Source organism: Aquarana catesbeiana, linkage group LG03 (assembly GCF_042186555.1).
Source record: "Aquarana catesbeiana isolate 2022-GZ linkage group LG03, ASM4218655v1, whole genome shotgun sequence".
In the NCBI taxonomy this organism is placed as follows: Eukaryota; Metazoa; Chordata; class Amphibia; order Anura; family Ranidae; genus Aquarana; species Aquarana catesbeiana.
In genome coordinates, this window is record NC_133326.1 from 235,397,558 (window position 1) to 235,541,736 (window position 144,179).

Here is a 144,179-nt window from a genome sequence, read left to right on the forward strand (position 1 = left end):
AAAAAGGTTGAAAGGTAGAGGTATGGTCCACAAGGTTGTCCCGCTCGTCAGTTTATTATTCTTTTTAGTTCTCTTTGAAGCCTTAGAATGGGTGTCTCTGTAAGTCATTTAATCTGTTACCATGGCAACAGGACAGAGTCATTGAAGTTTGACAGGAACTGTTGTTTTATCCAAGGATGCCAAAGTTTTTCAAATTTTGGAATTTGATTTTGATCGATGGCTACCATCTTAGCATGGGACATTGTATTATTCATTCTGTGAATTGTTTCTGCTAGTACCAATGTAGGAGATTTCCATGCCTTGGCCACTGTTTGTTTTGCAGCCGTTATTAGTTGGTTCATAAGTTTGAATTGAGAGAGTGTTAACCATTCCGGTTTTAGATTAAGTAAAGTTAAATATGGATCTGGTTGTATTATTTTTTTAAATATTTTAGATGCAAACACGAAGACTTCCTTCCAGAAGGTTTGGATTACTGGGCACGTCCACCATATGTGTAAATATGTGCCTATTTCTGGGCATCCTCGAAAACAAAGAGCTGAGGTATTAGGTGAATATTTTGCCACTCTAGCGGGTACAAGGTACCAGCGAGTTAGGACTTTATAATTTGTCTCCAGTGCTAAGATGTTGGGTGAAGATGACTTAGATGTGAGCCATATGTTAGACCAGTCCGTGTCTTCTAAAGTTCGTCCCAGGTCCTCCTCCCACCTCTGAACGTAAGAGGGTCTATTAAGATTTGCTACTCCATATAATTGATTATAAAGTGATGAAATTGTACCTTTAGCAAATGGATCTTTTGTACAGATTGATTCAAAAATGGATAATTGGGATAATGGTGTATCCCCCTTTAGGAATGGTGTATAGAAATTTTTGATTTGGAGATATCTAAATATCTCAGAGTTTGGTAGATCATATTTTTCTCTAAGCGATGGGAATGAAAGGAATGATTTAGATGCTATGAAGTCATTTAGTGTCTGAATGCCTGATGTTGTCCAAGCTTTAAAAGAATTTGGGTAGATCCATGCCGGATAAAAGGCTGGATTTCTGATAAAAGAAAGGAGAGGATTGTGTGGAGATTGTAACTGATATTTGGTTTTTAGTTTATCCCAGAGAGATAAGAAGTGTTTAGTTATGGGATTATGAATTTTAAAGCGGTCTTTAGGATCAAGCCATAATAAATTTGATATTAATAGAGGGTCATTTTCTGAAGCCTCTATAAATACCCATAATGGGATTTCCTGTTTTGCATGGTATTTGGACAGACTGGCCAAATGTGCTGCTCTGTAGTAGTTAGTAAAATTAGGGTATCCCAGGCCTCCTTTATTTTTGGGAAGATGTAGTGTGTGTATAGGTATACGTAGTTTAGAAGAGCCCCATATAAACGAAGTTGCTCTTTTTTGTACTATTCTCAAAAAATAGGAAGGAATTGGAATAGGGAGGACTCTGAATAGATAAAGCAATTTGGGTAGAATAGTCATTTTGATTGCATTAATCTTCCCTATCCAGGATAAAGGAAGTTGCGACCATTGTTTTATTAGATTTGTGATCTGTCTTAATACAGGAGGATAATTGGTTGAGAATAAGTCAGAATGAGATGCTGTTAAATGAATTCCAAGATATGGGATTGATTTTTCTGCCCATGTGAATGGGAGTGCAGCCCTAGCCGGGATCAATTCCATGTTTGTGAGTGAAATATTAAGCACTAGGCATTTCTTAGGATTAATCATAAGGCCGGATAGGGCTGCAAATCCATCAAGAGCTGGTATTAAGTTAGGACCAGAGACCTGTGGTGATGATAGAAAAAGTAATATATCGTCTGCAAATATACATAATTTGTGTGTAATACCTCCTACTTCAATGCCAGTTATAGTTTGGTTTGTTCTGATATATTGGGCCATGGGTTTGAGTATAAGGGCAAATAATAAGGGAGATAATGGGCAACCCTGTCGGGTACCTCTTTCGATATTAAAGGCTTCAGATTTGTATCCAGCATATTTTATATAGGCTTTGGGTTTATTATATAATGCTTTGATCCATGTTAAAAAGTGGGGTCCAAAACCCCATTTTTGTAATGAATATTGCATATATTGCCAGGATACTGTGTCAAATGCCCTCTTAATATCGAGAGATAGAAAACATAAAGGGATTTTCCGTTTTTTAGCAATATGTGCCAATAACACTGCCCTGCGTATATTATCGCCTGCCTGTCTATTTGGCATGAAGCCTACTTGATCTCTATGTATTAATTTTCCTATAATGCTATTGAGGCGTTTTCCTATTATTTTTGCTAATAATTTAATATCGAGGTTTAACAGAGAGATAGGCCGATAATTCACACAGGAAGTATCATCAGAAAGGGGTTTTGGGATCATACAAACAATTGCCATTAGTGTTTCTTGCCGAAAAGAATGTCCATCTAGAAGTTTGTTAAAAGTTTCAGTGAGAATGGGAGAGAGTATTTCTGAGAATGTTTTATAGTATAAAGCCGAGTAGCCGTCTGGGCCTGGTCTTTTGTTAAGTTTTAGGTCTTTTATGGCGTTAGCAACTTCATCTATAGTTATAGGCTCATCCAAACTGCTTTTTTGATTCTGAGATAACTCAGGTAAGGTTATTTTTGAGAAGAAGGATTCAGCCTCTGTAGGATTAAATTCATTGTTTGTCTTGTATAAAGTTGCGAGATGTGAGTGAAATTTATGGACTATTTTAACTGGATTACAAGTGTAAACATTTTTTGATAATTTCAAACGTATTGGTTTGAAAGATTTGTTAGTTGAATTTAATGCCCGAGCCAAATATGTACCTGGTTTGTTTGTATTCATGTAGAAATTGTGTTTGGAGCGTTTGAGGGATTTATCAACTGACTCAGTGAGAAATAGATCGTATTCCAATCTAGATTTTTCCAGATGAGATTTTGTACTCTGAGATGGATTATCTTGAAATGATATGTAGGCTGCATTAAAATTGAGTTCTAGTTTTTTTGCTAGATTTTTGCGTTCCCGTTTAAATAGTGCCATTTGTCTTTGTATTGTACCACGCAAGACAGGCTTATGATCTTCCCACAGTGTTATTGGGGAGATGTCTGTTGTATTATTAATTGATATGTATTCCTTTAAAGCTTGTTCAATGGCCATCTGATGTAGTGGGTGTTTGAGCATTATGTCCGGTAAGTACCACGTTGGGTCATGTGCTTTTGGTATGGCTGAGGCTATAGTAGTGTATACTGCATTATGGTCAGACCACGGAATCGGAATTATATCTGATGCAATAATTTCTGGTATCATTCCTATTGTTAAAAAAATATGATCTATTCTGGTGAAGGTTTAATGAGGGTGCGAGGAATAAGTGAATTTCTTTTTCATTGGGTTACTTTCTCTCCACGAATCTACCAGATTGTATTTGGAAAGAAGTTGAGAAAAAGGTAATCTAGAGGTTATTTTGGATGGTGTAAAAGGTGATTTATCTAGAAATGGGAGGAGGACCTGGTTCGAATCCCCACACATTATCACTGTTCCTATTTTGTGTGTATTAATCACTTGTAATATATGTGAGAGGAATGGTGTAGGTTGTTTGTTAGGAGCGTAGTAGGAAATCACAGTGATTGCTGTATCCATTATATAACCCATGAGTATCAGGTATCTACCTTCTGGGTCTTTAATTTCTGATGATAAGGTGAATGGTGTGGATCGGTGAAATGCAATTAGAGTTCCCCTTTGCTTGGTACAGGCAGAAGCCGTGTAAATTTGTTGATAAAAAGGAGAAATATATTTTGGAGTAGAATCTTTGGTGAAGTGTGTTTCTTGGAGGCATACTATGTGAGCCTTTTTGTTATGGAAAGTATGGAAGGCTTTGGTCCTTTTTTGAGGGACATTTATTCCCTGAACATTCAGGGAAAGTATATTCAGTGGTGCCATGGCAATAGATCAAATAGTTTTGACTTACTTTTTGTTATGCAGAGCTGACTGCGCAGATCAACCTGTGTGGACTGAAGAGATGAATAGATAGAAAAGAAACCAGTGAATTCTGGAGTAAAGAGTAAACAAAAAACATATGACATTAGATGATACATTGTATAAATAATTTTTTGCAAGTAATCACAATTTACCCGTGAAAGAGAATAAATATCTCTCTCAGGGGAATAAGTGCCTTCGTCACACTCCCACATAATATGGTTGGGAGAATGAGGAGGGCTAATGGGGGTACACGGATCTTCCGCTTACAGGAGAGAAGTGCTATGTCAAAAGACATCAAAATGATGTTTCATTAATTGGAGTGCAGAATATAGTTTTTGTTGAAATTATTTATTCCAGGGTGGTTGTATATGGTTAGTCTTGCCCTAGGCTAAATAATTCAGTTAGAAAGGTACTGATAATAACTTTGGTATTGATGAAGATAGTTTGAATTATTTTGGGATTTTAACCCTTTTAGAGTAAACAATTACATATTTTATTCATATGTAACTGTTTAGATATGTTAACTCATAAAATTGAGGTTGTATTGCTTCAGATTAGAATAAACAAAAACATAATTCTAGGAACTAGTTAGGTAATAATATATTTGTTTTAAGAAAAGAAAGAAAAAGCTTCCATTACTTCTGGATTATTGAACATATTTGTCCTAAAAAGTAATAAATCTATTGTTATTACCTGATAATATATAACTGAACAAGAATTTCCTTATTTCACTTATATATTCTAAGGCTATATGAATCAGAAGTAATAGGAAATATAACTGGAATGTAACATGATCCCACACAGTGTGTGACTATCAGAATGCAGTTACATTCAGTTATAAATACAGGTTTTTTTATAGAGAACCATCTCTTAGTATAATAAATGAAGAGATATCAGGAATTAGGATGTCAGTCCATTGAATCTTCTTGGTCCATGGATGATGTGGCATAACGGCCTCTTTTGTGAGAATGATGATTCCCATTTTGTTCTGAAATTTTCTGGGTGCTGCCTGAAGGTGAAGATGATGCCATTCTTCTGCGTGTGGGAGTGTTGATGCTTGTGGGTTCTGTCAGATTTAATTTTACAAGGGTTTGTTGTAGTTCATCTGCTGATCTGCTTCTGTAAATTGTACCTTGGTAGTTAAATCTGACTGAAAAGGGGAAGCCCCATTGATACATAATGTTGTGGCGTTGCAGTTCCATTAGTTGGGGTTTCATGGATCGTCTTTTAGTAATAGTAAGTTGGGATAGGTCAGCAAACATTTGATAATTGTGTCCTTGAAAATTAAGTTCCTTTTTTTCTCTTGCAGCAATTAGTATTTGTTCTTTCGTTCTGTAATAATGAAATTTTGTGATTATATCACGTGGGGGTCCATCTTTCTTTTTGGCTGTGAGGGCTCTGTGTACTCTGTCCAGTTCTAAACGTTCAATAGGGATATCTGGCTTTAGTTCTTGTAATAGAGCAGTAATAGTAGATTGCAGGTCTGTCACAGTTTCAGGTATTCCCCTTATGCGCAAGTTTGAACGTCTGGCTCTATTTTCGTAATCTTCGAGCTTAGTTTGAAGTATTAAATTCTCTTTTTTTAATTGTTCCAATTCTGTTATATTTTCTTGGGTTGTAATTTCAATTTCATCCATTTTTATTTCTAAGGCTGCGGTGCGGTTTCCCAGCTCTCTTATTTCTTTGGTTAGGCTTTTTGTTATTTGGTCTGAGGTTTGTTTTAAAGCCTTATGAAGCATCTTTTCAAATTGTAATAATATTACTGGGGATGCTGAGGAGGCTTGTGGAGAAGTTTGTGAGAGGATTTGTTCTGTATCTGACTCAAATGGAGAGTCTTGCTGTGACATTTTCTGTCTGTGAGAGCGCCCTGATGCTGTATCTTGTGAGGTGACTGGAGCTGCTTCAGCTGCAGTGAGTGCCTGTGAGCTCTTTGTGAGGTGATTTTTATTTCTGCCACGGTTTCCTCCCAGTACCATATTTCCAGCCCAAACTTTCACAGTTTGTTCCCTGGGGCAAAAAGGTTCAAATGGATACCTTTTGAGCCTGCAGGCTCCGCTTTGTCCTTCTCTTCTCTCCTCAGCGGTGTGGAGCTCTAACAATGCATGTCTGCTCTGCTAGGCTCCGCCTCCTGCTCCCGTCGATTCAAACATTTTTAATACTGGTTTAATACCCTTAATTACAGTCTTACTTTTCACCAGGGCTTTTTTTCAGCCGGAACTCACCGGAACTGCGTTCCGGAACCTCTGGCAGCCCTCTCCTCTCCTGGGAGTGACATGACTGCTGTCTGCACGATCATCAGATGGATGTCTCCCGTCCCTGCAGCTGCCTGTCTCACACACACACAGCAGAACGAAGCTGTCTCCTCCCCCTCCTCCTTCTCATTCAGCTCTGTATACACACAAGAGGAAGGGGAGCAGGAACACGCGCTGACTTCAGGTCTGTACAAACTTTTCTATGCTTTATAGATATACAGGGAGAAGGGGGGAGAGTGGCTGGGATTGGGAAGCAGGAAACAAAAACGATGTACACTTGGTGGAGTGATTGGGGGGTTAGGAGGATATGTGCTTTGGTATGAGAAAGGACATATGCCAGAAATCAGTGTGGGATTCATTTGAAACCTGACAGCCCCTTCCAGCACTAGCTCCCCCCCTCCTTTCAGCACTAGCTCCCCTCTCCCCCCAGCACATTTCCAACCCCCCCTCCTTCCAGCACTAGCCCCCCTCTCCCCCCAGCACATTTCAGACCCCCCCTCCTTTCAGCACTAGCCCCCCTTTTCCCCAGCACATTTCCAACACCCCCCTTCCAGCACTAGCTCCCCTCTCCCCCCAGCACATTTCCAACCCCACGTTCCAGCACTAGTCCCCCTCTCCCCCAGCACATTTCCAACCCCCCCTTCCAGCACTAGCCCTCTCCCCCCTTTCCAGCACTATCCCTCTCCCCCCCTTCCAGCACTAGCCCTCTCCCCCCTTCCAGCACTAGCCCTCTCCCCCCCTTCCAGCACTAGCCCTCTCCCCCCTTCCAGCACTAGCCCTCTCCCCCCTCCCCCTTCCAGCACTAGCCCTCTCCCCCCTCCCCCTTCCAGCACTAGCCCTCCCCCTTCCAGCACTAGCCCTCTCCCCCCTCCCCCTGCCAGCACTAGCCCCCCTACCAGCACTAGCCCTCTCCCCCCTCCCCCTTTCAGCACTAGCCCCCCTTCCAGCACTAGCTCTCTCCCCCTCCCCCTTCCAGCACTAGGCCCCCCCTTCTAGCACTAGCCCTCTCCCCCCCTTCCAGCTCTAGCCCTTTCTCCCCCCTTCCAGCACTAGCCCTCTCCCCCCTTCCAGCACTAGCCCTCTCCCCCCTTCCAGCACTAGCCCTCTCTACCCTTCCCCCTTCCCCTTCCAGCACTAGCCCTCTCCCCCCTCCCCCTTCCAGCACTAGCCCTCTCCCCACTCCCCCTCCCCCTTCCCCCTTCCAGCACTAGCCCTCTCCCCCCTTCCAGCACTAGCCCTCCCCCCTCCCCTCCCCCTTCCCCCTTCCAGCACTAGCCCTCTCCCCCCCTTCCAGCACTAGCCCTCCCCCCTTCCAGCACTAGCCCTCTCCCCCCTCCCCCTTCCAGCACTAGCCCTCTCCCCCTCCCCCTTCCCCCTTCCCCTTCCAGCACTAGCCCTCTCCCCCCTCCCCCTTCCAGCACTAGCCCTCTCCCCCCTCCCCCTTGCAGCACTAGCCCTCTCCTCCCCCCCCTCCAGCACTAGCCCTCTCCCCCCTCCCCCTTCCCCCTCCCCCTTCCCCCTTCCCCCTTCCAGCACTAGCCCTCTCCCCCTCCCCCTGCCAGCACTAGCCCCCCCTTCCAGCACTAGCCCCCCCTTCCAGCAGTAGCCCCCCCTTCCAGCACTACCCCTCTCCCCCTCCCCCTTCCAGCACTAGCCCTCCCCCCTTCCAGCACTAGCCCTCCCCCCCTTCCAGCACTAGCCCTCTCCCCCCTTCCAGCACTAGCCCTCTCCCCCCCTTCCAGCACTATCCCTCTCCCCCCTCCCCCCTTCCCCTTCCAGCACTAGCCCTCAACCCCCTTCCAGCACTAGCCCTCTCCCCCCTTCCAGCACTAGCCCTCTCACCCCTTCCAGCACTATGCCTCTCCCCCCTCCCCCTCCCCCTTCCAGCACTAGCCCTCTCCCCCCTTCCCCCTTCCAGCACTAGCCCTCCCCCCTTCCAGCACTAACCCTCTCCCCCCTCCTCCTTCCAGCACTAGCCCTCTTCCCCCTCCCCCTCCCCTCTTCCCCCTTCCAGCACTAGCCCTCTCCCCCCCTTCCAGCACTAGCCCTCCCCCCCTTCCAGCACTAGCCCTCTCCTCCTCCCCCTTCCAGCACTAGCCCTCTCCCCCCTCCCCCTTCCCCCTCCCCCCTTCCCCCTTCCAGCACTAGCCCTCTCCCCCCTCCCCCTTCCAGCACTAGCCCTCTCCCCCTCCCCCTTCCAGCACTAGCCCTCTCCCCCTTCCAGCACTAGCCCTCTCCCCCTCCCCCTTCCAGCACTAGCCCTCTCCCCCCTTCCCCTTCCAGCACTAGCTCTCTCCCCCCTCCCCCTGCCAGCACTAGACCCCCCTTCCAACACTAACCCCCCCTTCCAGCACTAGCCCCCCCTTCCAGCACTAGCCCCCCCTTCCAGCACTACCACTCTCCCCCTCCCCCTTCCAGCACTAGCCCCCCCCCCCCCCTTCCAGCACTAGCCCTCTCCCTCCCAGATATTCCCCTTCTCACAGAGGGCATGATCATGGCATCTGAGACCCTGAGAGATGGAGGACATTTACCTTGGAGGCTCACACAAGCTCCTGCTTGACAAGTTAGTGGAGCCTAGTGCCAGAACTTGTTCCAGCACTGGGCTCCAGGACTCAGCCCGGATTCATGGGACACTGGGATTTTGTTTAAATCTCAGAAAAGGCCCATTAAAACTGGGACAGTGTGGAGGTTTGAATTTGGATTATAAAGGGGGAAAAGATTTGTGTTTGTGGGGGAAACGTTTGTACTGGCAGGGGGGATTTAGGTGGGAAGATATGTGATGGAACTGGGGAGAGGACTTGTGTAGGAGGGGCTTGGAGGAATGAAGACAAGGGGAGAGGAATTGTTCCAGGATGGGGAACATGTTGTGCTGGAAGGGGAGATTTGGGGGAGAGAATTTGTACTGGGAGGAGGATTTATGCATGGGGGATGTTGGGGTGGGGTATTTTTGCTGGGATGAGGAGCTGCGCTGGGATATGGATTTGTGGGGTGGAAGGAGATTTGTGCTGGGAAGGGGGATTTTTTTTTAGGGAGAGCTTTGCACAGACTGAGATCTTTCAGAGAGGAGTGCACTGTGAAAGTGTGGGGAGAGGTAAAGTTTGTGTGCGTTTAGCAGAGGGGAGAGCATTGTACACAGAGGAGAGCTGGGGGGAACTTGTGATGAAAAGGGAGCTGAGAAAGTATGTGTGTGGAGGGGGAGGTCAGCAGAGAGGAGAGCTAGGAGGAGATTTGTGATGAGAGGAGAGCTGGGGGCAATTTGTGATGAGAGGAGAGCTAGCAGGGGATTTGTGATGAGAGGAGAGCTAGGAGGGGATTTGTGATGAGAGGAGAGCTAGGATGGGATTTGTGATGAGAGGAGAACTAGGAGGGGATTTGTGATGAGGGGTTTGGGTGTGGCTGGGGGCGGGGTTTGGGCATGGTTGGGGCGGAGAGTTGGACAGAGAGGGTGAGTTCCTGCACCTTTTCTCTGAGAAAAAAAGCCCTGCTTTTCACAATAATAATAATAATAATAATAATATAGCAGCACCTCGTATCACAAAATAACTTTGCCTTTTTATCTGTTGGTGGAGCTGTGTTTTATTAGATTTCAGCATTATAATTTGATATCTTTGTGCAATGGCCTCTTTCTGTCCTGTATTAAAAATGCTTGATAAAGTTATTGATTTCCAGTCATTATGATTCTATTAAAATCAGGAGTGCCTTTAGTGCCAGGCACCCAGGGAATGTGACCTGGCTCTTGGGTCCTGAGACTATGAATGCTCACAGCTGCCATCTTCTGTCCCAACCTGCCGACTCACCCACCATCATTCAGACCTGCAGCACAAAGTTTTGGGAAGTGCTCCGAAACTTTTAAGTTGTGAAGGGAATATCTGAAGCTGGACTTGAAGCACCACACTGAAATATTAGCATTAGGGTGGCAACATTTTGATGTTGGTTTATTGTTTAGCCTCTCCTTCTACTTTAATGATAAATCAATAAATTTAGCTACATTAATTAGTGTCTTTTATATTTCCCTAGAACTCAGCTTTAACTATTTCACAATAAACATTTACAGTATGCTGCTGCTCCCATGCTATTTGCATGGGATTCCAGCATAAGTTTCACGCATCAGCAGTTTTTCCTTTTAATAGCAGATCACATACACATATATTCTTTACCCTTTTCGCTATTTTAAATATTCTACAGAATATATATATATATATATATATATATATATATATATATATATATATATATATATACATATATATATATATATATATATATACATATATCTCTATCTATATATCTATTTATCTATCCATTTATCTATCTATCTATCTATTTCCAACTATCACTTAAGGTCTTTGTAATATAGTTTTGCGGTAAAATGCTGTTCTACTTACACCTGACATTGTGAACACATTTTTACATAAGCATAAAGGATATAATATTCCTACAATACACACACTGATATTAATTATTCTGACAAATGTAGTGCCACACTTTGTTGTCTACCAGTCCCATGACACAAATGTTAAAAAACTGTAGGATAATGAGGAAAAACACGAGCATAGATCTAATTAAATTGCCACAACAGTGTACATCTAGAGGTCTACTGTAGGGATTTCCATATATGTATATATAAAGCAAAATATGTGAGCAAAGGTTCACAACCTAATCTATTTATACTACAAAATGGTGTTAGAGGAACAAGGCACTGTCATACATTACATTTAGTAGCAAGTAGCATTATAAATATAAAATATAGGCATCAATTACTCAAAAGGTCCCTTATACTGTATATGCTTAAATAATGCATTGATTCAACAAATTGTCCACTTAGTCCCTTGGAATTTGAAAATCTTTTTTAGGAAGAATATAGCCTTTAAGTCTATAGTGATAACTTTATATTTAATGTAGACTTTTTTGGTAGTAATATTATAGGACAGTTGCGCTCTTTACATCCCAAAAGCAAACTGAGGCAGCCATCTTCAAACCACTGGAGTTGCTGGTGAGCAAATCTTGAGGCTGCCATAGTTATAGTTAAAAAGAAGGAATACTGGGGGTTATTTACTAAAGGCAAATCCACTTTGCACTACAAGTGCAAACTACAAGTGCAAAGTGCACTTGAAATTGCACTTAAAGTGCATTTGGAAGTGCAGTCGCTGTAGATCTGAGGGGAACATGCAAGGTACATAAAAAACAGCATTTTAGCTTGTACATGATTAGATAATAAAATCAGAAGAGCTTCCCCTCATTTCAGATCTACCCCTCAGATTTACAGCAACTGCACTTCCAAGTGCAATTTCAAGTGCACTTTGCACTTGTATTTTGCACTTGTAGTGCAAAGTGGATTTGCCTTTCGTAAATAACCCCCAGAGTGCCAAACAACCAGATTAAAAGTCCATATATTTTGACGATATAATGACAACCACTAGAAATGCAGTAACCAACTGGTTTCGGGGGCTAAAGAATCCCCCATCATTAGGGCTTGGGCCAAGGTAGCTGAAGTAACTGTATAGTCTGTGGTGAAATCTCCTAAAGGGTATCTGATTGTTTAATCAAAAAATGGGCAGATATGAAAAGTTCAATGGCTGTGTAATAGTGTCGCCAGTGTATAGTTATAGGTAAAAGACTGCTGACTTTGGCTTATGATTCTGTTTGCTCCTGTCCTTCTGCTATGTACTTATACACATATCTGTCTGCAGTTGTCCAGTTCTGTGGGCTATGTACTGGTAGTTGACCACGAAAGTACATCTTTGCAATCAGTGGTTTTGACAAAGTTTAAACAATCCAGATCCCTACGCCTTGGGCATTTTTTTTATTCATACACTAGAGAGAATATTGTGTTGACTCACAGGTAAAGCCAGCCATAGACGGTTTGAATCTCGGCCAGTTCAGACCCGCTGAGATTCAAAAAATGTATGGGGAGGCTGATTGTACCCAAGTTGCTCAATCGATCAATCAACTTGGGTACAACCAGCCTGTCATATTTTTCATGCAATTATTGCCAGCTATAGTTATAGTGTTCTCCGAGTCAGGATGGCTCCTGGCACTCTTAAACCCCCTCCTGGCTGGGAGAACACAATAGCTCCAAGTGAGGGATTCCCTCATCAACACTGAATGTGTTGATGGGGGAATCAAGTGATTTTCTTTCCTACAGCCCATGGTTGCAGGAAATAAAATCATTACTATTGCTGGCTTAACTTTGTTTTCAATTTAGATTTAGAGTACCAATAAGCAGACATTTCTAAGCACTAACTGAGCGAAGAGATGAGCTTCAAGTAAGTAAAGGAACCTTCCTATGTTTGCAAATGTATGCAACTCTATAATACAAATATATTGAAAGTTCTTCTTTAAAAACACACGACAAAAAAGGAGGTTAACACACTCAATAAAGTCTGGAATCACCAAGTAACTCACAGTTATTCAACCAAAATGAAGCAAAGCTCTCCGTGTGTAACTACAAGACAAAGAACTCAAAATTGTGTATATAAGCCATAAATATATCTAAAAAAATGAAAGGCTGCAGTATAAAGCATAACAAAATAAATAATAAGTCAAACAATGAAATAAATACTGTATTTATTGGCGTATAACACTCACTTTTTCACCATGAAAATCGGGTGCAAATAGCGTGTGCGTGTTATACGCCAATACTTCAATTTTAGCTGCCTCTGAGGGGACAGGGAGGGGGGCGGGATGAGCGCCGTCAGATTAAATACAGTGAGAATACTTTACTTGGCGGCCTCTGTAATAGAAAGTCCCGTTTCCTGGGCCTCCATTGGACCACTGTTCTGTCTATCATAGGAGATTCTCACTGTATGTAATCTGTCGGTGCTTGTCCCGCCCCCCTCCCTGTCCCCTCTAGGCTGCAGATGGGCATTGATCAGGCTGCATTGATGGCAGTGGTGAGGCTGCTGCATTGATGGCAATGGCAAGGCTGCTACATTGATGGCAATGGTGAGGCTGCATTGATGTAGACTAATGAGGCTGCATTGATGGCACTTGTGAGGCTGCAGATGGGCATTGATCAGGCTGCATTGATGGCAATGGTGAGGCTGCAGATGGGCACTGACCCTTATTTTGCTTCAAAGTTCCTTATTAAAAATGTAAGTTTTTTTCCTGAAACTTCCCTCTCAAAATGAATGTGCGTGTTATACGCCTGTGCATGTTATACGCCGATAAATATGGTATTTAATATATTTTTTTTTAAAAAATACTCCCCAGTTATATAATGAGTAATATACTGTGAATAAATCTACAACTCCTATAAATGCATAATCTCATAAAAAGACTCACTTACAAATCTATAAACATTAGAGAAGGGGTGCGCACATTGGGGGTTACTTACGAAAGGCAAATCCACTTTGCACTACAAGTGCACTGAAAGTACAGTTGCTGTAGATCTGAGAGGGACATGCAAGGAAAATAAAAAAAACAGCATTTTTGCTTGTACATGATTGGATGATAAAATCAGCAGAGCTTCCCCTAATTTCAGATCTTTCCCTCAGATCTACAGCGATCTACAGCGACTGCACTTACAAGTGCACTTGTAGTGCAGAGTGGATTTCCCTTTAGTTAATCAACCCCATTGACAACTCCAACAAATATTGAAGGAAATTCTTCAAATTCAACACGGGGGGGGGTTATTTACTAAAGGCAAATCCACTTTGCATTACAAGTGCACTACAAGTGCACTGCAAGTGCACTTGAGAGTGCAGTTGCTGTAGATCTAAAAGGGGCATGCAAGGGGAAAAAAAAAGGGTTTTTGCTTCTACATGACTGGATGATAAAATCAGCAGAAAAACAAAAAATCACCGCACTATCATAAAAAAGCCCCCTAAAAAGCAGCAGTTCAACTGTGAGATGTTCACAACAATACAGAAAAACAAGAAAACAAGGAAAAAATGACGCTATACCATAAATAAGAAAAGGTGCATAAAAATCAATTGATGCAAAATAAATTGAAAATATATATAAAAAAACATCAAAATACATCAAATCATGAGTGTAAAAAATAATAGCAAAGTCCATGAACTCAGAAATCCAATCTTCTATAGAGATGGGAAGAATCCCCCGATAGCTCTCCATGAAAGCCATGTAAAAAGGTAGGAAATAGAAACACCCCTCACAGTGATCCTCCACCACCTAAAATATGTGCTTACCAGATTGCAAGCACAACAGGCACGTATGTAGACCCAAATCTGGGTATGCAGCTAGCAATGAAGCATCCCTCTAAACAGCATAGCAGATGGTAAACAAACCAGGCACGTTGTAGACTTGAATCCGGGTGTCTAGCTAGCAGTAGGGCATCCCTCTGTGCAGCGTGGCTTAGTGCGTCACTTGGAGGGAGGATCAGCCTAGAGGAGGAGCATCTCATGATTTGATGTATTTTGATGTTTTTTTATATATTTTCAATTTATTTTGCATCAATTGATTTATATGCACCTTTTCTTATTTATGGTATAGCGCAGTTTTTTCCTTGTTTTTTTACAAAATCAGCAGAGCTTCCCTGATTTCAGATCTTCCCCTCAGATTTACAGCGACTGCACTTACAAGTGCACTTTCAAGTGAACTTGTAGTGCAGAGTGGATTTGCTTTTAGTAAATCAACCCCTTAGTTTCTTATACAGTGCCTTGAAAACGTATTCATACCCCTTTCCACATTTTGTCATGTTACAACCAAAAATGTAAATGTATTTTATTGGGATTTTATGTGATAGACCAACACAAAGTGGCACATAATTGTGAAGTGGAAGGAAAATGATAAATGGTTTTTAAAATCATATTTGAAAAGTGTGGCATTTATTTGTATTCAGCCCCTTTACTCTGATACCCCTAAAATCTAGTGGAACCAATTGCCTTCAGAAGTCACCTAATTAGTAAAAAGAGTACACCTATGTGTAATTTAATCTCAGTATAAATACAGCTGTTCAGAGGTTTGTTAGAGAACCTTAGTGAACAAATAGCATCATGAAGGCCAAGGAACACACCAGACAGGTCAGGGATAAAGTTGTGGACAAGTTTAAAGCAGGGTTAGGTTATAAAAAATATCCTAAGCTTTGAACATCTCACACATCACTGTTCAATCCATCATCCAAAAATAGAAAGAGTATGGCACAACTGCAAACCTACCAAGACATGGCCGTCCACCTAAACTGACAGGCCAGGCAAGGAGAGCATTTAACCACTTCCCACCCGGCCACTGCACATAAACGGCCGGGTGGGCTATCTCTCCTTCTGAGTGGACGTTCAGGAACGTCCCTCAGAAGGAGCGGGATCGTGCCCGCGCAGTGGCGTGATCCTGATGCGCTCGTGTCACCCGGACATGGCGCATCTCCGATCGGCAGGAGGGCTCTGCGATTGGCCCTCCTGATCACATGACGGCCGTGTCGAATCACAGCCGTCATGTGATGTAAACACAGAGCCGGTTGCTAGGCAATCGGCTCTCCTCTCCTCACACGGAAGTTGTCAGTGAGGAGAGGAGAGGGAGTCGCTGCAGCCGGCTGGTGATCAGTGAGTATGAGCTGCTTTTTACAGCTTTTTACTCACTGATCACCAGTCTAGTGTCACCACACACATATAAAAACACAAAACAAACAAAGTAAACACACAATGTCCCCAAAACACATGTCCCCACATAGTAAAAACACATGTCCCCACATAGTAAAAACACATGTCCCCCACATATGTCCCAGTAAAATCACATGTCCCAATGATTATCTGCACACATATGTCACCTGCGCACATCTGTACATGATCATTTGCGCACGTGTCCGTGATCACACGAACCAATTATTATACACTTAACGGGATTTTTTTTACCAAAAACATTTAGCAGAATACGTTTTGGCTTAAATTTATGACAAAATGTGATTTTATTGGATTTGTTTTAAAATAGAAAGAAGAAAATATTGTTTTTTTTTCCAATTTTCCGCTCTTTTTTCGCTTATATCGCAAAAAATAAAAAACGGAGTCGTGAATAAATACCACCAAAAGAAAGCTCTATTTGTGTGAACAAAATGAAAAAAATGTAATTTGGGTACAGTGTAGCATGACCGCGCAATTGTCATTGAAAGTGTGAGAGCGCTGAAAGCTGATAATTGGTCTGGGAAGGAGGGGGGCGAAAGTGCCCAGTATTGAGGTGGTTAACAGAGAAGCAGCCAAGAGGCCCATGGTAACTCTGGAGGAGCTGCAGAGATTTACAGCTCAGGTGGGAGAATCTGTTCACAGGACAACTATTAATGTGCAATCCACAAATCTGGCCTTTATGAAAGAGTGGCAGAGTAGAAGAAAGCTATTGTTGAAAGGAAGCCATAAGAAGTCCCGTTTGCTAGAAGCCATGTGGGGGACACAGCAAACACATGGAAGAAGGTTCTCTGGTCAGATGAGACCAAAATTTAACTTTCTGGCCTAAAAGCAAAACGCTATGTGTGGCAGAAAACTAACACTGCACATAACCCTGAACACACCATCCCCATGAAACATGGTGGTGGCAACATCATGTTGTGGGGATGCTTTTCTTCAGCAGGGACAGGGAAGCTGGTCAGAGTTGATGGTAAGATGGATGGAGCTAATAACAGGGCAATCTTAGAAGAAAACCTGTTATGCCCTGTACACACGATAGGATTTTCGGATGGAAAATGTGTGATAGGACCTTGTTGTCGGAAATTCCGACCGTGTGTAGGCTCCATCACACATTTTCCATAGGAATTTCAGACACACAAAGTTTGAGAGCTTGCTATAAAATTTTCCGACAACAAAATCCGTTGTCGGAATTTCCGATCGTGTGTACACAAATCCAACACACAAAGTGCCACGAATTCTCAGAATAAATTAAGAAATGAAAGCTATTGGCTACTGCCCCGTTTATAGTCCCAATGTACGTGTTTTACGTCACCGCGTTCAGAACGATCGGATTTTCCGACAACTTTGTGTGACCGTGTGTATGCAAGACAAGTTTGAGCCAACATCCGTCAGAAAAAAATCCATGGATTTTGTTGTCGGAATGTCCGATCAATGTCCGACCGTGTGTACGGGGCATTAGAGTGTGCAAAAGACTTGAGACTGAGGTGGGGGTTCACCTTCCAGCAGGACCCTAAACAAACAGCCAGAGCTACAATGGAATGGTTTCGATCAAAGCATATTCATGTGTTAGAATGGCCCAGTCAAAGTCCAGACCTAAATCCAATTGAGAATCTGAGGCTAGACCTGAAAATTGCTGTTCATAGAGGCTCTCCATCCAATCTGACAGAGCTTGAGCTATTTTGCAAAGCAGAATGGGCATACATTTCACTCTCTAGATATGCAAAGCTGGTAGAGACATCCCCAAAAAGACCTGCAGCTATAATTTCAGCGAAAGGTGGTTCTACAAAGTATTGACTCAGGGGGGCTGAATACAAATGCATGCCACACTTTTCAGATATTTATTTGTAAAGAATTTGGAAAACCATTTATCATTTTCCTTCCACTTCACAATTATGTGTCACTTTGTGTTGATCTATCAGATAACATCCCCAAAAAATAAATTTACGTTTTTGGTTGTAACATGACAAAATGTGGAAAATGTCAAGGGATATGAATACCTTTTCAAGGCACTGTATATCCATATTAAGATCATGATTATAAACTATATCAGGGATATGCAATTAGCGGACCTCTACACATTTAGCTGTTGCAAAACTACAGGTCCCATCATGCCTCTGCCTCTGGCTGTCATGCTTGTGGCTGTCAGAGTCTTGCTATGCCTCATGGGACTTGTAGTTCTGCAACAGCTGGAGGTCCGCTAATTGCATATTCCTGAACTATATGATGTGGTGGCCAACAATAGGATCGCTATGTACAGTATACTGTATCCATGCTTATCTGCTATTACCAGGGATTCCACAGCTGAATCAAATATGAATTCACATTCAGTGTTTTGTATCCAGAGTGGGTTTATCTACACAGATGAACACAGTCTGCCAATAATATGGTTTATAGTGTATATTGGATACAGTAAGGGAGGGTTATAACCCCTGTCAGTTTTTTTTCTGTGTCCCATTGGGGAGATTTCCCATCACTTACTGCTAAAACAGGAAGTGAGAGGAAATCCTTCCAAAGTGAGGGAATCCTAGTGGGTCACCCGGGCTACCAGAACTAGTGCCCCCATTGGAAGAATTCCCATCCATTAGTGTTCTGATGTAAACCCAAAATTTGAGATTTTCTTTTACTTTCACTTTTGATGATAATTGTAAACAAGACATATAAAGAGGTTGAATCTACCTATCAGGGGGCAGAAAGCAATATAAATTAGCAAGTGTTCTAATCCCTATCTACTCCACTCCACATAAAGCTAAAAAAATGTTTTGACACTTTAATTGATTCACTGTGATCAGTTATTAAATATACTGTATAAAACCCAAATGTGCATAATCCACAACAGCATATGCAAATGCCTCTGTTCAAAATGTGAAGATTTTTCACTATTTTTAACTGAAACCTTGAATGAGACCCTCAATATTAACAGCATATCATGTGCAAAGCACAATCATAGAGATCAGCTTCAAACAAACAGCAGAACATGTAGTACAAATGCACAGCTGCCAACTGTCCCGGATTTCCCGGGACATTCCCGGGACTTGGACTTCATTCCCGGATTTGTGGTGTCCCGGGAAATGTCCCGAAAAATCCGGTTCCCGTTTTTGAATCCGCCGCCGCCGCCGCTAGAGGTCGGCGGCCGGCGGAGACATTGTCTCCGCCGGCCGCCATTTTGTGGAAGGTCAGGAAGACGGCTGGGGGGGGCTAGACGAAGCTTCTGCGTCGCCGCCCACCCCCTGCCCCGCTCCGCCTCGGCCCGCCTCGCCCCGCCTCGGCCCGCCCCGCTCCGCTCCGCCTCGCCCCGCTCCGCCTCGCCCCACTCCGCCTCGGCCCGCCTACCCCTCCGCCCCGCTGCCAGTCTGATATGGAAAGGGGCGGGGGTTCTAGGTGGGGGGGAGCGCGCGCACCGCTGTGGGACACCTGAGGTGAGTGGGGGGGGGGCACTGGGGACACCTGAGGTGAGTGGGGGGGGCACTGGGGACACCTGATGTGAGTGGGGGGGGCACTGGGGACACTTGATGTGAGGGGGGGGCACTGGGGACTCCTGATGTGAGGGGGGGCACTGGGGACACCTGATGTGAGGGGGGGCACTGGGGACACCTGATGTGAGGGGGGGCACTGGGGACACCTGAGGTGAGTGGGGGGGGGCACTGGGGACACCTGAGGTGAGTGGGGGGGGCACTGGGGACACCTGATGTGAGTGGGGGGGCACTGGGGACACCTGATGTGAGGGGGGGCACTGGGGACTCCTGATGTGAGGGGGGGGCACTGGGGACACCTGATGTGAGGGGGGGCACTGGGGACACCTGATGTGAGGGGGGGGCACTGGGGACACCTGATGTGAGGGGGGGCACTGAGGACACCTGAGGTGAGTGGGGGGGGCACTGGGGACACCTGAGGTGAGTGGGGGGGGCACTGGGGACACCTGATGTGAGGGGGGGCACTGGGGACACCTGATGTGAGGGGGGGGCACTGGGGACTCCTAATGTGAGGGGGAGCTCCGCCGGGGACACCTGATGTGAGGTGGAGCTCCGCCGGGGACTCCTGATTGTGAGGGGGGGCTCCGCCGGGGACTCCTGATGTGAGGGGGGGCTCCGCCGGGGACTCCTGATGTGAGGGGGGGCTCCGCCGGGGACTCCTGATGTGAGGGGGGGCTCCGCCGGGGACTCCTGATGTGAGGGGGGGCTCCGCCGGGGACTCCTGATGTGAGGGGGGGCTCCGCCGGGGACTCCTGATGTGAGGGGGGGCTCCGCCGGGGACTCCTGATGTGAGGGGGGGCTCCGCCGGGGACTCCTGATGTGAGGGGGGCTCTGCCGGGGACACCTGATGTGAGGGGGAGCTCCGCCGGGGACTCCTGATTGTGAGGGGGGCTCCGCCGGGGACTCCTGATGTGAGGGGGGGCTCCGCCGGGGACTCTTGATGTGAGGGGGGGCTCCGCCGGGGACACCTGATGTGAGGGGGAGCTCTGCCGGGGACTCCTGATGTGAGGGGGGGCTCCGCCGGGGACACCTGATGTGAGGGGGAGCTCCGCCGGGGACTCCTGATGTGAGGGGGGCTCCGCCGGGGACTCCTGATGTGAGGGGGGGCTCCGCCGGGGACTCCTGGTGTGAGGGGGGCTCCGCCGGGGACTCCTGGTGTGAGGGGGGCTCCGCCGGGGACTCCTGATGTGAGGGGGGCTCCGCCGGGGACTCCTGATGTGAGGGGGGCTCCGCCGGGGACTCCTGATGTGAGGGGGGCTCCGCCGGGGACTCCTGATGTGAGGGGGGGCTCCGCCGGGGACACCTGATGTGAGGGGGAGCTCCGCCGGGGACACCTGATGTGAGGGGGGGCTCCGCCGGGGACTCCTGGTATGAGGGGGAGCTCCGCCGGGGACTCCTGATGTGAGGGGGGGCTCCGCCGGGGACACCTGATGTGAGGGGGAGCTCTGCCGGGGACACCTGATGTGAGGGGGGGCTCCGCCGGGGACTCCTGATGTGCGGGGGGGCTCTGCCGGGGACACCTGATGTGAGGGGGAGCTTCGCCGGGGACACCTGATGTGAGGGGGAGCTCCGCCGGGGACACCTGATGTGAGGGGGAGCTCCGCCGGGGACTCCTGGTGTGAGGGGGGGCTCCGCCGGGGACTCCTGGTGTGAGGGGGGGCTCCGCCGGGGACTCCTGGTGTGAGGGGGGGCTCCGCTGGGGACATCTGATGCAAGGACGGACTCTGCTCGGACATCTGAAGCAAGGACGGACGGCTGGTGGCAGGCGACGTGGCTGGTGACACGCTCAGGGATCCCACTGATTCTGCATTATGGTGAGTTGAATGATTTCATTTTATATTACAATATAATAATAGAAATAATGCGCTTCAATCATCCTGACACCATAACAACCATGGTGCCGGGATGATTGAAGTGCTAACACCAGGTGTTTGGAGTATCTTTATCTGCTGATTGTTAAACTTTCTAGAATACACATATTTCTATTGTGTAGGATCTGGGGCTGCTGTCCCGTCATTTCCCTCTCTCTCCCCCTCTCTCCCCCTCTCCATCCCTCATTCATTTCAGACTCTAACCACACCCTCTAGAGCCACGCCCATTTAAGCCACGCCCACAATTTCGCGTAAACCACGCCCATTTTTCGCCGCGGCGCGCTTCGCGCGCCACACTTGTCTGTTTTTGCTAGGCCACGCCTGCTGACGAATGCCCCGCCCCCTAATTATTGGACAGCTCCGCCTACAGCCACAAAAGTGTCCCACATTTTTTTTTTACAATGTTGCCAACTATGCAAATGTATACCTCATGTTGAAACTCAGCACTCCCATATGAATCCAGCGTGCAACAGTGTCCACATATCCAGAAGACAAACCACTTTTTAAAGATAAAATTCCATAGTTTTTCACCAAATTTTAAAAAAAGGTTAGGTGGGCACTCTCTGTAATATTGAAGGGGTTATTCCTTAATACATTATTAACATGAAGTTGATTGGATATTCAAAATTTTACAACACACATTTAAATAATTCTAGCTTATAGTGTGTTTAGTAATCACCCTGAGCACAGGTAGGTCTCATAGTCTTCCTATGACATCTCCTGTCTGTGAGTCTCCTTACAAAAGAAAACAAATGTTTGTCAAGTTAAAAGAATTGTCATAATTCTGTATTTGTTGATCCAGAGAAAAGTACTTGTGGTATTATTAATTATTATGTTTTTCAAATTAATTTACTTGTGTGGCCCAGGTCAACTCATTTGGAAAATCGATGGCATAAATATGAGCAGAATTGTTGTCTCCTGTGCAATGGTTCATGTTAGCAGACATGTGTTTAGCGTGTGCTGTAGCTGTGAGTCACTAATTATCTTAATGGGTAGCAATATACATATGATTCCCATGTGAAATGTCTTTTAACTGAGATTTATTTTATTGAGTTTCATGGAACACAGGCAGAAAGCCACATAGTTATGATATTAACTAAAATGCATTGCACAATGTGAGTGGAAAAGCTTCCTTTCTAGATGGGTAGATGGGTAATATAGAATAGATAGATATACAGTTGAAGAAAGCCTTTTAGAAAAAAAAAAAAGATTGTCTTTTGAGCACATGATTAACCAATTTATTAGCATACTGTAGTTATGCTAAATCTTGAATCTTCAAACTTTAATCTGACATATAAATGCAACCTAAGGAACTAATGCAGAATAAATTATATGGGTTAACAACTAGGATAATGATTGATCCACTTATGTCTATCTATCTATCTATCTACTTCTGATATTGGGGTGCAATAAAAAAATCATAGCCATGCGCACAGGGTATGCCAGGTGTGCCTGGGCACACCCTAATTACCCAGTGTGCATTAACTGTGTAGCAGCGGGGAGATGGGAAAGATCTCCCTCTTACTGGTTCTGCCAAAAGATAAGTGTTTATGCACTTCTCTTTCACTGTGCTGGCAGGGATATCAATGCGCCAGGGGCAAATATTGTATATAGATACACACACGCATGTGTGTTTGACCTTTGGGGTGCACACCCTAATGCAATGGGCTGCGCACACCATTGAAAAACATGTAATTGTAGACTGTCATGTCACTAGCGTACAGTATGCAAATGCTGCATATGCACTGGGGCATCAGTCATACAAAGACAAGCAAATTGTATCAGCTCAAATCTTCGTACCTGTCACAGTCCAATTCGAGTCTAGCCGCGTCAGTGGCACCACGATACGTATCAAATTAATTTTCTCACACTCTTTACCATAGCCACAACCAGTTAGGGTCATAGTTCATTCCCACTCATTTAAAACTTCTGCTATCCAATTCTTTCTTCACCTGCCTGTAAGGCCACCTTGCTTGCAATCATTACAAGCATGCCTCCAGCAGCACAGACACCTGCAATCGCTGCAAACACGTCTGATGCAGCTCAATCATCTTGCAATCGTGCAAGCACATACACAGCTAATGCAATCTTCTTACAGTCACCATAAAAACACATCTCCAGGGACACAAGCCCCTTGCAATCGTTGCAAGCATGCTGCTAAACATAACTTCTTGTAATCACTGCAAGCACGCATCCAAACACAGCCTCTTGCAATCAATGCAAGCACACCTACAAACTCAACTTTTTGCAATCATGGCAAACACGCACCCTAAACACAGCCCCTTGCAATCATTGCAAGCATGCATCCAGGCACAACCTCTTGCAATTGCTGCAAGCACGCACCCAGGCACAGCCTCTTGTTATTGCCGCAAGCACACATCCCAACATAACTTCCTGCTATCATTGCAAACTAGTATCCAAACACAGCCTCTTGCAATCGCTGCAAGCACATGTCCAAGCATGGCCTCTTGCAAATCACTGCAAGCACGCATCCAAATGTAATTTCTTCCAATCATTGCAAACTAGCATCCAAACACAGCCTCTTGCAGTCACTGCAAACACACATCCAAGCACAGCCTCTTGCAATCGCTGCAAATATGCATCCAAGCGGAATTTATTGCAATCATTGCAAACTCGCGTCCAATCACAGCTTCTTGTAATTGCTGCAATCACGCATCAAAGCATAACTTCTTGCGATCATCGCAAGCACGCATCCAAACACAACTTCTGCATTCATTGCAAACACGCATACAAGCATAAACTTCTTGCAATCATTTCAAGCACGCAGCTCAGCATAGGCTTCTTGCAATCGCTGCAAGCACAGTTCCAGTTGCACACGATCAGCCACACATCATTTTAATGGCACTTAATCGCCCACTCGTCTCCAGTGGCATTTTCATACGAGCCGCTCATCGTTTTCTCTGCCATTTCTCCCTTAGGTCAGTCAAGTTCAGGTTCCATCCTGTACCAGGTTGGATGTTGTTTCTTAAAAAAAAAAAAAAATACATATAGGGATTGCATCTTCGCCAAGGTCAGTCGCATGACAGGGGTGTGACAGCTCATTTTAGGTATCAATAAATATATACATGTCACATTTATGTCACCCTCACCTCAGGTTTTCCGGTCAACCGAGTTTGATCCTTACCAGGATCTCGCTAATAGGGTGTCAATCAGATGTGTAGTTCACGGGGCCCCTCTGTCACATGATCTTGCAGCACCCTTTTACTATACGTTTACTTCACATACACAATTCGGCATGTTCATCGGCCGTTAGTTACTGTCACATGTGTCTCTGCATTACACTCTATTTTCGAAGGGCGCTCCTTCACCTACACAGACAAGGTCACTAATACGTTGAGCTTGCTGACAGTGCAAGTGTTAGCAGGCCGAGCATACGTCACAGACTACAGACCGCAACATTCCTACGTAGGCAGTACCAGACTTTAGCTGCTTGCCCCAGTACGTCCTGGGGCTCTGGTCTATAGGTTTGTGCTCAGCACAGACAGGCACCCGAGCACCGATTTACCTGGCCAGTCACCTCCTGGCTCACCTCGGTTGCCACGCACTCTTTCGAGTTTTCTAAATTTTCACTCTACAGTGTTCTACACAATAGAACACAGTCGGCTCCTCCCTGCGCCTGTCATTTCTTTCCCTGTACTTCTCCTTTTCCTTCTTATGTGAGTTTTCTGTATCCCACTTCGCTCCCTATCCTACTGCTATGCCTCCTCTTAACACATGTACCCCCTCAGTTAGTGGGGTGAGGTGGCGACCCTAACATTCTACCACAGCCCGATTCGAATCCAGTCGCATTGGCGGCTCAATGATTCTTACCGGTTCCCGGTTCATTTTGTACATTTATTTTATTTCATTTCACACACTCTACAGTCCAGTGCAAGTCCAGTCGCATCAACGGCACAACGATTCGTGTCAGTTTAATTTCATTTATTTCATGCCACTCACTCTACAGTCAAATTCGAATCCAATCAGAGCAGCAGCACAACGATTCGTGTAGGTTTTGTTTCGTTTATTTAATTTCATTCCCCACACTCCACAGTCCAATTCGAATCCAGTCGCAGCAGCGGCACAACAATTCGTATCGGATCCATTTCACTAATTTCAGATTTGAATCTAGTCGCGGCACAACGGTTCGTATCGCGTCCACTTAACTTCTCAGATTCCTTCTGAGGAATTCTCCCTCATATACGCATCAGTTGACTTAGCCATCCAAGCCATCATTAAAATAGGTACCGGCGCCTGGCGGTCTAGAGCAGACATCTCAGATGCATTCAAACTCCTGCCTATTGAGCCATTCCTCTCGAGGTGGCACGGCACGGAATAGAGGGATTCTTGTTACTTTGCCACCAAGATGACCTTTGGGTCCAAAAGCATCCTGTAGCTGTTTGATGTGTTTGCCCAGTCGCTTACATGGATCCTGTCGCACCAGGCCCAGGGTCAGATGGTCATCCATTACCTCAATGATTTTCTATTCATCCAACAGCCAGGCATACCCCCAGCAGACCTAGACAGGTTAAGAGTGGTATTTAACAAACTCAAGGTGCCATAACCGAACATAAAGTGGAGGGCCTGGCACACTCCATCACCTTCCAAGGCATCGCTCTTGACACACGTGTCATGCAGGCCAGCCTGCCTCCTGTATCAGGACAGTCATCCATGACTTTACCCTGTTACAAGGGTGTACTAAGAGGCAGCCGCAGTCCTTATCAGGGATGCTCAATTTGCCATGAGGATTATTCCTCAGGGACAGTCATTCATCTCACGGCTCTGGGTCTTTCTTGCTCAAGTACAGGACCCTGACCAAGTTCTCAGGTTAGACCCAGCACCGATAGCAGACTTAGCAATGTGGGATGAGTTCCTCACCAACTGGAGCGGCATGTCAATGTTTGTTCCATCAGTGTCAGCTCAGTCACCATAGGTAGTCACAGATGCCGCAGCCTTCACAGGCTTTGCTGCAATTTTTGCCCATCACTGGTTTGCCGCACCCTGGCCTCCAAAAATCTGCCTAAATTCCTAATTTTCACTCAATCTTCATCATTGTTCAAGCTATATCTCATCGTGGCAGCTGCCCAAATCTGGGGCCACACATGGACAGGTCAAACAGTGCTCTTCACCACAGACAACCAGGCTACGGCCGACATCATCAATAAGGCGGGAACCCAGAGCCGACCAAGCGACTACTCCTATCTCACCTTGGTCACAACTAACAATGGATTGAAGCCACACCTTGGCAACGCTACCCAGCTCATCAACCACTCATTGTCCTGCAACACACTAAAGGCTTATCGCACGGCCTGGAACACCTACTGCAAGTTTCTAGCCGCTTGTCCCGGAACCACGGCAGAAGACGTTAGACACATTCTACCCTTTATATTTTATTGCCATATGCAGCTGGCTCTTGCTCATAACACTACCTAGCCGGCATTCAGCATTTGCTGTCCTTATGGGATCCCGGTAAGCCACCTGTGTTCACGGCCCATACAGTAAGGTCCCTCCTACGTGGTATCCAGAAGCAGCAACCCACAACCAATGGCAAACGCTTACCCATCACGATCGCTATCTTTAGGGGCATGTTTGATATTCCCCTTTGGGGTTCTGCCCAGCCTAGTCATCCAGGTGGCCATCTACCTGACCTTCTATGGCTTCCTATGGCCTAGCGGCTTCACCTCTGGTACCAGTAGCCAGATACTGTACAGACACCTCCTGACTCGCTTCCCAAACCATTATGTCCTTCATCTTACGGTCTCCAAAATGCAACAAACCGGACCCGGAGTGGATATCAACTTCTTTCGGACCAGCAACACCTGGTGCTCAGTAATGATCCTTGACCGGCTTCTGTCTCATCTACCCAACAAAAAAAATGTTACCTATCATAGGGCTCCAAAACTCAAAAACAAAATTGCCCCTAGTAAATTAAAAACCACTTCAACTTTTCCGCCTATCGTTACACTCATCCCTCTAGTAGGGATGTTTCAATGTCGGAAAAAATTATGCAAGATTTGTCACTTTGTCCAACATGGCCAAAAATCTTTTTCCACTAAAGGCCAGACATATCTCTTGAAAGATTTTTACAACTGCTCATCCGATTATGTGGTATATGGCCTAACATGTCCCTGTGGCCTCATCTATGTCGGCCGCACAATCTGACCCCTCAGACAGCGTTTTGGGGAGCACAGGAGGTACATTAAGGGTGGCACGGACCGCCACAGTGTGCCCAGACATTTCACCATGGCCCACAAGGGCTCCACCCTTGGGCTATCAGTTTGGGTCATAGAACAGATCCCTAGGTCCCTCCTGCCCGCCGAAAGGTTAAAAAAATGATGTGCGAGGGAGACCTATTGGATCTACTGGTTAAATGTCCTCTCGCCGGGAGGCATCATTGAATGTACTGAAACATCGGCCATCTTGTGATGTAACCAAAATGTATTTTTATGTGGCTCTTCTTTGCCAATATTTTACTCAATCTATTTTGACTTTCATCTCCATTCTCTATATATATTTGTTACATACCTATGGTACCATATATGCATTGTTGTTTATTATATACACTTTTTTATGCATGTATATGCATGCCTTCTTTGCCCTACTCTATATATGTTTTTGTCTTTATCCTGGTCCCCTATTTGTGTGTATACATTGTAATGTTTGGGGGACCAGCTAGATCGCAGGACACAGGCTTTTCACTCAAAAGGAGATTTATTGAACTTAAATAGGTTTACAGCAGCAAAACAAAAGAAAAAGGTTTTAGTCTCACCGACTTGCAAAGTCCAGAACTGCTATCGCAGTTAAACAGTCCTTAATTTCTGTTGCAGCTAGCTTCCCCTGGCAGGAGACTTCCAGGCAGGACACTGCTATTCACTTTTGTTGCTGCACAACAAACACCATCCACCATCCACATTCTCCTTTACACTCCTCCACACCCTCTCCAACTTCCTGTCTTGTTTTAAACCCACTTCCTCTGACAGGTGAGTTAACCCTTTTTGTTCCCTTAAAGGGACCACAGTCCAAACAGAGGGGAAACATAGCGTCCTTCCAGGACCCAGCCACGGCGTCCTGTACATATCCCCCCCCTGTGCCCCAACGCCATGGAGGTGGAGGCAACAGTGGAGCTCAAACAATGGACTCGGGAGAGGGCATCTGCATTTTGATGCAGTTTCCCGGGCCTATGCTCCACTACAAATTTAAATTCCTGGAGTGCCAGGAACCACCGAGTAACCCTGGCATTATTCCCTTTACCCTGTCTCAACCATGTTAAAGGGGCATGGTCAGAAATCAGCCTAAACTTCCTCCCCAAAAGGTAATATCTGAGGGATTCCAGAGCCCACTTAATGGCCAGACACTCTCGTTCAATTATAGCGTAGTTTTTTTCCGCTGGTGTTAACTTCCTACTGAGGAAGACTACCGGGTGCTCCTCTCCATTAATAACCTGTGACAACACCGCTCCCAATCCTACATCAGAAGCATCAGTTTGGACAACAAACTCTTTTGAAAAATTGGGTGCCACCAGGACAGGGTGTTGGCACAGTGCCGACTTGAGCTCCAAAAAGGCCTTCTCAGCGTCTGCATTCCACTCCACCATGACCGATTTCCGACCCTTAGTCAGATCGGTCAATGCAGCCGCCAACGTGGCAAAGTTGGGTACAAACCTCCTGTAGTATCCCACCATGCCCAAGAATGCACGTACCTGCTTTTTTGTGAGGGGACGGGGCCAACTCTGTATAGCCTCTACCTTGCTGACCTGAGGTTTCACCACCCCTCTACCCACGATATAGCCCAGGTATTTCACCTCCTCCATTCCCAAAGCACATTTTTCAGGGTTTATTGTAAACCCCTCCTTCCAAAGAGAGTCCAGCACTGCCTGGACTTTGGGCAAGTGTGATTCCCAGTCTCTGCTAAAAATGACTATGTCGTCCAAGTACACTGAGGCATATTTCTGGTGAGGTCGTAAAATCCTATCCATTGCTCGCTGGAATGTGGCTGGAGCAGTTTGCAATCCAAAAGGCATCCTTTTGTACTGAAAACTCCCCTCTGGGGTAGAAAAAGCAGTTTTCTCTCTAGCAGCCTTAGTCAACGGGATTTGCCAATATCCCTTGGTAAGGTCTAATGTAGTGATATACCTGGCTGGACCTAGTCTCTCAATAAGCTCATCTACCCGGGGCATGGGGTAGGCATCAAACCGTGAAACTTCATTAAGTTTCCGAAAATCATTGCAGAATCGCAGAGTCCCGTTGGGCTTCGGTACCAACACAATCGGGCTCGACCACTCACTCTGCGATTCCTCAATAATCTCCAGGTCTAACATCTTCTTCACTTCCTCTGAAACAGCCTTCCTTTGGGCCTCTGGGATGCGGTAGGGCCGGACAAAAACTTTGACTCCTGGTTCCGTGATGATATCATGCTCTATGGTACTCGTGAGCCCTGGCAAGTCTGAAAATTTTTCTTTATTTCTCTGCAAGAACTCCTTTGCCTGCTGGCTTTGGGTTTTAGACAGGGTATTTGCTACTTGGACACTCTCCACCCCAACCCGAGGCTCCAATCTTGCACTAGCCAGGGAGGTCACTGGTTCCCTCTCTGTCCAGGGCTTTAACAAGTTTACATGATATATTTGATAGGGTTTCCTCTTACCCGGTTGGTGGATTTTATAATTCACCTCTCCCACTTTTTCTACAACTTCAAAGGGGCCTTGCCACCTGGCTAAGAATTTACTTTCCACAGTGGGAATCAACACCGCTACTCGATCCCCCACTTGGAAATTCCTTATTTTAGCAGCCCTATTATAGACTCGTCGTTGAGCCTCCTGAGCTTTTTGTAAATGTTCCTTGACTAGTGGCAACACAGTTCGGATCCTCTCCTGCATTTGGGAAACATATTCAAGAACACTCTTATGCTGACTAGGTTCACTTTCCCATTCCTCCTTAACAAAATCCAGTAGTCCGCGAGGTCTCCGCCCATATACCAACTCGAAGGGCGAAAACCCAGTGGAGGCCTGGGGCACTTCCCGGATAGCAAACAGGAGAGCTGGTAACAGACAGTCCCAGTCTTTCCCATCCCTTTGTACAACTCTCTTAAGCATAGATTTAAGGGTCTTATTAAAGCGTTCCACTAACCCATCCGTTTGGGGATGGTAGACCGATGTGCGCAGCTGTTTAATCCGGAAGAGCTTACACACGTCGGCCATAACTCTCGACATAAACGGGGTGCCCTGGTCCGTTAGTATTTCCTTGGGAAAACCAGTCCGTGTAAACAACTGGAATAATTCCCGGGCAATAGCCTTAGAGGAGGTATTTCGCAGGGGTAGCGCCTCAGGATATCGGGTGGCATAGTCGAGAATCACCAGTATGTAGGAGTGACCTCGAGCCGACTTCACCAAGGGACCTACTATATCCATGGCTATCCTTTCAAATGGGACCTCAATTATGGGCAGAGGGACCAAAGGATTCCGGAAGTGGGTCACCGGAGCGGTCAACTGACAGGTGGGACAAGAGGTACAGTATCTCCTTACCTCTGCTTTCAGACCTGGCCAGTAAAACCGGTCGGTGATCCGTGCCTCCGTCTTTTCAACTCCCAGGTGTCCCCCTAAAACATCATCATGGGCCAGGTCCAGGACCTTGCGTCTATACTGTTGGGGTACCAATAATTGCTCTACCACATTTTCTCTCACTTTGGTAACCCGATAAAGCAATTCATTACATATTGCAAAGTGTGGCCACCGCTCATTCGCACCTGGCTCTTGGGGAACCCCATTTAATACTACCACCTGTTCCCGTGCATGGGCCAAAGTGGGGTCCTGCATCTGGGCAGTACCAAATGCCCCCTGCGGAACACCCAAATCCGGCAGGGCAGGGGTAACGGCCACTTCCTCATCCTCTTCCCCCAGCATTACCTGAAGTGGGAAAGGTTCCCCCCCCTCTTCAGTGTTCAGGTAGGTCTGTGAACCACACATCTTGACACCCTTAATAACATCAGCACTACTTTCATCACCATTAACCAAATCATTAGCATTTTCAAGAACATTCGGCATTTCAGGGTTATTTCTCTCAACCGCAGGAACAGAGGGACTAGCTTCTCCCCAGTCTCTGGACCGTTCAGGTAGTTCTCCTTGTCCCCACAGTTTTGCAAATAACGGACAGTCTCGTCCTATGATCACATCATGTACCAAGTTTTTTTACCACCCCCACCTCTTGAGTACCAGTGCCACATGCTGCGGAGATGGTCACCGAGATGAGAGGGTACTCTCTAGTGTCCCCGTGAATGCACACCACCCGTAAAGTTTTTCTTACCGGACCGATCTTCCCAATCACTCTAGGATGGATCAGGGTTACCATGCTTCCGGAGTCCAGCAAAGCCCGGGCAGGGAGGTGGTTCACTTGGACTTCACACTCGAATTTCTCTTCTCCAAGATCGATATGTGTTGTACATGCTTTATGGGCATAAAAAGACCCCCTCCGAAGAACCCCGCATTCCATGGGCTCCTCTTGCAGTGGGCAGTGGGCCCGGGTATGGCCCCAGGAATGACATCGCCAACATTGTACATCCCCTCCTCTCCGAACAGGAACAGGTCGCTGAGAAGGTATCGGGAGTGACTCTTGACCTTCTGGGGTGTTGGTTCCAGGGCTCCGGGGAACGTCCTTTCGAAGGGCAGCAGTCGAACGAATAGGCCGTGGCAGACTGGGTCCTTGGCGCTTGGTAGGGCCAAGCAGATCCTCCACCACTGTGTATCGTTCTACCATCTCGACAAGGAGGTTCACTGTTTTGGGGTCTCCATGGCTGACCCACCGTTGAAGGTCATCTGGCAGTGACCTTAGGTATCGGTCCAGCACGACCCGCTCCACGATTTGGAGGCCAGACAACATTTCGGGCTGCAGCCATTTTTTTACCAGTTGCACCAGGTCATGCATTTGAGACCGTGGTGGACGATCTGGACGATACTTCCATTGGTGCACTCGTTGGGCCCGAACAGCTGTAGTTACCCCCAAACGAGCCAATATTTCTGCCTTTAATTTTTGATAGTCTTTAGCGTGATCTGGTGGCAGGTCGAAGTAGGCTTTTTGCGGATCTCCGGTTAGGAAAGGAGCAATTAGGCCGGGCCACTGGTCCTGGGGCCACCCTTCTCTCTCTGCCGTCCTCTCAAATGTAGCAAGAAATGCCTCTACATCATCACTCAGGGACAATTTCTGCAAAAAATGGCTTGCCCTCACGGTCACCTGGTTGCCAGGGGCAACAGCCGCTTGCTCACGGCCCTGAAAAAGCTGCTGCACTACTTCTTTTAAGGCAGTCACTTGAGCCTGCATAACCTCTTGCTGGGTCGCTTGCTGGGCTGCCAACTGGGCCACCAACAGGCGAGTGTTTTCTTGCTGTACCTCATGGCGAGTCTGCGCTTGTATATTAGCCAAGGACAGCTGTTTAATTAGCTCCTCCATTGCTTCAGCTTTCAGGGTTTGTGCGGCTTTAACCCAGGACATAAATCCACTGTACTGTCCCTTTAAATGTCAGTTTTAAGTCCAATACACAAAAAAAAAAAAAAACAGCAAGAAAAATGCCTGTTACTCTGTCCTGCCCGCATTCGAGCACCACTTGTAATGTTTGGGGGACCAGCTAGATCGCAGGACACAGGCTTTTCACTCAAAAGGAGATTTATTGAACTTAAATAGGTTTACAGCAGCAAAACAAAAGAAAAAGGTTTTAGTCTCACCGACTTGCAAAGTCCAGAACTGCTATCGCAGTTAAACAGTCCTTAATTTCTGTTGCAGCTAGCTTCCCCTGGCAGGAGACTTCCAGGCAGGACACTGCTATTCACTTTTGTTGCTGCACAACAAACACCATCCACCATCCACATTCTCCTTTACACTCCTCCACACCCTCTCCAACTTCCTGTCTTGTTTTAAACCCACTTCCTCTGACAGGTGAGTTAACCCTTTTTGTTCCCTTAAAGGGACCACAGTCCAAACAGAGGGGAAACATAGCGTCCTTCCAGGACCCAGCCACGGCGTCCTGTACAACATGTACATATACAGGTGTCATGATATACACTTATGAGAGTGTATTTTTATGCATACTACTAGGCTCATTGTTTAGTCATTTCATTTTCACCTTCCCCACCCCCCTTATTTGCCCCCCCCTCCTTCCTTCTTTCCTTTTATTCTAACCATTTTATGTGCGCACTGTTGTGCGTATGCACATATCAACTTATACCTATGTATGGAATACTATACACCATACACAGCCACTGCTCTTTAGTTAACTTTTTTACCATCTGTATACCCCCAAATATACCATTCATTAATATGCCATTATATATTGCACGAAATATTGCCATAATATGCAGTAGACTATATCCCCTTTTCCCCTCCCTCCCCTTTCTCTGACCCACACACACATGTATCTACCGCCTCTTTTTTTGTAAATAGTTGTATATTATGGTCACACGCCTTAAGTCCTACATTTCCCCGGATTCCTTGTTTTTAACTCAATCACCAATTTTACTGTACTCCTTTTAATATATCTAAATGCCTCATTTCTTCCCCTTGCTGCCCGTTTTTCCTCTTTCTTTCCCTTGTTTCCTCCCCTTCCCTCCCGCTCCCATTGCCGCTCTCTTTGCTATCCACTATCTTCTATGATCCCCGTCATTGCTGACACTTCTATACACAGTCCTCCAGGCCACTCCCCATCCCCTCCTCCTTTTCACCACTCCCCTCCCCACACCTTCCTACATAAATCTCCACTGTAGCTCCCAGCCAATCAGCTTGACAAAGGAGCACAGCCGTCACGTGACTCACGGCGAGCCAGCTCAGGAAACGCATTGCACATCGTGTGACGTCATCAGTTTATTAAGCATGTTAAGGTCCTACTGGTCAACTTAGGCCTTGACCCCAGTCGGTATTCAGGACATTCCTTCTGGATCGGTGTAGCCTCAGCTGCATTGCAGAATGGCGTACCAGACCATGTGATCAAGAAACTAGGCAGATGGAAGTCCGCCTGCTTCGCCAGATACATTCCAAACCCTCAAGTGGAGATGGCCCAAGCCTTCTCCAAGCTTGCTCAATAAGGTTAGAGCCAATAAAGATATACTTCCCTACCTGGTTATTTTTGCCCCCTTTTCTTGGCATATCGACCAGACAACCAAAGCCACAACTCAGGTCTATTTATGTTGTAAGTCTTGTCGCTTGTTTATGTGATCCACATTTGTCTCGGTCATAGGAGGGCCACGACCATAAATAAAAAAAAAAACAAACAAAAACCAAAACATATATATATATATATATATATATATATATATATATATATATATATATATAATATAGTTAAAATTGTTATACAATTTAAATAAAATGTTAGATATATATTGTACTAAAACAGTATACCAAAAAAAAAGTTTTCAAAGAAAAAATTACTTAAGTAGGGAAATTGATCTTGGCATTAACTGTTGGATACTGACACATACTTGGTATCTAGGTTCTGATGACCTCTGGTTGTAAAGATGTTTAAAGTACCTGTAGGGCCCGCATTTTTTCCTCAATAATTTAATGCTATGTTATTCTGTGTACAGTGTTATAGCTTAGTATATAGCACCATCTAGCGGTCAAAATATGGAATGGACTGCAGTTTACTTCTTTATTCAGGAATTGTACAGGAAGTGTTTGATTGTTTACTTTGGAGAAGAATTGACCTACCCAGGATGCCGAGTGTTCTTACCCAGCAACACTCATGCACTGCACTGCATGCTGGGTATGCTGGGTAGGCTATAAAAGGCCCCTGCATGGCCATCTTAGGTCTCTTGTTCCTGGGACGCATGGCTTGCCAGCAATGCTCTGTCCCACAGAGTTGCAGCCTACCCTGTGCGTAGCGGAACAGCCAGCAATCCTGCTTTACATCACAGCGTGCTGGTGCAGCAGTGTGATCGTTCCAGAGACCCTTGAAGGAGGTAACCGAGGACTCCCAGTCGTCTGTGAGCAGCCTTTGATCCTGACCTACATCACAGCGTGCTAGAGCAGCAGTGTGATCAATCCAGAGACCCTGGAAGGAGGTAACCGAGACTCCCGATCGTCTGTGAAACGGAACAGCGTGATGGCGTGGCCGCAATGAACGAACTGAGATATTGTGGAGCGGAAGCATCCATCTACCTGGACCCAGTGTGGTGAGAGGGCTACTGCCTAAAGTTTCATTGATGCACTTTCGCACACTTACATCTTCAACACAGTGCAGCTGGGACCTGTAGTCCCATAGAGGAGATTTAAAGGGATAAAGACTGAGTTTAATATAGGCCTCAGGCCTGCACTTCACTACAGTTTGACACTGTGTTATACCAAGTTACTTACACCGGAGACAGTTGCAGTGCTGCCGCACCACAACAATAATTCAACATTCAATTTGCTTTGACCTGGGTGTTATTAACCACTGGATTACAAATTAACCTACACATAGCTAGCAGAAGACATAAGAGAAGAAGGACTGCCTCTGTTAACGCAAGGCCTTGCATTCTACTGTTCTTCAGAGTTACTGTACTATCAAACATTGAGAGCTCCCAAGGTATGGTACTATGCTTTATTAAAATAGCAATTGTCTCTTTCATATAAACAGAACAGGCTGAGAGTGGGACAGTGCCCATAGTGAAGACAGTATCACTCTGCCATTGGTCCCATCTAAAAGACGCAACTCTAAGAGGTTAATACAAACAACTGTTATTTGTGTAGTACTGTTGTGAACTAAATCTGTTGGCTGTCACACTACATTGGTCTGCCAGTACAACTGCTGTAAACACTATCTTGAAGCAGATACAGTAAAATCTTATTCCTGTTTAAGTACTATTGTGTGGAGTGTTGTTTCCTCTTATTTACTGACCAGGTGGAGAGCTGGAGGTAAAAGGTAAAGAAAAAAGGTATATCATATTACATATTGTGAAATTGTCTTTAAGTTCCTGCTGCACAATTAACATTACACCACAGCTGTGTCAAGGGGATTGAGCCAAGTTATAGGGGGTTGAAAGCAGAGTACAGGCCCAATCAAAAATTCAGCAGCTCCTTCGGGGGTCAGTGCTACATACCTGTAAACAAGCCAGTAAAAGTAGTGCTTGGGGTATAACAGTGTGCATGCATAGATATGTCCAATGTGTCTACAACCAGCATACATTGTACACAATAATGCCTCTAAACAGGTTTCCCCAGATACATATCAGTGCATACTCTGCCGTATCTACTTCTTTGTAAATGCATATTTCATTGCTTAGTAAGTCAGTATTTTTTACTCCATAAGACGCACCTGACCATAAGACGCACATAGGTTTGAGGAAGAAAACAAGAAAAAGATATAACAGAATAATATTTCAACCATATAAAGTGAACAGCAGTCGACAATGGCATTAAGAACAATCATCATTGTCATTAACAAATGAGGAGAGACTTTAAGGTTCGAGAACTCTTCTAGTTTTCTGGGAACCCCAAAAACTCATCATCGCTAGTGTCAGAATTTATGAAGCTCAGTTGCTCACAATCACTGACATCACTTTCTTAGTTAGCCAGTTGTCAGTACGTTAGCCAGTGGTCAGTACTGTAGCCAGTGGTTAGTACTTTAGCCAGTGGTCAGTACATTACACCTCCAAAGCACCTGGCCACACCTCGAAAGTACCCCCCCTCCCTCAAACCAGGTCAACCATAAAGAGAATAATAAAAAATAATAAACCTTAATGTACAGATTACAGTGATGAGTTTACTATGCAGGGGTTCGGATTCCTTGTGTGATGCAGTGAAGTCAGTCCAGCCCAGGTTACGTACACAGCACAGCAGCATGGTTGCCAGCACTCGCTCCGCCCACAGTGTGATGTGTGCCGTGCAGCCAGACCATGCTCGTTCACTGAAAGGCTGGCCTGGCGCTGCTGCACCGCTGACTCAGACTTCTCCTTCCTTCTGCCACAGAGGAGCCGAGCAGCCGGCCCGGTATTCTAAAATGGCAGCGACGGGGGGGGACTCTGGCCTGGTCAATATTTGCTCCATAAGATGCACAGACATTTCCCCCCATTTTTTGAGAGAAAAAAGTGAATCTTATGGAGCATAAAACACAGTAAGTAAAATGTTGATGTACCTTAGAGCAATTTGTTAGAACAGAAGACACAAAAGCAGCATTATTTCAAAGTTCAATGTGCTCGCTAAACTAGGACAGTACAATATATATTGAACATCGGTGTGCAATTTCACTCAAAGAAGCCCACAGTGCAAGAGTATCATAGCAATTTATCTGCTCTTTATTTTATTTGAACACATTCATACCACAATGTGTGTTATAACAAGCATCATGGAAAAAGGACCTAGTGCACAAGGCACTGTGTAACCCCTCAGGATTTTAAATGACAGACCAAATGTGAAGTAGAAAAGTAGATATTTATTATACACGATAGCTACAATAACATACAAGTATCAAAAAATGATCAAAAGAGTTAAAAGCACATGATAGACATAAAACGTAGCTGCCCTAACTGTGCATGATGGTCTAGCATAGATAAATGCCATATATGACGCCTGACATGTTTCAGACAGGGATGTCCTTCTTCAAAGGCTCACGATCCTACCTCAGGTATTGCCCTTCTGACTATGCTTTTTATTTTTTACTACTTGTTTTTTGACTAGATTGGTTCCAGATTTGAATACCGAGTGCCTTATACATTCAATACTAATTTGTGCTTTTTTATGGCACTCATACTTTTTGTGGTATTTCTTGTGCTCCTTTTACAGTTGCACATTAACACCAATGCATGACATCTTCATGTCGCTGCCAGTGGGGCTCTCCCTATTCCATAATTTTTAGGTATGATATTTACAGATATTATTTTTCATTACCGTTTTGGATAGGTCGATCCTAATACAGTACATTGATCGATCTGTGCTATTTTTAGCATGTTTATAAGCATTTGTTACTCTTATTGTAATCAGTTTTTATTTTACGTTTATATCCACAGATTTACATCATGTGCAACTGTGGATTTTAAGTTGGTACTGGCCCAATAGCCACTGCTGAATATTTCTCAGCACTGACTAGGTGCTCTTGCACATTAGTACATAGGTGTAGTGTGAGTGAACTAGGGTGATCACTTCCAATAAAGTTGGGATATTTGAGGTTTTCCATTTTTTGGTTAAAAGTTGTCTGGTTGCAAGGAGTAAATGAGTGAGGATTGTATGGAATGTAAGTGGGACTGTTTCTGGGATCATATTGAGAATAGCTAGCTAGCTAGGGAGTAAGAGTTATGTTGAAGTGTCCTACGTCTTGGATCAGAAGTTCTACTTCTTTCCACAGATTTGCTATCCTTGGACAAGTCCATAAAATGTGGAGCAGAGTTCCAGTGTGGTCAAAATTTCTCCAGCAAAGAGATGTGTTATCAGCTTGGAACGTAGCCAGTCAGTGGTGTCAGTTCAAAGAATTCCTCAAGGTGTTTGCATATATAGGCCGAGTCTTCAGGAGATTGTATGATGGATGCGTTTGCTCACCAAATCATATGTCGTGGGGAAAGTGGCCAGTCAACCACTTCTATTGACACTGGGGCGTCGTCTGACCACGTGATTGTTCCCACAGCAGAGACTTTTATTTTGGTCAGTGTCCATTTGTCAACTAGAAAATAGTCAATCCGGGTGTACGAATTATGCCTGTGAGAGAAGAAAGAGTAGTCTCGTTCTGTGGTATGATGGCATCTCCATACATCATATAAGTCATTGTTCCTTATGAAGGAACCCATAGGTGAGGCAAGTCTGGAAGTGTGGGATGATGTATCCAAATCGTTATCAGGTACTACACTGAAGTCACCACAAACAATAAATCCTCCTTGGTGGAATTTGGTGAGTTTTTTCATTAGTTTGGATAGAAATCTGATCTGACCAGTGTTGGGGGTGTATATATTTATAATGGTTTATCTGGTTTTGTCCAGGGTACAGTCCACTTCCAGATATCGCCAATCATCATCTATCATGCTGTTATGTAGCGTGAAGGTGAGGGAGGTTTTGAATGCTATCATGAACCCATTTCTTTTATTGGGGCCCGAAGCTTGAAAAATGTGGGTGAACTGCCGATTGGAACAGTGAAGTTCAGCTCATTTTTTAAAGTGTGTCTCTTGAAGACATAGGACGTCACAGTTGGATTCTTTGGCAGTTTTCCACATGGAGGATGTCTTGGCAGGGTGGTTAAGCCCCTTGACATTGAGCGAGAGGAATTTAGGCATCTTGTGTGGTATGTAGTAGTGCTAAACAAGAAGGGTAGTACTCACAACTGGAGGAGCTTGCTATGTAGTCTCGCAAGGTTCAGTGGTGTGGGACTCTAGGATTGCTTCTGTTTGGAGCTCTCGAGGGTGAGGTCAACACAGTGAGGGAAGGATGAAAGGAAGAACAAAAGTCAACACGGTGTGTATTAAATCAAACAGAACAGTATATAAAAAGGATACGGAATTATAGCTTCAAACAGCCAGTTGTCACCAGGCTTTGCTCAATTTATGGGGTGAAAGTTTGTGGTTTAAGTTGCAACAAGCAAGGCATCCGACCGGATGAAATGGAATTTAGGTTTGAATTGGAACCGCCATTCAGAGCAGATTCAGTGTGGAATGGATGTTTGTTTACCATAGGAGGTTTGAGTGGACCCTGTGTGGGTAAGGTTTGCTGCCTCAGGCGAATCTGGGATGATGCTCCATAGGTTGAGGAATTTGATTCCTTCTTGTACCATGGTGATGTTATGTTTAACTCTATTTTTGATGACAATGATTTTGGTAGGGAATCCCCATTGGTATGGGATTTTGTGATTGTTCAATGGCTTGGTTATGGTATTCAGTCTCTTCGCAGCTGGCAAGTGTGTTGCGACAGGTCTGCATATAATTGTAAGGTGTCGAATGGTGCCGGGAGTTTACCCAGGTGCCTTGTTTTGAACAGGAGTCTTTTGCATGGAAGAAATGGACCCTCATTAACACATCCCTGGGTATGTCCGCTTAGAGGTGTGGCTGTTTGGGAATGTGGTGAATGCGGTCTATTATGGTCTCCATTGGTGACAGATCAGGCAGAACAGTGGAGATCAGCTTTCTGGAATATGCGTTAAGATCATGTGGTAGAATGCTTTCAGGTATACCTCTGATTTTAAAGTTATTATGACGGGACCTGTCTTCGAGGTCTGTTATTCTGGCTTTCATCCATTGTTGTTCTTCATGGGTAGGATCTTGTGCTTCCACTAGATCATTCACAGTTTCAGCCATATCGCCTATTCGGTTTTCAATATGGTGAATTTTGTTTCCCATAAGATGCACATGAGATGAAAATTTATTAAACATGGATGCTATTTAATTGTGGAGAGAGTTCTGTAAGGAGATGAGCATCTCCTTCATGGTAGTATCCAAGACAGGTTGGTCAGATGTGAGGAACGCTGCTATGGCAGATGGCTGAGATGAGGTGAGGAGAGATGCAGGGCTTACCTCAGTGCTGATTCCAGCAGAATCCAGTCGCATCCGCGCTTTTGCTGGGCTGTTGCTGGCTGATTTTGATGGATATGGTGTAGAGGTCTCTGAGGATTGTTGTTGTGACAGAATTTCAGTTTCTTCAGCATCAGGGAGATCTGTATAGGCAGATGCTGTTTGTTGTGCAGGGCCGCAGGCACCATCTTGGATTTCTGTGTCTGGCGACTGTGTGAAGAAATTTGTCAGTTTCTTCGGAGGCCTGTATTCTTTCCTCTTGCAGTTTTGGTGTGACATGGTTGGGTCCAGAGGTAGTTTCCCTGTAGCTTTATCTGCTGTCTGAGCGGCGATATCCAAGCTAAACGATCAGTGCAGGAGCTGAGGGTTCAGACGTCCATCTTGCTCGGTGGTTAGCCACGCCCCCCTTTTGACCATTTCTTGATATTTGTATGTTATTGTATCTATCACTATATATTGTGTAAAATAAACATCTACTTTTCTACTTCACATTTGGCCTGTCATTTAAAATCCTGAGGGGTTACACCATGCCTTGTGCACTAGGTCCTCTTTTCTTTGTATATTCAATGAATTGGACCAGCAAATGCCATTGCACTGATTGCCAATCCTTACTACAGTATATCTATTAACAAGCATCATAAAACATGTTATAGTGCATGTTACTTGCAAACCATAGTAGCTCACTGCAGATGTACACTTCCCTTCAATGGCAATTGCACCCCAACCTACATCCGCTGTGCGCTGCAACACATTTGCGTTAAAAGTGCACTGCAGCACACCGATGCATATGCTCAGTGCCTTACATTGCACTAATAAAAATGGTGCAGAACTATTTTTTTTTTTTGCATTAAGGTGTATTGAAAATAAATAAGCTGCCTAATGTGTGTGTTGTAGCATAGTGTGTTTTGGTGTGAGTAAGCCCTTAGAAAATCAGACACAGTAAACAGGCAGAAGCACCAAAGCATTATTGCTTCACCACACCCTGCAAAATTTTGTTGGACACACAAATATTAGCTGTATGATTTATATGCCGGGAATAGATTTGGATGCCAGTCTGGCCCCCTTTTTTTTTTTTTTTTTTTTTTAGGAAACAATAAATAGCTTTTGATTTTCATATATAACTTATAATTTAATCAGTACTAACATATTTAACAAAATATTTTTTTGTGTAGTCAAATGCATTTTATATGAATAAAGAAATTATAGGACACTGAGTATGGGGAAAATAGTGTACAGTATTTGTGATAAACGTCTCAAATCAAAAAAGTGTAAATGAAACAGATAGTAAAACATTTGCCCTATCATTTTTTTAAACTGTGGACATCTATAGTCCCCTTACCAGAAAATATTTTTTTTCAGTTACAATACAAAACCAAGACATGGTCAAATATTAGAATATAACAAGGTAGCAAGGATAAATTATAAAATGCTTTGGTTCCTTCACAGGCTAATCAGAGATATACAGAGAGAAGGACCTTTTAAGTTTAATGATACCTGCTCATTAAATGATGCTAAACACTAAAATATCACGAACAGCGGGGAATTTTCAGTTTACATTAGAGAAAAAAATAAAAGGGCAAAAATGACTGAAGTTGGTCAGTTCAAGCTGATAGGGCACTTCAAATGAATAACAGAAGAATAAAAGAGACACTCTAGGTTAAATTAGGTTTTCCTATGCCTTTTCTTGAAAGTGCTCAACTTCACAAATTTTATTTGAATTAACTAACCTACCAAAATCAAAGGCTTAAATAGGGGTAACATTAAACATGTAACCATACTTCACAGTAGTTTACCCATTAGGCACAAGATAAAATTGTAATGTGTATTGCTCATCTTGAATGGTATTTAAAGGGTGTATTTTTTCCATCTTTAGCCAAGTAAATTTACATGTTTGATACAGCAGGGGATCCACATTTGCATTACAGAATACAATTACATAGACCTTCAACATATTTCATGTGATAATCCTAGTGTGGCAGAGAGATTCCTAGTGAGTGATTTTACTGGTTATTTACAATTTATTTCTGAGGATTAATCCTTCCCGTATCAGTGTAAAATTTCCAAACCTCAAAGAACCAAGAAAAAAACTCTATGTTAATACATGATGTGTATATTAAAATAATAAAACTAATTTCATCTCACAATCTGTTAATTACATCTTGAATTGAATTTTAATAAAATAAGCAAGGTTGTTTATCAGAACCCTAAAATAGTTTATTTGCTAGTTTAATGCCAATATTAAAAAAACATGTATAGCTGACAAAAGTTCAGGTGTACAGTTGGGTTAGCTTTTGTAATGTATAGGGATTAACAAAGTCAAGGCTGTAAAAATCTTGTAAGAAATTTGTTATTGCTTTAGGTTTTTTAAGTGGTACATGATTGTGAACAATGTGCTTAGTCTCAGGGAGCCTCAAGCGGAGCAAGATAATGCATGGAAAATGCATTGTGGCAATGTCAGGCAAAGCATTTCCACAACGCATGGCAACCAATCTGCTCAATGCGTGTAAGGTGTAACATGCTCTGAAAGTGAGCCTTTAAAGTGCAAGGTTATATGACTGGGTATTTTTGCATTTGCTTCCTGAACTGGAAATTACAGTAATTTCACACTGGATGTTTATTATATGGGGATTTGATCAAATATTATGGGGGGGGGGTGTTAGAAAAAAATGTTTTTATGATGCTAAAGGACAATCAGGCAGAGAAATTACTCCAGGGCAAAAAGTCTAATTTTACCAGGAGACATTAGAGAACGTGATGTTGCATTATAGACCATCTGTATAAAATAGAGGTCTTATCCTGACGCCCTTACAATAAAATGTTTGGCTTCATTGCTTGACACTACCATATTGCTGACAAGTACAGAGGAGGGTAGATGTCTCAAGGAGAGATGAAGATGGGGCATTGGATATGGATCCCTTATATTTAATGAGAAAAGTCTGTTGCTCTGCTACTGATACAAGCAGCTTTTAAAAGATTATTCTCCTGGTTTGGATTGATTTTTTTTCTAGGAGCTTTGTTCCAGGTGCAGCAGACACCTAGTTTTTTTTTTTTTTTAGAGCCCTAACTTCCGATTTCTGAGCCCCTAAAATGCATTGGTTGTCTTGTGTTTTTTGTCTGCTGTCATTTGCAGAATCAATAAAATACCACTCTGAACCCTAAGAACTTTTGCTGGGTGCCCTCTTTGGATGATATGCATAGGTACACAGGAGTGGCAAATGGTAACTGGAATCAATCAGCGGCTTACAGTAACTTCTTCAGGAAAGCAAAGGTGGAATTTTTTGATCAACATGGGTCACGCAGATCTTTTTCTGAAAACCACTGACCTTTGTTTGGACCCATCACCAGATACCAAATCTTGCCTTGAGAGTTGATTTCTTTACAGGACTAGGTAAAAATAAAAGGGTTTATCTGAATACTACTTTAGAAACAAAGGCTATAAAAGAGGAACATGAAAAAAGGAAGATATTCAAAGAGGAATATATTTATGTTGATATAACACTTTTTTTTTATAACACAGTTTGCTGAAATACCAATATCACTTATAGTTTCATATTTGGCTGCCATTTTGTGATAGTCTGCATCTGGCTAAATGGATGCTGCCCATTTGCTCCATTTCACCATACAAGTCAGGCTCCCCAAAATGATCAGGCTTGAGATTGTCACATAAAATGGAACTAAATTTAAAAAAGTTTGAGGAAACATTTTCATAGAGAGCCTTGTCTTCTCTTTCTATCCCATGTCTTGCATTGATAAGAAGACCTCTGAAATTTGTGTTATGTTTATGAAAACTTCAAGAAGAATAGAAACAGACTCTTCAGTAGCTGGCACATCCACAATAGTATACAATGGAAGAAAAGAAATCAGGAAATCCATTTAGTACAAAGAACGCTGTGGAATCCTCTGACTTGATGTAATAAAGTTTAAACCTCTATACTCTAGTTTAAAATTAAAACACAAATAATGGGCAGGCATCGGTCGAAATTAGTGAAGATTCAATAATTGTAGCTGGCTTTGCAGTTATACCTTACCTGTTAAACTATTAATAACCTAGTTTGCATTTGTGATCCTGATCTTTCATTCTGGCAACCACTCAGTTTGTCTATTGATTTCAAATATATTTTTCTGCTACTCTGGTAGAGTATATAATATAATATATAATATAAATATTAGTTTTTTTATTTCTTCTTTACACTTGTTTGATGCAGCCCTGACCTTTTCCTGTACAGTGAAAATACCTACCTGACACCAGCCTGATACTTGGCCTGTATCCCAGCTACATGTATCAGTTAGAAGTTTGTTCCAGTGAGGTTAGCTTAAGTACTGCGATCTGGAAGTATCATGTAGCACAACCTATATCTTTTATGTTTTGGTTCTTATTGACAAAAAAAGAACCTGCACCTACTGCTAGTAAAAATGGTGAAAAATGTTGTTAAAGTGGTTCTAAAGGCTGCAGCTCCCCCTAGCCCCCCTAAATACTTACCTGAGCCTGATCTCGATCTCTTCCCTCTCTTTGCTCTCTCCCTCCTCATAGACCATTGGTAATCACAGCCAGTGGAGAGGGAGCATTGGGCAGGGCCAAGACATGCGCTATGTGTCAATAGACACACACGTGGCGTGGCTCGGACGCAAGCTTGCACAAGTGCCACAATAGGAAGCAGCTTGCTATGCTGGGCACTCGGCAGAGGGGAGGAGCACTACCGGGGGACCCGAGAAGAGGAGGATCAGAACTGTTGTGTGCAAAACCATTGCCACCATTGTGGCCTCAAACAACCAGTCAGGTTCACTTTCATATTTGTACGGACAAAAAATTAAAGAAGAATTTCGAGTGGCTAATAAAGACTCCAATTTTATTGTTTTCTTTTTCTGTTCTCTTGTTTTTATTCATACCTCCAGCCTCAATATGTTTTATTTAGAAAGCAAAAATAAAAATTAAGTACAGCGCTGCGTTTAAACCAAAAAAAGATAAAATAGCAGCCAACACACCTATAGACTCAAGGCAAAGGAATACATAAAAAAATAAAAGTGTAGCGCTATATTACACATACACAAACGTGTGTATCACAAAACATAAGTGCTTATAAAAATAGTGAATACTACCAAGACATGTATGACCATAATATGGATAATGCCAAATAATTAAACAGTGTTGATCACATGAAAAATAAAATAAACAATAATAAAACTTAGTTGTCAGATGTGCCAGTGATTAGTAGAAACCCGTGCTGGTTCCATAAACCAAACATCAAACAAATAAAAAATCATAAAGCATAACAGTCCATATTGAATATATAACAATGTGTAGAAAAATAGTGAAGAGAACGTCAGCAGAGTTCTATGGGGGTGATGAATGGCCAGATGGTAGAAAGAAACTCCCAAATTCACAGATGGATGATTACACCAGATCTGGCGAGTGGGTAGAAAGAAAACCACAAGTGTGCATAGGTTGTACATCAGTGCCGGGGCCAACACCAGAAGTAGAGGAGGCTTACCAGATCAAATTGACCTGAAATGGCGTACGCCAGACAAGTCAGAAAGGCTTAGTAACCACTGGTTCTGAGAAGTGCGTCTTGTCAGATGTCATCAACAAATGATGGAGAAAGGGGTACCAGCACGGCTTCCTCACCCATGGACAATCCTTGAGGGATTTGATAGCCCCTAGTGTGGTGGATCCTCCAGAAATTAAGAGAAAGATCTGTTCTTGGGCAGCCACGGATGACTTTGCTTTGTCTTTCAGAACCTCATTCTCATGATATTTAGAATCTTGTCAGTCTTGTTGTATCTTGGAATGGATTTTCAGATTACATCACTTCCTGTAGCTTGTATCAGCATACAATTCCTGTTAGGTCATCTCCCAGAAGCCATCACATGTCATGTGATGGCTTCTGGGAGATGACCTAACAGGAATTGAGAATGAGGTTCTGAAAGACAAAGCAAAGTCATCCGTGGCTGCCCAAGAACAGATCTTTCTCTTAATTTCTGGAGGATCCAGCACACTAGGGGTTATCAAATCCCTCAAGGATTGTCCATGGGTGAGGAAGCCGTGCTGGTACCCCATTCTCCACCATTTGTTGATGACATCTGACAAGACGCACTTCTCAGAACCAGTGGTTACTAAGCCTTTCTGACTTGTCTGGCGTACGCCATTTCAGGTCAATTTGTTTCGGTAAGCCTCCTCTACTTCTGGTGTTGGCCCCGGCACTGATGTACAACCTATGCACACTTGTGGTTTTCTTTCTACCCACTCGCCAGATCTGGTGTAATCATCCATCTGTGAATTTGGGAGTTTCTTTCTACCATCTGGCCACTCATCGCCCACATAGAACTCTGCTTACGTTCTCTTCACTATTTTTCTACACATTTTTATATATTCAATATGGACTGTTATGCTTTATGATTTTTTATTTGTTTGATGTTTGGTTTATGGAACCAGCACGGGTTTCTACTAATCACTGGCACATCTGACAACTAAGTTTTATTATTGTTTATTTTATTTTTCATGTGATCAACACTGTTTAATTATTTGGCATTATCCATATTATGGTCATACATGTCTTGGTAGTATTCACTATTTTTATATGCACTTATGTATTGTGATACACACGTTTGTGTATGTGTAATATAGCGCTACACTTTTATTTTTTCAATATGTTTTATTTCCTGACCAGGTGACAATCTGTGACACAGAGAGAAAGATGACTTTTTAGATGTGCCTCATTTCAGATGTTTGAGGGAGCGCAAATGTTAGGTGTTTCTTCACAATTAGCAACTGTATTTTCTGGATTCCTTTCCAAAACAGTAATGAGTGAAAGTGTTATAACAAATTAGAACATTACCACTTAAGGACCGAGCCTCTTTCTGAGATTTGGTATTTACAAGTTAAAAACTGTTTTTTTGCCAGAAAATTACTTAGAACCCCCAAATATTATATATATATATATATATATATATATATATATATATATATATATATATATATATATATTTATTAACACCCTAGAGAATAAAATGGTGGTTGTTGCAATACTTTCTGTCACACCGTATTTGTGCAGCGGCCTTACAAGCGCACTTTTTTGGGAAAAAATACACTTTTTTGCATTAAAAAATAAGACAACAGTAAAGTTAGCCCATTTTTTTTATATTGTGAAAGATAATGTTATGCCGAGTAAATTGATACCCAACATGTCACGCTTCAAATTTGCACCCGCTTGTGGAATGGCGACAAACTTTTACCCTTAAAAATCCTCATAGGTGACGTTTAAAAAATTCTACAGGTTGCATGTTTTGAGTTACAGAGGAGGTCTAGGGCTAGTATTATTGCTCTCACTCTAACAATCGCGGCGATACCTCACATGTGTGGTTTGAACACCGTTTTCATATGTGGGCGATACTCACATATGCGGTCGCTTCTGCACACGAGCTTGGTGGGACGGGGCATGTTAAAAAAATGTTTTTATTATTTTATTTTACTTTTTTTTTTATTTTTACACTTTTTTTTTTTTTTGATGTGTCACCTTTCTTCTTATTACAAGGAATGTAAACATCCCTTGTAATAGAAAAAAAAAAAAAGCAAGACAGGAGCTCTTAAATATTAGATCTGGGGTCAAAAAGACCTCAGATCTTATATTTACACTAAAATGCAATAATAAATAAATAAAAAAAGTCCTTTTAAGAGCTATGGACGGAAGTGACATTTTGATGTTGCATTCGCCCTGCAATGGTATGGAGACGGGCCATCTTCCCCTCACTCATCTTCATACCTAACAGGGAGAAGGATCCGATCACCTTTGCTGCTGCCAGCAGCTCCAGTTAGCGGCGGAGAGCACCGGTGAGTGGTGGGGGTGGTCTCCCCCCGCTGCTGATTAAAAGTGATCTTGTCTGAACACATTGCATACATACTAAACTGGAGAGAGAAGCTTCTGCAGCATTGGAAAGAGCCTCTGGGAGTATTCCCTCTACACTGGTGCCCCCGTTACTGCGGATCAGTTGTGTAAGGAGGAGACCGGCAGGATAATCCAAGTGATCTTGCGGTGAATCTCCCGCTGAGAACACTTTTATCTGAAACCAGACTGCTCACTGAAGAAGAGGATACTGGGATTATGGTAGCTAGATGCTGCCATAACGATATGCCTCTTCAAAGTGCCAATGTATATCGTCGCGAGCTGGTCCGGAAGTGGTTAAATGGTTATTTATAGGTACCTATACCTATAGTAAAAATAGGTTTACAGTTGCCATTGTGACATAGTACAGGCATACCCCACTTTTAAGTACACAATGGGGTTTATTTACTAAAGCTGAAAAGTGCAAAATCAGCCTCACTTCTGCATAGAAACCAATGAGCTTCTAACCCCAGCTTGTTCAATTAAGCTTTGGTAATAAAAACTGGAAGCTCATTGGTTTCTATGCAGAAGTGAGCCTGATTTTGCACTTTCCAGCTTTAGTAAATAAACCCCATTGTGTACTTAAAAGTGGGGTATGCCTGTAGATCAGCATTACAGGCAGGCAACTGGCATTTTCAGGAGAATAGTTTAGCAGGCTGCATGATTCATATTATGGATTTTCTGAAGAGAAAGCACTGCAAAACAGCTAATTTCAGGATGCCTTTATTCATTCATAGAGAGAAAAGACAGAATACAGAATTTAATAACGCATTCAATGCTATAGTATTTGCAGGGAAGTCTTTATTAGGGAAAAAAATAGGTAACACCAGAGTTTTTTTTTACTAGGTTCCTCTCTTGATATACAGCTAGATGAATGAAATATGGTTGGCTTTGGGGTAAATCATGAGCCCCAGATGGATGACCTAGGAAGCACCAATTAGGCATATTTCAGGCTCACAACACTGACGAGATAGGTAACCTACTCTGATTAAAAATGTAAGACTTGGCACTAAGAAAAGGGGTCCATGCACTCATAGACCTCAATAGACCTCAGAGCAATTATTTGCAATCAATACATTATACAGTCTTGTATATAAATGTAATGTTCCCTCTTACATGTCTCCCATGCCCTAAATTGAAGAACTCTGTCATTTCTTTCAGATGTTTTTCTCTCCCTGGCATCTCTAGTGTAGCTGTTATACTGCTATTTATTAATGAACTGGATCCCTCAGAATTACTAGGTTTCCAGGTCTTGTGAAGCATCTCCAGTACAGTTCCTACACTTTAAAATTCTGGGCAAATATCCAGTATAGCACTTTCATAAACATTTCGTAACTATGGGTTTTGCTTACTACTTATTAATGCTAGGCACCACCTGTTACAGAATATAGTTACTGTCTCTTTCTGCTGAAAGCTAACATAGAACTCTTCACAAAGCGATCTGTATCACCCCTGTGCTTCTTATAACTGCTAGAAAGTAACCTAAAGGGCTACAAATTTGATTGCTATAGGTTCTTCTCTTTAGCCCCCGTTCACGCCAGTGTTATTTTGTCATGTGATTTGACAGTTCCAAATCACATGAAGTGTTGCACCCCATTGCAGGCAATGGGGTTATTTACTAAGACTGAAGTGTGCAAATCTGCAAAGAAACCAATCAGCTTCAAGGTTTTATTGTCAAAGCTTAATTGAACAAGCTGAGATTAGAAGCTGGTTGGCTACCATGCACAGCTGCACTACATTCTGAGTGCTCCAGCTTTAGTAAATCAACCCCAATGGAACCATTCAAATTGCCAAGACTCATGCAGGTCTGGTGAAGAGATATATGAATATAACCACACTTTATCATCTTCATCTTCCCTTAAGCTACTTGAGGGGACATGTATGTGGTCACTTGCATTGTGTATTAGGATCCTTTTAGGACTTTCAAATGCAGTCATAGATTAGGGCCTAGGTAATTAAATAAGCTTTGAATCCTAGATTGTAAGCTCTAATGAGTAGGGCCCTCTGATTCCTCTTGTATTGAATTGTATTGTAATTGCATTGTCTGCCCTCATGCTGTAAAGCGTTGCGCAAAATGTTGCCGCTATATAAATCCTATATAATAATAGATGAAGTTGAGTATCTTGTAGCCACCCTGGCGGTATGATTATGTCAGATTTTTGTGCCTCAAAGCAGTACGTTGCTTTGCATAGAAATTTGGCGTTTTATATTTTAGGCCTGTAATTCTTAGTAATAAAACACTTAAATCTGTCCAAACAAGAGTCTTTTAGACATCCCGGGTATGATAAAGTTTGAAACACAATCATAAGTTATAATATAATAAATAACTATAAATAATTATAAAAAATAATATAATAATAATAATAAAATGAATTTCCTCACGATTCACTATCACTCAATTCTGCAAGTGTTAAGGGACACTTTTGGTTGTTATGGACAATCTCAAGTTTCCAGGCAGAAAGAACAGTATATATAATATAAAACTGCATGCAGGGCACTGGACAAAGCATTAGGGACAAAAGGGAGGTGAAATGATTTCATACAGTAATTTAAGTAATGTAATCTGTAAGATTACAGTGTACTGTATGTGTTATGAATTTTGTATTTTTTTAATTTGCCGCGGGGCTCCGTCCCCATGCGTCACAACGCTCGCAGGGAATGGAGCCCAGCACACAGAGGCATCGGGCGGAGGGCACAGCCAGACACAGCGGGGGGACATCTCAGGATCCTGAGGTAAGTACATTGCACCAGGATCCTGAGATGCAATCCCGAGTGTGGCTCGGGGTTACCGCTAATGGTACTGAAATTTAACCCCGAGCCACAATTGGGAATGCCGCCAGGGAGGTTAAGCTAGCTAAGCTAGCCATACAGGGGCTACAATTCTGCTTTCATCTGTATTTTGGTATTGTCTGTATAAGCATCGTAATGGTACTGTTTGCCCTAATGTTGTAAAGCGCTGTGCAAACTGTTGGCGCTATATAAACCCTGTGTAATAATAATAATAATCTATGTTTTCAATAATTCTGTTGTCACTGTTTCAGTAATAAATATGCATTCCAAAAAATCTGGACCTGGTTATAAAGGGGTTATCAAATAAAAGCTCTGTAATTATTCTGAGGTTTATCTGCTAGGGCAGAAAATGTATTGTTGTTACTCTTTAACAGTTACTGTAACTTTGCGCATTTCATCATATATTTACATTAGCTCTGCTCTGCAGGAGAAAATAAATACCATCTGGATCTGTAATTAACACACCATATGGAACTTAAATAGAGATTTTACTAACCTTTCTTTGCCACTCTTTGGTTACTGATGCTTATGTTATTAGAACAGCAGTGTTAAAATACAGTCTCCAGTCTCTATGAGATAGTATACTGTAGATTCACCTTTAATACAGTCCAAGAGCCAATCAAGACTTAGATTTGCCTTTAGTAAATAAACCCCAATGCGTCTTAAAAAAAACCCTCAACACGAAACATAAAAACACTACTACGCATATCATAACAGCTTATGCACTATTGCACTGGGGGTGTTTGGATGTGTTATAGCACCCCCAATATTTTATCAATCACCCCATAGTAACTTCATCAGCAACTGTCTTGGCCCTTTGCAAAACAAAAAGTGCAGGGATGTGCTATGCAGCACGCTGCAAATGTATTTTTCTCTGTTGGGTGTATTATAATTGTAGCAGCAGTGTGGGAGAGGCAGCTTCACTGGAGTGAGTACTTAGGTATGTGAACCTACTGAACCCAAATGCTGGGGGGTTATTGTTGGAATGTTATTGTTGGTGGTTATTGCTCTCCCTAACATTTGCTGGGGGTTTTAATTGCTTGCCCTGATACTTGCTAGGGGTTATCACTGCTGGCCCTGATACTAGACAGGGCCTATAGCTGGTGGTTTATCATCTCTGACCCTAATGCTGGCTGGGGTTATTACTGGCTCCCGAAACATGCTGGGGTCATCATTACTGGCACAAACACCAACGCGGAGGGTTTTAATTGCTGCTTAAACCATATTGTTTAAACTATAGCAAAGCAAATGGGGAAAGGCGGCATACTTAAAACCATACACTGTGAAGCAACACCCACTTTTTTTTTATTACATTCATTATCTGGTCTCACCCACAAGTAATAAAAGGCTGATTTAAAAAAATCTTCCATCAAGGCTGGTGTGGTGCTCTCCTGATTCATTGCACCTCTATAGGATAACCAAACCACCTTGACTTACAGTTCTTAAAATTATGATTTAAAAGGAGCTTCTGCAATCCTCAGCAGCCATTCCTCCCTAAACAGTTTTATGTCAGTGCTGCACATGCTACATTTAGCAGTGTCAATATATGTTTGTTAACCTGACAATAATTCTGACTAATTTACATACCTGAATATTTTTAATAATAATGTGCAAAACTTTTTTTTAACTTTGTACTATTTTTAAAATATATAATATATATATTTTATGAATATATTATATATTAAATATACAGTGTGTGTGTGTATATATATAAAAAAAAAATATATATATATATATATATATATATATATATATATATATATATGTATTAAAGTGGAGGTAAACTGCCATTGATTGTTTGTACTGTAAATATTTCCAAAACATGCACTGTTTAGGAGATATTTACTGCATATGCAGCCCATGACGTCATTGGCATATGCGCTCTGAAGGAACGGGCACCCTTGCCATTTCTTAAGAGCCCTGTGCCATGACCGGCGACTTCCACACGCATGCGGAATCAGAAGGAAGACTAGTCTGTGTATATCAATACAAGATGATGCCTCATTGGTTGGCATAGCGTGGCAATTGATTGGTGAGCTTCCCTATTGCTGGTTAAGGATTGGCTGCATCTCCAGTCCCTATACTTTGCATAAGTCAGCCCCCTTTATTGCAAATCCTTGCGACTATTAAGGCAGGAGTTTGACTTGAACTTTACCGGGAAGTTAAGTATTGGCATCCCTTCATTGCATATCCCAGCAAGGGATCCTTTGAAGTGAGTATGTGTAAAACAATGAGGTTTGACTCTCATTGTTTGTACACAAAAGCCTGAGCACCGACTTGCCCGACCACCGTCTGGTCTACTCCGAGATATATGTGAAGATAATATCTTCCGCCCTGCATAGATACAAGCTAAATGATATATATTCCTAGTTACAATATTTTTACAGCTATTAATGGAGATTTCACATAAACTCATAAGGCAACATACGGGTAAGATTCACATAATGTGCTAGTATGTGATGCAGGAGATTATGCCTTTACTTTTCAGGTCAGGGAAAACAAACAAAAAAAAAAAGGCAGCACAGACTGTAGCCTGAAGGTGGCTGTGTTTTTTTCAGAAAGTGGAAGGTTTTTTTTTTTTTTAATTATACCTCCAGTCTGCATATGATCATTACATCATTGCTGATATAGTGATCCCAGAATTAGGAAACACTCTTAGTGGTTCCCGATCATCAGTGGATATCGGAGCTGTCAGTGACAGCTGGGATTGAGAGCCATCAGCCTTCTAAAGTGTTGTTTGCTGGCTCTCAATGATGCTTAGAAACATATCCTCAGCACAATGCCCTATGCTGAAAATCATTTATATACACACTGTGCACAGGAAGAGTTAAAGACCACTTTAGTTTCACCTTCCCAATTGATGCATGCATATTGCCAAATTGACCAAAAGTTTCCAAATTTCCTACAATTTGCCTTAATTTAGTGAAAAAGATAAATCAAAATTTTCCTTGCAGGGTACACTGCACCATTAATTTAATTGCTCTTTGCTTGTTATAACACTTTCGCATGCCCAAGCTCTGTGTGCAGATGTACTACACATAAACAGGACAGTTAGAATGGATTACAAAATTCATCTGATTTTACAATGATTGCTTTTTATGCCTACAATATACCACCTCTAAAGCCACCTATGATATCCTCCTGATTAGGAAGCTTAGCTCAGGTGCTGGACATTAGGCTGGCCATAGGCTGGCAGAATTAGGCTGGCCATACATTATACATTTTTCTTGTACAATTTTCCTTTATATTTACCAAAACCATATAATATAAGGTCAAACCTACTGTAAGCACTTTAAATTTTTATGCAATCAGACACAGGCAGGCCCTTGCACTACATAGTTGAAGGTAAGGCTAAAGGAAATTGAATAAGAAAATTGTATAATGTATGGCCAGCTTCAATTTGAATCTATCAATATCTAGAAAACGAGGTTGTTCAATTCTTTAAAAAAAAAACATGTTTCCTTAATGCAAAAATTATGTTTGAGTATTTTTTAATTTTACCAGCTAAATAAGCATTAAAACAATATGTTTGTTTAGAAAGCTTTACGTTTTCTCACCAAAGTACAGCAACTGCTTATGAACATTGGTAATATATTTTATTCATCCACCTTCTGTTCAAACAGCAGACTACACAGTGCTTCAAATGCATTGCAAGACTATTAGGTAATATTTTCTTTGTTTAATTTCAGCAGGGTTCATTGACAAACATTCAGCTTTCCATTCTATGCAAACAACTGCTCTGCCACTTTTACTATAAACCTTTACACTTTTCATATCCTTTCAAAAAATGAAGGCCAGTCTGATTTATAGAAAATACAGCATTTTATACAAATATTTAGAAGTGCTGAAACTCTTAACATTTTTTGTTAAAAAAAAACACAAAAAAAAGAATGAATGTGGATACTCTTAGTTCAAAGTAAATAGCTATAGCATGGGGAAGACACATATAGGAGAGGTACGGGGACTCCATACCATACCATACAATATGGGAAAGTTCCCCTAATGGGTTTTAAAGCAGCAGTACAGGCGGATTCAAAAGAGATTGTATAAAAATACTTTATTTATGAAAATATAGGGTCAACAATGTGTTGCAGTTAAAATATGAGCTCTGGTTAGGGGATAACAAAAACATTCCACGATACAGAAATGCAAACACAAAAATACAACATCACATATCATATGTCTGTTGTGATGATGCCCCGACCCGTTTCGACCCATGTGGTCTTCTTCAGGAGGTTGGCTTGCTCTAAAGAGATATATTTTTAACATCTCAATTATCAAAAGAAATTATTTCATCATAAATTCAATTTCATATATACAAGGTATATTTCACCACTGGAAAGTGAAATGGGATCTCCTGACCAGAAGTTTTTCCAGAAGTTATTTTTAAAAAACGTTGGAGGATCCCGGAGGTTCAATGACCATTCGTGTTCCAAGGGTGAAAAGAGTTCGACCTGATAAGGATTGCAAGCAGTCATGCTTAGGACATCCTCAGAGGGTAAGAGGGGGGCAAACACTTGCAGCAAAATCCCAATGATATCATTATATCAGGAGATAATCAAGTAAATAGCTATTAGCTTCCAAAAACGATCTACATTTAAAGAATGTAAATGTCATTTTGTGCAATAAAAAACTGAATAATAATTATAACATATTTTCTGCATTCAGGAAAGACTATCTAGGAATATGATCGTTGACTTTTGCTCTCTATTTCCTAGGAAGAAACTTATATAATTTAGGGAAGAAAAGGAAATCCAACTTAAAATGTTTAGCAGAATGGCAAAATTCCCTGGGTACAAAAGATACATTTTACAGTGCAGAGACCAGACAAAGCATAATTAAGGAAGGTTCTGGTAACTTCTTTGAATAATATTTGAAAAACTGTCAGCCTAATTTGTCATGCTCTGTTTCTGAAGTTTTTACATTTTAAGATACTTTAGTCTATCATAAAGAATTGCTTGAAGCAACTAAAACTCATAATTAAGGGATATTGTAAGACCAAGAAGCCTAAATGGTTTTTAAGGATATGAATTGTCCTAAAATAAGTCATTTTTAATTTAACATTTTACACATTGAAAACCATACAGCTATTATTTCATAAACCAGAGAGAATTACAAATTACTTTGTCCTTGAATGCTCGTTCATGACTTACACATCATAACAGATCACAGAGTATGGTCATAATATAATAATATTAAAACAGGCAAAATAAGAACTAGTGGATTATGGTGATCACTCCCTGTCAGTCAGGGATATTTATATGGTTCACATTCACTGACAATCACTGTGAAATGGTTAACATTCTTTTAGAATATGTGGTATATAGTAGCAGTACTCTGTGGTATGCAGAGCTTTTTGTTTATGTCCAGTTATATATACAGGTTTATTTACTAAAGACTAGGGATGGGCCGAATGACCCCCTGTTCAAATCGCACCAGAACATTCGAACATTGTGAAAGTTCGGAAATGAATAACAAACTCTATTGAAGTCTATGGGACCCGAACGTGAAAAATCAAAAGTTCCCATCTTGAAGGCTTATATGCAATATACTTCCCCGGGGGACATGTATCAATGGAAAAAAAAATTGTAAAAAGTCAATTTTGAAACACTTAAAACACTTAATCGGCGACATTGGCATCAGGGGCTTCATAGCTGCTGGTAATCCAGGATGATTCATTTTGAGTCTGTGGACAGATGCATTTTATGATCAGTAACAAAACCTCCAGCAGCACTAAATGCCTGTTCGGAAAGCTCGCTGGATGCAGGGCAGCCCAGGAGCTCAGTAACATACTGGGCAAGTTCTGGCCAGTGGTCTATTCTCATGATCCAGTAAGCAAGTGGATTGTTGACTGGAAGGCTCTTCATCTCTGTTTTCGTCCCTAGATAATCATCCACCATGTGATGCAGACGCTGCTGATGGGATGTGGAAGCTGACAGCCCTGGGCGGCGAGGACTAAGAAAATTGAGAAACACATCACCTAGGAGGCCGCGTTCTCCACCACTCCTCTCTTGACTCCTCTCTTTGGTATATGTCTTCCTCTGCTTCAATGCCTCCAAAACTGCCAGAATCCTCCTCCTCTCCCTCCTCTTGTGTGTTCTGTGGCATAGGAACAATGGTGTTTGCATAAAGTGGGCTATGAGAGGAAATTAAGTCCTCCTCTTTTCCCCGCTGCTCTGCCTCCAGTGCCTTGTCCATAATCCCATGCAGAGTCTGCTCCAGCAGGAACACAACAGGGATTGTGTCACTGATGCATGAGTTGTCACGGCTCACCATCCTTGTGGCCTCCTCAAATGGTGATAGTACAGTGCATGCATCCTTTATGAGCAGCTATTGGCACGGGGGAAAAAAGCAGAGCCGGCCTGAGTTGATGGCCCTCTGCTGCACATGCAGCCACTGCAACATTGGCAAAGTCGAGTTCCACCTGGTGGGTATGTCACAAATCAGGTGGTTTATGGGCAGGTGGTATTCCCACTGAATTTCAGGAAACCGAGCAATGTATGATCGCTTGAAATTGCTACAGACTCTTCTGGCCTGCTTTAGTAGAACTTCCAACCCTGGGTACCTATTTAGGAAATGCTGCACTACCAAATTGAGGACATGTCCCTGTCTAAGGGTGGGCAGGAGGCTTGTGCCATTATCACACACCACCATTCCTGGCTCCAGCTGGTATGGTGTGAACCACCTCTGGGCCTGTCCCTGCAGAGTTGCAAGAATCTCTGCTCCAGTGTAGTTTCTGTCCCCTAGACACACAAGCTGAAGCACTGCAAGGCACCTTTTAGCCAGGCTCATTGAATAGCCCTTTGAATGCTTAGGGGGTACTTGAGGTTTTTAGGACAATTCAGCAGAGGAGGTCATGGAGGAGGAGGAGGGGGTAGAGCTGACAAATCTGGCATCATCACCAGCTGTATGGAGACATAGGGCACAACAAGTTGCAGCACTGAGCCTGTCCTGCATCCTTCCGAGTTGCAAACAGAGTTACCCAGTGTGCTGTGAACAAAATATTTCGTCCCTGCCCATGCTTGTTGGACTACGTGTCAGCAGTAACGTGGACTTTTCAGCTAACTGCCTTGCCCAACGATGCCACAACATTGCCTTGCACATGATGGTAGAGAGCTGGAATGGCCTTACGTGAAAAGAAATAGAGACTGGGAACCTGCCATTGTGGTACAGCACATTCTGCAAATTCACGGAAGGGAGCAGAATCAACCAGGCAGAAGTTGTAGAGCCAGCATCTTTGACAAGCTTGCATTTAGGCACTGGGCATATGGGTGGCAGGTGTATTTTTTTTTTCCACTGCAGCAGATGGGGCAGAGAAATTTTCCGGCTATAGTCTACAGCTGGTGATGTGCTGCTGGCAGATGTGCTACAAGGATCTGGGACACCCTGCGCTATATCATCATCCCTATCAGTGAAGGCTGCTGAGAGGTTATGAGGTATACCAGCGTCAGACTGAGCTGGGTAAGGAGAAGGGACAGATTTGTGCCCCTTTTGTGTGGCTTTTAGGTGCTCTTGCCAACAGGCTGAGTGGTGGGAGGTTAAATGCCTTGTCAAGCATGTGGTACCCAAATGGTTGCTATTTTTGCCACGCTTGATGTGCTTGAGATAAAGATTGTAAATAGCAACAGTGCGATTGGCTGCACATGTACTAAAAAAAGGCCAGACAGCTGAGCTGCATTAAATGGGCCGGGAGATAACAGCTCCACAATGTGATGGAATAGGGTGGCTGCTCTCTACTCTTCCATCATGGCTGCCTCGTTGGGGCTGTGCCTCACTCGAACTTTCCTCCTCTGCTCTATCTGGCACCCAAGTCGAGTCAGTGACCTCCTCATCATCTCCTCCATCCTCATTACCACTGGAGACAACTTGGCAATACGCTGTGGCTGGGGAAACATGAATGCCAATGTGTGTACCAGTGTTCTTCCCTCTCTGTAGACTCGTGTTCCTGCCTTCCTCAGCCTCAGAACCAACATCTGAATTGAGTATTGGCTGTGCATCATCAAGGAGCAAGTGGCTGAAGTTTTGTTCAAATAACTCTGCTGACTTCTCCATGCCTGATGCTGGGGCTATGGCAGGAATAGCTGTGAACAAGGAGGCAGGTTTAGCCACTCTGGCAGCTGCAGGGGACTGCGCACTAGTCTCTGCTTGGGTGATGGAGGATGAGGATGATGAGGAGGATGAGGACAGTTTAGTAAGCCAGTCCACCACCTCCTCTGCATGCTGTGGCTGTATAGCATAGGCAACATCACTAAACAGAGGAAATGATGCCCTGCCTGAGGACTGACCACATCCAACTTTGCCTGTGGACACATATGCGGCTGGCCCCTTTACAGTGCCATGGGAATGTCTGCCTCTCCTTGCTGTCCTCCCAGACATGATGGGTGGGGGTGGGGCTTGCTTATTAACAAAATGTTATAAAGATGAGTAAATGTGTACTTGGATGCACTTTAATCAATGGAAAGTGGTGTTTGGTGCACTTTAATTTGAATATTCACTACACAAACACACTCCACGGATAAACTATAATATACTGCGTTAAACTTGCAGAAATGCACAGAACTACTGTATATGGAATTAAACTTGCAGTAACGCAATGAAATATACAGCGTTAAACTTGCAGTAGCGCACAGAAAAATATGGCGTTAAACTTGCAGTAACGCAATGAAACATATGGCATTAAACTTTCAGTAACGCATAAACGGCGTTAAACTTGCAGTAACGCAATGAAATATACGGTGTTAAACTTGCAGTAACGCAATGAAATATACAGCGGTAAACTTGTAGTAACGCAATGAATTATATGGCATTAAACTCGCAGTAATGCAATGAAATATATGGAGTTAAACTTGCAGTAATGCACAGAGCTATAAGGTGGTAAACTTGCAGTAACGCAACTGAAATATACTGCGTTTAGTGTGCAGTAACAGCCAAAAATGTACTGCGTTAAATGGCACGTAATGCACTAAAATATATGGCGTTAAACTTGCAGTAACGCAATGAAATATACAGTGTTAAACTTGCAGTAACACACAGAACTATATAGCATTAAACTTGTAGTATTGCAACTGAAACATACTGTGTTTAGTGTGCAGTAACGCCCAAAAATGTACTGCATTAAAAGGCACGTAACGCACTGAAATATATGGCTTAAACTTGCAGTAACACAACTAAAATATACTGCGTTAAGTGTGCACCACACACTGACTGAACTATCCCTACATTCACACTAATGTAAAGATGAATGGTCGCACTACACACACACTGAACTAGCCCTAGATGCACACTAAGCTGATATTCTACACTGACAATAGAATCAAAATAGCACACTAACTGCCTAATAGCACTGAACAGAGCCCTGTTCTATCTCTCTCCGTGCCACTATCACACTACAAATGATCGCTATGGAATGAATACTTATATAGTGTGGAGTGGTATTAAGAGCAATGAGCCATGATTGGATACAGTCATCATGACAGCGTCCAATCATGGCTCTGACAGTGCTCTGTGCCCTGATTGGGCAAAGCTTTCATTGCTTCAGCCAATCAGGGCTTTCAATGCACTGTGCGGCAGCGCAGTGCATTGTGGTCGTTCGGTGGGTCAAACAAACGGTTGAACCCCCTGATGGTTCGGTTGTTCGGAGAATGTCCGAACAGCCAAAGTTCAGCCCAAACTCATGCTTAGGCCGAACTGTTCGTCCATCCCTACTAAAGATAAATAGGCTGTTCACTTTGCAAGGCAATGTTCTTTCCCGTAGCTTAGTGAATGTGGTGACATTTTTCTTTGTACAGAATACCCAATCACATGCAAGGAAAAAAACAGCATTTTTGCTTGCACATGGTTGGATGATGGAAGCCGTTAGAGCTCCACTGCAATCACTAAGTTCTAGGGAAAATTCCCTTACAAGTGCAAATTCCTTTGCAAAGTGAGCAGTCTATTTTTCTTTAGTAAATCAACTCCATATTGTCCATTGCATCTGTTAGAACTATGCAGTGGGGGTTATTTACGAAAGGCAAATCCACTTTGCACTACAAGTGCAAACTACAAGTGCAAAGTGCACTTGAAATTGCACTGAAAGTGCACTTGGAAGTGCAGTCACTGTAAATCTGAGGGGTAGATCTGAAATGAGGGGAAGCTCTGCTGAGTTTATCATCCAATCATGTGCAAGCTAAAATGCTGTTTTTTACTTTCCTTGCATGTCCCCCTCGGATCTACAGCGACTGCACTTCCAAGTGCACTTTCAGTGCAATTTCAAGTGCACTTTGCACTTGTAGAGCAAAGTGGATTTGCCTTTCATAAATAACCCCCAGTGTCCATTCCCTGCCAGTTTTTGACATATATTGCCATTACTCAGTCAGTAAATAGGATGCACAGTGCCTATTTCCTGATATCCAGTGGTATATCTAATTCCACTTCTTTCTTGTTATACAAAATACTTCTACATGGCTGGATTATGAAACTTTATATTCCTGCAATTAAAATCCTTCGATACTTAGCAAAAGAGGTCAATGCAGAACTGAGAATTACATGATACCAGCTGGTGGTGAGAAACAATGCTTAACACCCTCTTAGGCATTTGAATGTTTAAGTTGTCCCTAACCATCCACAGCTACATTTGCCTGTAGCAGTTATCAGAGTGCCTACTAACACTTCTTTTCCATGCTTATTACAGACAAAGGCACAGAATCACACATTATTTCTCAGTATATTATATACCGTTGCTATTTAACTGCACTTTTACTTACATTTGCAGCCATATTAACAAATCTCGTTAATACAAATGAAGAATGTAATAATAAACCAGCTTATTATGCAAAGTTACAAAAATCAGTAAAATAAACCTGAACAATTGAGTATACCCCATACCCAGGCATTGGTAGTTATAACAAAGTAGTGCAGTATATACTCACCTGCATCCTGCTCAGTGTCTGGCATTGCTGCATATGTGGTAACCTACAAACAGTGCATGCGGAAAGTATTTACAGTGCTTCACTTTTTTCACATTTTGTTATGTTACAGCTTTACTCCAAAAGGAATTCAATTCTTATTTCAATTCTTGAAATCTTTGCAAATATATTAAAAATAAAAAACGAAAAAAAACACATGTACATACTGTAAGTATTCACATTCTTTGCTCAATATTTTGTTGAAGCACCTTTGGCACCAATTACAGCCTCAAGTCTTTTTGAGTATGATGCTACAAACTTGGCACACCGATTTTTGGGCAGTTTCTCCCATTCTTCTTTGCAGGATCTCTCAAGCTCCATTAGGTTGGAAGGGGAGCGTCAGTGCACAGCCATTTTCAGATCTCTCCAGAGATGTTCAATCAGGTTCAAGTCTGGGCTCTTGCTGGGCAATGCAAGGACAATCACAGAGTTGTCCCATAGCAACTCCTTTGTTATCTTGGCTGTGTGCTTAGGGTAGTTGTCCTGTTGGAAGTTTAACCTTCGCCCCAGTCTGAGATCCAGAGTTCTCTGGAGCAGGTTTTCATCCAGTATGTCTCTTTACATTGCTGCATTCATCTTTCCTTCAATCCTGACTAGTCTCCCAGTTCCTGCCACTGAAAAACACCACCACCATGCTTCACTGTAGGGATGGTATTGGCCAGTTGACGAGCAGTGCCTGGTTTCCTTCAGACATGACACATGCCATCCAGGCCAAAGAGTTCAATCTTTGATTCATCAGACCAGAGAATTTTGTTTCTCATGGTCTGAGAGTCCTTCAGGTGCCTCCAGGGGGGCTGTCATGTACCTTTTATTGAGAAGTGGCCTCCGTCTGGCTACTCTACCATACAGGCTTGATTGCTGGAGTGCTGCAGAGATGGTTACTCTTCTGGACCTGAACCTGAACTGTTGAATATACCCCATACCCAGGCATTGGTAGTTAAAAGGTAGTAGTGCAGTATATACTCACCTGCATCCTGCCCAATGTCTGGTGTTGCTGCCTATGTGGTGATATCAAAAACTTTGCAGACACTGTTGGGCAGCAGATCACTCCAGTTGGAAGTGCCTACATGCTGTAGACCCAGAGCTGTGTGCTGGAATTAGTGTTCTAGTACTGGGCTCAGGCACATGGCCTGGAACTGCCAAACCCAGAGTTTTTGTTTCAATACTGGGACAGTCCTGTGAAATCTGGGATGGTTGGTGGAGATTATTAAAATGAACAAGTAACATGTCCTGGAAATGTTTATGCATTATTTCTTTTCATTGTTAAGGCGCCTCTTCCCTGTGTAAACAGCTTTTTTGTTTGAAAAGGAATTGTAATGCTTCACACCTAATGTTTTACATAATTGCAGAGCATCTTAATTAACAGTACATAATATTTAGCATTATGAACATTTGTTTGGAAATATTACATACTAATGATAATAAATTAAACTGCACTAGAAGATACAGTATTTAAATAATCATATCGCACAGAAGCTTAAAAACATCAATTTTCAAGATAAGTGAGCAGCAGTCTGACTCACCTAAATTCTTGGGCACTCACGTGTCAGCATTTTGGGTCTGCACATTACTTTAGGAGTTTGTCTATTTGTTTTTTTTTTTGTAATGGGCTGGCATTACACGACAACAGACAAAGAATGGGCCTGTCATTTTTAAGTAGGCCATGTGAGGGCTGTGCTTGACCATACAAGGATGCACAGGTGTTCCATGTATCCCCATGCAGGCAGTCCAATTCATGTCAATCAGGATGCAGCAGCTGCACAGGCACAGCTGTTGCTTCCAATTTGACATCCATGTGAGTGAAGATGCATGGACCTGAATGCAGACAGTGTTAGTCAAACTGGAAGCAGCAACTGTGTCCATACAGCGTTTGCATTCTAATTGACATGAAAGGGAATGCCTGCATTGGGATGCATGGAACACCTGTGCATCCCTGTGTGGGCAAACGTGGTATAGTATGCCCATGTGAAGCCTTATGCACATGCATTGTATCCTGTGTGGATATTAAGAAACAGAACTTCTAGGTGTAGTAAAAGCTGAAAAATTATACTTCGAGAAACTTAAAGGGAGCACAGCCTACTAGGTTCAGATTGTCATCCAGATGCTGTTGTAGAGCACCAGTCCACCCAATTTCCTTTGGTCAATAATCAGTTTATCCTAGAATGCACCTGCTTATGATGTTGAAAGCTGGAACACCCACTGTAAACTCCTTGCTCTCTCTAATTTACAAAAAACCTGATTAAAATAAAAAATAAGTGTTAACCGCAACTAGTCAGATTCAGATCTGGCATTAAAGCGGAGTTCCATCCGGGGGGGAAAAAAAAAAAAATCAGCAGCTACAAATTCTGTAGCTGCTGACTTTTAATATAAGGACTCTTACCTGTCCAGGGAGCCCGCAATATCAGCACCCCAAGCCGATCTGTCCAACGGCTTTGGGTGCAGGTGCCGGCATTGCAAGTAAGGGAAACTGGCAGTGAAGCCTTTAGCGCAGAGATTTCAGAATGGTCCTGTCTTCTTCTGGGACACACAGGTCCCAGAAGGTAATGGGGGGAAAGAGGACGGCACAAAAAAAACTTGGAAGTGATGTACCTCGCCACGGCGCCATGGGATGGAAGTCCCGAAGAAAACATACAGAAAAGGTATTTTTTTTTTTTTGTTTCAGAGTTCAATTTTGGCTTGGAACTCCGCTTTAAAGTTTGAATGTCTTTGTGACTGCAGTTGGCAAGTAGAAAAAAACTACATAGCGCAGCCCTCTTTATGACCATGAATACAGGTGTGCTTACTTAGTTGCTGTGGTTTACATAAAAATCTATTGAAGCTGCATAAACTTTATGGTTTTAGCACAGTTGCTGAGTTTACTTGATAGCATCATTTGCTTTCTAAATTCCTTCAATTGCTCTTCAGTGGTATGGGAAAATATGATTTCAAAACTTTTGTTACAACACACCACAAAACACAATAATGCATGAATGCATCCAAAAAGGCATTTGTGTTTGTCCTTTTTTTTTTGGTACGTTTTGCTGTTTTGGAATTCCATTCACATAAATTGGGTGCCTTTTTGCTATTTGGCCATTCAATTTAAATAAATTGGGTGCCTTAATGCAACACACGTTCATTTATGACACATGGTAACACACTGCAATAGACTGCTTAGGTGTGAGTGGACCACTGATAAAGTAAAACCTGGTAGCTGATTTGGATGGTCAAGGTACTCATGGAAGGCCAGTAACAAGCTGTAATTATTGTCCAATAATCAGCTATATTTGTGTTAAGTAAGCCTTTTGAGAAAGCTGATGCTGCTAGTACATTGCAAGGAATCTAATAAACACCTACTGATACTGAAAAACTAATTTGGGGACTCATGTTAATATTTCTTTGAAAAAAAAAAATACTGTACAGTGTATATTGTAACAGGAAGTCAGGAAAAACTATGGGTTGTGTCCAGGATGGGAAACATATATGTCCCAGGTTCACGATGTATGAAAATTGCGTTTCTGTTTGTGCTGTGTAGTAAGCCTGTTTTGGGCTCAATGAGGGGTTAAAGAGCTCCGGTTTAACAGGTTGAGTATTCTGGGCTCCTATAAAACTCCCAAGCTGCTTGGGGAAGATGCTACACCCTGGAACCAGATTCCTGTGTATGACTGGGGAGCAGCAACTTGGTGAGATTAGGTCTGTGTGACTTAGATCCCTTTCACATTGAGGCGGTTTTCATGCATTTTACTGCTAGAAATAGTGCCTGTAAAGTGCTTGAAAACCACCTCCTATTAATTTCAGTGTGACTTTTCACACTGGGGCGGTGCGCTTGCGGGACATTAGGAAAAGTCCTGCAAGCAGCATCTTTGGGGCGGTTTGGGAGCGATGTATACAGCGCTCCCAAAATGCCCTGCCCATTGAAATATATAGGGAGTGGTTCCAAACAGCCTGAAAAGCGATTAGGCAGCACCGCAACATGGGCGCTTTTAACCCCTTCTTCGGCCTCTAGCAGGGGTTAAAAGCGCCCCGCTAGTGGCCGAAAGACGCCACTTAAACAGCGGTAAAGCGCCGCTAAAACCAGTGGCACTTTACCGCTAACGCTCGGGCGTCCCTGCTTTGTAGTTAAATGCCTAAGGTGGCAAGGGTTTATTTTCTGTTTTGTTTTATTTTTCTGTTTTTGATACCTGCACCTTGTAACCACAGACTTTGTAAATAAATCAGTCTTGTTTCACAAAGATCCTGCTGTCTGACTGTGCCTATTTCACTGTGCCATGACACATCCAGGGAATACTGCACACCCCGCTACTGAGCTAATCTCACTATATATATATATATATATATATATATATATATATATATATATATATATACACACACACACACACACACTATATCACCAAAAGTATTGGGAAGCCTGCCTTTACATGCACGTGAAATTTATTGGCGCCCTAGTCTTAGTCTGTAGGGTTCAATATTGAGTTGGCTCACCCTTTGCAGCTATAACAGCTTCAGCTCTTCTGGGAGGGCTGTCCACAAAGTTTAGGAGTGTGTCTATGGGAATGTTTGACCATTCTTCTAGAAGCACATTTGTGAGGTTAGGCACTGATGTGGACGAGAAGACCTGGCTCGCAGTGTCCACTCTAATTCATACCAAAGGTGTTCTATGGGGTTGAGGTCAGGACTCTGTGCAGACCAGTCAAGTTCCTCCACCCCAAACTCACACAATGCAGGCATCCGCCTCAAATATTACCTCTATAAGAGGTATGTCTGGTTCCGCTCTGCTTCCCCAGTGATTTCCCCAGGGGGCGATCCAGTTCAATACAGAGGGTTTTTCAACCAGGTTGGGATATACTTTGAGATGCTGCCCCAGGCATTTCCCACCGACAGGAGCAAAGTAGGCTTAATTGTTTCTTTGCTTTCTGATAGAGCCTTGGCCTGGGCAAACCCCCATGGGAGATGCAAAAACCCATTGTCCTGAGTTACCCTAAGTTTGTAGCTTCATTTAAAAGGGTATTTGACGTTGCAGCATGCTCCACTTCTGCTGCCAAGAGCCTCATGTCCATCAAACAGAGTACGAATTGCCGATTATGCCATTGATTTCCTTACTCTGGCAGCAGAGGTCACTTGGAACAATGAGGCCATCATGGCTGCTTTTTCTCATGGTCTCTCGGATAACATCAAAGATTAGATAGCAGCCCGAGACATACCTATGGATCTGGAGAAGTTGATCACATTTGCCATTCTCATTGACTCCAGACTCAGAGAGTGACCTTCCTTTAAGGATCGCTGGCAGAAGCCTCGTATACATTTGGCTCTGATCTGGCAGTCTCACCCTTACCTCCCTCACCTCCCATGTTTCCTGGTACCGAGTCCACCAGTGAAGTAGAACCCATGCAGTTGGGCTTCACAAGTCTATCTGCGGATGAGAGAGCTTTTAGTAGGAGGGAGAGATTGTGACCAGGCAGGTCACTTTTTGAAGCCTTGTCCTACCCATCCGGGAAATCCATTGCACTGAGGTTCTGTAGGGGACAGATCTTAGGTGGCTTTGTTACGTCCCCAGTAAACCTTAAGGATAAGCCTTTAGTTCCGGTTACCCTTTCTTGGTCTGAGTCGTTCATCAAGACACATGCTCTAATCGACTCTGGGGCTGCAGGTCTTTTCATAAATAGTGCCTTTGTGTCTAAGCACATGATTCCGCTGCAGCTTCATGCTACTCCACTTGCCATTGAGGCTATTGATGGGAGTACTCTACAGCCTGCCCATGTGACTCATGAGATTGCTGCATTGACCATGACCATGGGATAATTCAATTCCAAGTCATTTACTCACCTCATTTTCCGGTGGTTATTGGTTATCCTTGGTTACAGAGGCCAAACCCCTCTTTTGATTGGTTTCATGCTGAGGTTCTTTCCTGGTTGCTACAATGCAGTAAAACATCTTTTCAGGTGTGCACCTCTTCTGTCTCCTTCAGGGGAGTACCGCAAATTTAGCGTTGTCTTTGACAAAGGTCAAGCCGGTAGTTTGCCTCCACACTGGCTGCATGATTGTGCAATTGATCTTCAACCTAGTGCCGTGCCCCCTCTTGGCCTGGTTTACCCTTTGTCTTGGAGGATAAAGCCATGGAAGAGTATGTTGCCAACGCACTTTCTCAAGGGTTCATCCGCAAATAGGGGTCTCAATCGCTTCACGATTAAGAAGTATCCAATTCCATTGATTACAAAATTATTTGACTGCCTCAAGGGAGCAACGGTTTTCACTAAGCTTGATCTCGTGAGGATCAAGGAGGGCGACGAATGGAAAACTGCGTTTAATACAAGGGCAGAACATTACAAATACCTCGTAATGCCGTTTGGTCTTTGCAATGTTGCTGCAGTTTTTCAGGAATTAATCAACGGTGTCCTCCGTGATATGTTGCAGCAATGTGTGGTGCTTTATCTCGACGATATCCTCATAAATAAAAATTCCCTAGAAAGCCACCACACAGATGTCTCCCGTATGCTACAGAGGCTTATGGGGCGTACACACGGTCGGACTTTTCAGCTACAAAAGTCCGACAGCCTGTCCGACAGACTTTCGACGGACTTTCGATGGACTTGCGGCAGACTTTCTAACGAACAGACTTGCCTACACACGATCACACAAAAGTCCGTCGAATTCTTACGTGATGACGTACACCGGACTAAAATAAGGAAGTTGATAGCCAGTAGCCAATAGCTGCCCTAGCGTGGGTTTTTGTCCGTCAGACTAGCATACAGACGAGCGGATTTTTCGACCGGACTCGAGTCCGTCGGAAAGATTTGAAGCATGTTTCAAATCTAAAATCCGTCAGATTTGAGGCTGAAAAAGTCCGTTGAAAGTCCGGAGAAGCCCACACACGATCGGATTACCAGCCAGCTTTAGTCCGTCAGCGTCCGTTGGACTTTTGTAGACGAAAAGTCCGACCGTGTGTACACGGCATTAGAGATAATAACCTGTATTGTAAGTTGGAGAAGTGTAAGTTCCATCGCAAACAGGTTAAATTTCTGGGTTATGTTATTTCTACTGCCGGTTTTTCCATGGACCCAAAGAAACTATCTGCAGTTCTACAGTGGCCTTGACCCATAGGTCTACGTATGCTACAATGTTTTCTTGGCTTTGCCAGGTATTTTCGGAAATGTATTCGGAATTTCTCTTCTCTGGTCAAACCCCTGACTGATATGACCAGAAAGGACGGTAAACCACAGAATTGGTATCCAGATTCCATTAAAGCCTTTGAGTCTCTCAAGGCTGCCTTTGTTTCAGCTCCTGTGCTTGCACATCCTGATCCTACGTTACCCTTCATTCTTGAGGTTGATGCATCGGAGACTGGAGTAGGTGCCCCTCTATCTCTACGTCCCACCTCTGAGAGCGCTATGCATCCTTCTGGCTACTTTTCTAAGAAATTGTCTCCTGCGGAGTGCAATTACAAGATTGGGGACAGAGAATTGTTAGCTATCATTTTAGCTCTGAAAGAATGGAGGCATCTCCTCGAAGGTACCACTGTGCCGGTCTTCATTGTGACTAACCATAAGAATCTCACATTCTGGTCTGAGGCAAAATGCTTATCTCCCAGAAGGATGCGATGGCCTCTTTTTTCTGTCAAGCTTCAATTACATAGTCTCATTCTTACCCGGTATTAATAATGTAAGGGCTGACGCATTGTTGCAATAGTTTTCCTCTGCTTCCAAGATGGAGTCAGTTCCTGTTCTTGTGATACCTGGCCACTGTTCGTACTAGTCTCACGTCACCCTTGGTTGACAGAATTCTTGCCGCTCAGATCCATTCTCCTCCTAGAAACCTGGTGTCTGCTGCTTTGTTCCTGCAAATCTCCACACTGTTTTGCTCCAGACTTACCATTCTCTCAAGGCAGCTGGCCACCCAGGTGAAGAATCAACTCATTTGGGCTATTTCTCAACAATTCTGGTGGCTTTGTCTCCACGTTGATGTGACCCCCTTCATAGTCGCTTGTTCCGTGTGCTCAGTGTAAGACACCGCGGCACCTTCCAGTGGGCCTCCTACAACCCATACCCAATAGAGAGAGGCCTTGGACCCACCTGTCTATGGATTTTATTGTGGAGTTACCCAACTCCCAGGGCAACACAGTCATTCTTATGGTGGTTGACCGGTTCTCCAAAATGCCTCATTGAATTCCACTGGAGAAGTTGCCCACATCCAAAGAACTGGCATTCATTTTTGCTCGGGAGATCTTTTGATTACATTGCTACCCAAGGTTATCATCTTGGGCAGGGGTAGCCAGTTTTTCTCCAGGTTTTGGCAAGCCTTTTGTGCACGGTTAGGCATTCAGCTTTTCTTTTCCTCTGCAAATCACCCGCAGTCCAATGGGGCCGCAGAACAAGCCAACCAAGCCTTGGAGCAGTTTCTATGTTGCTATATTTCTGCTGCTATATTTCTGTTGCTATATTTCTGACCACATAACAAATGGTCAGACCTCTTACCTTGGGTGGAGTTTGCTCACAATAGTGCCGTCAATACCGCTTCCCAATTGTCTCAGTTTATGGCGAATTATGGTTTCCAACCATCCATGTTGCCTGACTCATTTGTTCCTCAAAGAATCCCTGCTGTAGAGGAGCATCTTCATGATCTTCGTTCCACTTGGGTGCAGGTCCAAGAGTCCTTGCAACATGCCAGTGAAAGGTACAGACTCCATGCTGACCATAGATGCCTACCTGCACCTTCCTAACAGGTTGGGGAGAGGGTCTGGCTGTCATCTCGTAACCTCTGACTCCGTGTTCCCTCACTGAAACTGGCACCATGGTTTATTGGGCCTTTCTGTATTCTCTGTAGGATCAACCCTGTGGCTTACGCATTAGAACTCTCTTCTAACATGCATATTTCAAATGTGTTCCATGTCTCCTTATTAAAACCTTTGAACCTTATTAAAACCTTTGAATGCCAGGTTCAGTTTGAGAACCATGAAGAATATGAGATACCAGCAATCATTGACTCCCATAGGTTCCATGGGCGCATACAGTACCTAGTTCATTCGAAAGGGTACGGTCCGGAGAAATGCTCTTGGGTCTCATCCTTGGGCGTTCATGCTCTTGCCCTCCTCTGTGCTTTTCCCCTCAAACCTGGTGGTCCTCCGAGGCAGAGGGGTCATTGAGAAGGGGGTACTGTCAGGGCTGGGCTCTCAGCCATCCTGTCATGGACGCACGGCTCTTAGACCTGCAACAGGGCTCAGGCCCATCCCAGGCAACAGGCTTCCAGCAGCGAACAGATGTGCGCCAATGCCGGCCATTATGTACATTCATGTCCTGCCAAGCTTCGTAGATGTTCATCAATCTCCCCTACCAGTCATCCGCCACCCTCTATCAACTCTACTCACCTGGCTCTTCCCATCTCATTTCAGCTTCCAGGAAGGACTGTGTCTGTTACGCAATAATAGACTCCGGTGCATGCATTTGTTTTATTGATCTGAACTTTGTTAACTCATCCCACTCCAGCACAGGGCACAAGGACTTTCCATCTTCCTGGCTGATGGGTCCCGTATTAAATCTGGCCAGGTGACCCAGGAGACTCCTCCACTGCCCGTGGTCACTGCTATAGATCATAAGGAACTGCTAAAACCTGATGCAATTGCGTCCCCTCTGTTCCCGGTCATCTTGGGTCTACCATGGCTTCAGGCCCACAACCCGCAAATTGACTGAGACACATACGAGAAATCAAATTCCAATCTCCCTACTGTCAAGAACACTGCCTGCCCTTACCTCCCAAGGTTTCTGGCCCTCTGCTGTGCCTGGAAGCTGACTCAGAGTTACGCTCAGCAGTACCTGAGCAGTACCACGAGTTCTTGGACTTTTTAGTAAACGGGAGGCAGAGACTCTTCCATCCCACCGTTTCTACAATTGCCCCATTGAGTTGTTGCCCGGAGCTGAGATCCCCTTCGGGCGTTTTTTCCCCCTATCTGAGTGGGAGTTGGAGGTATTAAAGGAGTATGTGGACGAGAATCTCAGGAGGAGATTCATCCGACCATCTACCTCCCTGGCTGGGGTAGGAATCTTTTTTGTAGAAAAAAAGACCACTCATTGTGTCCCTGTGTGGACTACCGGGAGCTGAATAAAGTCACGGTCAAGAACCCTTTAACCCTGGTGCCCAAGCTTTTTCAGAGACTAAGAACTACCGTTGTGTTCACCAAACTCGATCTTCGAGGAGCCTATAATTTGGTTCGTATTCGTGCAGGGGACAAATGGAAAATGGCCTTCAGTACCAGGTTCGGCCACTATAAATATCTAGTGATGCCCTTCGGCCTGTGTAATGCCTCTGCCACCTTCCAGCACTTTGTGAATGATATCTTCAGAGACTGCCTAGATATCTTCGTAATCGTCTACTTAGATGATATCCTGATCTTCTCCACATCCCTGGATCAGCACCGGAAACACGTCAAGATGGTACTCTGCCGACTTCGTCAGCATGGGCTATATGACAAACCAGAAAAATGTGAGTTTGAACGGCAGAGTATCCAGTTCTTGGGCCTAGTAATTTCCACGGAAGGGTTCAAGATGGACCCACAAAAGGTCACAGCTGTCCTGGACTAGCCTGCACCCTCAGACAAAAAGGGGGTGCAGCGTTTTGTTGGCTTTGCAAATTTTTATAGAAGTTTTATTTAAGGATTCTCTGCTATCATTTCCCCAATCACTCAGCTAACAAAACAAAACATCCAATTTCACTGGAATTCCGAGGCACAAGCCACCTCTTCTACTCTAAAGAGACTTTTTTACCTCTGCCCCCATCCTGAGCCATTCGGATCCCTCGCTTCCTTACTTACTTGAGGTTGACACTTCAGAAACAGCAGTGGGGGCAGTTATCTCTCAGCGCCAAGGCCTCAAGGATCTTATGCACCCCACAGCCTTCTTCTCCCATAAGCTTTCACCTGTCAAGAGGAATTATGACGTAGGTGATTGTGAACTTTTGGCCAGTAAAGCCGCACTTGAAAAGTGGCGATACCTGTTGGAGGGAGTGGCACACTCCATACTTATCTACACGGATCACAAAAAGATGGAATATCTACAAACTGCCAAACATCTGAAGCCGCGCCAAGCAAGGCGGGCGCTATTCTTTTCCAGATTTTCATTTCACATCACCTACTGGCCAGGGTCCAAAAACATCAAGGCAGACGTTCTCTCTGGCATGTACGATGACCCCAAAAAAACCTCAGTTCCGGATACTATTTTATCTGAAGGCAACTTTCTGCTTCTCCAGACAGACCTGATGTCCGATCTAAAACAAGCCTCAGTGGGGGTGTCCCATCCACCAGGGGTGACCGTGATATCCAAAGATGGGATGCTTTGGAAAGACAATAACATTTTTGTACCAGAGAGATTCAAGACAAAAGTACTGAGCCTGTGTCACGACCATCCTCTGGCTGGCCAATTTGAGGTCCACAAGACTCTCGAACTGATTCAGCACATGTTCTGGTGGCCGAAGCTCGAGAGGGATTGCAGGGAATATGTCAAATTATGTGTCATCAGTACCCAAAGCAAGTCTGCCAGGACTAAGTCCTGGGGTCTCCTCAGACCACTTAATTGGGACACTTGGAATAAATAAGAATCATAAAAAATGATAAAGAAGTCCATGCAGTATTGAAAAATTTTCTTCTAGTCAGGCATCTTTCTAGTTAACAGTTTTTCAAAATGCTCTCCTAAAAGGGCTGGGTTATTTTCAAATCCTTATGAGTGAGAGATAAGCACAATCCGGAAAATGAGCTCACAGAACTCTCACCTCAATCTCTTGGGTCATCAGCATATATCCCTTTTAAAGGATTCTTTCTGCTATTCCGACAGCTACCACCAGGGGGTCCTCCGTTCCAGCATATGTTGTATCTGACCAGGAGGAGACAGGCTTCATGTGTCCAGGTCCTGCAGCAGCAGCTCAGCCGTGGTACTGGTGTGAGAGGCAGCTAGAGGAGAGGAGGAGAGCCGCCCGCCCAAGCGGCGAGCGGGGATCGATGTGGCACGGCAGGCCCCTTTGTAATTCCCGCCTTCTGGAGCCTTCTTCCTGTTCCACTCACAGCGAGTTGGGAGAGGAGGACTGAGATTGGAGGAGTGCAGGCTCCTCAGACCACTACCAATTCCTGACAGACCCTGGAGCATGATTGCCATGGACTTTATAGTTGAGCTACCCCCTTCTGAAGGACATACAGTCGACCGATTATCCAGGATGGCCCACTTCATACCCTTAAAAAATACACCTTCTGCCATGGAGACCGCTCGGGTGTTCATCTGGAGGATCGTAAGATTACATGGGGTGCCAACAAACATTATATCTGACAGGAGAATCAAGTTTACCTCTCGCTTCTGGAAAGCACTATTGAAAATTGAACTTTCCATGTCATCTGCTTACCACGCCCAGACTAATGGACAGAACGAGAGGACAAACCAGACCCTGGAGCAGCACATCCATTGCTTTACCACCTTTGTTCAGGGTGATTGGGTAGCACTATTATCCCTAGTAGAATTTGCTTTCAATAATGCCAGCCGTTTGGTCACAGGTCAGTTGCCATTCTTTGCAAATTATGGATTCAATCCAGTCTTCCTGCCTAACATTATCCCGGAATCTCCGGTCCCAGCAGTACAGAGCACTGTCGAGTTTCTGGGTCACAACAACAAGTTGTTGCAAGAAACTATGGCCAAAGCACAGGCAACCAACAAGAGGCTATACGACAGGAAGAGAAGAAGGGAATTACGTCTCCAACCAGGTGATCAGGTGTGGTTATCTACTACCAACCTCAGAATTGTTTGCTCCTCGAAAAAGCTGGCACCCAGATTTATTAGCCCTTTTCCCATTAAATGAATGAGGTCTCTTATGAACCTAGCTTGCCTGATTCGCTCAAAGTTCCCCCAGTGTTCCACGTGTCCCTGCTGAAATCCACAGTACCTGGCCCTTTCCCGGACAGAGGATTGGGGCCACATAAACCTGTAATGGTTAACCTAAGCAAAATGTGCATGCCCAAGAACTGATCCAGGCCTTTTTCAGCAGTCACCCCCAGAAAAGAGCTCTTTTGGGCACCCAGAGGTTGCCCTTAAGGAGGGGGCAATGTCATGGACGCACGTCTCTTAGACCTGCAACAGGGCTCAGACGCATCCCAGCCAACAGGCTTCCAGCAGCGAAGCCTTGTTGCTCTTGTTGCTCTTGTTGCTCTTGCGCTTGTTGCTCCCTGGCGCACCAGCATCCAGCTGACCTGCATCCAGCTGACCTGCATCCTGCTGACCTGCATCCTGCTGACCTCCATTCAGCTGACCTGCATCCTGCTGACCTGCATCCAGCTGACCTGCATCCTTAGCACCCCAGCCGGCTTCAGCCTCTCCAGTGGCCATCATCTCCAGTCTTTGAGAACTCAGCAGGCACTCATACCTCACTGTGCTCCTACGGTCACTGTCCCAACTCCATTGACCCTGGAACCAGGGCTGTACCAGAGGTCTCCCTCTGCACGTCAGGCTCACCTCCAAGGTACGTGTCACATCCCTTCTCAGTGCTCAGGTTGCTTAGCTGTCGGTTAATTGCCAGTACACATCGTTCCACAGTGGCTCACCTGGTGATCATTTCCTGCTCATCAATCCAGTCTACAACCTTCTGGCTATTTAAACTGCCTGGCTCGTTTCTTCCATGCCTTTGCCTTGGTCAAACATATCTGGAGATTCTCTGCTGTGTTTCTGTTGAAGACTTGCCTGATTTATGTCTCTATTGGTATTTGTTCAAATCTATTAAAATCACTCCAAGCACACTTCAATGGTTGCACTCACTTTTAAACGGAAACAAATAAGCCTTTGAACAAATCCACAGCAAACAACAGGATCGATGATCCAACGGTGTACCACGGTCACAGTGTAAAGTGTAAACTGGTGTGTCTCTCACCCAACCTTCTAAGGCCCAGCAGTCCGAACGGCGTAGTCTTCTCCAGACAGCAGTGTCTAATGTCAGTGTGATGGAATGCCATGTAACCATGCCCCACTATGCCTTTGGCAATTTTAAATAAAGGAAAGTTTCATCACTCTGCGCTATTGGAGCCCCTTTTTTTCCCTTTTTTTGGACATCCACCACTGCTGGTAGCGGTCTCCTGACTGGATCGTTAGTAAATGCATATGGTTCGCATGAAACACTTTGCCAACACGTACCCATTAATCTGGAGGTGAGCAGTTTGGAGTGTTACCCGGACATCTGCGAAGAAGATCCTTCTTCATGATAGATGAAGTTTGCCTGCTGAGAGGAAGCACCTAGGATTTCTGTGTTGGTGTCATCATGCCTTTTAAAAAAGGCTGTCTGGTAAGCCTTTAATCTTTTCAAGGTGATGGGCATTTGTTGCGGTGGAAGTCACTTACATATTCTGCGGCGAAGTCACTCTCATCATCTTTTATTGTTTTATAATCTATGGACACTAGGTTTTTGATATATATACACATATTTTTATTCACAATTTTTTGATTTTTTTCATATATATTTTTTTTAGCAGAGAATCTAGAGAATAAAATGGTGATTGTTGCAATATTTAATGTCACACGGTATTTGTGCAGCGGTGTTTTAAACGCAACTTTTTGGGAAAAAGACACTTTCATGAATTAAAAAAAAACGAAAAAGTAAAGTTAGCCCAATTTTTTTGTATAATGTGAAAGATGATGTTACGCAGAGACAAACTACGGTACCTAAAAATATCCATAGGTGACACTTTAAATTTTGTTTACGGTTACCAGGTTAGAGTTATAGAGGAGGTCTAGTGCTAGAATTATTGCTCTTGCTCAGACGATCGCGGTGATAATTAACATGTGTGATTTGAACACCGTTTACATATGCAGGCGCGACTTCCGTATGTGTTTTCTTTGCTGCGCGAGCTTGCGGGGATGGGGGTGCTTTAAAAAATAATTTTTCTTTTTTATTTTATTTATTTTAACATTATTAAATTGTGTTAAAAAAAAAATGGATCGCTTTTATTGCTGTCACAAGGAATGTAAACATCACTTGTGACAGTAAAAGGTGGTGACAGGTACTCTTTATGGAGGGATCGGGGGTCTAAAAGACCCCAAATCCCCCCTTTACACTTCAAAGTATTCAAATCGCCATTTTCAGTGATTCCGAATACTGTATATTTTTTAAAACCGGCGCCGAGTAAACAGGAAGTGACGTTGTGACGTTGCTTCCGTGTTTACATTCAGGGGACTGTAACAAAGCTGTTTCCAGCTTCGTTCCAGTCTGTCACTAGGCGCAGGAAGTACCGGATCATGCATCGGGACTCCCAGTGGGACGGGAGGCCCGCTCAGAGCAGTGGGAGGGGGGGATGTCCCCTCCTACTCCTCCGGGATAACAGCCGAGTGGCTTTTAGCCGCATCGATTGTTATACCTGGAAAGCTGATCGCCCGCTTTAAAAAATGGTACCGGGATGATGCCTGCAGCTGTGGGCATCATCTCGGGATAACCCCCGAAAGCCGAGGCCGCACACCTGCCTACGCTCTTCGGGAAGGGGTTTTATATATATATATATATATATATATATATATATATACAGTGTGTGTATATATATATATATATCCCAGAGTACGTTACAACATTGCAGTTTATAGAACCATGCACAGAAGCAGACTTACAGGGGTAGATTTACTAAAGCCAAATAGGCTATTTTCATTGAAAGGAAGATGAACTTTGCAAAGGAATTATCCTCACAGTTTAGCGAGGTGAAGCTCTGCTGACTCCCATCAGCCAATTATATGCAAGCGCAACGTTGTTATTTCTTTGAACATGCTTGGGTATTCTTTGCAAAGTGAAATTTCACTGCATTTACTAAGCTCTCGGGAAAATTCCCTTACAAAGTGAATAGCCTATGTGCCGTTAGTAAATCAACCCTATAGACTTCAAACAGTGGGTAACCATTCTCCACATGTGTCAGAAAGATTGGCAGTATATGGAGAGATTTTTCTTATCAAGCCAACAATGTAATAAACAGCATCCCCGTGAGATTAAAAACTGCATACATATACAAATAAAAATAAATACAAAGAAGGGATGAGCAGAGTCATTTTGATGTGAAATTACCAAGTTCACTATCAGCAACATTTTGCCAAAACAGAATCTTTTAGTTTTGCTCATTGAGCTGCTTAGGCTAAATTTGCCAGGGGAAAAACCCTTCACAAAATATGAGACTAAGGATAGGTGTTTTTTGGCTCAAGAACAGGGCCAAGTAAGTTCAAATGAGCTTTATTCAATTCTTTGAGCTATTTAAAGCCATTTACACTCTTAACAACCAGCAAACTTTACCTTAATTTTGCCTTCTATTGATTTCAATGCATTTTCGCCAAAATTAAAAAAATCCACCAAAATTTGCTGATGTTGTTAAAATTTCAGCAAAAAAAAAAGTTTTACTTAGCTTTCCACAATGCTAATGCAGGGTATACTCCATAAGTTTATTTTTGTTCAGCCCAGCAGGCTGAACACAAAAAAAACCTGACAGATAGATGTACTAATGCAAGTGATGTTAGTACAGCGATCTCCCCGCTGTGGTATTGTGTTCTGACAGGGGAATTGCCCTCCAGTCAGAACACACCGATCAGTGCTTGCAGTTATTAGCTGCGAGAAACGATCAGATGCTGGTCAGCTGCTGTATTTAAGGGCAGAGTGGAACATTACTGTAAAACTCCTTTTCACCTGACCCATTCACACCTCAAAATCAGACTTCTTGGCCACGCTCCTGAATTGTACCCGTTGTGGAATACCCATTTTCATCAGCATTTTACATTCATGATATATGAAATTGCTGCTCTGACTATTTGAACAGACAGTTTTCAGTCAAACTTAACCTTTAAGACTCCATTTGCATTGATACAACTCTGCATGGCGCGGTTTTGGAAAAGGTTCCTGTACTACTTTGGTGGGATTTCAGCAAGAAATAGAATATGCAAACCACATCCATGTTGCATCTAGGTGGCACTACATATTTGCACTGAAAATCAAATTGCAGCAGTGTGAACCTAGCCTTATTCTATACTGCACAATTACTGCATTGAATCAGGTGTGGATATAGAGCAGTGATGGCGAACCTTGGCACCCCAGATGTTTTAGAACTACATTTCCCATGATGCTCATGCATTCTGCAGTGTAGTTGAGCGTCATGGCAAATGTAGTTCCAAAACATCTGGGGTGCCAAGGTTCGCCATCACTGATATAGAGTTTGAGGATTCTATCCCCATCTGATTCAGAATGACCTGTAATTACAGGTTTCCTGGGCTCAGCCGCAGCCACCTATTATTGATGATACCTGCACAAATGATTCCTTACTGAATACGTTGTCCCGGTTGCTACATTCCTTGTCTAAGTGCTTCTGTCTATATACTGTAAATGTGTGGGGGCCTACACACACACACACACACACACACACACACAGGAAGTGCTGCAGTTGCCAGAGGTGGCCATCTTAACTGCTGTGTGAAATGTGTTTGGGGGGGAGGCAGAAAAAATGGGAAAATGGCTGCCTCAGATATACGGTATATAATACACATACCTGTTATAGTGTTCCTAGAGTATGAGGAATGTTTATGACTGATATCTTTGCTCAAAAGGATATCTTGGCTCATTTCTTTGATTATTAAATGCTACAACAAAGTCTCAAACACAAGAGTTTGTCTCTATTTCATTAAAGGGTCTCTCAATATTTTCCTTTACGTTTGAAGCCATATACATGGGTTATTACTGAATTATATATTTCATTACCAAAACTGTTGATGTAGTGTGTTTTTGTATTTGAGTTTTTTTTTTTGGGTGGGGGCATTGTACATGTTGTAAAACAAGTTTTTACTTATATATATAATTAAAAGTTATATTTTAAATGTGTAAATGTAAATGCTCCATGATTAAGTAAATCCAGCGAATCCACATTCTCTGACATGAAAATCACTGATCTATGTTCGTCAGACATAGAATTAGGAAAGTCCTTGATATTTAGCTTCTAGAACTTCAGTGTTCAGTGATGGCAAACATGTATAAAAATGGCAAGAAATGTATTTGCAGTGAAATGCATGAGCACTGATTGCATCAGCGATTTTTTTTATTTTCCATTGCTTAACTCAGGTGGTATTTATGTTAAAGGATTTAAACTGATCTGAGGATACTGTTCTGTCTACATCTTAGCTGACTTTAATAAAAATCTTAAGAGCTAATATATTGGTTATTACTTGAATATTAACCCACAGGAGAATATAAAGTTGTTGATGACATCCTGCATGTTTGATTTTTCATTCTTATTTATAATACAAAAACAAAAATTCCTTCAAGGCAAAACTAAGGTCAGATTTTTAAAAAATATTTATTTCTTCTGTCGTAAAGATATATATGTATATTTAAAATAAAAATGAAGGGATCTCATGCAAAAATAAACTTTATCATACCCGGAATGTCTACTAGACTCTTGTTTGGACAGCATGCACCGTGACTGTGACGTTAAAAGGGGGCGGGGTCACCGGACATCACCCGGTGACCACGCCCCATGCCTATATAAGTAATTGCGAGGCGCTCACACAGCATTACAGCGGGAGAGAGCGTTGTGTCAACATCGGAAGAAGAGAAGAGGGAAGAAGACGACGAAGAAGACCGGGCCACCGCTAGCAAGAGAGCGGCAAAAGAGCAGAAGATAGCAGAGGAGCACGGCAGAAGAACTGGACACCGGGAGAAGAACTGGACACCGGGAGAAGAGGCCAGAGAGAGCGGAGAAGAACCAGACACCAGAGGAAGAGGCCGGAGAGACCCCTGAAGTCGGAAGAAGACCCCCGGAGCTGCCTAATAAATTACTTTAAAAACCTGTGTAGTGTGTTTTTTTATTGACACTTTTTTCCCTAGGTGAATGGGTAGGGGTACGATGTACCCCATACTCATTCACATAGGGTGGGGGGGCCAGGATCTGGGGGCCGCTCCCGGATTCCGTTAAGCCCCCGCCCGCAGATCACGACAAACAATGGCCAGGGTTGTCGGGAAGAGGCCCTTGTGCTCATCAACATGGGGACAAGGTGCTTTGGGGTGTACATTGAAAGTGTACTTTCAATGGATAATGTTTATGTTAATGTTTATTGCGTCTAGTAGAAAGTGATTACTTTTTTTTTATTACCAAAAATGTTATTGGAAGGAAACAATATGGCACATACATGAGTAAAGCCATACACATAGCATACCAATGAAGTCTTTGGATGGTCGAAAGTCAGACATAAGACACTCACACAAGGGTGGAGAGGAACATTCTGAAATAAATGAGCATGTACAAAATTGAGAATGTAGGAGGGACCTGATCAACAGAAAAATAAGGCAGACATATATCTACAGCAATGTCCCATTGTGGTCGACCAAAGGAGGTAGACAAGTAACATTCATTAAAATCCCTAATAGGCAGTTGACACACAGGTTTTGTAAAAAGGGGAAGGGGTCTGGTGGCTTAAAGTTAGTGGTATAAATTAGTAACCCTCAAGTGAGAGGGGGAAAGAGCCAAAAGAGAAAGAGTGTGGGGGGGAGAGGGGAAGGAGGGGAGAGGGACCTTGCCATGGGGGACAACAGCCTTTGTTCCTAAAAGCAAGGAAAAAATAGGGGGACTACAAGCATAAGCTCTTGGATCACAAGTGGCGCAATCACGTACTAAAATGAAAGACTGATTGGTAGTCAAGCCAGGGCTGCCAGACGGAAAGAAACTTATCATTCTTATCCTCCAAAATCGCAGTAAGCTCTTCATTAATGAAGATGCCCTGTATTCTAGATTTAACCTCCTCAAAGCTAAGGGAAGGGGACTTCCACGCCTGGGCTATAGTTTTGTAAGGTAAACCAGATTCCCAGCACCAGAAGACCAGTGCGGGCTTATGCTCATATTCGTGCGCGTGTGCATTGCTCACACGCTAGTCAATAGATATGTTATTTCAGTTCATCGTGCTTGCATTTGTGCGTGAACTCGCACACGTACACGCGCACATATGCATATGAATTAGCGTACATACTTGGAACCCGGTTGCCCATTTAAACTGGCCTGTCACCATGAGCAGTTGCTGAATGGTCTTCAGCTTGTACCTGTATTCCTGTGACCTAATCCATTGAACCTGCTTACCTGTGTATGACCCAGCTTTCTCCTGGACTTTGCCTTTGCTCCTGCATTAACCTTGTTCACCTGATCTCTCGGACCTCGACATGTTTACTGGACTCATCTTTGCGTGCTGATTCTGTACTGTGCTGCCCAGCTGATACCTACCTTGGCCGGCTTCCTGGACTTGCTGTGCCTGCTTATGTCCCTTGTTACCTGGCTGCCGCTGGTCACTGCCTGCATACCGGCTCTGCTACCATCTCCTGCTCTTGTGCCAAGATGCTTCAGTATCCTGTTAGGACTACGACCCCCAGCTTCATCCACCTAAGAGCGCACTTCACCGGCCAGCTACTCTGTGCCACTCCATGCTCTTACGCTCTCTGTCTCCACCTTCAAGAGTGTTGGGCAGGAGGTGCAAGAGTGGCCTTTACAACATTCCAGTCATCACAAGGTACATGATAGGTTTGCTTTGTAGCCAAAAAAATGAAGGAAATGAAGATGGGAGACGGCAGTGGCACATTTTTTGAGTGGTCTGTGGAGTAAGGCTTCCCAGGGCTTTTTTCTTAATATTGGTTTGTGTAAGCGACACTACCATATTATACACCTTAATCCATAGGCGACACACCACTGGGCACTATCACCATATGCGGAGCATGTCACTGTAAACCATACATCCATGAATATAAGAGGGCCTATGGGTAGGGACATAGTTATAAAAAGTCCTTTCCGGATGTGCATATTGCTAAGAGTTTTCAAGGGCTTGGACATTGTGAGAGCATTTTGAAGTGGCTTGCCAAATCAACGCCCAATCTTCTGGTGGAAGAGTCTCACTTAGAATATATTCCCAATGGGTACAGTAAGACAGCATAACATTGAAAGCGTGGCCTTGAACTAAGAGACTTAAAGCCCATGGCCTATGAGGGTTCTCTGTTCCTCATGGACTTTCTCTTTCCTCTCTGGTCTTTCCTGATCTGGACTCCACTGTGCAAACGTGCACCTCTCACAACTCTCTTTACACACTGACCCCCTTGGGATGGTGGGGCCTTGACCTCTACTTTTGATTCTAACACGAAGCCAGCACACACCTTTGCCAAGCACTTCTTCCCGAACCCTGGGGTCCCACTGGTCTCTTTACCACCCCTTCTCACTTTTGGCCATAGGTTCCCACATTTCTTTTTACCTCCCCAGACCTACTCTTGCAGGACTGTGAGGGGCCTAATTTTACGGCATCTGTCAGGGCACCGCCCTCCTCACTACCTGTATTAACCTCAGCCATCACCATCTGTTTTTCAGGTTCACTAATACATGTGTGGTTAACCTTGGCAACCAAGTCCTCTGAGATTAACACCACATTTTTCTGATTAATATCAATAGTCACATCCTACAATGGAATACCCAGCTCATTATTGTTAATATCAGGAACTCTTGTCTCATTGCTTGCTAGGACTCTGTTTGAGGAGAGACTACATACAGGCAAGTGATTACTCCCCATGGGACTTTCCAAAGTTTCACATCACCTCCTTTTGTCCAGAAGTGACTTTCCTACCAAATGACCTTTTGCAAAACATTTTTTCACACTAGTCTCTTTAACCATTACCTCCGACCTATCCAACAGTGCTCCTGAGTGCTTCTCATACACAACACCAGTAGGAAGCAATTCAGCAATGCAATTTGAGACAACATTCAACATTATCAAAAAAACATTGCATCACATAATTCCATTCTTGGCAACCTTTGCCCAGTACAGCCTGTAATATCCAGCTCCAGTTAGCGGTATCTTGTGGTTCTCCTGACCTAGGAGAGGATAACCAGATACACAACGGCTATACATTCCATGACTTTAGCATTTCTTTCAGCATGTTTGTAATGCTACACAATTTACTCCTTAATGTGTTGAGAGCAAAATTCCTGCTGTGCGTTCGTGCGTTGGCTCTTTCTGTCACGAGAGGGTTAACTTCTGCAGCAGCCAACGTGCCATTGTCTACCGGCTGTTCAGCAGACCCTTCTCCTGGCACAGCAGCAATAGTGTCCACCTCACTATTACCTACAGAACTTTTCTTTCAGCATTGCTAGTAGTCTCTGGCCAACTCATCCCAATCAAATGTGCCCCACTCGCTTGTGCTCCGCAGCACTGCATCTGCCCACTGAGACACTGACCAACCAAGGGGTTTTAACAGCATCTGACACTTTACACTTGTCAGTTTTAACATCACATTGCACATTTTCAGACATAATTGGTTGCAATAACACATAATTGCCAATGTGCACTGACATTGCTTCATCAACCTTATAAGTAGAGATGGGCTGAACACACCCCGGTTTAGTTTGTGTCAGAACTCTCGAACATGGCAAAAGTTCGGATCCGAACAGTGAAAAGTCTATGGGACCCGAACTTAAAAAATAAACATTTTGAAGGCTTATATGCAAGTTATTGAAAATAAAAAGGGTATGAGGGCCAATGCAAAAAAAAAACTTAAAAAAAAACAGCTTATAAAGGAGCAGTGATTGTAATGATGCTTAAAGTGAAACAATAAAAATGGGAAATTCCTTTAAATATATTGTCTGGGGGTCCCCTTAGTCTGACTGTAAAGTGACGCATCTGTACTGTGTATGAACCTGCTGCAGCAAAACTGACATTTATAAAAGAAAAAAATGTAATTTAAAGTTATTTTCCCTGCAAGCTTTCTTTATTTAGTAAACAATGGCTTGGGGTCACAATTTAGTATACACTCAGAACAAGATTAGAGATTTTTTGTATAAATGCTGGTGTCTCTTTGGCAGACTTTGGTTAGAAATAAAGTTTTGCACCACAGTGAGCAAGCTTTATGTGAAGAAGCCAAATTATAGTACACTCAGGCCAAGATTAACATTTTTTTTTATATAAAGTCTGGTGTCTTTTTCGCCTTTGGATAGAAGTAACAGGTGGTGAAAAATTGAGCTTTCGGTGTTGGTGGTGCCTTCACACCGTAACCCTATAGAGGTACTCTTGATGAAAGCAAGAATTGGCCTTGCTGTAAACATTTTTTATTTGATTCCCCTGTCAAACAGATGGGGAAAATTGATCTTTGGGTGTTGGTGGTGCCTTCTAGTGGCAGAATAAGCCGCTCTGGCAGGTGTGGTGGGCTGTGCACTAGTCTCATCTTGGGTCATAGAGGATGAGGAGGATGAGGATGGTTTAGTAAGCCAGTCCACCACCTCCTCTGCTTGCTGTGGCTGGATTGCATGGGCAACAAACAGAGACAAATGTGCCCTGCCTGAAGATGGACCACATCCACCTTTGCCTGTGGACACAGATGCTGCTGGCCCCCTCATAGTGGCATGGTAACGTCTGCCCTCTCCTTGTTGGCCTCCCAGATATGACAGGGGGGGGGGTTATTACCCAAATGTAATAGAAACTGGGAAATGTGTTATTGAGTGCACTTTATTGAATGAACAGTGGTGTTTTGTGCACTTTAAAGGACTGACACTGACAGAAATGTAAAAACTATAAAAAAACGTAAAAAAATGAAAAAAAGGGGGGAACACCAGTGTCGCAGCCAGAAAAACTGCAGCTGACAATTTAAAAAGGGGGCAGGCAGGGGACCAAAAAAAAAGCCCCAAAACAACCACTCAGCAACCCAAAAAAACCCCAAAAGGGTATACAGCACTGTATACAGCACTAAATGGTATGTAATGCTGTGTTAAACACTGCACTACACTAACACACTACACTGACACTACACTATACTCACACTATACTGACACACTATACTAATGCCGTGTACACACGGGCGGACTTTTTGACCAAATGAGTCAGACTGGACGAATCTGTCGGACAATCCGACCGTGTGTGGGCTTCATCGGACCTGCAGCGGACTTTTTCGGTCGAAAATCAGACGGACTTTAGATTTGGAACATGTTTCAAATCTTTCCAATGGACTTGAGTCCAGTCGAAAAATCCGCTCATCTGTATGCTTGTCCGATGGACGAAAACCGACGCTAGGGCAGCTATTCGCTACTGGCTATCAACTTCCTTAGTTTAGTTTGGTCGTACGTCATCACGTACGAAACCGTCGGACTTTGGTGTGATCGTGTGTAGGCAAGTCCGTTCATTTGAAAATCCGTCGGAAGTCCACCAAAAGTCCATCGAAAGTCCATCGGAAAGACCGTCGGACCTTTGATGCCGAAAAGTCCGCCCATGTGTACACAGCATTACGCTATACTCACACTACACAATACTGACACACTATACTCACACTACACTGTACTGACACACTGTACTCACACTATACTAACACTACACTAAATCTACACTCACAATAAATGAACACACTAACTCGCTATTAGCAAATTGAGCCCTGCTCTATCTATCTCCACTCCAACAACACACTGCAAAAGCTTCCTGTGGGAAGGAATCTCTTATAGTTTGGGGTGGGACTATGAGCACTGAGCTGTGAGTGGACAAAGTCATCATCACATTGTCCAATCAGGGCTCTGACAGTGCTCTGTGCCCTACTTGGCAAAGCCTCACACCTGACCAGCGGTCAGGTGCAAGGCTTCATCTAATTAGGGCCCTAGAATGCACTGTGCAGTGCATTGTGGGGTGATCAGTGGACAAACATCCCGCCAAGCACCCCACAAATCTGGGTGTTCGCCGAACGGGCGAATAGCCAATGTTCAGTTCAAACCATTCGCCCAACACTACTTGTAAACCTCTGCTGTATCAGCCTTAGCAGGCCGCATTAATCCTTTATCTCAGCATTTTTACTCTCATTAGTAAGCAACACATTATATTCAGTTTTATCACTTGTCCTCCTGCTACACAGTACGCTGCCTGAAGACAGTGACTGACAAGGACATCTGTCCTCAGAATTTCTGCGGGTTCAGCATTAACCCATGCTTTCCCACTACACCAGGTACTACAGAGCAGCAAGTCTCTCTTGGAAGCAGATTTCCTCATGGACTTGCCACCACTTCACCGGTATTAGACACATACTCTATGTCTTTTACATTTATATCAGCAACAATCTTACCACTCCACTTGGCAGGTGTTGCAATCTTCCTTTGCATGTGTCACTTCAGGAATCATTCCTCTGCTGAACTTTCCCTGCTGCACTTCCCTTTCGGCAACAGGGTGAAACAACAGATGGCCTCCCATGTATCACAGATTCTGGGGCATGCCAACCCCCTCTCTTGGGATGCTGAGCCACCTACTCACTGTAGCTCTACCATCCATACAATATTTTCTCTTTCGTTGCCATGGGAGACCACACTCTCCAAGCAGAACTTTTCCAGCACTCTCCAGCGGCTGTAATGGTTCCTCTTGAGTCTACCAGCCATGACTCTTTGTGGGAACACTCCACCATCCACTGGTCTCACGACTGACCTTAGCTTTGTTGCAACAACACTCATCTTTGCAGTCACACACACAACAGTTCCTCAGAATTTTTTTTGCTGTACTGTCTCTTTAAGGCTGCAAGACAATACACCTCTAGCTGCTCACACACCAAAGCACAAACAGACGATCTCTCGCAACTCACAGTTTTCTGCCCCCCTGGCAATCCTCCACCAATTGTGACTAGTTGGGAGTTTTGTAGCTCATTGGTAGTGCCAAACAGTGAGTTTACTCCACGCCAGAAGTGTCTTTTCAGGGCTTTTTCTGTCCACTTTTATTTAAACAAAAGAAAAGTTTACAAATTAATATCTTCCCATGCAGGGGTTTCTCACCATCAATGCGACAAAACATAGAATTCAGCTCTTTATCAGGCCTGCAGCTCAGGCTTCGTGCCTCGGTCCTCCTGACCACACTTCCCAGTGCTCGTGCACACATGCTGTACCTTGGTTCTGTGTCTTTCCTTGCAACTATCCAGCTGCTCTGTTCATCGTGGACTCTCTTTCAGGCTCGGGCCTTGGTCTGTCCTGACCTGGACACCATGGTGCAAAGGTGCACCTCTCATGACTCCTTTGACACACTGACCCCCTCGGGAGGGTGGGGCCCTGACCTCTACTTCTAATTCTAACATGAAGCCAACACACATCTGTGCCATTAGTTTGACTGTTTCCTAGAAAATCTGGCCCAGACTGCTATATTAAACAGTGGCACAGGCTCACCCTGCCACAGGTATGTGTATTGGGAGCATAAGCAAATGATATAGTAATTTTGTTAAGTTAAACATCTTGACAGCATGTGCTCAGCCAAACCAGGATAACGACATATGAGTTCAAGAGGAAAGTAGGCCACAGAGATGTTGGAGCAGTGGGGGAATATTTGCCCGATATAAAGAGTCATAGTCAGGAGTGAGTGTGATTCCAAGATAGGGGAGAATAAGGTTTGGATCAGTTCAAGTGTGGCTGGAGAGAGACTAACACTAACACTACTAATACTAGCCGTAGACTTCACGTGAAGACCCGAAAACTCAGCAAAGTTCGAAAAAAGAGAGACATAAGATTTGGGAGAAAAATATGTGGAGATGTGAGAAATAGGGATGGACAAACAGTTCGGCCCGAGCATTAGTTCAGGCCGAACTTTCGTTGTTCGGTCGTTCAGTGAACAGCCGAAAAAATGGGTAATTCGACCGTTTGTTTGCCCCCCCGAACTGATCACAATGCATTGCGGCGCTGAACAGTGCATTGCAAGCCCTGATTGGCTGAAGTAGTGAAAGGGCATAGAACACTGTCAGAATCAGGATTGGACACTGTCATCATGACTTTATCCAATCATGGCTCATTCCTGCCCCACAGTATAAAAGTATTCTTTTAATGCCAGCCATTTTCAGTGTGATTTCGACATGGAGAGAGATAAAACAGGGCTCTGTTCAGTGCTATTAGTTAGTTAGTGTGCTATACTGTAGAGATGAAAACAAGGCGCCACTCTAAGTGCAATAAATTACATGAAGTTTATTAGGAACTATGAAAAGCTGTACTCACAAAAGTACATTGTAAAAGGCATATTGACAAGGTAGTGGACAGGCTGCGCCAATGGATGCCGTCACTTCCTGTCGCTGGAACACACGTTGTAAACCAGGGAGATGAGATCACTTCCGGAATCGTGAACATGTAGGCGACGCGTTTGCGGAGCTACGCTCCTTCCTCAGGCCTAACGTGAGATATGATTGGACAAAGATTATAGGGCCGGTGGGTAGCGCTGATTGGTTAAGAACACACTCTGTACATTGGATAATTCTGCAATCACAAATGCAAATTGGCAAGAACAATGACTGGTAAAGTTACATCAGATACCAAATAATAAAATTGCATAATGCGTTTCTAATACCAATTTGAAAACAAACCATACCCACCATACATTACATTCTGCATTATTCTCGATCCTTCTTTCCGACCACCAGCATCATGTGCAATCTCCTACTGTTAGTTCAGGTCATGTGTCTATATAGCACTATCCAAGCTCCAAACATGTCCCCAACATGGTTCTCCGTGTTATTATTTTATTTTTATATTTATTATTATTTTTATATTTATTTTTATTATTCTTTCATACACATATACAGTCTTCTGATTTTTGTTTCCTTTATTGTTTGTTTTTAAATTGTCCTCCTCCGGACACCACCGCCATCCAGACTCGGATCAGAGACACTCCAGGACACCCAGCATTACCTTGCCAATATGCCTTTTACAATGTACTTTTGTGAGTACCACTTTTCATAGTTCCTAATAAACTTCTTGTAATTTATTGCACTTAGAGTGGCGCCTTGTTTTCATCTCTACAGTGCCCAGAGGATTGCTGCCTTCTAATGTGTCTATCATTCCATCAACAATATGGACATTATTCCAGCCCATATGGACATTACAGCCTATTGTCCTCTATAATTTTAATTTTATCTTAATTTCATTTTTATCATCAAATTTTCTCATTTATTTTTATTTTAATTATATTGCACTGCTCCTCATACCAGTTCCCAATTGGGAACAGCAGGGTTGGGGGTTTATACTGTGTCAGGCTCAGCGCTCACCTATATATGTTGTTAGTGTGCTATACTGTGCTATTTTGCTTCAATTGTCAGTGCAGAATATTAGTTTAGTGTCAGTCTAGGGATAGTGTGAGTGTAGTGAGGAGGACCATCATGCAGCTTTGCATAGTGTGCTGCTAGAGTAGGGACAGCTCAGATAGTTTCACTGTAGTGTAGTGAGACTGTGTCATTCATACATACATTAGTGTAGAGTAGGGACAGCTCATATAGTTTCAGTGTAGTGTAGTGAGACCGTGTCAGTAATCTTTACATTAGTGTATAGCTAGAGTAGGGACACTTCAGATAGCATCAGTGTAGTGACGGTGGAACACCGTCTATTTGATTGTGTTACTGCCAGTTTAAAGCCATTTACTTCTGTGCGTGTTACTGCCAGTTTAACGCCATAAAGTTTTGTGCGTTACTGCCAGTTTAACGCCATTTACTTCTGTGTGCGTTATTGCCAGTTGAACGCCATATAGTTTTGTTTGCATTACTGTTTAACGCCATATAGTTTTGTGTGTGTTACTTCCAGTTTAAAGCCATATAGTTCTGTGTGCGTTACTGCCAGTTTAATGCCATATAGTTCTGTGTGCATTACTGCCAGTTTAACTTCACTTACTTCAGTGTGCGTTACTGCCATTTTAACGCCATATCGTTTTGTGTGCGTTACTACCAGTTTAACGCCATATAGTTTTGTGCGTTACTGCCAGTTTAACGCCATATAGTTCTGTGTTCATTACTGCCAGTTTAACATCATTTACTTCTGTGTGTGTTACTGCCAGTTTAATGCCATATAGTTTTGTGTGCATTACTGGCAGTTTAACGCCATATAGTTCTGTGTGCATTACTGCCCGTTTAATGCCATTTACTTCTGTGTGCATTACTGCCAGTTTAACGCCATATAGTTTTGTGTGCGTTACTGCCAGTTTAATGCCATATAGTTTTGTGTGCATTACTGCCAGTTTAACGCCATATAGTTCTGTGTGTGTTACTGCCAGTTTAACGCCAAATAGTTCTGTGTGCATTACTGCCAGTTTAACGTCACTTACTTCGGTGTGCGTTACTGCCAGTTTAACACCATATAGTTTTGTGTGCGTTACTTCCAGTTTAACGCCATATAGTTCTGCGTGCGTTACTGCCAGTTTAATGCCATATAGTTTTGTGCGTTACTGCCAGTTTAATGCCATTTACTTCTGTGTGCGTTACTGCCAGTTGAACGCCATATAGTTTTGTGTGCATTACTGCCGTTTAACGCCATATAGTTTTGTGTGCATTACTTCCAGTTTAATGTTATATAGTTCTGTGTGCATTACTGACTGTTTAATGCCATTTACTTCTGTGTGCATTACTGCCAGTTTAATGCCATATAGTTTTGCGTGCGTTACTGCCAGTTTAATGCCATATAGTTTTGTGTGCGTTACTGCCAGTTTAATGCCATATAGTTTTGTGTGCGTTACTGCCAGTTTAACGCCATATAGTTCTGTGTGTGTTACTGCCAGTTTAACCCCAAATAGTTTTGTGCGTTACTGCCAGTTTAATACCATTTACTTCTGTGTGCGTTACTGCCAGTTGAACGCCATATAGTTTTGTGTGCATTATTGCCAGTTTAACGTCATATAGTTTTGTGTGCATTACTGACAGTTTAACGCCATATAGTTCTGTGTGTATTACTGCCCGTTTAATGCCATTTACTTCTGTGTGCATTACTGCCAGTTTAATGCCATATAGTTTTGTGTGTGTTACTTCCAGTTTAACGCCATATAGTTCTGTGTGTGTTACTGCCAGTTTAACGCCAAATAGTTCTGTGTGCATTACTGCCAGTTTAACGCCACTTACTTCGGTGTGCGTTACTGCCAGTTTAACGCCATATGGTTTTGTGTGCATTACTGCCAGTTTAACGCCATATAGTTTTGTGCGTTACTGCCAGTTTAATGCCATTTACTTCTGTGTGCGTTACTGCCAGTTGAACGCCAAATAGTTTTGTGTGCATTACTGCCAGTTTAACGCCATATAGTTTTGTGTGCATTACTTCCATTTTAACGTCATATAGTTCTGTGTGCGTTACTGCCAGTTTAATGTCATATAGTACTGTGTGCATTACTGCCAGTTTAAAGTCACTTACTTCGGTGTGTGTTATTTCCAGTTTAGCGCCATATCGTATTGTGTGGGTTACTGCAAGTTTAACGCCATATAGTTTTGTGCGTTACTGCCAGTTTAACGCCATTTACTTCTGTGTGCGTTACTGCCAGTTGAACGCCATATAGTTTTGTGTGCATTACTGCCAGTTTAACGCCATATAGTTTTGTGTGCGTTACTTCCAGTTTAACACCATACAGTTCTGTGTGCATTACTGCCACTTTAACGCCATATAGTTCTGTGTGCATTACTGCCAGTTTAACGTCACTTACTTCGGTGTACATTACTGCCAGTTTAACATCACTTACTTCGGTGTGCATTACTGCCAGTTTAACGCCATATCGTTTTGTGTGTGTTACTGCCAGTTTAACGCCATATAGTTTTGTGCGATACTGCCAATTTAATGCCATATAGTTCTGTGTGCGTTACTGCCAGTTTAACGCCATTTACTGCTGTGTGCATTACTGCCAATTTAATGCCATATAGTTTTGTGTGCTTTACTGCCAGTTTAACACCATAAAGTTCTGAGTGCGTTACTGCCCGTTTAATGCTATTTACTTCAACGCCATATAGTTTTGTGTGCATTACTGCCAGTTTAACGCCATATAGTTTTGTGTGCGTTACTGCCAGTTTAACGCCATATAGTTCTGTGTGTGTTACTGCCAGTTTAACGCCAAATAGTTCTGTGTGCATTACTGCCAGTTTAACATCACTTACTTTGGTGTGCGTTACTGCCAGTTTAACGCCATATGGTTTTGTGTGCGTTACTGCCAGTTTAACGCCATAGAGTTTTGTGCGTTACTGCCAGTTTAACACCATATAGTTCTGTGTGCGTTACTGCCAGTTTAACGCCATTTACTTCTTGTGCGTTACTGCCAGTTTAATGTCATATAGTTTTGTGTGCGTTACTGACAGTTTAACGCCATATAGTTCTGTGTGCGTTACTGCCCGTTTAATGCCATTTACTTCTGTGTGCATTACTGCCAGTTTAACGCCATATAGTTTTGTGTGCGTTACTGCCAGTTTAATGCCATATAGTTTTGTGTGCATTACTGCCAGTTTAATGCCATATAGTTCTGTGTGTGTTACTGCCAGTTTAGTGCCAAATAGTTCTGTTTGCATTACTGCCAGTTTAACGTCACTTACTTTGGTGTGCATTACTGCCAGTTTAACGCCATATCGTTTTGTGTGCATTACTGCCAGTTTAACGCCATATAGTTCTGTGTGGGTTACTGCCAGTTTAACGCCATATAGTTGTGTGCGTTACTGCCAGTCTAACGCCATTTGCTTCTGGGTGCGTTACTGCCAGTTTAACGCCATTTACTTCAGTGTGCATTACTGCCAGTTTAATGCCATATAGTTTTGTGTGCGTTACTGACAGTTTAACGCCATATAGTTCTGCGTGCGTTATTGCCAGTTTAATGCCATTTACTTCTGTGTGCGTTACTGCAAGTTTAATGCCATTTACTTATGTGTGCATTGCTGCCAGTTTAACGCCATATAGTTTTGTGCATTACTGCCAGTTTAACGCCATATAGTTCTGTGTGCGTTACTGCCAGTTTAACGGCATATAGTTTTGCGTGCATTACTGCCAGTTTAACGCCATATAGTTCTGTGTGCATTACTGCCAGTTTAACGCCATATAGTTTTGTGCATTACTGCCAGTTTAACGCCATATCGTTTTGTGTGCGTTATTGCCAGTTAAATGCCATATAGTTTTGTGTGTGTTACTGCCAGTTTAACGCCTTATAGTTTTGTGTGTGTTACTGCCAGTTTAACGCCATATAGTTTTGTGCATTACTGCCAGTTTAACGCCATATAGTTCTGTGTGCGTTACTGCCAGTTTAACGGCATATAGTTTTGCGTGCATTACTGCCAGTTTAACGCCATATAGTTCTGTGTGCATTACTGCCAGTTTAACGCCATATAGTTTTGTGCATTACTGCCAATTTAACGCCATATTGTTTTGTGTGCGTTATTGCCAGTTAAATGCCATATAGTTTTGTGTGTGTTACTGCCAGTGTAACGCCTTATAGTTTTGTGTGTGTTACTGCCAGTTTAACGCCATATAGTTTTGTGCATTACTGCCAGTTTAACGCCATATCGTTTTGTGTGCGTTATTGCCAGTTAAACGCCATATAGTTTTGTGTGTGTTACTGCCAGTTTAACGCCATATAGTTTTGTGTGTGTTACTGCCAGTTTAACACCATATAGTTTTGTGTGCGTTGAACATCAGGTACCCCCTAAGCGTTCAAAGGGCTATTCCCAGAGTCAGGCTAAAAGGTGCCATGCAGTGCTTCAGCTGGTGTGTTTAGGGGACAGGAACCACACTGGAGCAGAGATTCTTGCAGCTCTGCAGGGACAAGCCCAGAGGTGGTTCACACCATGCCAGCTGGAGCCAGGAATGGTGGTGTCCGATAATGTCTCAAACCTCCTGTCCGCCCTTAGACAGGGAAAGATGACACGTGCCATGCCTGGCACATGTCCTCAATTTGGTGGTGCAGCGTTTCCTAAGTATGTACCCAGGGTTGCAAGATATACTAAAGCAGGCCAGAAGAGTCTGTAGCCATTTCAGGCGGTCATACACAGCCAGTGCTTGGCTGGCTGAAATTCAGTGGGAATTCCACCTGCCCATAAACCGCCTGATTTATGACATGCCCACCAGGTGGAACTCAACTTTGGGAATGCTGCAGTGGCTATACATGCAGCAGAGAGCCATCAATGAGTACCTGTGCCAGTACAGCACGACTTGGGTTTTTTTCCCCATGCTAATGGCTGATCATTAGGGATGAATGCACTGTATTGTCACCATTTGAGGAGGCCACAAGGATGGTGAGCAGTGAAAGTGCATGCATCAGTGACACAATCCCTGTTGTGTTCTTGCTGGAGCAGACTCTGCGTGGCATTATGGACAGGGCACTGGAGGCAGAGCAGCAGGAGGAAGTGGAGGACTTCCTTTCCTCTCAAGGCCCACTTTATCCAGACACCATCATTCCAAGGTCACAGAACACACAGGAGGAGAGAGGGGAGGAGGATGAGGAGGAGGATTCTGGCACTTTCATAGGCTTTGAAGAGAAATAAGACATGTGTCAATCTGTAAGCGATGGCTTTCCAACCCCAGCACCCTTGGGAGTAGTGTGTGGCTGGGAGGAGGAAGTTCCAGGTGCTGTCATCCTGAGTGACCCCGAGAAGTCTGCTTCTCAAGCCTTGGCAAATTTGGGTAATCTCATGCTTCAAAGCCTGCGAAAGGACCTAAGAATACGTGGTATAAAAGAGAAGGATGATTACTGGTTGGCAACCCTCCTTGACCACCGTTATAAGGGGAAGGTCTCAGAACTCATCCCATCCCACAGAGAGTGCAGAAGATAAAATCTCTTGAGGACACAATAAAGAGGATTTTATTGAATGTTTTTCCTGACTCCAGTAGGTTACAGTCTCTGAATCAGTGTCTGAATCAATTCTATGGTCTGCCGGGAAACATATAGAGGTAAGGATCTAAAGTAGAAGAGCAGCTTTGGGAGGATGGACATCTTGATAGCCTGTATCCTGTCTAAAAATGAAATATGGTAGGAAGACCATAGACGTAACAATTGCTTGATGCGAGAAAACACCTGGGGGTAATTGGAAAAGTAAAGTTTACAGAGAGAAGGGGCCATTTTAACCCCCAGGTAAGGTAATGATCCCCCACATAGAGCAAAACCAAATTTGGATTGGATGCCAGAAAGCGTGGGCAGTGAGATATTGATCACTGGTGAAATGCCTATTTACGTAATAGACAGCAAGCCCATGTGATGGTCAGACCACGAGCAAGGATGTATGCTTGCTGAGTTTGAGTTGGCTAACAGGACAGGAGTACTGTAAATATAGTCTAGCCTGGAATAACTATCATGGGGGTGTGAGTAAAATGTATAGTCCCATTCGCCCACATTGTGAGCCCGCCAGGAGTCTAGGAGTTGGTGAGAGCTGAGCAACTGGGTGAGGGTCTTAGGGAAGGCGTCGGCATTACTTAAAACTCGGCTTCTGTCTAACACAGAGAGCACCACCAGATTAAAGTCTCCGCCAATCAGAAGGTGAGGGGAAAGATATCTGTCTAGGAAATTAAAGAACGATATAAAAAAAGAGGCTTAAGAGTCATTAGATACGTATACATTTGCTATGGTAATCGCTTTGCCAGATATCGAACTCTGGACTATCAAGAATCTACTTGCGGGGTCCTCATAAACATCATAAACATGCTTCATATCCAATAAAACAGTATTTTTTATAAATAGTGTCACCCCTCTAGACCTGGGCTCACATGTGGTAAAAAAGGTGTTGTTTATAGAGGTGATCAAAGAAACTGGGGTGGTTGGATTTGGAAAACTGGGTCTCCTGAAGGAGCAAAATGTCCGCTCCCAGGTGTCTGTAAGACCTAAAGGTTTTCCTAAGCTTTTGATGGGAATTAAAACCCTTAATGTTATGCAATATTATTTTAAGACCCATTAGTATATCTGAAAGGGAAGATAATTTGAGAGGAGGACAGGGCTAGAGAGGTGGCCATTGGCTGGTTATCATTTGTTTGGAGCCAAAAACTTAATGGTGCATACACTATAAAACATATTGTGAGTACGATATCACATATCTGAAAAAGTGCCTTAGTACTATTATAGAACTTAGTGCCATAAACAAAAAATAAAATAAAAATCAAGAAAAAAGAAGGAAGCAACATGAGTCCAAGTTGTAGAAGGAGTCAGGGGAGAAATGACTAATGAAAAAACACCTTAAGGACTATATAGTCCAATACTCTTATGTAGTAATTAAACAACAACCAAAAAGATAAAACCCAGGTATTCAAATACCGGATGGTATTGTAGCTAAGTTCAATGTAAGTTATCTCGCCTGGACAGTAGGCCCAGATATCCACAGGTAGGCTTCCTGCTACCAACAATCTGAGCTTGTGTGGATGTAGAGCAGGGGGTCGACCAGACATGCGCAACAAGACTTAGTTGTAGTAAGGCATAACAAAAGAAAAAATGAAGCAAGAAAGCTGTTAGTAAATAAAAACTTCTTTAACAGGTATGGGTGTTGGCGTATATGAGCAGCCAAGGGTTCCAATGCTAAAATAAAGAGGATGGGCGACAGGACATGAGACACTTCTGTCGTGTACCCATACATATAGAGAAAAGGTTTATTCCATGTTAGTGCACAGTTGCTGAAGAGTGTCATATAAGAAGTTGTCACCCAACCCCCAGCATTGAAATGCTAGCTGCATATAAGACCAGGACAGTGTATTAAATGCTTTGCACATATCAAGCAAAAGCAAAATGAGTCCTTGAGTATGTTGGCAAGCATAATGTATGAGGGGGACGGTATGTCCCACATTATTCAAAGCCTAGCACCTGGGCACAAAGCCAACCTAGTCTTTATGGATTAAGGTCAGAAGTAAGCGATTTAGCCTGGTGACCAGGGTCTTGGTCAGTATTTTCACCTCCACATGTAGTAAAAAAATGGGACAATAATTAAACCAAGTTTGACCATCTCACCCGGGCTTGGGGATCATGACTATGTAGGCTTTAAGCATCTCTGGGGTAAGCCCACATGACCATGGTGACCTTCTAGACCAGGGGTATTGAATTAAAATCCACAGAGGTCCAGTTAGTAAAACTGTATTCCTGCAGAGGTCTGAATAGCATGTTTGATTACTAATAGCACCTCCGCGCATCGGCAAACGAAGTGTGTTTTTGCAAGTGCCAAACTGCATGTTGCTGCAGAACCATGGGGCTCAGTGTGGCGCAATTTAAAATAGGGCCAGGGACTTATTTTTTCTGTGTTTCTGCATGTAAAGCAGCCCATTGAAATAAATGGGCTGCTGACATGCACAATGCAGGTTGCAGTAATGTAAACGTAACCTCAGATCCTTCATCCTTCACATCACAGTCCCATTAATGCATCAGTATTCTCAGTCCCCCCTGCACATCACCCCCTCCTTCATTTGACCCTCCCCTCTTCACTTTCCTGTCCTCAGCCCTCCCCCTCCTTTATATCACCCTCCTTCTCCTTCACATTCCTGTCCTGACTCCCCTTCATTTCACCCCTGTATTCCTGTTACATTCCAGTCCTCAGTCCTCTTTCATACACTATCATCCCCTGCTTCAGATTTCTGTCCTCAACCCCCCCTTCATATTACCCCCCCACACTCCTTTACATTCCTATTCTCTGACCCCCCTTTTATATCACCCACCGCCTACTTCAGACTCCTGTCCTCTGCCCCCCCTTTATATCACCTCCGGCTTTCTCCCCATCCTTTACAGCAGTGGCATAGCCCTCTCCACTGTCCTACCTTACACAGGGCTGAGCACGGCTGACACAGTAGCTCTAAAGCTGACGTCAGGGGGCAGGACAGTTCTGAATGGAGCACTGGAGCTGCACAACTTTTGCTGTTTATCAGCTTGTGATTGGTTGCTAGGAATGTCTAGCAACCAATCACCCGCTGCTTAACTTAAAAAGTTACATTGGCAGCTCTGCTCTCATCCAGAACTGTTTTGCCTCCCGATGGCAGCCTGTGGGGATATCAGCGGTGGCCACAGCTGAAGGGGAGAGCCGGCTCCTAAATGGCAGGACCATGGCAGCACAGTGGCTCAATCTGGATGTGGCCTGCGGTCTGCCATTTAGTGATGCCTGGTCTAGACAAAGTTGATTGAAGGATCGTGTCAGGACAGGGGTTACAATATCAATAAACTTTTTGGATTATAGGGCCGTGAAACTGTTAGGACCTGCCCGCTTATGAGTTTTTAGGTATTTTATGGTATGCCTGATCTCGTCTTCCATGATGTCTGCCCCTAGCATTTCCCTTTGGGTGTCAGAGCTTTCGGGAAAGGTAGAGATCAAAAGGTAGAGATCACCTCAGGAGAGAACTTCTGAGGTCCTGCATATAATTTGCAAGGTGGAACTGAAATTCCTTAACAATATGTTTAGGGTTAGATGTGCAAATGTGCGTCTGAGTTTTCAAAGTGTAGAAATGTTGCCTATGAACAAATGACCGTAGCTTATTAGCTAACGGTGACTTTTATATGTTGTGCTTGAATGTCTTTGGGATAATAAGGTTGTTTGTTAGTACACCTTTTAGGACACTTGTTGTGTGCCTATAGAGTACGCATACTGTTATTTTTTTTTGGTATGAACAGAGATATGGTGTTATATGGACAATTGTGAGAAGTGTGCTTTGCGTTCATACAGAACAATAAACCATGTGCTGCCACTGGCATTCTGCCAACAGCAATATGTGTAGCAGTTCTGCTGCATTTAGAAAAGTTGTAATCTAGAGGTTATAAAAAATTGATCCATCCATAACTAAAATGTATAAAATTCTTAAATTTGGTTCTAATCAATTTATGCAGGGCGTTCTAGTTAAAAGTTTGTAAGTGCATACCCATAACATTAAAAAGTAAAAGTTGAATATGAATGGTACAAAGCAAATAACAGATCATATTAATGCTTTAGGGCTGTCAAACCTCTAAGTATTGTACTCAGTTTTGTAACACTTTAATCTTTTTTTTATTATTAATTGGCTTTCCAAAATGTAGTGTTTATGTAATAAAAATAGTCAATGTGTTTCTCTGAGCAGGCTTTTACCCTGCAGCTTCCCAAGACTCAATTATATAAGTGGTAGGTACAACAAAGAGAAGTATACTCAAATATATTGCTAGATTATTTTTTTCTTCAAATTTGCCATTACTTATGGAGATTTTAGGTGACACTGCTGTATTTGCAATAAGCCACACATTGGCAAAGGAACAAAACGGCAGTAATATGAAAGGACAGCATTAAGTCACAACAAATACAAACTGCATGATCTTTTTCAGTGTGTGATTTTTTTTAGAGCTGTGGTATTATGTGGTGGGTTCTGGGTCAAATTAGAAGAGTTACAGGACTCTCTGAAGCTCAGAGTGCATGAAACAGAGTTCAGAGTTTGACATACCTGAAAATTCTGCATATAAAGTCCAAATTATATATTGCATCTGATAGCCATTCTAGTTTTAGTTTTTGGTATTTTTACATTTTTGAACTTGGGGGAAAAAGGCATGTAAGGGGGCTGCTCTTATCCTGACTTTTTTACTAGTAGTGATGAGCAGGCTAAAAATTAAGATCCTTGCATTAAAACTGTGTGAATTAAGTCCCCAATGTCTTATTGGCTGTATGTATTTAGAGATGCTAATTGCAAATAAAGGGTTGTTACTAAAGGGTTGTTGCATCATGTTTAAATGTGTGACATCAGACGATAATTATAAGCTGGCCTCTTGTGATTTAAGATTGTTGTTGTGAGCCGAATAAGTTTGTGTCTCCCCAAAAATCTCAAAGTTTCTTTATACAGTAACTGTAGCCATACTGTAGAAGATGTAGCAGTTGACAAGACAATTAAGCAGTTCCACAATCAGAAACCCTGGGTGGATAGGGAGGAGAGGGCTCTGGTTATGGAAAGGAATATTGCCCTTAAATCAGGTGATAAGGATGCTTATAGTGTGCCAAGGGGGAAGTTAAGAGTAGGCATTAGGAAGGCTAAACAAAGGTATAATCTGAGGTTAGAGAAGGGACTGGGATGTAATAGTACTAGAATCATGTGGACTATTGAAGAATTGAACAGGTTCTATGGTCATTTTGATCACCTAAATAATGATGTGATTACTAAATTGTCTATAATACCAGGAGATATGCCATATGCCTCTTAAAGTTTCTGTTCACGATGTGCATTTAATCTTGGTAAACGTAAATGGGAGGAAAACTGCAGATGCCTGATAACAGTTCTGGGATTTTTTTTAAAGAAATGTGCCTATCAATTGGCAGATGTCTTTATGGAAATCTTTAATGCTTCCTTAGAGAAGGAGGTAAAGCCTTCTTGCCTGAAAACATCAGTAATTGTCCCAATTCCAAAGAAATCTAGTTGTTCTTGTCTTAATGACTATTGTCCCATGGGTCTGATACCTATTGTAATGAAATGTTTTCAGAAGTTAATTTTAAACCACATTAAAAAGTGTATACTATCAGCAACTGGATAGCTACCAGTTTGCTTTTAGAGCTAATCGATCCACAGAGGATGCTATTGCATTAGCCTTACATTCTGTACTGACCCATTTGGAAGGAAAAAACTTCTATGTTCATATGCTTTTTATTGATTTCACTTCAACATTTATTACAATCTTTCTGATGAAACTTGTTGCTATATTAAATTGACTCAGGTTAAGCCCAACCATTTGTAAGTGGATTTTGGATTTCCTCGCCAACAGGCAGCAGAGAGTAAAGGTTGGCAGTTGCTACTCATTTATGGTGTCCCTTAGTACAGGGGTGCCACAGGGATGTTTGCTAAGCCCCTCTTTGTTTACTTTATATATTTATTATTGCATCTCCTGCTTTGAGGTGAACTTAGTGCAAATGACAGCACATTAGCTAGGACAAAAAGGGATAGTGATATGAGGCTGCATATCAACAGGATATAGGAAACTTAGTGGATTGGTGCAGAGACAATAATTTAGAGCTAAATGTGGATAGGACAAAGGAAATAATTGTAGGTTTTAGGAGAAATAGAGATTAGTTATGAGCCAATTGTGATTGATGGGGCAGAGGTTGAGAGGGTACAGAAGTTCAGTTTCTTTGGAACAATAATTAGGGAGGATCTGTCATGCACACGGCACATTTCCCGTCTGGTGGACAAGGCTCAATAGAGACTGTACTTTGGAGGGCAGGCTTTTCAGAGTGTGTCCTCCTCAGCTTCCATAAGGCTGCTTTTGAAAGCGTGCTGACTTATCCCATATCTCTGTGGCAAGGGATGTGCACAGTCCATGACAGAAAAACCTTACAGAGGGTAATAAAAACAACACAGAAGGTTATTAAAGGGGCATATTTACAGAGTATTGAATAACTGGGGGAGGGGAGGTGCCTTCTGAGAGCTATTAATATTCTGAGATATAGATAGTGCCCATCCTGTTAATGCCTTGTTTACAGTGTTGCTCTCTGGCAGGCGATTTAGGATTATGCCCTTTCACCAGGCCACCAGCTGCAAAACAACTTCTTTCCACAGTTCATATGGTTTTTGAATGCTGGAGACTTTTTAGGGTTTATTTGAAAGTGCAGTGTGTATTTATTATGCAATGTATGTGTGATTTTAATGAGGATAGTGTTTCATGTGAGCTATGTGAGTGTTGATATGTTTTATTTGAGGGGCTGCATCTGCATTTCATTTATATGGTTTTTATTGTAAAATGATAATACTTTTTTCTGTTTCTGATTTTTTAGGGTACCCCATGTATGAGGAAACACATAATCTGCAAAAAAATATTTGGTGGGAGCAGCACCTCAATGACACAAGTCTACTGCAAGAGGCCCACAATCCACCTCATTCCTCACTTTCCACACCTTCCGCATTGCAGACTTATGGCATGTTGAGCAGGCAATCATACCCAGCCAGTGTTCGCCTGGCAGAAATGTAGCACCAACACAAGCTGCTCTGCAACCACCTCATCTGAGACACCTTTATGTGGTAGAAATTAAAGTCAGCCATGCTGCAGAGGCTGCACCAGCAGCTGCAGCAGCATTTCATCGATAAGTACCTGTGTGATTATGGTATGAAGAAAAGCTCTTGGGAGCTGGGGTTTTTTTCACTGTGGCAGTGGCTCATCATTTAGGGCATATGCAGCATTTTGGGACCTTTTAATCATGTCAGCCCCGGAAGGATTTGCCCCCTTAATGACTAGGCCATTTTTTGCGTCACTTTAACTGACAATTGTGTGGTCATGAGATGCGGTACCCAAACAAAATTGTCGTCCTTTTTTTTCCACAAATAGAGCTTTCTTTTGGTGGTATTTGATCACCTCTGTGGTTTTTATTTTTTGCGCTATAAACAAAACAAGAGCAACAATTTTGAAAAAAAAAGAAAAACAGTATTGTTTAGTTTTTGCTATAATAAATATCCCAATTTAAAAAAAAAAAAAATCTTCATCAGTTTAGGCCGATATATACAAATTTTTGGTTAAAAAAATCGTAATAAGCGTATATTGTTTTGTTTGGTTTGCACAAAAGTTATAGCGTCTGCAAAATAGGGGATAGATTTATGGCATTTTTATTATTATTATTTTTTTTTACTAGTAATGGCAGTGATCAGTGGGTTTTATCAGGACTACGACATTGTGGCGGACAGATTGGACACTTTTAACACATTTTTGGGACCATTGATTTGTATACAGCAAACTGAGCTATAAAATGCATTGATTACTGTGTAAATGTCACTGGTAGGGAAGGAGTTAACACTAGGGGGCGATCAAGGGGTTAAATGTGTTCACTCAGTGTGTTTCTTATTGTGGGGTGATGTGATTGACTGGAGGAGTAGCCAGATCATTGTTCCTAGCTAGTAGGAACAGACAATCTGTCTCTCCTCTCCTGACAGTACCAGGAATTGTGTGTTTACACAATCTCACGTGGCTGGCGGTCATTGTGACTTCCGGGCACGTGCATTGGCTCCCTCACGTGCAATGCTTGCTCTAGCTGTTTAAAGGCCCAACGTACAGCTACGGCGATTTGCAGGAGAGAGCCGACCTGCCACAGTAGAATGACGATGGCTGGTCAGCTAGTGGTTAAAGAAATTTCCAGAATGGTGAGCTGTGATGATGGGCTGATTAGAGATGCAATCTTTCTCATGTTCCTCCTAGAGCCCATAGCCTGTGGCCTAATAGACCGAGGCACTGGAGGCATAGCAGCAGAAGGAAGAGGAGGATTTGCTGCTGTTTTAGTGACAGCGGGATCCTTTGCCTACTGCCTCTTTCCCTGTGAGGTAGAGATGGCAGGAGACAGAGGAGGACTACAAGGATGGGGGCTGGAGTGCTTGCAGTGAGGAGCAGAATAAAATAAGGGAGGTTTCATACCTACTGAACCACTGGGAGTTGTATGCAAGTGAAGTGAGATTATTGAGGACAGGCAATTTGTGGCATATGGGACCTTTTGAGGTCAAATGCCAGTGCAAGAACCCCAAGATTCGGAAAGTGAAAGAGAAACTGCTGTTAGGTGGCCTACCTATTAGATGCCTGATACAAGAGTGAAATGGTCATTCTACTGTCACCATACCAGGGACTCAATGCAACACCTTCAGGGTTACTGCCTAAGAACTTCTTTACCGCATTTCTTGATGGTGGCAGGATCACCCCTGATGGCCCCTGTGCTTCTAATCCTTTGATTCCTGAAAAATAAAGCATTGGTGCCCTGCTGCAGGCAGCACTTACAGACAGTTCCATAACCATGCCATTGCTGACTACACTGCATCCAGGGCTGATGCAGACAATCTTAAAAATGAGGACCCATTAATGATTTAGTGTCCAAGATGGACCAGCAAACAGAGCTTGCACAGTTTACGCTAGAGCTTCTAGCTTGATCTGCAGCCACTGTACTGTTGGACAGGGCCTTCAGCACATCAGGGGCATTTGTTACAGATAGGGGAATCCACCTGTCCTCTAACAGTGGGGACCAGGTCCAATGAATTAGTCTTTGTTTACCAATGACTACAAAACTCTTGCTGCTGACAATTCTTTTTTAATATAAATCTTTTTATTTGAAAAATTTTAATTACAAAAAAGAGAAAACACCAATAAAAAAGGAGTATCATCATCTATCCATACATTATAATACTTCCTTTACACCTAAAATCAGGACACCTATAATCAATAATCTTAAGAAAATGTCATCTTTCTTCCCATTTACCCCCATACCCATACCATATTTTGGCATGTACCCAAGCTTTAACCATCATCTGGGTGGTAGGACATTTGGTGCCAAATGAATATGCCTCCATCGCCTCTACAATTGTGTCATGTCTGGTGTCATTCAGCAAAATATTACAGCCTACACCTTTGCCCCCTAGTCTATTACTACCCCCCACATGCTGCATTTGGGATGCTAAGAAATAGCATCGTGGGTCCGGCACAGCCATTCCACCCTTCACTCCCGGTCGTCGCAACATCTGCAAACTGATCCTTGCCACCCCATTTTTCAAGATTAACTCTCTAAACACACTGTCCAATTTTTTAAACCAGTGCTTGGGGATCCACACTGGGGAGTTATGTAAAATATATAAAATTTGGGGCAACCAGACCATCTTGATCAAGTTGCAGCGCCCGGCGACTGAGAGAGGCAAACGGCCCCATACATTTCTGCTTTAGTTTTTTCATAAGTGGAACCAGATTTCCAGTTATGAATTGTCCTGGATCTCTTGTTGTATTAATCCCCAGATATTTCATTTGACTAACTACTTTAATTTGGGTTTTTTCCCAAATTTTTCCCAATTAATTGACAACCCAGACCAAAGGCCAAATTCCTCAACTATCCCCATAGCTGTCTTCAAGGAATCCTGTGTATCCGCCAGGAACAACAAAATGTCGTCCGCATACATAGCAACTTTCTCCTCCCCTCTCTTTCTTTTAAACCCCTGTACCCCCTCTACCCCCTGCGCCATCCTCAAAATGATAGCCAGGGACTCCAATGCCAAGGCAAAGAGCAGGGGCGACAAGGGGCACCCCTGTCTCGTTCCCCTGCTCAGGTGAAACCAGTCTGAGCACTGACCATTAACTTTAACCTTGGCCCTCGGGCTATTATATAATAGACTCAGCCAGTAGGTAAAACCAGGGCCAAACTGGAATTCAGCCAGCACCTTCCACATATAGTGCCATTCCAGGCAAACAAATGCCTTGGCTGCATCTAGTGAGAGGACAGCTCTCTTACCACTGTTTTCTATAGGTAGTTGCATGTTTAGATACACTCGTCTTATTTTCGTGCTTGTAGATCTATCCGGGATAAACCCGGTTTGGTCTGTATGTATTATTTTAGAAATTATTTTATTCAGCCTTGTGGCCAACGCTTTTGCCAAGATCTTCACGTCCGAACATAATAACGAAATAGGCCTATATGAGGTCATATCTAACGGTTTTTCCCCTCTTTCAGCAAGATTATTATAATAACTTCTGTCATAGAGATGGGTAATGTCCTGTCCTCCCTAGCTCCATTAAACACCTCCAAAAGTAGGGGCAGTAAAACCTCCCCGTATTTTTTAAATATTTCTATGGGTAAGCTGTCGGGTCCCGGTGCCTTCTGGTTTGCCATATCCCCTACTACCCTTTTCAACTCTTTAAGAATCAATGGGGCATCTAGCATTTCCCGATCTTCTTTTGATAATGGAGTTATTTTCAGTTTCTCAAAGAAGTTCCGCATTTCCCCCTCCACATTTATTTGCGATGAACTGTATAAATTCTTGAAATATTTTCTAAATTCCCCTAGTATTTCAGAAGTGGCTTTTTTAATTGATCCATCCCTACCCTCAATTGCTGGTACGATACCAACCCGATCTCATCACAATATTGTGCGAGAGGGCTCTTGGGAGCTCCACTGATACTAATTTTCGGTGGAAACCTATCTACCACCCCTGGCAAAAATTATGGAATCACCAGTCCCTGAGGATGTTCCTTCAGTTGTTTATTGTTGTAGAAAAAAAGCAGATCACAGACATGGCCAAAAACTAAAGGCATTTCAAATGGTAACTTTCTGGCTTTAAGAAACACTAAAAGAAATCAAGAAAAATAATTGTGGTGGCCAGTAACAGTTAGATTTATAGAACAAGCACAGGGAATAAATTATGGAATCACAAAATTCTGAGGAAAAAATTATGGAATCACCCTGTAAATTTTCATTACAAACACTAACACCTGCATCAGATTAAATCTGCTTGTTAATATGTAGGTAAAGAGGGTAAATCATCACGCAGTGTTACACAAGATGTTGGTTGTTCACAGTCAGCTGTGTCTAAAACATGGACCAAATACAAACAACATGGGAAGGTGGTTAAAGGCAAGCATACTGGTAGACCAAGGAAGACATCAAAGAGTCAAGACAGAAAACTTAAAGCAATATGCCTTGAAAACAGAAAATGTACGACAAAACAAATGAGGAACAAATGGGAGGAAACTGGAGTCAACATCTGTGACTGAACTGTAAGAAACCGCCTAAAGGAAATGGGATTTACATACAGAAAAGCTAAAAGAAAGCCATCTCTAACACCTAAACACAAAAAAACAAGGTTACAATGGGCTAAGGAAAGGCAATCATGGACTGTGGATGATTGGATGAAAGTCATATTCAGTGATGAATCTCAAATCTGCATTGGGCAAGGTGATGATGCTGGAACTTTTGTTTGGTGCCGTTCCAATGAGATTTATGCAGACGACTGTCTGAAGAAAACATGCAAATTTCCACAGTCAATTATGATATGGGGCTGCATGTCAGGTAAAGGCACTGGGGAGATGGCTGTCATTAAATCTTCAATAAATGCACAGGTTTACATTGAAATTTTGGACACTTTTCTTATCCCATCTATTGAAAGGATGTTTGGGGATGATGAAATCATTTATCAAGATGATAATGCATCTTGCCATAGAGCAAAAACTGTGAAAAAATTCCTTGAAGAAAGACACATAAGGTCAATGTCATGGCCTGCAAACAGTCCGGATCTCAATCCAATTGAAAATCTGTGGTGGAAGTTAAGGAAAATGGTCCATGACAAGGCTCCAACCTGCAAAGATGATTTGGGAACAGCAATCAGAGAAGGCTGGAGCCAGATTAATGAAGAGTACTGTTTATCACTCATTAAGTCAATGCCTCAGAGACTGCAAGCAGTTATAAAAGCCAGAGGTGGTGCAACAAAGTACTAGTGATGTGTTGGAGTGTTATTTTGTTTGTTTGTTTTTCATGATTCCATAATTTTTTCCTCAGAATTGAGTGATTCCATAATTTATTCCTTGTGCTTGTTCTATAAATCTAACTGTTACTGGCCACCACAATTATTTTTCTTGATTTCTTTTAGTGTTTCTTAAAGCCAGAAAGTTGCCATTTGAAATACCTTTAGTTTTTGGCCATGTCTGTGATCTGCTTTTTTTCTACAACAATAAACGACTGAAGGAACATCCTCAGGGACTGGTGATTCCATAATTTTTGCCAGGGGTTGTATACCATTATTCATAGTCATATTGAAATCACCGACCACTATGACCGGGGTCCCCGGGGCATCTGACATAAATCTAGTTAACTCGTCTAGTATTTCCATACTAAATGGGGGAGGGATATAAACATTAGCTAGTACATATCTATTATTTTCTATTAAGCAAGAGAGAAAAATATACCGTCCATATTCATCCACCTTACTCTGGCTGTAGGAGAAAACCAGACCCAAACTTATCAGTACACTCACCCCTCTTGAATTAGAGGAGTAGGTGGAATGAAACTGCTTCCAGTAATGCTTATGGTCTAAAACCTTAATTGTATCCTTTACCAGGTGCGTCTCCTGCAGACAGAGTATCTTAACATTCCCCTTTTTGGCCACTGAGAGAATTGCCTGTCTTTTAGAACTGTCTTTTATCCCCCTTACATTCCATGAGCATATTCTAACCCGTTTTATTAAATCTGGGGATTTACTGCGGTCACTTTCAGTACCCATAATTTTTCAAACCTAGTACCCTTATACCTCTCTGAACACCTACTAATCTAAGCCACCCACTTTCGTGATCAATATATATTATCCTTCCCCCTTCAAATCTATTTACTATACCAAACTGAACCAACACAAAACCTCTCATATCCAAACTTCCCCCCACTCTTCCCTCCCTGTGGACACACATATCCAAACCCTCCCTCCGCTCCCCTCCCCGCCCCCACCCTCCCCTCCCTCCCCTCCCCTCTCTCCCCTCCTCCTATTCATTACCCCTTTGCCCGATTTTGGGCCCAACCCCTGAGCTTCTATTGTGACCGTCCTAACCTCCTAAGGCAAGAAAACCGTGCAGCCTAAACCTAGTAAGAGGGGAACTATCCCCAGTAAATGTGCTTATAATGCTATAATTATATAATCCCCCCCTTCCCCGCCCCCATATTCATGCAAATATATATCCCATCCTATCAAATCCCAAAAAAAAGGGAGGAGGGGAGGAGAGGAAAGGGGAAAGAAAAAGAAGACAGCAATAAGAAAAAAAAAGGATTCCTCTCTCTTCTCCCCTTCCACCCCCCCACCCCCCTAAGTGTCCTGGGCCCCAGAATGAAAAGAGTCCTGTATTGCTCAAGTTTCTTCACCCCGCTTTATTCTTCCTTCGTTCTTCTCTAACCAGGCTGAGACTTCTATAGGGGTATTAAAGAGCCTGACCTCCCCCAGAGCTGAAATACGTAAGCGTGAAGGATACAGTAGCGCATAGTTAATTCTTAACTGTTGAAGTTTCCGTTTACACTCTCCAAATTTGGCTCTTTGTCTCTGCAGCTCAGGGGAGAAGTCTGGAAATATTGAAACCCTTGCTCCATTATGTTGGATATTCTTTAACTCTCTTGCTTTCTGAAGAAGTAACTTTGTCCCTAAAACATAAAAGCTTAAAAATAAGAGGTCTGGGATGCCCCCCTGGAGATGGGGTTCTAGAGGCTACTCTATGTGCGCGTTCAATAGAGAAGCTATCTGAAAATGAGTCTTTGCCAAATTTCTCCTTCAGCCATTCTTCCATAAACTTAATAGGATTATTTCCCTCACACTCCTCAGGGAGGCCCAGTACCCTCAAGTTTTTCCTACGCAGCCTGTTTTCCATACTGTCCATTTTCTGCATACATGCGTTCAAATGATTTTTCAAGAATGATACTTCTTGTCTTATTGGGTACACGTCATCCTCCACCTGACTGAGCCTCTCCTCAAGGGCCGTTGTCTGGGTGCCAACCACTTGCATTTCTTTTTTAACATTCAACAGTAATTCATCTCTAATACTTTTAAATTGTTCAGATAGATCAGTAATTGATAACTTACAGTTGTTGACTGCCAGGAGGATATCTTTCAGAGATGGCTCCTTCTCTTCTGCTGGTGCTGACACACCGCCTCCTACCACCGACTCCGCACATAGAGCAGTTTCCCCCTCCAAGACCCCACTTGCTACCGGGACCGCTGATGATGTGACTGCCACAGTCCCATTATCGGGGGCCTGACTTCTCCTCCCAGGGTGGCTAGCTTGGTGTTGCGCTCTCCCTGTGCTGCTGGTCTTTTTAGGTGTCTGATTTTGGATATGTGCAAAACGTTCCAATTTGGCAGCCACTTGATTTGCTTTCTCTTTAGAGCCACGCTGTACCGGAGCCCCTATCCCATGCTATGCTGTCCCTTCCTCTGTCCCTTTCTTCCTGGTCATAATAGCAAGATCTCACTGCCCAGACTGGTTAAATCAGGGATGCTTGCCGCCGCTCTATCCCGGATCTGCACACCTCCCTCTCTCGCTAAGATAGCGGCTATGATTACCTTGTCCGGGGAATCTACAATCTGTAGCATGTGGCGTGCTTCGGGTGAGTATGTGGTTTACTCACCCTTCCAATGCTGAGATCTGTGCTTTTTACATCCGTCCTGAGTTCTCCAGCTGATCCCTCCGAGTGTCGCTCAATCCTATGTATATGCGCCTCCCTCTCTCACTGGGATGAGCGCCGCTGAAGCCTTTCCCAGGAGAGTTTTGGGCGAGTGTACCAGCTCCGCTCTCTGCAGACATTGGGACCGGCTCAGCACAACAGTGTCACCTTCCAGGCGCTCCGGGCGTTTACAGCGTCTCTCGGACCACGCTATGCTTCCGTGTCAGGCATGGGAGCGGGGGCTAGGTCCGGCCGCAACTCCTTCCCTCACCTCAACATCCGGTCACCCGGATTTTTACTTTACTGTGCTGGAATGTCTTCTGCATCATGTGTGAGTCTATTGGGGGTCCACGGCAGAAGCAAGTGCAGAGGCTGATATTTTGCCATCCGACCCCAGGAAGTCCCAAAGATGAAGACAGCCACCCGGCACCAAACAGGGAAACTGGGTGTTCTGAAGGCCGGTCTCAAATTCCATATTACCCAAAAGAGGGACCATGGGGGAAGGCAATGGGGGGTCGAGGAAGAGAGGAAGGCATCCCTAGACAGTAGTAAGGTACTTCCCACTGCCAGCTCCTTGCCGTACCACCTGAGTTCTCCATCTCCATGGCCACCCAATGCTTTGCCTCAGGATGACAACGCCAGTCAACCAGCCTGGTGAGGTGAGCTGCTCTATAATAAGCCCGCACATCTGGAAGGCCTACCCCTCTCTGAATTTTAGGGAGATGAAGAAGCTGAAGTTGAAGGCACGGTCTCCGATTGGACCATATAAATTCTCAAAATAGGGCATTTATGCCTTTGAAGAAAGAGATGGGCAAGCGGATAGGGAGAGCCTGCATCAAATAGAAGATCCTGGGCAGTAACGTCATCTTGAGAGCACTACAACGACCAAACCAGATCAAGGTGAGGATGTGCCAATGAAGTAGATCCATCCACAACCAAAGATTTCAATTTTCTTTAATGAAAAATTGGGGATAGGAAGGCTTTGGGAAATTTTGGGTTGTGGTTCTAAATTGATTTTTGACATTTTATTAAACATTTAAGACAATGCAGTGTGATACTGCTAAAAAGAAGCTCACAAGCTATCCTATTAAACTGTTGTGCCCCTGGCCAATTTGTACAGGTGAGGGCTTTAAGTTTATTTTTTAAAGTGGAGTTCCACCCAAAAATGGAACTTCCACTTTTTGGATTCCTCCCCCCCTCCGGTGTCACATTTGGCACCTTTTAGGGGGGATAGTATCTTGCAGTACTTGCTTTACTGTTTGCACATTTTCATGCATTCCCTTATTTTTTATTGACCCTAGGTCTTTAAGATACCTTTATGCTTTGTTTTTATTATTACTGGAAAAAAACACCCTCATTCTTTTTTTTAACCTAATATAATATATGTATATTTTATTTCTTATATTAAATCCAATGAGTCATTTTTTCCAATATTTTAAACAAATACATTTAATTGTTAGCTATAAATAATTGAACTTTTCACACTTTCACTAACCGCAGAATCAGATGGTTTGTGGTTTATGCAGCTGGTGTTGCAAAGTCATATTTTGTAGTGTCATATGAAAAATATTTCACTTCCCAAGCCCAAAACAGCCAGGCATTAATGAAATGCAGCAGTACAATGAGATCATATAAAGTATAGATTTCAACAGTCATACAAGAGCTACTAAAGCAACACTGAAAACCAACATATCAGGTTCTTTATTCCAGAACAGAAAATAGAGAACGTCTTCCTAAATGACTTGCTTTTACACAGTCGTAAACCACTGCCTAAAAAAGCAATGGCTTGAGTGTTAGCAGACTAAACAATTGCAACTTGGCATGGAAAGCAGTAAATAACTTCAGAAAAGTTGCACAGTGATTTGTTCAATACCACATATGGAATATGCTTGTTTTAAAAAATAATCTGTCACCAACCCACAGCATCTTGAGAATAATTTGATTTGAAGCTTATCTAACTGCTGGGTTGTTTATTGTCTATGGGTGTAGAAGAAAACTGTAAAGCTTAAAGATGTAAACAAAAGGTAATGTAGCTGAAACTTGTTTTTTTTTTTCTTTGAAGGGAAAATGATGGGTTTCATAAACTGGTAAGAGGTTTAAAAAATATCATATATGGATGAACAAATTCAATGTTTCATGAGTTTATAAGTGCAGAAGATATTTAGGAGGTATAGTAGGGAATAATGTTTTTTTATTTAAAAAATGTCCAATAATCCAGTAGAATAATAAACCTGTAGCTATAATTTTTTTGTGGATGAATTCTGTCACATGTCAGTGTATACACAGCAATAGGCTACAGAGCAAAATTCCATAAATGTTTGGTACTGCGTACAAACATATCTATGATTGCTTGTAGTAGGTCTTTCACATGATACATATATTGTTTATATTTTTAAGGGGTACTGGTTCAATAATTCTGGTAAAAGGCAAAAAGCAATGGTTACATACATACATATGTATCTCTAAAATACCTTAGACAGCTTTTTATTACAGTATAGCGTTCTGCAATATTATGTAAACTTGTGTTTAAAGATTTTTTCTGCATAATATTTCTGCCTTAAAGAAAAACTAACGGAATGTGACTAATATGACCACACTGTAACTTTTATTTAATTCAAGGCATACAGAACATTAATTCTGAACTGCTACTTTACAATCAATGCTGTCTTGCATTATTCATGTTTTAATAAGGAATCTGTATTAAAAAGCGATTCCTGGGCATTTTTCTGTTATAAGTAACATCATAGCTCACAGATGTCCATGAATACAAAACATTAGCACAAAAATGAAAATAAATGCCACTTACACAACTAATTAAACATGAAAAAAAGCAAAAAATGTTATTAGCATTCACAGATTTTAATGAAAAGTACAACATAAAGGAAAGGTTTGAGGATGTTTGAGGATGCTTTCTGTTTGTTTGGAAATCACAATACATACAGTAAATACACACTGACTATAGGAAATGATGGCACCTCATTTAGTCTGGAGGAGAAGAAGTAGGTGTATTTTGTTGCAAGTGTATGGTTTGGATGTGTACCCATTGCATGTTGACCATGTGCCCAATTAACGCTTTATTTATTTTTACTTTAAACTCTTTTTTACTCTAAAAACATGAACAGCTCATTCATTTGATGTATCCTGTTTACTATTAATGTACTTAACATTATTTATATCATTATTACAGATTACATGACACCTGCAATAGCTAAAGGGTGATATGGCATTGGAATTATTTTGTGAAAAGCTATTCCACATGATTTTATATAATAAAAAAATGTTTTCTAAATGCTAGGTCTGGTGATTAATAGTTTTATTAGACTTACTACGGCCTTTTATAATTTGTGAAATGAAGCTTTAGCTACCCATTTCATTCAAACAAGTGACAAGAATATTTAAAGTGAACTTGTGCTGAAACCATGCTCACTATAGTGCTTACTTATTCTAAACAGTTATTGAAAGCACTTTAAAAAAGCCCTCATTGACCTCTAAGTCTGAAGGCATTGTGGAAAAATTCATATTCAAACTGTACAAGAGAGGTGCTGATATTTTAGCTAATTTCTTATTTCTTCTTATTGCACCAGAATCTTGGCAGCCTGCCAGACTTCTACTCACAGAAGAAGTGTTTATAAGCTGTCAGAAACTGATTAACTGTTTTTTTTTATTTGGCAAATTGTCAGACTGGAATGTGACCTTCGGCACTAAGCTCTGTATTGTGATGGTTTCCCAAAATTTAAGTTTCCCCCTGTTGGTTGCTCTTTTTAATTGAAATTCTGATGGACTTTAACAGGAGGCTGTAAGATCCTCTTCCTTAAGCCTTGTACACGTGATCAGAATATCGTACAAAAAATACCGCTTTCAAATTGATCGTACGATAATCTGATCATTAGTACACAGGTTTCATCCCAAATTTTATGAAGGGACAAACACAGAAATGTTTCTCATACGATACCAGATCTTATGATTTTTTGTTTAATCAGTACAGTTTTCGTCCGAAAATTCAATACAAATATTTTACATCACTTCTGAATTTGTATTCTGTCGTACAAGAATTTTCGTACTCTAGTAACCTATTTGTTTTTTTAAATGGAGACTAGCATGCAATAAAAAACGGACAATCATTCGGGCCAATAATCTCATTGTGTGTACTAGGCTTTTAAGTAATTTGAAAACTCCTCCAGTAACTAACTGGATGGCTAGCACCCCATTTTAATCAGTGTTAAGCGCATCTTCACGTACACAAAGTTTCATAAATGGTCAGAAAGGTTGTACTGTGACTACCACTCTCCTGACACACCTTGGGGTGTAAATTGGAAGGTCTCCTTTTATCTTTTTAGTTCTGATGTCACTGCTTCCTGCCTACCAATTTATATACTGTAGGTTCTAAGGCTCTCCTAATCCTTTCCTTTGAATCGATTTTGGATTATGATTTCTCCCTTATCTTCAGTTACATGTACTGGTAAAAGTTTTTTTTAGCCCTGTATTTCTTCTTGAGGGATTACTTTTTTTCAGGCACATCCTTCATATTATGGACCTCCCTCTCCCTGAACTTGATGGCCTCAGACTGTCAACATTTTTACTTGGATATACCCTGTTTATCCAACTTCCCTTGCCCTGATGTCAAAGGTTAAGGGTGTTCCACTTAAGCTTTTGGCTGTTGACTTGTTGGTCTTTTTTTAATGAATATACCTTATTTATCCACTCGTCCTTTTCCTGAGATCAAGAATTAGGGATAACTTGCTGTTCCCATTGTTTGCATATACTTTGTCCAACCTTCCTTTTCCTGTAGTCAAGGATTAGATATATTAGATTTCAACCTTTACCCCAGTAAACAGCCTGTTTTGTTGACCACCTTAGCACTTGGTCTAAGCTTTTTTCTTCTTTTTAGGTTGTGTTTATTCCACCTGTATTCTTTATGGTGGTGATTTGTGATTAGTTGCGGTCCATTATTCTTTCATTATTCTTTCAGGTAGCATTTTTCCCCAGCTTATCTGTCCAGGTCTGGAACACCAGGTTATTCCTTTGTGTCCTTTGTTTGGTCATGGCAATTTCCATATTTGATTTTGCCTGCCTTTTTTTTATTTAGACATTGTTTCCCTAGGTTCCCTTTGCAGTACAAATTCCACATCCAATTTCTCAATGTCTGTTGTCCATCTCTCAGTTGGACTACATTTAAATGTCCCAAATACAATAGGAATATTTTCTATTCCTGTGTCCCTCATGGGCTGATAAAGAAAATAAGGCTCCTGTACTTACTATAAAATCTTCTTTCTTGAAGTCCATTGAGGTTCACAGGTCCTGGCTTTCTGTGTACGGCTTGCTCTCAAACTGAGGCATGACGGCTAGAGATGGGTTTATATGAGGTTGTTTTAATGTCTTATAGTTTGCCAGTGTACAAATCTCCAGAGGGTGGCAGTATAACCAAAATGTCTAAAAATATTCTGCATTCCTGTATCAGTCAATAGACTTCAAGGAAAATATCTTACAGTAATCCTGCTTACTGCTTTTGAAGCATATGTAAATACTTGAATGCATAATAGTATACTCAAGTTTTCTATAAAAAAAATACAGAGAGTTTACAACCCAAGAATGAAGCTGAACTTTTCAGAATAGTGGGTTGCATTTGTCAAAATAATAAACAGTCATATTTAATCCTCTTTTATAAACTAGCAGTGAAAGTGCTGAATCTGAGTTACCTGTGTGGGAATACAAACAATGCTTATTATATTTTGGATAAGTGTCATTATGTTTATTGGTTTGCAAGCTAATTGAACACATTTGCATGTGGGGTAATGAATGGTTTACTTATTGTGTACATTTGTTTGTGCTAGAAGTAATGTGGCTTGGAAACAAAACAAGTGGAAACTTTTGTCTATCTTGCACGTTCACCCCAGCTCCTCATACACATTTAGAATTCTTTGAATATGTTGTCTATATACATTCAGCCTTATTATTTAAATTTTTTTTTTTAACCGCTTCAGCCCCGGAAGATTTTACCCCCTTCCTGACCAGAGCGTTTTTTGCGATTCGACACTGTGTCGCTCTAACTGACAATTGCGCGGTCATGCGACGTGGCTCCCAAACAAAATTGACATTTGTTTTTTTCCCACAAATAGAGCTTTCTTTTGGTGGTATTTGATCGTCTCTGCGATTTTTATTTTTTGCGCTATAAACAAAATAAGAGCGACAATTTTGAAAAAAAAGCATTATTTTTTACATTTTGCTATAATAAATATCCCCCAAAAATATATAAAAAAACATTTTTTTTCCTCAGTTTAGGCCGATCATATTCTTCTACATATTTTTGGTAAAAAAAAATTGCAATAAGCGTTTATTGATTGGTTTGGGCAAAAGTTAAAGCGTTTACTAAATAGGGGATAGTTTTATGGCATTTTTATTAATAATTTTTTTTTACTAGTAATGGTGGCGATCAGTGTTTTTTATTGTGACTGCGACGTTATGGCGGACATGTCGGACATTTTTTACACATTTTTGGGACCATTGTCATTTATACAGCGATCAGTGCGCTTAAATATGCACTGATTACTGTGTAAATGACACTGGCAGTGAAGGGGTTAACCACTAGGGGGTGGGAGGGGTTAAGTATGTCCTAGGGGAGTGATTACTAACTGTAGGGGGATGGGCTAGCAGTGTCATTATTCTGATCACTGCTCCCGATTACAGGGAGCAGTGATCAGTGACACTTTTCACTAGACAGAACGGGGAGATGCTGTTTACATCAGCATCTCCCGTTCGTCCTCTCCGTGAGGCGATCAAGTCCGCGGGACCCGGGAGCCGACTCACGGAGCTCCCGGACAGGGCGCGCACGCAATGGTACGGCGGGGAATTCAAATGGACGTACCTGTAAGTACATTTGCCCAGCCGTGCCATTCTGCTGACGTACATCGGCGTGCGCCGGTCGGGAACCGGTTAATACATCGTTTGTGGAAGGCATGTTTTTGTCTGTTTTTCCCACCGTAATCCTGGTCATTTATTTTTTTGCAGTTCATTTCTGATTGAAGCATATGTTTCAAGGCCACACATTGAAGCTTAAATATGACCTTCTAGAGATCCACCTTCCCTTGAACAAGTCATTTTAAAGTCTCTATTTCTGAATTCTAAAAAAAAATAACTTGGAATGTTCTATGTTAAATGGGCTGTCCCATAAGGAAAAAGAAGGGAAATTATTTCAACAGAACACTTAGGGAATAAGTATTTCCTCAATAGATGCAGTAATACCTGTATAAAGCACAACATAAAAATCATGCAGATATCATTATATAGTGTAGGCTTTAGGTGGAGAATCCCTCACCTGAGTCAAAGTTCTCAGAGTATAATTCTAGCAACCATCAGGATGGTAAAACTCTATCACCAAGGCCTCCCAAGCAAAGAGGTACCTGATTTTGACATACAGTATCTCACAAAAGTAAGTACACCCCTCACATTTTTGTAAATATTTTATTATATCTTTTCACGTGACAACACTGAAGAAATGACACTTTGCTACAATTTAAAGTAGTGAGTGTACAGCTTGTATAACAGTGTAAATTTGCTGTCCTCTCAAAATAACTTAACACACAGCCATTAACGTCTAAACCGCTGGCAACAAAAGTGAGTACACCCTAAGTGAAATTGTCCAAATTGGGCCCAAAGTGTTAATATTTTGTGTGACCACCATTATTTTCCAGCACTGCCTTAACCCTCTTCGACATGGAGTTCACCAGAGCTTTACAGGTTGCCACTGGAGTCCTCTACCACTTCCACATGATGACATCATGGAGCTGGTGGATGTTAGAGACCTTGCACTCTTCCACCTTCCATTTGAGGATGCCCCACAGATGCTCAATAGGGTTTAGGTCTGGAGACATGCTTGGCCAGTCCATCACCTTCACCCTCAGCATCTTTAGCAGGAGGTGTGTTTGGGGTCATTATGTTGGCATACTGCCCTGCGGCCGAATCTCGAAGGGAGGGGATCATGCTCAGCTTCAGTATGTCACAGTACATGTTGGCATTAATGGTTCCCTCAATGAACTGTAGCTCCCCAGTGCCAGCAGCACTCATGCAGCCCCAGACCATGACACTCCCACCACCATGCTTGACTGTAGGCAAGACACACTTGTCTTTGTACTCCCCACCTGGCTGTCGCCACCCACGCTTGACACCATCTGAACCAAATAAGTTTATCTTGGTCTCATCAGACCACAGGACATGATTCCAGTAATCCATATCCTTAGTCTGCTGGTCTTCAGCAAACTGTTTGCGGGCTTTCTTGTGTATCATCTTTAGAAAAGGCTTCCTTCTGAGACAACAGCCATGCAGACCAATTTAATGCAGTGTGTGGTGTATGGTCTGAGCACTGACAGGCTGACCTCCCCACCTTTTTAACCTCTGCAGCAATGCTGGCATCACTCATACGTCTATTTACCAAAGATAGCCTCTGGATATGACGCTGAGCACGTACACTCAACTTCTTGTTCTGAGTGGAACCTGTCCTGTTAAACCGCTGTATGGTCTTGGCCATCATGCTGCAGCTCAGTTTCAGGGTCTTGGCAATCTTTTTATAGCTTAGGCCGTCTTTATGCAGAGCAACAATTCTTTTTTTTTCAGATCCTCAGAGAGTTCTTTGCCATGAGGTGCCATGTTCAACTTCCAGTGACCAGTATGAGAGAGTGAGAACAATAACACCAAATTTAACACACCTGCTGCCAATTCACACCTGAGACCTTGTAACGCTAATGAGTCACATGACACTGGGGAGGGAATATCGCTAATTGGGCCCAATTTGGATATTTTCAGGGGTGTACTTACTTTTGTTGCCAGCGGTTTAGACATTAATGGCTGTGTGTTGAGTTATTTTCAGGGGACAGCAAATTGACACTGTTATACAAGCTGTACACTACCTACTTTACATTGTAGCAAAGTGTCATTTCTTCAGTGTTGTCACATGAAAAGATATAATAAAATATTTACAAAAAATGTGAGGGTGTACTCACTTTTGTGAGATACTGTACATGACAAAGAATATCACAATACAGTCCACTTTACAGGAAACCACACTGTTCACATTAGGATATTATGAAGCATTTATCCACTGGTAGCTTCAAGGATTGTGAGACAACCTTTAGACCTCTTTCACACTGAGGCGCTTTTTAGCCGCTTTCACGCTAAAAAAAGCACCCGAAAAGCTCATGAAAACCTATTTCCATTGAAATTAATGAATGCTTTTACACTGGGGCAGTGGGCTGGCAGGGCGGTGAAAAAACGCCCCTCTCCATTGAAATTAATGGAAGCTCCTCAAAAGCGCCTGAAAAGCGCCTGAAAAGCTCATCAAAAGCGCTCAAATGTTTTACTGGCAGTTTAGAAGTGCCTTAATGTGAAAGGGGCCTTATAACATAATTAGAATTCTTTTGAAAGTATAAGAGATGCATAAATGGTAGAAAGTGTAATTGCGTGGCTCTTTCATGGACATTCTATATCAACGGATGAACCCCTTTCCACCAGTTGTACGCATATATGTGTTTGCAGAGTGGGTGTTATGCTTTGCTGACACATATATGCATACCTGTGTTTATGCTGGGAATTTGCTTGACTGAATGCAGCCAGAACTGAAACTAAGCTGTCACGGGAGCTCCTAGTAAGAGTAACAATCAGGAGGCAGTACGATGGGCTCCAGGTCACATAATCATTGAGGTAGCCAATCACAATGATCACTTGTTTCAGAAGCCTCCCCTGTATCGTTTTCCTTAGGCTACGTTTACACTAGGGCGTTGGGAGCATCGACGGTAAAGCGCTGCTATTTTTAGCGGCGCTTTACCATCATTTTTGTAGAGGTTTTCAGCCACTAGCAGGGCGCTTTTACCTCTGCTAGCGGACAAAAAAGGGTTAAAACCATCCGAAAAGCGCTTCTGCAGCGGTTCAGCACCGCTGCCCATTGATTTCAATGGGCAGGGGCGCTTTAGGAGTGGTGTATACACCGCTCCTACGTCGCTGCAACCATGCGGCTTGCAGGACTTTTTTTGGCGTCCTGCCAGTGCACCGCTCCAGTTCAAAAGTCAATAGCATTTAATGTATGACATGACATACAGGGTGTGGTGGTTAGAATTTTGGAACATTCCTTACATTATGTATATTACGCGCTCCTTAGTGCTATACTGTATTATGTATGCTGCTATATGTTACATACCTCTCACTGTCCTATTACATATTAATGGTCACTGGACTGTTTTCCTGAATGCTGCACTGTGTACAATGGGATACACACTGCATGTTTCTGAGCCCTGCATTCTGCATTCTCCCTGCAGTGTCCAGAGTAGAGTACTGTATAGTAAATTATTTGCCCTCTCCCAGGCAGCCCACAGATAATACAGTTTTTTTGTTTAACCAGCTTGTTGAATGAAAAAATGGACCCGATTCCCCCACCTACACATTAAATGTTTTGATCCATGTATGGCCAGCTTAAAACCTACCCCAGAATCAATCTTGAAGCTGAACTCTACAGTGCCATGCAGATATTGAGTGTGATCTGGATGTAAAATGTACAGCTTTGCTGCAAGACACTCATGTATAGGTCCAGTAGCAGACTACTGATCTTCTAAGGCATGTGGATGCAGACTACGGAGAACGCCCAAGTGAAACCAGCCTTAGAACTCTCAGACCAGTTGAGGAACAAAACCTTGTAAAGCCTGCAGGCTGCAGGGGAAAGGAATGCATACTTAGTTCCCTATCTGACACCTATTTTGTTACACCTTGATGTAGCTACTCCAAAGGTCCCCCACTAAGTGGCTTGATTTTACTTTTGGTGCAGTCACAAAAGAGGATGGGTGGGTGCTTCTGGCATGTAAGGAATTTTTGAATGTGCACAATATACTTAGCTATATGCTACCCACATAAGTGATATGGGGGGAATCACAATTAAATTATTAGATAGCCACAGCCATGTTATAACCTGAACTTGGAAAGAAGAAAGAAATGGCTTCACATCCAGAACTTCCAATTGCCTTTTATTTTGTTTCACAAAGATAACACCAAAGACACCAAACTGTGGTCACGTAGACACAATTCACACATACATCTTGTGCTTAATCATTACCAATGATTGGTAATGGTAATGATTAAGCACACAATATATGTGTGAAACACGTCTAGGTCACTAGGTCATTGTCTGATGTCTTGGTGACAATGGTTTCCAAAGAGAAGAACAAAGGGAGAAATTTTTTTTAGCTGAGAAGGGGAAGATTAAAACCCGAGCCCACTTCAATAAAACTGGAGCATTCAAAATCTGGTGCAGCTGTGCATAGTAACCAGTCAGCTTCTAGGTTTTATTGTTAAAGCTTGATTGATCAAGCTGAAGTTAAAGTTAAAAGCTGATTGGTTGCTATGCACAGCTGCACCAGATTTTGAGTGCTCCAGTTTTAGTGAAGTGGGCTCGGGTTTTAATCTTCCCCTTCTCAGCTAAAAAAAAAATTCTCCCTTTGTTAGATTTGGTATATTTCCGACATAGACAGGAAACAATGGGAAATCTCTCTAACAAAGCCCCAGAAAGCAGTAAAAAGTCTACAGGGGTGCTAAGACTTCTACATATATACTCAATGTGGGGCACTAAAAAATATATACAATATACTAAAAATCTAAAAATAATAATATGTAATAAATAAACAGATAATAAGATATTATGTAAAATATCTCAATTATAGCGCAAGTGCTCAGTAATAGATGAATAAAGTGCAAGTGCTCAGTGTGTAGATACACATTCCTCACAGCAAGAAAAAGTCCATAAACATATCAAAGAAAAAAGTGAAACAAATGGTGTCTTCATGCAATGTGCACTCTCCCCCTTCAGGTGTGCCCTCACCTTAAGGGCTTTAAAAACAAGCCTGTATGTAGAAAATGGTAACAGCTTAGATGGTCATCATCCATATAATGGCTGGTAAATGGTAAGCACAGATCCCATATTCACTCCACCTCCTGGTAAGAACGCTGATCAATAAAGCCACAACTTCCATCTGGTATTTTCAAAGATCACCTCATATGCATACAGGGAATAATAGAGGCGTGCAATAGTGTAATTCCAACTAAAAACTCATCACATTACACTACATTAAATATATTTAAAAACCGCATTAAGCTGTGCTGGTGTGAAGGGGGTGAAATGGTCACCTGTATTCCAGTCTACAGTCCCGGCGCACGGTGTTTCCCCTGTCCTATTTTCTCCACAGCACTTCCTAGTTCCTTGTGCATTAGTTAGCCAGACTCCTCCTACCGGTTTGGTCACACCTCATGACTTCCTCTGGGAGATACGATTAGCTGATGCAAGTTTCATGCTCATGCTTATAGCGCGATAGCCGCCATTTTCTCGTAGCCCACGATCACAGACACATTATAAATAGTTCATTACTGCTGATCTAGCTACAATGTGCATATGCACACCACTCGATGTCATATTGGGCTCAAATGTACTTCTAGATTATACACACCATCTTTATAACAATCAATATAAAAATCAATATAAAAACAGGCATCATAATCCCATATGAATACATATACATAGTAAAACGACACCTAGTGGTGAAGACTAAAATTACATTAAGCAGATACCTATGAGGAATAACTCTGTATAAAATAAGCATGAAGCCGTTTCACTATGTCTGACAAATAAAACTCATTAATTTATTTGAAAATCAACATGCACACCCAGTATGCATACTTAAGATGACACAATGGATAATATGCCCACCTATAGAAAGAACAAAGAGGGCAATGCATTTAAGAATCAAAGAACATGTCTATCAAATTATCAAAGGCAAAAAAGAAGAATATCTATATCAGCATTTTAGAACGGTACATAATAGAGAAACAACAGGGCTGACCTTTTGGGGTATAGACAAGTATAAAAAAAATTGGAGGGGCAACCACTGTGTTAGGACACTCAGTCAAAAGGGAATCCTGGTGGGTATATGAGTTGGGCACTTTAGCGTCCAAAGGCCTGAATAGGCAATTTGATCTTAATTGTTTTATAGCTAATATTTAATGTTTTTAATATATTATATTACCTTATGTCCCTATTATAAATAATGTCTTTCCCCATCAATATATAGGGGTTTTATTAGTATTATATACGATGTAGGAATTTTTAATCATGTCCCCACCCCTATATTGAGTAAGGTGGGCATATTATCCATTGTGTCATCTTAAGTATGCATACTGGGTGTGCATGTTGATTTTCAAATAAATTAATGAGTTTTTCTTGTCAGACATAGTGAAACGGCTTCATGCTTATTTTATACAGAGTTATTCCTCATAGGTATCTGCTTAATGTCATTTTAGTCTTCACCACTAGGTGTCGTTTTACTATGTATGTATATGTATTCATATGGGATTATGATGCCCGTTTTTATATTGACTGCTATAAAGATGGTGTGCATAATCTAGATTTTATATGTCAACTCGTATATGGCAAAAATGGCCAAGAAATATTTATTATGAAACAATGCGTTCAAATGATATCCAGTTAAGTAGACACTAAGAGGATAAGTATAAAAAAAATTGATTTGCAAATGTTTCCGCATTCTCCCATGTATCAAACTGGAAGTTCAGCCTAAAACTAAAATCTCTAAATCTACTTGCATCCACAATCTAAGACTAACCAATCGAGCCCAGTAAAGGAAAAATCACTATACATACCTTTTCTGAAGTCGCTCTGGTCTCCAGCGGCAGAAGCTGTGCGTAGGAGACAGCTGACAATGGCTGGGAAATTCCTGGGATGTGACATCACCCATAGAGTTAACATAGGGCTTCTGTTGTCTTCTGCCTCTTCTGTACACACCTACACAGAGAAGCTGCCACTGACAGCTCAGCATGGTACTAGACCGGAGCGGCTTCAGAAAAGGTATGTATATCGATTTTTGCTTTACAGGGCTAGATAGGTTAGGTCTTAGATTGCGGCTTCAAGAAGATTAAGAGATTTTAGTTTTAGGCTGAACTTCTACTTTCAATTTTAAACTAAGAAATGTTTTTAATATGAGTGTAATGTAATTTTCTATTTGTTTGATCAATAGAGAAAATAACCTAACACTATAGGCTACAAACATTCGACCAGAAGAGGAAAAATATGAGGCAGACCTCTGTCTTCACTGTGTACAAAATACATTAAGATACCTTTTGATCTCAAGAGATTTGCTGCAGGTTTGCCTATTGGTGTGGAGGTCCAGCAAATGGCAGAACTAATGAGTGTTTGGCTGAGCAAGCCTCCAGCTCCAGTAGGAAGTCAAACATTCAGTAGTGGTTTTGATACTATCGTTAGATAGGAAAACTTCTTGCTCAGGGATCCTGGTTGTTAGGTTAGCCGGCACCCACTGGACAGGGGGCTGATCAGAATCTGGAAACCCTCTTTAGACATAAGTAGACCCTAGATACCCCCCATGTGAATATACATACTCCTACTCATTCACAAAAAAAAAATTAAATAGTAAATAAACACACACACACACATGCTTTTTGACATATCCTACAATAAAGAAAAAAAATGTCCCTTAATGTAAATCCACCATCAGTCATGTTGTCAAGGGATGCAGATCCACGTCAGTCATAAGAAACAACCCCCACTGACCTGCCAAAAAACAAACACCTGATTACCAACACCAATCCCGTTGCTTCACTCACATTGAATGACATTTCCAGTACTCCAGCTAAAGCAAAGAAAGTTGCAGCATCTCCTGGGTGACATCATTGACCAAATACTGTATGGACATGGACATATTTTATCAATGACATCTCTTGGATCTCCATGACATCACTGACCAAATTTAGTGTTAGACTTTTTTCCCTATTGGTTTGATGTTCTTTAACTCTTCTGGTCAAATGTTCTTAAAGCTATATTTCTTTTAGGATCAAATGTTAGGGAATGTTATATTTGCCCTGCAAATAGTAACTGACATTACATAAATAAGAATAAATATTATGGGTATTATTCGTAACTTTTGAGCAAATGCTGTGACATTAGTACCAAATTGGCTAGCATGGTCATTAGTAGCAAAAACTTGATTCAGATTAATCTTGAGGTGCATTATTTGAAATGATATATAACATTTTCCATTCAATCGGAATTTCCAATGTGAGTTTAAAAAAGTAACAGTGAAAATTGTGAACATGGCTGACTGAATTTTGATAAAACCAAGCAAATACGTTGGTCAATTTATTCCCTTGAATAGAGTTTGAGAATTTTAGGAATGCAAGAAAAGACAATTAGTGATTCTTTAGATCTTATTTAAAACTGAGATATAAACTTCTGAAACTGAGCCCATTTAGTCAAACATGATAGCAGGAAATCCACATTATTATCTCTGAATAAGGTCAAGAAAAATTATTTTACATAATACCTTTGGTATAACAACCTTTCTATTGGCATGTTGTACATTTTTATGGATTTATTAAAGAAGAATAATCCAGTACTTCTCTTGCTAATCCTCTCTGGTTTCTCTGGAGTGTTTATATGGTCACTTACTGAGACACATGGCTTGATTTTCTCTTATTCAGCCCAATTGATTCCTTTATCCACGTTAAACATCCAGGGTGGAGGAATCTCTACTGCTGGCACCCATTGGCAGAATACAGTGGTCCTGCAGAACAGTGACTGCATCTGAAAATATAGGTGATTTTGTCAAAACGAGTCTCTATTTTGACCTCCAAAAAGTGCGGCCTTTGATCTACTCAGATTTTAAATGAATTGATAGCTTGTGGAACATAAAAAAAAAATTTATTTTAACCAAAAAAATCTGCAAATTTTTGGTATCTACTGTAGTTGTTTGTCTCAGTCTTCAAAAAACTAAAAAGCAATTTATTTTGACAAAACAAATCTGCAACTTTTTGGGAATTACTGTTGTTGTTTGTCTCTTTCTTCAAAAAGTAGAAAATGGATATGCATGTTTTTAACCTGCCACTGTCTAACATACACTGCTCTGTCTCTCACCGCTTAACACATGAAATGGAAGCCTACTCCTATGAGCTGGCTTTATGTATGGGATTAGTGGTCATCTACAACTTCATTGTCTTGACTGGCTACTGCACAATGCAGACAAGTTTTTTCCTCGGTCAAAGGGAGCGATACGGAGGCATGCTGGTGTCACAACAATTGCACACTTGCTTGTAAAATAGCATTAGTTGTTAAATCAAATATGCTATAAAGCAAAGCGGACAGATTTTCTAAATGTTCTGACTTGAACAAATAAGTTAGCTTATCTCTGTTCATAGATCATGGTTTCTGACGCAACCCAGAATTTGCTTTAAGATTTTAATAGATAATTATTTGAAGAACTACACAATTGTTATCTTGCACTTTGCTCTTTTGTCCCTGTTTTGGTATTTGAATCCATGTAAGAATTACTAAATAATTCCCCACTAGAGGTCTTCTGTACAACACAGATTGTGATTAACACTTCTGATATAAGTCGATTTGAACTTACTATAGATAGGTACAGTGGGGACGGAAAGTATTCAGACCCCCTTAAATTTTTCACTCTTTGATATATTGCAGTCATTTGCTAAAATCATTTAAGTTCATTTTTTTTCCTCATTAATGTATACACAGCATCTCATATTGACAGAAAAACACAGAATTGTTGACATTTTTGCAGATTTATTAAAAAAGAAAAAAATGAAATATCACATGGTCCTAAGTATTCAGACCCTTTGCTGTGACACTCATATATTTAATTCAGGTGCTGTCCATTTCTTCTGATCATCCTTGAGATGGTTCTACACCTTCATTTGAGTCCAGCTGTGTTTGATTATACTGATTGGACTTGATTAGGAAAGCCACACACCTGTCTATTTAAGACCTTACAGCTCACAGTGCATGTCAGAGCAAATGAGAATCATGAGGTCAAAGGAACTGCCTGAAGAGCTCAGAGACAGAATTGTGGCAAGGCACAGATCTGGCCATGGTTACAAAAAAATTCTGCTGCACTTAAGGTTCCTAAGAGCACAGTGGCCTCCATAATCCTTAAATGGAAGACATTTGGGATGACCAGAACCCTTCCTGGAGCTGGCCGTCCGGCCAAACTGAGCTATCGGGGGAGAAGAGCCTTGGGGAGAGAGGTAAAGAAGAACCCAAAGATCACTGTGGCTGAGCTCCAGAGATGCAGTCGGGAGATGGGAGAAAGTTGTAGAAAGTCAACCATCACTACAGCCCTCCACCAGTTGGGGCTTTATGGCAGAGTGGCCCGACAGAAGCCTCTCCTCAGTGCAAGACACATGAAAGCCCGCATGGAGTTTGCTAAAAAACACCTGAAGGACTCCAAGATGGTAAGAAATAAGATTCTTTGGTCTGATGAGACCAAGATAAAACTTTTTGGCCTTAATTCTAAGCGGTATGTGTGGAGAAAACCAGGCACTGCTAATCCCATGTCCAATACCATCCCAACAGTGAAGCATGGTGGTGGCAGCATCATGCTGTGGGGGTGTTTTTCAGCTGCAGGGACAGGACGACTGGTTGCAATCGAGGGAAAGATGAATGCGGCCAAGTACAGGGATATCCTGGACGAAAACCTTCTCCAGAGTGCTCAGGACCTCAGACTGGGCCGAAGGTTTACCTTCCAACAAGACAATGACCCTAAGTACACAGCTAAAATAACGAAGGAGTGGCTTCACAACAACTCTGTGACTGTTCTTGAATGGCCCAGCCAGAGCCCTGACTTAAACCCAATTGAGCATCTCTGGAGAGAACTAAAAATGGCTGTCCACCAACGTTTACAATCCAACCTGACAGAACTGGAGAGGATCTGCAAGAAGAAATGACAGAGGATCCCCAAATCCAGGTGTGAAAAACTTGTTGCATCTTTCCCAAAAAGACTCATGGCTGTATTAGATCAAAAGGGCGCTTCTACTAAATACTGAGCAAAGGGTCTGAATACTTAGGACTATGTGATATTTCAGTTTTTCTTTTTTAATAAATCTGCAAAAATGTCAACAATTCTGTGTTTTTCTTTCAATATAGGGTGCTGTGTGTACATCAATGAGGAAAAAAAATGAACTTAAATGATTTTAGCAAATGGCTGCAATATAACAAAGAGTGAAAAATTTAAGGGGGTCTGAATAGTTTCCGTCCCCACTGTATATACTATACACAGAAACAAGTTTCCTCATATCAGATATATACAACTCAGGCCAGAATAAATGATAACAATCTAAAATCTCTATATCTTGCAATGTCGTTTCCTTGCAGTTCTTCAGCAAGAGCTCTAAATACATTATCAGCTTAGAACAGAAATATGAAGCTACAGTGAGCACTAGAATCTGGAGTCTGAAAAAAAACCATTGCCTGGCCTCACTAGTCTCAGTGTAGATGGTATGTGATAAAAAAAATGAAAAATGTGATATACACAACACAAATCCATATATCCAAAATTTCTTGAGTAAGCAAGTAGTGGTCTAATACCATTGAAAATGGTTTCTTGTTACCTAATAATGTTAATCTAATTCATTAAGATTTGGAAAAGGTCAGTAATTATTTTGGAATAACCTCAAAAGGTGGGATTTCATGGGCAATAAAAAAATATATACATATAAAAAACTTCACATATAAAAAATGTAATTGCTTGTAGAAAAATTGTATTACAAAACATCATAAGAATAGCAATGTTAACATTGCACATTATATGAATAAAATTTGCAAACATTGCACATTTGGCTGTTTGGACCATGAAGTGGCATTCTTAATCTACTTGCTGTTCCCTTAAATAGTGGTTTCTAACAAGGAATGCTGCAGAGAGGGATATCCAATGCATTTCAAAATTATTGTTATGAATCTTCTTCAGGGAATAATACCACTTCTGAAAAAACAGCTTATATGAGTAAAACATTGATACAAATTCATACCTATAAATGTGCATCTAATTGGTCATTGAACATACGCTTACAAAAAATGTGCATATTTAGCAGAGGCATTCCTCCAGAAAACATGGATGTCCTATCATGGCCATTGAAGACGTGCCCCAAGTGGATGCCAGGTGTTCACGTCCAGAAAATGCCAAATATGGATTGCCTTAAAGTCATTAAAATATGGGTACTGTGGGCTGGAAAGAAGAAAAAGGATGATAAAATAAAATAAGTCTCAATTCCAGGGGAAAAGGGGTCAGCCTGGAGTGTTATTCCCCATAAGGCTGCCCCCATATCCAATGAAAAAATTGCTTACTTGAGTTGCCTTATCGACCAAAGATAACCAGATCCAAAAGTCCCATATTGAAGTAGCCTAGAAGGGATTCCCAAAATTGTCAGTCTGGGTCCACAGTAAACAAACCAGGGAGGAATGGTGCTGAGAGACGTCCCTGATATGGTGCTCATGCACTGGGGGGAAGTGACGCGATATGCGTCATAACGCGCAGCTGCATCATTATCACCTCCGCTTCTGCGCAGTGGTAATACAGATGCGGAGGTGACGTAGCACACGTCAATAGACGCGCCCATGTATCCTCTGCATAAGCCAACTTGTACAACATCCGGTCCAACGGAAACCAACATCCGAGGATCGGAATGGGGACTGAATTGGCAATTTAGCTAAAACCCAATTGGGTTAAAGCCATAAAAAATATATCATATAAGCAAAGCCAAAAGGATGAATCATCTCATCCAAAATACACAACCCATCATCTAGGGAGTCCAACTAACGACAAAAGATAGGGGGAGGAAAATAAACTTCCAGAGTCCATAGGTTACCAAATCATTTGTACACAACTTACATTGAATTGTGATTGAGCATAAAACAGAAGAAAAAAGAGAAAAGGGGGAAGGCAAATTGAATCCACATTAGAAAGTGGAATTTGAAGAATAGGGAGGCAGAAGGGACCCAGAGAGATGTATTTTTTTGCTATTAATTAATCAGTCTTTCCAGAGAAAAAAACATCCAAAAAAGGTCTATAACTTTCACATTCATTAAGACCCGGATGTGTGGTAATTAATCAGTCTTTCCAGAGAAAAAAACATCCAAAAAAGATCTATAACTTTCACATTCATTAAGACCCGAAGGAGTGGTTGCCCTAAGAGACCTGATCCAACACATTTCTCCGCTTAGCAGTATCTTATTCCAATCACCACCACGGGTCAGAATGTGTACTCTGTCCAGGACAGTAAAATTGACTTTTGGCATCCTATAATTATGCTCCTTGGCCACGTGTCGGCCAAGTGGCAAATAAAGGTTACCAATACTCATACTATATATATGTTTGGCAACTCGTTGACGTAATTCTTGTTTTGTTTTACCTACATAAAAAGCCCCGCGCTGATACTTCATAAGGTACACCACCCCTCCCGTCTTGCAATTAGCAAAAGATAAAATTGTGTCCTTCTTCCAATTGTTGGCCACTGAGAGCATGACCCACATGGAAAGGTTCCCCAGGTCTTACAACGGTCTCCCCTTGAATCCCCTTTATATTTATACTTTGAACAAGTTTTCCACCAATCGAACATGCCTTTTTAAAGGTGAATTGTGGATTTTTATAACTAAACTTCCCAGCATGGGATCCTCAGTTAAAATTGGCCAGTATTTGGTAAGAATTTTCCTGATTTATATATTATTAGTCTCTTCCATACTACTGTTTTTGCCCCTTTTAATCTTTTTATTGAAAATGAGATTATGTCTTTCAATGTTTGACACAATTGAAATCTTTTTTTAAGCTAGTTTTTGTATAGCCTCTAGCTAGGAGTCTAGTAGTAAGAGCATTGGCATCCACTTGGAAGTCAGTATCTGTAGTACAATTACGTTTGATACATAAGTACTGACTAAAGGGTATCGATTTTTCAAAGTCGTAGGTTGTAAACTGTCGGCATGCAACAATGTGTTGCCGGAAGTGTCCTTTCTGAATAGTTTGCTGGTAATTTTACCCTCTTTCTTCTTAAGAATACTGATGTCTAAAAAACAACCTTCTGCGAATCATATTTCATTGTGAAAAAAAGGTTTAACTTATTTTTATTCATATGGTTGAGTCAACACACCAGTTTACTTTCAGGGCCATCCCATATCAACAGCAGATCGTCGATATATCGTTGCCACATTATGAATTATGATATGCTGTGTATATGTAGAATTCTCCTCACTGGCCAGAAATTCCCTCTCCCACTCCACCAGGTACAGGTTGGCATAGGAGGGGGAACAACATGTCCCCATAGCCACACCCTGTACCTGGAGGTAGTGGAAGCCTTTGTAAAGAAAAACATTATGTTTCAGGATAAATTCCAAGATAGTAAGTATGAATTTGTTGTATTTCCATTCATGTGTTGATCTTTGGTGAAGAGCTCTTCCAACAGCTAACACACCCAAATAATGCGGAATGCTGTTGTAAAGAGATTCAACATCGATCGTGACCAACAAGGCTGAACTGGGAATTTCTAGATTTTCTAAAATCTGTATCAGGTGGATTGTATGCTTAGTGTAGGAGGTTAAATTCATAACATGTGGTCTCAGATGGTCATCAATTACCTGACTCATGGCTTCATAGACGCAACCATTGCCTGAAATGATAGGGCTCCCAGGTGAGTTGTGTAGATCTTTGGCAGTGCATACATAGTAGGTATATGAGGGATATTTTGTGCGTACAAAATCCCATAAGTCTCTTGAGATAATGGCCTCAGAATGTGCTTTATCAACCAGCCGATAGAAATCCTGATTAAGCCTATCAGCTAGGGATGAAGAAATTTTGCGATAACATTTTTTATCTTTAAAGATCTTTAAACACATATTCTCATGCATTTCATTGTCCATTAGGACAACATTGCCTCCCTTATCAGATGCCTTTATTGTTATTCCGAAGTTATTTTTCAAAGATTTGCGTGCCAAATTTTGTTCAGGACTCAAATTTTTTGTAACATTGTCATTCTTCATGTTTTCTATTTCTCTCATTGTCTGCCTCACAAACAGTGCCAGTGTGGGATTTTGGTTCAAAGATGGAAATTTATTAGATTTCCTTTTAATTTTTTTTGGAGGTTGTTGTTCAACCACTTCAGAACTTTCCTCATTTTGTGTCTTGTCATCCATGTCCATCTCCCAGGAAACATCGCTTTCCTGTAACAGCAAATTCAGGTCTCGAATAGCTCTGAATTCAGCTCCTGTGAGGTTTAGCACAACTTCTGCCTCATTCTTTGTATTTTGTCTTAGATACATACTTTTGAATAATAATTTCCTGGCAAATAGATTTATATTCTTAGCTGTCTCAAATCTGTCAGTACTTTTATTTGGACAGTAGGACAGGCCCAAACACAATACCTGCTCCTCTGTTGGTGTAAGTGAATGTGATGAAAGGTTGATGATATTCAATCTTCCTTGTGCATGATTGGTATTGTCGGGGAATCTACTTCCTTCTGTGTTATTTGTAAGTTTAGGGAATTGGCTTTCTCTTAAAAATCATCTAGTTGAGTTTTAGGTATCTTAGGGATGGCTCCCTGATTTTTACTTGCTTTATTTGGTTTGCTAAAAATTGTGTTACAGTTCTTAGTGCCACTTTTTTGGTGTGTTTTTGGTTGTGTCAATTCCACTTTCTAATGTGGATTTAATTTGTCTTTCCATTTTTTCTTCTGTTTTATGCTCAATCACAATTCAATGTCATTTGTGTACAAATGATTTAGTAACCTATGGACTCTAGAAGTTTATTTTCCTCCCCCTATCTTTTGTCTTTATTTGGACTCCCTAGATGATGGGTTGTGTATTTTGGATTAGATGATTCATCCTTTTGGCTTTGCTTATATGATATATTTTTTATGGCTTTAGGTATTCTATATCACATTTGTGTATTGTATATAACTTGTAATGGCATAGGCATTTTTTCTCCTTTAGACATGGATGTTCCCCCTTCCCAATTGGGTTTTTGCTAAATTGCCAATTCAGTCTCCGTTCTGATCCCCGGATGTTGGTTTCCGTGGGATCAGATGTTGTACAGGTTGACTTATGCGCAAAATACATGGCCGCATCTATTGACGTGTGCGGCGTCACCTCCGCATCTGTATTACCACTGTGCAGAAGCGGAAGTGATAGTGATGCGACTGCATCATATGATGCATATCGCGTCACTTCCTCCTGCGCATGCACACTATATCAGGGACGCCTTCGCTGGTTTGTTTACTGTGGAGCCACACTGCCTCCTGTTCCCGGATCGCCAATTTTGGGAATCCCTTCTGGGCTACTTCAATACTTCAATATGGGACTTTTGGATCTGATTATCTTTGATCTGTAAGACACCTCAAGTAAGCAATGTTTTCATTAGATATGGGGGCAGCCTTATGGGGAATAACACTCCAGGCTGACCCCTTTTCCCCTGGAATTGAGACTAATTTTCTTCCCAGGGATTTATCATCCTTCTTTTTTGCTTCTTTCCAGCCCACAGTACCCATATTGTAATGCCTTTAAGGCAATCCATATTTGGCATTTTCTGGACGTGAACACCTGGCATCCACTTGGGGCAGGCCTTCAATGGCCATGATAGGACATCCATGTTTTCTGGAGGAATGCCTAATATGCACATTTTTGTAAGTGTATGTTCAATGACCAATTAGATGCACATTTATCGGTATGAATTTGTATCAATGTTTTACTAATATAAGCTGTTTTTTCAGAAGTGGTATTATGCCCTGAAGAAGATTTATAACAATAATTTTGAAACCTCTCTGCAGCATTCCTTGTTAGAAACCACGATTTAAGGGAACAGAATGTAGATTGGGATTGCCACTTCATGGTCCAAACAGCCAAATGTGCAATGTTTACAAATTTTATTCATATAATGCGCAATGTTGACAATGCTATTCTTATGATGTTTTGTATCATCAACATGAGATCTTTTAATACAATTTTTCTACAATAAATTACATTTTTTATATTCGAAGTTTTCTATATGTATATATTTTGTATTGCCCATAAAATCCCACCTTTTGAGGTTATTTCATATATTATCAAGGGATGGTGACAATTTACATATGTGGTCCTGTGAATCACTCAAATTAGTAATTATTTTGGTACTCTATAATTGATACAGTGGGTATAGAAAAGAATCAACCCGTTTAAAATAATCACATTTTGTTGCTTTGCAGCCTGAAATGAAGACAGACACAGTTTTTGTTTTATCCAGCTGCATTTACTAGTGCAACTTATAACATCCAACTGAAAGATATACGGTAACACCAACAATGTAAAAAAAAATCAAAAACAGAATTACTGATTTGGAAAAAGGATCAGCCCCTTATGTCAGTATTTTATTGAACCACCTTTTGCTTTAATTACAGCCTTTAGTCTGTTGGGATATGTCTGTAACGGCTTACCTTGGTTGGAGTCCATAGTGCAGAGATGTATGCTCACCCTTACAAATACACACAGCCCACACTAGGTAAAAGGCTACCTGGGCTATGAATCTGAGCATGGGGGCTTGACAGGTAATTTACCAAAGGATTGTTGAGGTGAAGCTGTGGTCAGGGATTCCAGAAGTCAGAGTTAATGGTGAACAGAACACTGAAACTTGAAAATAAGAACACAGGAAAACAGGAACCTTTGGCAATACAAGAGACAATGAACTGACACAGCCCTCAGGGTGAGGCGGTGTTTTATACCCAGCTGATTTGATAAACTGCCTCAACTGAACCAGGAGTGACAGGTGCTAATTGCAAAGCAAGACCCAGAGTAAAGCCCTCAGTGCTGCATGCAGGACAAGGCATATCTGGAAACCAGGCTGAATAATGAACTGAGGTGTGGCTCAGAGGCAATACAGCAGGAGCAGTACACAGAAAGTCATGGGTTCAATACCTCCTTGAGCCACTTGGGGCCTGGCCGTTTGCATGGCATAGGAATAAGCCTGGCCGTTATGCATGGCATAGGAACCATGACAATGTCTCTACTAACTTTGCACATCTATACTTTGCAATATTTGCCCACTCTTCTTTGCAGAACTGCTCAAGTTCAGTTAAATGTGATGCTGAACATTTGTGGACTGCGGTCTTCAAGTCATTACACAGATTTTCAATGGGTTTTAAGTCTGGGCTCTGACTAGGCCATCAAAGGGCATTCACCTTTTTCTCCTTCAACCACTATGTGATCATTGCTGTGTGCTTTGGGTCATTGTCATGTTGGAAGGTAAACCTTCTTCTTATTGACAACCTTCTGGCAGAGGGCAGCAGATTTTCTTCAAGAATTTGACGGTATTTTGCCCCATCCATTTTAGTCTCATCTGATCATAACACTTTTTAGCATATGGCCTCAAAATCTTTAAGGTGCATTAAAGGTGGTCAGATGAGACTAAAATTGAATTATTTGGCCTCAACACCAAACAATATGTCTGGCGGAAATCCAATACAGCTCACCAGATGACACCATTCCTACAGTAAAACACGGAGGTGGTAGTATACTGTTATGGGGGTGTTTCTCTGCAGCAGGGACTGGAGCATTTGTCAGGATAGAGGAAAAACGGATGGGGCAAAATGCCATCAAATTCTTGAGGAAACGCTGCTGTTTACCTTCCAACATGACAATGACCCAAATCACACAGCAAAAATGACCACACAGTGGTTGAAGGAGAAAAAGGTGAATGTCCTTGCATGGCTTAGTCAGAGTGCAGACTTAAACTGTGTCTTTCTTCATTTCAGGCTGCAAAGCAACAAAATGTGATTATTTTAAAGGGGGGGGGGGGGGGATTCGTTTCTATAAGCACTATATGTGGACGTTTATTGATATTGTATTCTTAAACTATGTTTGGATATCTGTTTATCTACATTACTTACTTAAAACTTTAATAAAACATATTGAACAAAAATGTTTTCCTGGCCATATTCTTCCCCTTAGTACCAAATGATTTCCATTTGAATACCACAGTATGTCTGAGTATGGTGGCTGATCATGTGTACTATTTGATTGCCACAATCTACCCATTTTCAGTTGCGTCTTTCAGCAGTATACGTTCATAAAGCATGTGCCATCACAAGCTGATTTTATATACATGTGAATACCTTCTTTGTACTCAAACTGTCTGCAAAGTCACCAGTTTTCATCCCACCAGAACACCTTTAAGATAAGATTGAACATTTGTTTTCAGCATAAATGTTGTTTGATAAAAATGATGGAAATGCATGATGCTATCCATTCAGTGAGAACTGAAATTCCCAGGAACATGTCCAGAACCTTGCTTAATCTATGCCATAAAAATGCAGAATATTCAGATACAAAACTGAGCTTTGAAGGAAATTATACAGGCCAACTAGATAAGATGGCCACTTAATGTATTATGTAGCACATTAGAGACTACATAAAGCCGTCCATCAGACCCTCTCCCACAGAAACTTGCAAACTAATGTCCCTACCACAATCATACAGGAACATACATTCTAGGGATAATAACATCGGAAACCAAGTTAAATTTCAGTAACTGTTTAGATGGTTGTAGGAAACTGGAAAACCATGTAATATGGGAAAATCATTTATATTCCCTGCAGATATCATAAAAACAACTGAAACCATAACATCTGCTCAAGGTAAGCATGTAAACCTTCACAGCCACAAAACCATACACACATGTACACATGTCCACACACATACTGTATCTAATAGGAAATAAGCACTTTACTTTGACTTTTTTGCATACATTTTTTTTTAGTTTCTGCACACATTTGCACCATTTTTTGCAAAATGTGTGCATTATTTTGTATAATATTTACCACAAAAAAGATCTGTGACAATATAAATACGGAATATCTAATAAGCGTTTAATCTTCTTTTATCAGTAATACATAAAAGTAAACATCTTGGCTAACTGTAAAACAGTAGCAAGTATGTTGTCACAGTTGTCATTGTCAAATGAACAGTCGTCACTGCAATTAAAAATAGATTTCATGGGGTAAATCTGAATAGGATCAAAGAGCGTGTATCTGCATGTCACACCATGTGGCAATGTGTTTTGCTAAGTCTAAGTCATGCTCCAAGTTTCAAAACTTCAAACAACTGAAATACCATAACATTCATAAAACAGAGCTGAGCTACTGGGAGTAAGAAAAAAATACAAAAAAGGTAGCAGACCTCAACAGCAGATGGTAAAATTAACATTTCAACAGTTCTTGTCTTTCATCTCAGTCTCCATACTACATCTTTTCTAGAAAAACTAAGATTTAGGTTTAGAAAGAGGCAGAATTACATAAAACATCTGGAATATGGGACAAGAAATATTGGCTTATTATCCCAGATAGACCATACCTATGAAAAATTTAATAGTACTGTTTTGGTAGTTTTAATCTCTAGAGTTTCTTGAGATGTGTTATGAAAACATCATATTGGTAATTTATATTAGAAAGAATACCTGCTGATGAAAGCAAATAATTCTGTTTTTTTTTTTTTTTTATATATATATATATAAATATTTCTGTAGATATATACACGGTTCTATTAAAGGTAATTAAACCAGTATTTTCATAGAGTGCGGTTTCTGACCTTAAGACTAGTGATTAAAAAATAGTTTATTTATTTTTTTGTAAACAATAACGTATTAATGCAGAGCAAACAAACAAATGAAAGAAGAAATACAATTTAAAGTCACTAATAACTATTCCATATTCTCCTAAAATATGTTAATTCAAGTTATAAAAAGCACTACAGTATCATTTGAAGTTTGGCTCTACAATATTATGTTCGGAAACCTAGATAATATTTGCAGATGTTTATATAGCACTAAAAACAAAATTCTGCTTTTGTGACACAATCATATGGGAAAAAACATAAGGACATAACTATTTTTTTTCAAGCATGTTTGAGAATCCAATGGAAAGTTTGACATTCTACCAATAAAAGGCCACAGCATGGGGCGCACGCATTGTAGCCTAAGATGGAGGATGCCTAATCCCGACGCTCTGTTGCAGCTCTGCTTTTCTTCTCTCCCACTGGATCCTGCCAGCACTCCTTCTGAAGCCTCTTATTGGTAAAATGGGATGACAAAAGCCTGCAGCATCACCATCCCGAGAGCAGTGACCTCTCATGAACATATCTACCAGACATCCCAATAGCATGCCTAGATATACTTACCCTGGGAAGGATGCTAGCTCAGCCCACCCCTCACTTTCACCTTCGTCATATCTTACTGTAGACATCCTGAATAGGAAACTACAGGCACAGTGTGGCCTGCACATGGCGGAGTAGAGACACACAGAGCTCTGACCACCCCTCCGGCTATCTCTTGAAGTATGCAACTATACTTGATATGCTAGTCGGCTAATGTGCTAATGTGCATGAATTTCACCTAGTACCCGGAATGAAGAGGAAGGATAAGCGATTACAAGGGATCCCACTACAGCCTGAGATTCAGCAGTATTTCCCATATACACGGGCGGCCAAATCCAGGGGTCAAACAGTGGAGACACGAGGTGTAGCAGAGCCTGGAGAGCTGGTGAATACTGTCCCACTTACCCCCGTAGCTATGCCAGGGTCTGCTCCGGGAACTCAGAGCGGCATGGACGCTCAACAACAGAGATCCTCAGGATCATGGGAAGCTCCGCCTATCGAGTCCATGGAGATGGATCTCAGAGCACTCATGCAGGCATTGCCGACGAGAGCGGACCTGGAGGCGATGGTGGCATGTCTGCAGGAGGTGCATCGCAGAGATCTGAAGCTGGTACAAGTGGAGGTTGAACAGCTGACAGCCAGGCTTACAACGGAGGAATCATCCCTGGCTTCCCTGGAAAGCCGGGTCGCCCACCTGGAAGAGGTACAGAGCTTACATGCTTCTCATGCTTCTTACCTGCAACTCCACTTTGAAGAGCTCGAAGACCAGAGCTGCTGCAATAATTTGCAGTTCAGGGGTATCCCAGAGGGGGTAGGACGAGAAGCTTTACAACCCACGGTTCTGGCAATATGCCAGCAACTAGATATTCTTATCCCCCTCCATGACCTAGAGTTTGAGAGACTGCATAGATCCATGGGACCCCGCTCGGTGAATCCGAATAGACCCAGGGACACAATATGCCGCTTCCAGCACTATGCTCATAAAGAACTAATAAGCCGCAAGGCTTGGGAGGTAGGGGAAATGTTATGTTTATTTTATGTTTATGAAATTTTATGTTTATGAGGGGACACCAGTGAAAATATTACCTGATTTATCCCGGGCTACCTTACAGAGAAGGGAAATGCTAAGTCCACTCATAGACAGAATTAGAAAGCTGGGGGGAACTTACCAGTGGGGGTACCCCATTTCACTAACTGTAATGAAAAACTCATCGTCATTAATTCTGCAGCATCCTGCTGACCTTCCCATAACTGTTTATCTTCTTGGGGATAGAGATCTTTGCGATTCCAAATTGGCTGCTGTTAGGTACTTGATAGTTGAGCCCGACTTGTAGGAGAAGACCCCTCTTACAACGCTGGTTCAGGAGCCACTGGAGTGGGAACAGTGGTCTCGTGAGCACAGTGGGTAGGTATCACGTACCTGGTAGAAGAGCCTGAATGGGCGAGCAAGGCCTCCCTTACACCTCTGACTTGGGACCTCTGATAGTGTGAACAGAAGGCGCCAAGGTACAGAGTCGCAAGAGTGCCAAGAGTCTTTAGCTGGCAGCTGGACGACAGTCCTGGAAGGGCTGGAGAAGACAGAGGCAGACTTCAGCAGGAAGTTTGACAGGCAGGCAGCTGGTGCGGATGGCAGTAATGAAGAAGCAAGGTCAGGCAGGCTGGATCATACACGGCTAGGACAATCAGATGCAGGGTGCAGGCAGGTTCGTAGTCAGGAGGCAAGCCAAGGTCAAAGCCGGATCAGCAAACAGGAGCCAAGGAGAAGACAGGAGGATGGTCACAGAACAAGCCGGGGCCGGTGCAGGTGGAGATCAAGAGATGGTCAAGACAAGCCGGATAGGTAACAGGGATCAAGATACAGGTTTTCAGGAAACAGGATGCACAGAGCTGAAGACGAAGCAGCACTGGGGCTGGGTACTGGCTGTGCCTAAATAGACTCACTGGCACCAGGAACTGAGTAGAGATCCTTCAGGGATGGCTGAGCTGCAGATGATGACAGGGCGGAGAGGATCAGCAAACTGGAAGGCAAAAGATGCTGGAACAGCGGCACCTGGAGCTGGATGAGAAGGCCGGGAATGCAGCAACACAAGGCAACAGGCAGAAGTCAGAGTCAGACAGTCCTGGTTGGCAGGAGATCAGGCAAATAAGTTCAAAATGGTTAAACAGCAGAGTAGTCGGGCAAGCAGGAGTTCGGCAACGGGTCACAGTGAAGATAGCAGAGTCAGGCAGGCGGGTCGGGTTGGAGATGGTAGAAGAATCAGACGAAGCCGGGTGGCATGAGTGCAGTTGTCATACTTTTAAAGGTACTTTGGCGCCAAACGGCGCTAACGCGCATGGGTGCGCGCGCACGGGAGCGCGCCGGTGCACACCAGTGGGTAAATTCTGCTGCATAACTCTGGACAGACCCCGCGTATTCCCCTGAAAGGTACCAGCACGTCCCTGACATTGCCCCCTCTCAACGGGCAGCCTCCGGATGCCCAGGTAACTTTTCTTTTCAGGGTGAGCAGAAAAATAAGCACGGATTAAGCGTTTAGCATGGATATTGCTGTCAGGTTCCCACGAATTGTTCTCTGGACCATACCCCTTCCACTTGATTAAAAATTGTACTTGCCCCAGTCTTTTCATGCAATCAAGGATGGCTTCCACCTCATACTCCTCACTTCCATCTACTAGGACAGGTTCGGGAACCCTGGTTCCTCTATCAGGAAAAGGATCAGGCACAGCAGGTTTCAATAGTGACACATGGAACACTGGATGGATTTTAAGAGAGTCAGGCAGACATAGTTCATAAGACACTTCATTGATCTTCCTTTTGACTGAAAAAGGACCAATAAACTTAGGTGCAAGCTTCTTGGAAGAACAAGTCAACTTAATATTATTCGTAGACAGCCATACCTGATCACCAAGCCGAAGGTTCAGCTCCCCTCTTCTCTTCTGATCAAAGGTCTTCTTACTGTCTGCTTGTGCCTTGGATACCGCCTCCTGTAATACCCGGTTATTGTGGCTTAGAAACTGCAATGTATCCTGGACCACCGGAACTGAGGATTCTGGAAGAAAGTCAGGCAAAAAGGATAAATGAAAACCATAATTGGCAAAAAAGAGGGACTGACCAGTGGTGGAATGGCTAGCATTATTATCGCAAATTCTGCTAGGGGCAGCAGGGACACCCAATCATCCTGTACAAAAGATGTAAAACATCTAATGTATTGCTCGAGAGTCTGATTTGTCCTCTCTGTTTGCCCGTTAGTTTGAGGATGATATGCTGAGGACAGGGCTAGTTGGATCTTCAGAATCTCGCACAGGGCTCTCCAAAAGTGGGAAGTGAACTGCACCCCCCTTGTCAGACACTATATTTGCAGGGACTCCGTGCAGCCTGACGATCTCTTTAATGAATACACGGGCCGTCTCCACAGCCGATGGTGTTCCCTTCAAAGGTAGGAAATCGGCCATTTTAGACAGGCAGTCGATGACCACAAAGATAGCTGAACACCCCTCTGAGCATGGAAGTTCGACTATGAAGTCCATAGCTATAATTTTCCAGGGTCTGTCGGGTACCGGTAGAGGTTTAAGCAGCCCCCAGGCTCGCTTTCTTGTGGTCTTATTCTGGATGCAGACAGGGCAAGAACTGACATACTCTCTACAGGACTTCTTCAAATTGGGCCACCAGAACGTGCGTTGCACGAGTTCAAGAGTCTTACGGACCCCAAAGCGTCCTGCAAGTGGATGGTCGTGAAGTAGGGTTAGCACTTTGACTCGAACACTTTCCGGAACAAAGATTTGGCTTCCTCCCCACAATAAACCATCTCAAGGTGTTACGCTGATTCCCTGGAGGTTTGAAGAATCTGTGGATGCTTCCTTGATCAGAGACAGCAGATCCATCTGAAGGAGTTCAAATTTGTTTGCAGGCAGAATTGTATTAGGTACAGTTGAGTCTCTAGGATTGTTGAACATGCGTGACAATGCGTCTGGTTTGATATTTTTTGTTCCTGGCCGATACGTGATGTGGAAACAGAAGTGTGTGAAGAATAAGGCCCAACGGGCTTGTCGAGGTTTCAATTGTTTAGCAGATCTCAAATATTCTAAATTCTTATGATCGGTATATATTAATACCGGATGAACAGCGCCCTCTAACATATACCTTCACTCCTCCAATGCTTCTTTGATAGCGAGTAGTTCCCGATCATCTACATCATAATTCTGTTCCGCTGACGGGAGTTTCCGAGAGAAAAATACCACGGGGTGCATTAGGTCCTTGTTTCCCTGCCGCTGAGAAATTACTGCTCCCACGGCCACTTCGGAAGTGTCAACTTCCAGGATGAAAGGCAAAGACGGGTCAGGATGACTGAGAATTGGGGCTGAAGTGAAGCATCCTTTAAGTTTTTCAAAAGCGTCCTGGGCCTCCGGGCTCCAGTGAAAACTAAAGTTCTGTTTAATTAATTGCGTAATGGATGAGATTATGGCGGAAAACCCCTTGATGAATTTCCTGTAAAAATTTATGAAACGTTGTACTCCCTTTTTATCCAAGGGTACTGGCCAATCTAACACAGCGGATACCTTCTGAGGGTCCATTTTGATACCAGTTGGGGAGAACACTAAGCCTAAAAACTGAATGTCCTCTTGCTCAAATTCGCATTTCTCTGTCTTTGCATATAGTCCGTGCAAACGAAGACGGCCCAAGACTCTGCGAACATGTTCCCGGTGTTGACTAAGTGACCCAGAGAATATCAAAATATTGTCTAAGTAGATGATTACAAAGATGTCTAGAAAGTCTATGAATACATCGTTGATAAGATGCTGGAATGTGGCAGGAGCGTTACATAGGTCGAAGGGCATGACTAGGTACTCATAATGCCCAAACCGAGTCTGGAAAGCCGTTTTCCATTCATCCCTGGCCCGGATGAGGACCAGGTTGTAGGCTCCTCTTAAATCGAGCTTGGTAAAAATAACAGGAGCCAGGGCATGCCCAGAATAATCAGAAATCGTGGGGAAGAGATGATGTCAAGAGTTAGGATTTCTTTATGCTGAGGAGAACTGGTGACAGGCAGAGGAAGAGTTTCCTGAGAGACTTGCCCAGATTTAATGCGGAAGCCATCTGCCAAGAAAACGGAAAGTCTATGCGTTTTTTCTTGTAGGGGAATGTCTTGTTGGGAGGCAAAGACGTGGTCCACAAAGCAACTGCATGCCCCAGGGTCAATGATAGCGTTGACCTGAATTGACCTTCCCAGGAGCTGTAACGAAAGAGGGAGAGCAAGATGGGTTGCATTAGCGGTCAAGGCAGAGACACTGGCAGGAACAGAAAGTGGACACTTACGGATCTTAGCTGGGCAGCTGTGCACATAGTGGCCTATTCCACCACAGTAGAGGCAGAGATTTAGCTGGTGACGGCATGCTCGTTCTTCCGGAGACAAGGTAGGTCGCATCAGCCCTAGCTGCATGGGTTTGGGAGCATCAGGCGTTGAACTGACCGGGTTCAAGCAGGTTGGAGGTA